The 144,179-nt window shown below is 43.9% G+C and overlaps 1 protein-coding gene across 1 annotated transcript; it reads left to right on the plus strand.

The window, feature by feature from the left end:
* The first annotated feature begins 27,761 nt into the window (after positions 1 to 27,761).
* Positions 27,762 to 116,498, plus strand: LOC135051158 (vomeronasal type-2 receptor 26-like). Its single transcript, XM_063957294.1, has 11 exons — positions 27,762 to 28,054; positions 36,684 to 36,975; positions 63,261 to 64,061; positions 67,097 to 67,327; positions 68,739 to 68,862; positions 72,045 to 72,928; positions 76,916 to 76,985; positions 102,612 to 102,669; positions 102,753 to 102,899; positions 106,837 to 107,128; positions 116,409 to 116,498. The coding sequence occupies exons 1-11, from the start codon at positions 27,762 to 27,764 to the stop codon at positions 116,496 to 116,498; spliced, it is 3,282 nt and encodes a 1,093-aa protein (XP_063813364.1).
* The last annotated feature ends 27,681 nt before the right edge of the window (positions 116,499 to 144,179 follow it).

Raw genomic sequence — 144,179 nt, forward strand, 5'->3', positions numbered from 1 at the left:
GCTCAGCACACATCTCTCCCCCCGCTCAGCACACATCTCTCCGACCGCTCAGCGCACATCTCTCCCACCGCTCAGCACACATCTCTACCACCGCTCAGCACACATCTCTCCCACCGCTCAGCGCATATCTCTCCCCCCGCACAGCGCACATCTCTCCCACCGCTCAGCTCACATCTCTCCCACCGCTCAGCACACATCTCTCCCCCCGCTCAGCACACATCTCTCCCACCGCTCAGCACAATTCTCTCCCCCCGCTCAGCACACATCTCTCCCCCCGCTCAGCGCACATCTCTCCCACCGCTCAGCACACATCTCTCCCTCTGCTCAGCACACATCTCTCCCTCCGCTCAGCTCACATCTCTCCCCCCGCTCAGCACACATCTCTCCCAACGCTCAGCGCACATCTCTCCCCCCGCTCAGCACACATCTCTGCCTCCGCTCAGCGCACATCTCTCCCACCTCTCAGCGCACATCTCTCCCCCCGCTCAGCACACATCTCTGCCTCCGCTCAGCACACATCTCTCCCCCCGCTCAGCATCTCTCCCACCGCTCAGCACACATCTCTCCCACCGCTCAGCACACATCTCTCCGACCGCTTAGCACACATCTCTCCCACCGCTCAGCACACATCTCTCCGACCGCTCAGCACACATCTCTCCCTCCGCTCAGCACACATTTTTCCCCCCGCTCAGCGCACATCTCTCCCACCGCTCAGCACACATTTTTCCCCCCGCTCAGCGCACATCTCTCCCTCCGCTCAGCACACATCTCTCCCCCCGCTAAGCACACATCTCTCCGACCGCTCAGCGCACATCTCACCCACCGCTCAGCACACATCTCTCCCACCGCTCAGCGCACATCTCTCCCACCGCTCAGCACACATCTCTACCACCGCTCAGCACACATCTCTCCCACCGCTCAGCGCATATCTCTCCCCCCGCTCAGCGCACATCTCTCCCACCGCTCAGCTCACATCTCTCCCACCGCTCAGCACACATCTCTCCCCCCGCTCAGCACACATCTCTCCCACCGCTCAGCACACATCTCTCCCCCCGCTCAGCACACATCTCTCCCCCCGCTCAGCGCACATCTCTCCCACCGCTCAGCACACATCTCTCCCTCTGCTCAGCACACATCTCTCCCTCCGCTCAGCTCACATCTCTCCCCCCGCTCAGCACACATCTCTCCCAACGCTCAGCGCACATCTCTCCCCCCGCTCAGCACACATCTCTGCCTCCGCTCAGCGCACATCTCTCCCAACGCTCAGCGCACATCTCTCCCCCCGCTCAGCGCACATCTCTCCCACCTCTCAGCGCACATCTCTCCCCCCGCTCAGCACACATCTCTGCCTCCGCTCAGCACACATCTCTCCCCCTGCTCAGCATCTCTCCCACCGCTCAGCACACATCTCTCCCACCGCTCAGCGCACATCTCTCCCACCGCTCAGCACACATCTCTCCCCCCGCTCAGCACACATCTCTCCGACCGCTCAGCTCACATCTCTCCCCCCGCTCAGCACACATCTCTCCCAACGCTCAGCGCACATCTCTCCCCCCGCTCAGCACACATCTCTGCCTCCGCTCAGCGCACATCTCTCCCAACGCTCAGCGCACATCTCTCCCACCTCTCAGCGCACATCTCTCCCCCCGCTCAGCACACATCTCTGCCTCCGCTCAGCACACATCTCTCCCCCCGCTCAGCATCTCTCCCACCGCTCAGCACACATCTCTCCCACCGCTCAGGCGCACATCTCTCCCACCGCTCAGCACACATCTCTCCCCCCGCTCAGCACACATCTCTCCGACCGCTCAGCGCACATCTCACCCACCGCTCAGCACACATCTCTCCCACCGCTCAGCACACATCTCTCCCCCCGCTCAGCACACATCTCTCCCCCCGCTCAGCGCACATCTCTCCCACCGCTCAGCACACATCTCTCCCCCCGCTCAGCATCTCTCCCACCGCTCAGCACACATCTCTCCCACCGCTCAGCACACATCTCTCCCACCGCTCAGCACACATCTCTCCCACCGCTCAGCACACATCTCTCCCCCCGCTCAGCACACATCTCTCCCCCCGCTCAGCGCACATCTCTCCCACCGCTCAGCACACATCTCTCCCTCTGCTCAGCACACATCTCTCCCTCCGCTCAGCTCACATCTCTCCCCCCGCTCAGCACACATCTCTCCCAACGCTCAGCGCACATCTCTCCCCCCGCTCAGCACACATCTCTGCCTCCGCTCAGCGCACATCTCTCCCAACGCTCAGCGCACATCTCTCCCCCCGCTCAGCGCACATCTCTCCCACCTCTCAGCGCACATCTCTCCCCACGCTCAGCACACATCTCTGCCTCCGCTCAGCACACATCTCTCCCCCTGCTCAGCATCTCTCCCACCGCTCAGCACACATCTCTCCCACCGCTCAGCGCACATCTCTCCCACCGCTCAGCACACATCTCTCCCCCCGCTCAGCACACATCTCTCCGACCGCTCAGCTCACGTCTCTCCCCCCGCTCAGCACACATCTCTCCCAACGCTCAGCGCACATCTCTCCCCCCGCTCAGCACACATCTCTGCCTCCGCTCAGCGCACATCTCTCCCAACGCTCAGCGCAAATCTCTCCCCCCGCTCAGCGCACATCTCTCCCACCTCTCAGCGCACATCTCTCCCCCCGCTCAGCACACATCTCTGCCTCCGCTCAGCACACATCTCTCCCCCTGCTCAGCATCTCTCCCACCGCTCAGCACACATCTCTCCCACCGCTCGGCGCACATCTCTCCCACCGCTCAGCACACATCTCTCCCCCCGCTCAGCACACATCTCTCCGACCGCTCAGCGCACATCTCACCCACCGCTCAGCACACATCTCTCCCACCGCTCAGCACACATCTCTCCCCACCGCTCAGCACACATCTCTCCCCCCGCTCAGCACACAACTCTCCGACCGCTCAGCGCACATCTCTCCCACCGCTCAGCACACATCTCTACCACCGCTCAGCACACATCTCTCCCACCGCTCAGCACACATCTCTCCCCCCGCTCAGCACACATCTCTCCCACCGCTCAGCGCACATCTCTCCCACCGCTCAGCACACATCTCTCCCCCCGCTCAGCACACATCTCTCCCACCGCTCAGCACACATCTCTCCCCCCGCTCAGCACACATCTCTCCGACCGCTCAGCGCACATCTCTCCCACCGCTCAGCACACATCTCTCCCCCCGCTCAGCACACATCTCTCCCCACCGCTCAGCACACATCTCACCCACCGCTCAGCACACATCTCTCCCACCGCTCAGCACACATCTCTCCCCACCGCTCAGCACACATCTCTCCCCCCGCTCAGCACACATCTCTCCCACCGCTCAGCACACATCTCTCCCCCCGCTCAGCACACATCTCTCCGACCGCTCAGCGCACATCTCTCCCACCGCTCAGCGCACATCTCTCCCCCGCTCAGCACACATCTCTCCGACCGCTCAGCGCACATCTCACCCACCGCTCAGCACACATCTCTCCCACCGCTCAGCACACATCTCTCCCCACCGCTCAGCACACATCTCTCCCCCCGCTCAGCACACATCTCTCCGACCGCTCAGCGCACATCTCTCCCACCGCTCAGCTCACATCTCTCCCACCGCTCAGCACACATCTCTCCCCCCGCTCAGCACACATCTCTCCCACCGCTCAGCACACATCTCTCCCCCCGCTCAGCACACATCTCTCCCCCCGCTCAGCGCACATCTCTCCCACCGCTCAGCACACATCTCTCCCTCTGCTCAGCACACATCTCTCCCTCCGCTCAGCTCACATCTCTCCCCCCGCTCAGCACACATCTCTCCCAACGCTCAGCGCACATCTCTCCCCCCGCTCAGCACACATCTCTGCCTCCGCTCAGCGCACATCTCTCCCAACGCTCAGCGCACATCTCTCCCCCCGCTCAGCGCACATCTCTCCCACCTCTCAGCGCACATCTCTCCCCACGCTCAGCACACATCTCTGCCTCCGCTCAGCACACATCTCTCCCCCTGCTCAGCATCTCTCCCACCGCTCAGCACACATCTCTCCCACCGCTCAGCGCACATCTCTCCCACCGCTCAGCACACATCTCTCCCCCCGCTCAGCACACATCTCTCCGACCGCTCAGCTCACATCTCTCCCCCCGCTCAGCACACATCTCTCCCAACGCTCAGCGCACATCTCTCCCCCCGCTCAGCACACATCTCTGCCTCCGCTCAGCGCACATCTCTCCCAACGCTCAGCGCACATCTCTCCCCCCGCTCAGCGCACATCTCTCCCACCTCTCAGCGCACATCTCTCCCCCCGCTCAGCACACATCTCTGCCTCCGCTCAGCACACATCTCTCCCCCTGCTCAGCATCTCTCCCACCGCTCAGCACACATCTCTCCCACCGCTCGGCGCACATCTCTCCCACCGCTCAGCACACATCTCTCCCCCCGCTCAGCACACATCTCTCCGACCGCTCAGCGCACATCTCACCCACCGCTCAGCACACATCTCTCCCACCGCTCAGCACACATCTCTCCCCACCGCTCAGCACACATCTCTCCCCCCCGCTCAGCACACATCTCTCCGACCGCTCAGCGCACATCTCTCCCACCGCTCAGCACACATCTCTACCACCGCTCAGCACACATCTCTCCCACCGCTCAGCACACATCTCTCCCCCCGCTCAGCACACATCTCTCCCACCGCTCAGCGCACATCTCTCCCACCGCTCAGCACACATCTCTCCCCCCGCTCAGCACACATCTCTCCCACCGCTCAGCACACATCTCTCCCCCCGCTCAGCACACATCTCTCCGACCGCTCAGCGCACATCTCTCCCACCGCTCAGCACACATCTCTCCCCCCGCTCAGCACACATCTCTCCCCACCGCTCAGCACACATCTCACCCACCGCTCAGCACACATCTCTCCCACCGCTCAGCACACATCTCTCCCCACCGCTCAGCACACATCTCTCCCCCCGCTCAGCACACATCTCTCCCACCGCTCAGCACACATCTCTCCGACCGCTCAGCGCACATCTCTCCCACCGCTCAGCGCACATCTCTCCCCCCGCTCAGCATACATCTCTCCGACCGCTCAGCGCACATCTCACCCACCGCTCAGCACACATCTCTCCCACCGCTCAGCACACATCTCTCCCCACCGCTCAGCACACATCTCTCCCCCCGCTCAGCACACATCTCTCCGACCGCTCAGCGCACATCTCTCCCACCGCTCAGCACACATCTCTCCCACCGCTCAGCGCATATCTCTCCCCCCGCACAGCGCACATCTCTCCCACCGCTCAGCTCACATCTCTCCCACCGCTCAGCACACATCTCTCCCCCCGCTCAGCACACATCTCTCCCACCGCTCAGCACAATTCTCTCCCCCCGCTCAGCACACATCTCTCCCCCCGCTCAGCGCACATCTCTCCCACCGCTCAGCACACATCTCTCCCTCTGCTCAGCACACATCTCTCCCTCCGCTCAGCTCATATCTCTCCCCCCGCTCAGCACACATCTCTCCCAACGCTCAGCGCACATCTCTCCCCCCGCTCAGCACACATCTCTGCCTCCGCTCAGCGCACATCTCTCCCACCTCTCAGCGCACATCTCTACCCCCGTTCAGCACACATCTCTGCCTCCGCTCAGCACACATCTCTCCCCCCGCTCAGCATCTCTCCCACCGCTCAGCACACATCTCTCCCACCGCTCAGCACACATCTCTCCGACCGCTTAGCACACATCTCTCCCACCGCTCAGCACACATCTCTCCGACCGCTCAGCACACATCTCTCCCTCCGCTCAGCACACATTTTTCCCCCCGCTCAGCGCACATCTCTCCCACCGCTCAGCACACATTTTTCCCCCCGCTCAGCGCACATCTCTCCCTCCGCTCAGCACACATCTCTCCCCCCGCTCAGCACACATCTCTCCGACCGCTCAGCGCACATCTCACCCACCGCTCAGCACACATCTCTCCCACCGCTCAGCGCACATCTCTCCCACCGCTCAGCACACATCTCTACCACCGCTCAGCACACATCTCTCCCACCGCTCAGCGCATATCTCTCCCCCCGCTCAGCGCACATCTCTCCCACCGCTCAGCTCACATCTCTCCCACCGCTCAGCACACATCTCTCCCCCCGCTCAGCACACATCTCTCCCACCGCTCAGCACACATCTCTCCCCCCGCTCAGCACACATCTCTCCCCCCGCTCAGCGCAAATCTCTCCCACCGCTCAGCACACATCTCTCCCTCTGCTCAGCACACATCTCTCCCTCCGCTCAGCTCACATCTCTCCCCCCGCTCAGCACACATCTCTCCCAACGCTCAGCGCACATCTCTCCCCCCGCTCAGCACACATCTCTGCCTCCGCTCAGCGCACATCTCTCCCAACGCTCAGCGCACATCTCTCCCCCCGCTCAGCGCACATCTCTCCCACCTCTCAGCGCACATCTCTCCCCCCGCTCAGCACACATCTCTGCCTCCGCTCAGCACACATCTCTCCCCCTGCTCAGCATCTCTCCCACCGCTCAGCACACATCTCTCCCACCGCTCAGCGCACATCTCTCCCACCGCTCAGCACACATCTCTCCCCCCGCTCAGCACACATCTCTCCGACCGCTCAGCTCACATCTCTCCCCCCGCTCAGCACACATCTCTCCCAACGCTCAGCGCACATCTCTCCCCCCGCTCAGCACACATCTCTGCCTCCGCTCAGCGCACATCTCTCCCAACGCTCAGCGCACATCTCTCCCACCTCTCAGCGCACATCTCTCCCCCCGCTCAGCACACATCTCTGCCTCCGCTCAGCACATATCTCTCCCCCTGCTCAGCATCTCTCCCACCGCTCAGCACACATCTCTCCCACCGCTCAGCGCACATCTCTCCCACCGCTCAGCACACATCTCTCCCCCCGCTCAGCACACATCTCTCCGACCGCTCAGCGCACATCTCACCCACCGCTCAGCACACATCTCTCCCACCGCTCAGCACACATCTCTCCCCACCGCTCAGCACACATCTCTCCCCCCGCTCAGCACACATCTCTCCGACCGCTCAGCGCACATCTCTCCCCCCGCTCAGCACACATCTCTCCCCCCGCTCAGCACACATCTCTCCCCACCGCTCAGCACACATCTCACCCACCGCTCAGCACACATCTCTCCCACCGCTCAGCACACATCTCTCCCCACCGCTCAGCACACATCTCTCCCCCCGCTCAGCACACATCTCTCCCACCGCTCAGCACACATCTCTCCCCCCGCTCAGCACACATCTCTCCGACCGCTCAGCGCACATCTCTCCCACCGCTCAGCACACATCTCTCCCCCCGCTCAGCACACATCTCTCCCACCGCTCAGCGCACATCTCTCCCACCGCTCAGCACACATCTCTACCACCGCTCAGCACACATCTCTCCCACCGCTCAGCGCATATCTCTCCCCCCGCTCAGCGCACATCTCTCCCACCGCTCAGCTCACATCTCTCCCACCGCTCAGCACACATCTCTCCCCCCGCTCAGCACACATCTCTCCCACCGCTCAGCACACATCTCTCCCCCCGCTCAGCACACATCTCTCCCCCCGCTCAGCGCACATCTCTCCCACCGCTCAGCACACATCTCTCCCTCTGCTCAGCACACATCTCTCCCTCCGCTCAGCTCACATCTCTCCCCCCGCTCAGCACACATCTCTCCCAACGCTCAGCGCACATCTCTCCCCCCGCTCAGCACACATCTCTGCCTCCGCTCAGCGCACATCTCTCCCAACGCTCAGCGCACATCTCTCCCCCCGCTCAGCGCACATCTCTCCCACCTCTCAGCGCACATCTCTCCCCCCGCTCAGCACACATCTCTGCCTCCGCTCAGCACACATCTCTCCCCCTGCTCAGCATCTCTCCCACCGCTCAGCACACATCTCTCCCACCGCTCAGCGCACATCTCTCCCACCGCTCAGCACACATCTCTCCCCCCGCTCAGCACACATCTCTCCGACCGCTCAGCTCACATCTCTCCCCCCGCTCAGCACACATCTCTCCCAACGCTCAGCGCACATCTCTCCCCCCGCTCAGCACACATCTCTGCCTCCGCTCAGCGCACATCTCTCCCAACGCTCAGCGCACATCTCTCCCCCCGCTCAGCGCACATCTCTCCCACCTCTCAGCGCACATCTCTCCCCCCGCTCAGCACACATCTCTGCCTCCGCTCAGCACACATCTCTCCCCCTGCTCAGCATCTCTCCCACCGCTCAGCACACATCTCTCCCACCGCTCGGCGCACATCTCTCCCACCGCTCAGCACACATCTCTCCCCCCGCTCAGCACACATCTCTCCGACCGCTCAGCGCACATCTCACCCACCGCTCAGCACACATCTCTCCCACCGCTCAGCACACATCTCTCCCCACCGCTCAGCACACATCTCTCCCCCCGCTCAGCACACATCTCTCTGACCGCTCAGCGCACATCTCTCCCACCGCTCAGCACACATCTCTACCACCGCACAGCACACATCTCTCCCACCGCTCAGCACACATCTCTCCCCCCGCTCAGCACACATCTCTCCCACCGCTCAGCGCACATCTCTCCCACCGCTCAGCACACATCTCTCCCCCCGCTCAGCACACATCTCTCCCACCGCTCAGCACACATCTCTCCCCCCGCTCAGCACACATCTCTCCGACCGCTCAGCGCACATCTCTCCCACCGCTCAGCACACATCTCTCCCCCCGCTCAGCACACATCTCTCCCCCCGCTCAGCACACATCTCTCCGACCGCTCAGCTCACATCTCTCCCCCCGCTCAGCACACATCTCTCCCAACGCTCAGCGCACATCTCTCCCCCCGCTCAGCACACATCTCTGCCTCCGCTCAGCGCACATCTCTCCCAACGCTCAGCGCACATCTCTCCCACCTCTCAGCGCACATCTCTCCCCCCGCTCAGCACACATCTCTGCCTCCGCTCAGCACACATCTCTCCCCCTGCTCAGCATCTCTCCCACCGCTCAGCACACATCTCTCCCACCGCTCAGCGCACATCTCTCCCACCGCTCAGCACACATCTCTCCCCCCGCTCAGCACACATCTCTCCGACCGCTCAGCGCACATCTCACCCACCGCTCAGCACACATCTCTCCCACCGCTCAGCACACATCTCTCCCCACCGCTCAGCACACATCTCTCCCCCCGCTCAGCACACATCTCTCCGACCGCTCAGCGCACATCTCTCCCCCCGCTCAGCACACATCTCTCCCCCCGCTCAGCACACATCTCTCCCCACCGCTCAGCACACATCTCACCCACCGCTCAGCACACATCTCTCCCACCGCTCAGCACACATCTCTCCCCACCGCTCAGCACACATCTCTCCCCCCGCTCAGCACACATCTCTCCCACCGCTCAGCACACATCTCTCCCCCCGCTCAGCACACATCTCTCCGACCGCTCAGCGCACATCTCTCCCACCGCTCAGCACACATCTCTCCCCCCGCTCAGCACACATCTCTCCGACCGCTCAGCGCACATCTCACCCACCGCTCAGCACACATCTCTCCCACCGCTCAGCACACATCTCTCCCCACCGCTCAGCACACATCTCTCCCCCCGCTCAGCACACATCTCTCCCACCGCTCAGCGCACATCTCTCCCACCGCTCAGCACACATCTCTACCACCGCTCAGCACACATCTCTCCCACCGCTCAGCGCATATCTCTCCCCCCGCTCAGCGCACATCTCTCCCACCGCTCAGCTCACATCTCTCCCACCGCTCAGCACACATCTCTCCCCCCGCTCAGCACACATCTCTCCCACCGCTCAGCACACATCTCTCCCCCCGCTCAGCACACATCTCTCCCCCCGCTCAGCGCACATCTCTCCCACCGCTCAGCACACATCTCTCCCTCTGCTCAGCACACATCTCTCCCTCCGCTCAGCTCACATCTCTCCCCCCGCTCAGCACACATCTCTCCCAACGCTCAGCGCACATCTCTCCCCCCGCTCAGCACACATCTCTGCCTCCGCTCAGCGCACATCTCTCCCAACGCTCAGCGCACATCTCTCCCCCCGCTCAGCGCACATCTCTCCCACCTCTCAGCGCACATCTCTCCCCCCGCTCAGCACACATCTCTGCCTCCGCTCAGCACACATCTCTCCCCCTGCTCAGCATCTCTCCCACCGCTCAGCACACATCTCTCCCACCGCTCAGCGCACATCTCTCCCACCGCTCAGCACACATCTCTCCCCCCGCTCAGCACACATCTCTCCGACCGCTCAGCTCACATCTCTCCCCCCGCTCAGCACACATCTCTCCCAACGCTCAGCGCACATCTCTCCCCCCGCTCAGCACACATCTCTGCCTCCGCTCAGCGCACATCTCTCCCAACGCTCAGCGCACATCTCTCCCCCCGCTCAGCGCACATCTCTCCCACCTCTCAGCGCACATCTCTCCCCCCGCTCAGCACACATCTCTGCCTCCGCTCAGCACACATCTCTCCCCCTGCTCAGCATCTCTCCCACCGCTCAGCACACATCTCTCCCACCGCTCGGCGCACATCTCTCCCACCGCTCAGCACACATCTCTCCCCCCGCTCAGCACACATCTCTCCGACCGCTCAGCGCACATCTCACCCACCGCTCAGCACACATCTCTCCCACCGCTCAGCACACATCTCTCCCCACCGCTCAGCACACATCTCTCCCCCCGCTCAGCACACATCTCTCCGACCGCTCAGCGCACATCTCTCCCACCGCTCAGCACACATCTCTACCACCGCTCAGCACACATCTCTCCCACCGCTCAGCACACATCTCTCCCCCCGCTCAGCACACATCTCTCCCACCGCTCAGCGCACATCTCTCCCACCGCTCAGCACACATCTCTCCCCCCGCTCAGCACACATCTCTCCCACCGCTCAGCACACATCTCTCCCCCCGCTCAGCACACATCTCTCCGACCGCTCAGCGCACATCTCTCCCACCGCTCAGCACACATCTCTCCCCCCGCTCAGCACACATCTCTCCCCACCGCTCAGCACACATCTCACCCACCGCTCAGCACACATCTCTCCCACCGCTCAGCACACATCTCTCCCCACCGCTCAGCACACATCTCTCCCCCCGCTCAGCACACATCTCTCCCACCGCTCAGCACACATCTCTCCCCCCGCTCAGCACACATCTCTCCGACCGCTCAGCGCACATCTCTCCCACCGCTCAGCGCACATCTCTCCCCCCGCTCAGCACACATCTCTCCGACCGCTCAGCGCACATCTCACCCACCGCTCAGCACACATCTCTCCCACCGCTCAGCACACATCTCTCCCCACCGCTCAGCACACATCTCTCCCCCCGCTCAGCACACATCTCTCCGACCGCTCAGCGCACATCTCTCCCACCGCTCAGCACACATCTCTACCACCGCTCAGCACACATCTCTCCCACCGCTCAGCGCATATCTCTCCCCCCGCACAGCGCACATCTCTCCCACCGCTCAGCTCACATCTCTCCCACCGCTCAGCACACATCTCTCCCCCCGCTCAGCACACATCTCTCCCACCGCTCAGCACAATTCTCTCCCCCCGCTCAGCACACATCTCTCCCCCCGCTCAGCCACATCTCTCCCACCGCTCAGCACACATCTCTCCCTCTGCTCAGCACACATCTCTCCCTCCGCTCAGCTCACATCTCTCCCCCCGCTCAGCACACATCTCTCCCAACGCTCAGCGCACATCTCTCCCCCCGCTCAGCACACATCTCTGCCTCCGCTCAGCGCACATCTCTCCCACCTCTCAGCGCACATCTCTCCCCCCGCTCAGCACACATCTCTGCCTCCGCTCAGCACACATCTCTCCCCCCGCTCAGCATCTCTCCCACCGCTCAGCACACATCTCTCCGACCGCTTAGCACACATCTCTCCCACCGCTCAGCACACATCTCTCCGACCGCTCAGCACACATCTCTCCCTCCGCTCAGCACACATTTTTCCCCCCGCTCAGCGCACATCTCTCCCACCGCTCAGCACACATTTTTCCCCCCGCTCAGCGCACATCTCTCCCTCCGCTCAGCACACATCTCTCCCCCCGCTAAGCACACATCTCTCCGACCGCTCAGCGCACATCTCACCCACCGCTCAGCACACATCTCTCCCACCGCTCAGCGCACATCTCTCCCACCGCTCAGCACACATCTCTACCACCGCTCAGCACACATCTCTCCCACCGCTCAGCGCATATCTCTCCCCCCGCTCAGCGCACATCTCTCCCACCGCTCAGCTCACATCTCTCCCACCGCTCAGCACACATCTCTCCCCCCGCTCAGCACACATCTCTCCCACCGCTCAGCACACATCTCTCCCCCCGCTCAGCACACATCTCTCCCCCCGCTCAGCGCACATCTCTCCCACCGCTCAGCACACATCTCTCCCTCTGCTCAGCACACATCTCTCCCTCCGCTCAGCTCACATCTCTCCCCCCGCTCAGCACACATCTCTCCCAACGCTCAGCGCACATCTCTCCCCCCGCTCAGCACACATCTCTGCCTCCGCTCAGCGCACATCTCTCCCAACGCTCAGCGCACATCTCTCCCCCCGCTCAGCGCACATCTCTCCCACCTCTCAGCGCACATCTCTCCCCCCGCTCAGCACACATCTCTGCCTCCGCTCAGCACACATCTCTCCCCCTGCTCAGCATCTCTCCCACCGCTCAGCACACATCTCTCCCACCGCTCAGCGCACATCTCTCCCACCGCTCAGCACACATCTCTCCCCCCGCTCAGCACACATCTCTCCGACCGCTCAGCTCACATCTCTCCCCCCGCTCAGCACACATCTCTCCCAACGCTCAGCGCACATCTCTCCCCCCGCTCAGCACACATCTCTGCCTCCGCTCAGCGCACATCTCTCACAACGCTCAGCGCACATCTCTCCCACCTCTCAGCGCACATCTCTCCCCCCGCTCAGCACACATCTCTGCCTCCGCTCAGCACACATCTCTCCCCCCGCTCAGCATCTCTCCCACCGCTCAGCACACATCTCTCCCACCGCTCAGCGCACATCTCTCCCACCGCTCAGCACACATCTCTCCCCCCGCTCAGCACACATCTCTCCGACCGCTCAGCGCACATCTCACCCACCGCTCAGCACACATCTCTCCCACCGCTCAGCACACATCTCTCCCCACCGCTCAGCACACATCTCTCCCCCCGCTCAGCACACATCTCTCCGACCGCTCAGCGCACATCTCTCCCCCCGCTCAGCACACATCTCTGCCTCCGCTCAGCGCACATCTCTCCCAACGCTCAGCGCACATCTCTCCCACCTCTCAGCGCACATCTCTCCCCCCGCTCAGCACACATCTCTGCCTCCGCTCAGCACACATCTCTCCCCCTGCTCAGCATCTCTCCCACCGCTCAGCACACATCTCTCCCACCGCTCAGCGCACATCTCTCCCACCGCTCAGCACACATCTCTCCCCCCGCTCAGCACCCATCTCTCCGACCGCTCAGCGCACATCTCACCCACCGCTCAGCACACATCTCTCCCACCGCTCAGCACACATCTCTCCCCACCGCTCAGCACACATCTCTCCCCCCGCTCAGCACACATCTCTCCGACCGCTCAGCGCACATCTCTCCCACCGCTCAGCACACATCTCTACCACCGCTCAGCACACATCTCTCCCACCGCTCAGCACACATCTCTCCCCCCGCTCAGCACACATCTCTCCCACCGCTCAGCGCACATCTCTCCCACCGCTCAGCACACATCTCTCCCCCCGCTCAGCACACATCTCTCCCCCCGCTCAGCACACATCTCTCCCACCGCTCAGCACACATCTCTCCCCCCGCTCAGCACACATCTCTCCGACCGCTCAGCGCACATCTCTCCCACCGCTCAGCACACATCTCTCCCCCCGCTCAGCACACATCTCTCCCTCCGCTCAGCACACATTTTTCCCCCGCTCAGCGCACATCTCTCCCACCGCTCAGCGCACATCTCTCCCTCCGCTCAGCGCACATCTCTCCCTCCGCTCAGCACACATCTATCCCACTGCTCAGCACACATCTATCCCACTGCTCAGCACACATCTATCCCACTGCTCAGCACACATCTATCCCACCGCTCAGCGCACATCTCTCCCACCGCTCAGCACAGCGTGATGTGTGCTGAGCATGCAGGGGGAGACGGGGGGGCCGCTCACTTCACCAAGCGGGTGAATTGAGCGACCTGCTAGATTGAGCCTGCATGCAGGCCAATCTAGCACCAGCGACAGCGATGCGCGGGGTTGCGCATCGCTATCGCTGTGGGGGGTACACACGGAGCGATCATGCTTAAAATCTAAGCAATCTAGTCAGATTGCTTAGATTATCGCTCCGTGAGTACCCCCCTTTACAGTAAAAATGAATTTATTAGGATGGTAATTTTAGTGCTTAGTCCCTTGGTTGAATTCTGAGTATCATCACATGATTCAAAGAAGAAAGGAAAATGTCCAAAATGTGGTGCACAAAAAATATACAGTAGCTAAAATATAACTTTTATTAGTATTCCAAGTAAAAGATATGCATAAAAAGCGAAGAATTTATTTAAAAGGGAAAGTGTAGAGGTGTCAAAAAGAATGAAAATGTGTATTAAAAAAACGCTATATGTGAAAGGACTCTATGAAATATTTTTTCTTTTTTCCGAAGAAATTCACAAAATAAAGGGAGAGCAGAAAATCTGTGCCCAATGTATTAATGTAACATAATATGACATCCAATCTTGGGTACAGTATGATCTCCAGTAAAAATATCAATCAGTATTAAATCACGATTTTGGAATAGAGGCAGTCCGATATTTCTTGAATAGAAATAAAAATGATGATCTCAATAACTTCCTCATTGAATTACTCCGTTTCATACTTACCAGAAATTTTTTTGTTTGCAATAACAACTTTTATTTACAGGTAAGGGGCACTGCAATGGGGACTACCTGTGCCCCTACCTATGCAAACTTGTATTTAGGGTGGTGGGAACGTGAATGTGTGTTTCAAGAAGAAAATGATCGGTACACAGACCACATAATTATGTGGCTACGTTATATCGACGATCTGCTGATAATCTGGGATGGCGATATTCAGCTATTCAGGGAATTCCTGGAGAGACTGAACCACAACAATCTGAATTTACGATTGACATATGAAGCCAGCCAAACCCAGGTTAACTACTTAGACATCACTCTATGCATAGAGGAAGACGGTCATATTTCCACAGATCTTTTTCGGAAAAAAACTTCCACTAACAGCATTCTACACAATAAGAGTTCCTATCACCCAGCGGTATTGAAGGGCTTACCGAAGGGAGAATTTCTTCGGATGAAGAGAAATTGCTCGGAAGAGGAAACATGTAAAGTACGATCTGAACAACTCAGCCAGAGACTGAGGGCTCGTGGCTATAGTAACAGAATGATCAAGAGAGCCTACAAGGACACAAAAAATTATACTAGAGACCAACTATTAACACCTAAGCCCAGAAAAACAGGAGGGGGAGAACAGGAGAGTGTCAGATTTATAGGCACTTACTGTAACGAATGGAGAGACATACAAACAATTCTCCACAAACATCTGGATATCTTACACACAGACCCAGATTTAGAGAGAGTTTTGGGTGATAGAATCCAGATGACCTGGAGAAGATCCAGGACTCTCAAGGATATCCTGGTACAAAGTCACCTGCATGTCCCTAAGAAAATGTCCATAAGGAAAAAAGGCTCGACGAATTGTGGAAGATGTAAAGCATGTTCAACTATGAGAAATGTCAACACATATGAAGATAAATTTGGAAAAACATGGAACATCAAAGAACATATCGATTGCAATACAACAGCAATCATTTACAATCTTCAATGTCCCTGCAATTTAAGCTACATAGGAAAAACAAAAAGGCCCCTTAAACAGAGGATACTAGAACATCTAGGTAGCATCAGAAATGCAGAGAAAGATCACCGCAATTTCAGACCCCTTACTCCTATAGCGAGACATTTTCTCAGGTACCATGATAACAATCCCAACCTCCTCACAGCATATGGAATGAAAAGAGTCAATCTAAACATCAGGGGGGGAGACATAGATGGAGAATTACTTAGACAAGAAACAAAACTGATTTTCCTCATGAATACATTAACACCTTACGGTCTTAATGAGGAAAATAGTTACATACCTTTCCTTAGATGAGACCGAATATCTCCTCTCCTACTATTAGGCTGCTCCAGTATCATCTGCCTCTTCTTATATAAACCCATTCCAAACAATATAAAACTCATAGATTCACTTTCGATATACAGACACCTTTATACTTTACTCCGCTTCATCTTAGTTTGACACCACTATGTGAACACTAATATGTATTCTCTCACATTTAGATTTAACTTGATTCTTTCTCCTCCCTCTCCCTCCCCTTCCCCTTCACTGTTTTATTACTTTTTGTGTTACTTGGATTTGGGCATTCACAATCACGTACACTGTTTTGTTTTAGTGTGGATCACAATCACATACACCAATCAAGCTTCCCAAAGAACACACCTTTATGGTCAATGTGACATTCACAATTAATAATTTATGATTAATATCCTTTAAGGTTCATATAAATACATTTATAAGCGTTTCACAATTTTCCCAATACACTCACTCTTTATCACTTATCCCTTCACTAATTTATTATTAAGATCAACTTCACCATTCTCCTTTAGTATAAACTTTTTTGCAATGGAACAGTCACAATATATCCACACACTCATTTATTAATTTACATATTTTCACTCTGTCTAATGAATTCGATACGAATATGAATAGGATTATTATAATCAAGTGGTGATTATACAGCAAAAGGACAACATAATGATGTCCATGGGAGTAAAAAGTCAAAAATAAAACTTTTGAATTATGCCCATCATTAGTGTATTTCTCATAACTTTCTTGAGCCATAACGAATCATCTTAGCAAGTAGATAGGTGATCCTCAAAAATGTCTGAGACAATCATATATATAGAATGGGAGTTGTGGTCATGTGACCCAAAGCTCGAACTTTAGATCCGTACTCTCACCCATTTAAACCAAAGATTAAGGGGATATATTAAAGGAAGGGACCTCTGGAGCGAGTATGTGTAAGAAAAATTCCACTATACAGTAGAATATTGCCCGAATAGCTGACTTTATGCGCCGTATATCGGCATTTGATCACTTTGGTCTAGCAATAAGAGACTCAGTGACGCGCACCACCCTTTCTGCCCATGCGCCAGTGAGCCCCTAGCCCTGTGAAACTCCTGTCAATCAAGGGAGTGAGGCGGGATAAACGTGATGCGGCAGTAGGCGATAGGTCGTCCCGCATGAGCAGGGATTCTGACTGGCCGCTGAGTTATCCCAGTGGGTTTAAAAAGCGGACCCGGAAGGCAATCGGCTTGCCTCTGACGAAGCTAAATAGCGAAACGCCGCGTTAGGTTGCTGTAGCTTATGTGAAAATGATGGACTCTATATTTACTTTAACTTTTATTTCAATCATGTTGTAATATTGTTAACATCAATTATATGTGAATGCACCTAGAGTGACCCACGCTTTAGATATTCCTAGTGCTTGACTGCCCCACAGTGGTAGTAAAAGATAGTGTTGAAGAGACACTGTAAAAATTATACATGCATTTCCCAGAATCCTCAATACTTGGAGTATAGAGATAGTGAGATTATATATGTCACCACACTCCAAGATTTTGCTATCCAATATCAAGATATAAGGGGGTTTGCATAGCACACTCCTTTGAGATAGGGAAACCTTATCCATTAGGAGTATTTATACAGTTATTATATCCCAACACTTCTCTCCCTCAGTGTATTAGTCTAACCTGAGATTTGGGAGCCACTTATCATTCCCCATCTCAGTGGTACAAAGATAGATATAACATCACGCTGAATGGGATTTTTTCCATTCACACCACCACTTATGTGAGATAGGAGGGATTTTCGTAGCCTTAAGTGGATTGGTCCATAATAGATATATTTAAACAAATCACCATATATATATTTGGACATGTTCACAAGAGGCTTGGCAGTGGGCGCTAGCACCTATTAATATATTTCTTATACAGAATATATAAGTCTAACTAACAAGTCTAACTGTGAGGCCTAGAGCTCGAGGTGCATGACACTTTCTGAGGACATTGGGAATCCCACCCATTAGGGCATAATTTAAGAAACAAGAATATATGTAAAATAAACCCATAAAGTCCCACAGATTTAATACTGATTGATATTTTTACTGGAGATCATACTGTACCCAAGATTGGATGTCATATTATGTTACATTAATACATTGGGCACAGATTTTCTGCTCTCCCTTTATTTTGTGAATTTCTTCGGAAAAAAGAAAAAATATTTCATAGAGTCCTTTCACATATAGCGTTTTTTTAATACACATTTTCATTCTTTTTGACACCTCTACACTTTCCCTTTTAAATAAATTCTTCGCTTTTTATGCATATCTTTTACTTGGAATACTAATAAAAGTTATATTTTAGCTACTGTATATTTTTTGTGCACCACATTTTGGACATTTTCCTTTCTTCTTTGAATCATGTGATTATAGTCTTTGTGTCCGTGGTAGCACCCCCCATCCTTTGTGATGACTTTGGAGTGAAACCAAAACAATACTTTTCTTTGGGGGTCTCTAACTCGAATAATACTTACCCATATTTCAGCCTGTGCGCCCTTATCCCTAGACGTTTGAATTCTGAGTAGGAATCTGGGGCAGATGTATTAAGCCTTGAGAAGTGATAAAGCAGTGATAAGTAGAAGGTGATAACGCACCAGCCAGTCATTACAGGTTTGAAAAATGACAGTTAGGAGCTGATTAGCTGGTGCGTTGTCACTTTCCACTTATCACTGTCTTATCGCTGCTTTATCACTTCTTCTAGCTTAATACATCTGCCCCAATGTGTCCAGTTTACATTTTATCTCTCTGTTCATACAGATGTCTACTCATACACCTAAACTAAATATGCCTTATGGCGCGAGAAGCCAGGCACAAATGAGCCTCACCAAGCGGTGTAGTTCAATTACTTTTTCTTACATTTTTGTGTCACCTAGCAGATGCATCAAAACACCACCGCAGCACTGTGTATACAGATTCAGACTCATTCGCACTCAGATGTACAAATGTCACACATCAAATGAATCCATTCAGTCAACCTAAACAGTGTTTTATATGTGAGAATCAGATACACATTTTAAGCAAATAAGACAGGCGGTGTGGCCGCATCATCAGGACCAGGGGCTGTTTGGCACAGACTGAAGCCACAGTGAGTGTGGACAAATCTGCATGCATTTCCGTTCATGGTACAGAAACATAGTATTAGATAGATTCATTGACTTTGATTCCTTTTGTGTGTTTATGTGCATGTGGTAAGGAAATTAGATCGTAAACCACTGGTTCAGGACCTATTTTGAATAATGAAACATTGTCTATAATTGTACAGTACTGTATATTGAAATAAACAGAAACAAATATTTCATTAATTACACTTTAGAGCTATACTAAATTTGAAAGTTTTCATTTTATTATTGTTTTCTTGCAAAATATAATACAGATGTCTTGTAATAAACTAATAACTGACATCAAAAGTCAGGAAAATTTTATTTAAAGTTAAGACCCATACACAATCGGCGATTTCGAGCTCGAAGCTCACTTTTGGCATTTTGAGCTACTTTGAGCTCAAACTCGGCCAGTATGTACGGCCCGGCGGTGAGCGCTGATGGACGCTCCCACATTATCGCTGGCTGCCGCCGTTCGTCGGGCTGTTTGAACAGCCGAGTGAAACACTTTCCACAGTCTCCTACTGTGGAAAGTACTTCACCCCCGTGAACATCGCTGGGCACAGGGAAAATAGCTCAGTGTGTATGCACTGAGCTATTTTCCCTGTGCCCAGCGATGTTCACGATCATCGCTGTGCATACACGCTGGGCAAAAACGCCCAGTGTGTATGGACCTTTAGAGCTAGGAAGTCTCCAGCCTCAGATAGGATACCAGGTAAAGTTCTATAGGAGTGCACTGGCCAGTTGGCAGGGTTCTTACTCATATTTTTAACCTATCCTTGTTGCATTGTATCATTCCCGATTGTTTTAAGTCTAAGATAATTGTTCCAGTCCCAAAACCCCCAACGATGACGGATCATAATGATTACTGACCAACTGCACTCAATCCACTCATCATGAAATGTTTTGAGAACATTTTTTTTTTAAACACAATTTTTTATTTAAAATATTTGTAGAAATACAAGAATAGTATATATTTCCACAGAATAACCGTTGTATACAGAACAAAAATCGGATTAATTCGTAGGATTAGCAAAAGGTATAAATGAGACCAAGACAGGCGTAGATATTGTCTTACTTAGAATGTACTGGGTAATAAGGATCTTAGCCATGTAAGGAATACGTATTATATGATCCTGTAAAGTAACTAAGTAATCAAGTATCGATGTTTCATATACAGTTAGATACATCTTATCAGGAAATATAGATAATAAGACATGTAAATGTCACCAAAAGGAAATTGAGTATGCTAAATACATGTGTTTTACATAATAATCATAAATATCAGAATTCGAGTACAAGTTATAGTACATAAGAAACAAGTAGAGAGGATTTGTATATAATTACATAAGTAGTTAATCCAGAGATAATCAAAATGAAATCGTAACAGTCATTCCATATAACCTATATTAAACCTAAAGGTAGGGGAAGGAGGAGGAGGGGGGAGGGTGGATCTATAATGAGGAATGAAACATGTGCTACAATTGCTACAATTGCTAGGAATTGCTACAAAAACATCAGATATGAGTTGGATGAGTGGGCATAAATTTAGCACTAGTAGGAGGCATTATGAGAGCATGTCACTGCGATGTGTTTGCCAGTCTGAGTTGTCAAATACTTTTGTTATGGTTCTTTGAGTGTGAGTATCTAAAGAATCAATGAAGGGTTGCCATTTCATATGAAATTTAGACACATGTGTAGTCATATCCATAAGGGTGTCTTTTCTGTCAAAATATAAGAGTTGGAGCAGTTTGGTTTTAAGTTCAGCAATAGATGGAGAAGAAGCGGATGTCCAATGGATGAGAATTATCTTTTTGGCTACTGTCACAATAGTAGTCAGAAGATGATAATAAGATGTAAGTAGATGTGTAGTAGACCAGTGCGTAAAATTGGCAAATAAGCATGCGGATGAATCTAAAGAGAGGGTGGTGTGTAACATTTGATTAATATATGATATTGTCTTATTCCAGAATTTTTTGATTTTTCGGCATTCCTAAAAGCAGTGAAAGAAAATTGCATGGGAGTAATGGCATTTTAAACATGAACTTTAGGTACCTTTCAAGAAATGGTGTCTTTGTGCAGGAGAGATATACGACCTATGCAAAGTTTTTATATGTACTTCTTGGAGGTAAGAGGCCTTTAGCCATGTCATGGTCATGTCACCTAGTCATGGTGTTTGTGGAGGATTTGGGAAGGATTGAAATCTGGTATATCAGTTTGCCACGTTAAGGTTAGAGTTCGCCAAGCTGATGTGTCTGATTTTGGGAGTATCAGATTATAGAGGTATTTGATATGGTACGGTTCTCTTTTGAGTAAGCTTAGGAGAGAGGATATAGGATCGGAGGAAAGAGAGAAATGGGATAATGGATTTAAAGAGCAAGCAAAATGTCTAGATTGAAGATACATGAAGAAGGAATTGTTTGAAATGTGGTAGAGTTTTTGTAATTTGGCAAATGTCCTAACAGAGCCACCTGGATCAAAAACTTGGGAAGTTAAGGGCAATCCCTTTTCCTTCCAAGCGAGGTATCGCGAGTTATGCATGGAGGGGGTGAAGGAGAGATTCCCCCATAGGGGAACATATGAAGAAGTGGAGGGGTCTCGAGAAAGTTTTTTATTAATTTGCAACCAGGCATTATAGGTCCAAGAAAAGAGGGGATGTTGTAGTATGTGTGGTGGGATGAGATGTTTTTTAGAGTGTAAGAGAGCACTTGGAGAATAAGGAGAAAATAGATTAAGATCTAGCGATTGATGTGAATACGAGGAAGTAGAAAGAAGCCAGTCTGAAATATATCTGAAGTGAATAGCCAAGGTGTACAAACGGAGATATGGTAAAGGTAGTCCCCCATTAGATCTATGTGTCTGTAATTTGGGCAATGCAATACAGGGCTTTTTGGCTTGCCATAAAAACTTAGAGGTAAGACGATCAAATTTATGAAGGTCTTGTTTGTGTAAACCTATGGGGAGCATTTGGAGCAAGTAAAGTATTTTAGGGAAGATTATGCTTTTAACCACTGCTATGCGACCGAGGAGAGATAAAGGAAGATAAAGCCATGATTCATATAGAGAGAATATTTTGGAGAGAATGGGAGTAAAATTAAGTGCGTACAGGTCCGTAAGTTTTGAGGGAATATAAATACCTAGATATTTTATGTTGGATTTACTAGGGGGAAGGTCAGGAAGAGCAGGAGGGGGTCGAAAGACTGCGTTGTTTGTAGATAAGGACAAGATTTCTGATTTTGAGGGGTTGATTTTGAATCCTGAGGTTTTGCCAAATCGTTCAAGAAGGTGGAATAAATGAATTAACGAAGTCTGTGGATTAGATAGGAACAATAACATATTATCGGCATAGAGGGCCAATTTTAGGGTAATATCACCTATGGGAATACCTATGATGTCTGGGGAATGTCTGATTTGGATAGCAATGGGTTTAATGGCTATGGCGAATAGTATGGGGGATAGGGGGCAACCCTGTCTGGTCCCACGAAATAATTGGAAAGGGTCAGATAAGAGCTTGTTACAACAGACTTGTGAGGTAGGAGAAGTGTAAAGGGTCTGAAGAAGGGATATAAATGTAGATGGATATCCAAAATGTTGTAGAGTCTGGAATAGGTGATGCCATGTAATAAGGTCAAAAGCCTTTTCTGCATCTAAGGCTAAGATAATTGTATCATCTGAAGAGGTGTTCGTAGAGGGGTGATGAATAGCTGATATGAGTTTTCGAACATTGGTTACAGAATGCCTACCCCAAATGAATCCTGTTTGATCATGGTGTATTATAAAAGGAAGGGAGCATTTAAGGCGATCTGCTAAGATTTTTGTGAGAATTTTGTAGTCAGTGTTTAATAGAGATATTGGGCGATACGATCCAGGGAGAGAGGGATTACGACCTGGCTTAAGGAATAATTTTATAATTGCCGAATTAAAATATTGAGGGAGAGTATGAGTGTCCAGTATTGAATTAAATAGCGTCAAAAGGTGTGTATCAATTTTATCAATCATTAATTTGTAAAATTCATTGGTGAATCCATCTGGCCCTGGGGCTTTGTGCGATTTCATATGTTTTATTGTGTGTCTAATTTCTTCGATAATAATGGGGGTCGAAAGAGAAGTGATAAAGGCAGGGGGAATTTGAGGGAGTTGGGGGAGAGACCAGGTTTGAGAAGGTGGTGCCGGTGGTGCTTCTTGATCAGCACAGATTTCAGAGAGTGTAGGATTTGAGTAAAGGGCTTCACAGTATGATTTCATAATATGTGTCATTTGGGAAGGGTCCGATGTTAATGAGCCATCGCTTTGTTGTAGAGGGTAGATTATCATAGGAGAAGAGGAGCCTTTAAGTAAATTTGTTAATAGTCTACCGGTTTTATTACCATGTTTGTGGAAACGGAAATCTACGTGAAATTTATATCTGTCCCCCATAGAGGATAAAAATTAGTTAAATTGGAGTTTGAGGTTTAAGTAAGTAGTTTTATGGGCCATTGTAGGATCGGATTTGAATTGCTGATAGGCATTAGATAAAGATTGTTGTAATTCCAAGTATGATTTAGCATATTTTTTTTTAATGCAGAGGAAAATGACATAGTATGTCCTCGCGGTACCGCCTTTGCAGTTTGCCAAAATAGAGGTGGATCTGATATTGAGTGGGACTCATTTATAAGTGCATAGGAGTCCCAGGCTGCCAGCATAGAGTCGCAAAAGTGTTTAGAAGTGACTAGATGTGAGGGAAATTTCCAAGTAGAGGGGGGAGGATGAGCGGGATGAATGATCAGGGAGAGCCAAAGTAAGGCGTGATCAGAAATCAAGATGGGTTCAAGAGAGGAGACAGAGATGGAAGGAAATAGGTGTTGGGCAACCAGTATATAATCTATTTTTGAAAAAGTGTTATGGGCCGCTGAGTGGCACGAAAATTCTTTATCAATCGGGTGAAGAGCCCGCCATACATCAATTAATTTAAGTGAAGACGCAAGAAGTGGGATACCTAGTTTAGGAAGGCGAAAACCTGCATTGGGAGGATTGGATCGGTCTAAATAAGGAGAGGAGATTAAATTAAAGTCTCCAGTAAGAACTAAATTGTCTGAGCTATACGGGCTTAAGTTAGATAGAAGGGTTTGAAAGAAGGATTTACTATATAAGTTATGTGCATAAACTGAACTGAAAACAAAGGGCTTATTCTCAAGTAGGGTATGGGCTATAATATATCGACCTTGGGGGTCTACTGTAGTGGAAAGTGTTTTAATATTGAGATGTTTTTTAGCTAAAAATGCAACTCCTCTAGATTTAGAATTATATGGTGCTGTTGCTATCAGGGACCATCCCAGGAATTGGAGCTTCAAGGTCTCTGGCTGTGTCAGGTGGGTTTCTTGTAGAAACGCCAATTCTATGTGTTGTTTATTCAGATAAAGTAATATTTTGCGGCGTTTGGCTGCTGTGTTAATGCCTCCAACATTTAAAGTGCCAATTTTAATTTCAGTCATCTACTCACCCAGTGATAGGACTGTCGGAAGAAGCAATTCCATAGTTGCCGAGGAGATGCAGCAAAACATCCATAATGGGAATGGGGATAGGAGGAGGGACATAGGGTTAATCTAAAAACAACAGAGAAGCAAGACATATTAATAGTACAGGGTTTGTTATACAAACCAACTTTCAGGTAACAGAAATCAAAATAAAGTTACAATACGAAAGACGTCTATATGATAATCCGGCCATGAGCTCCGAATAACCATCCGGCCAGATATAGTAACTAAATAGGTATATATAGAGGGCCGCTGAATAATGCCCTTAACACAAACAGATGGATTAAAGGTACACTTATCTCAACACAGTGCAGAGACATTTATGTAGAAATATGAGAGAAGGAAGAAAAATATGGTAGAGAACTATCAGACATGGACAGAACAAAAGAAGGGGAAGAGTGAATAGGGATTTCTGGTTAGGAAGATATGGTAATTGCAGAAGGATATGTCAATAGTATAATTATATATATATATATATTTTTATTTATTTATTTTTCTGGACGGTGGGAGAAAAGCCTTATACATAAAAGACAGAGTACAGTGTATACCTTAGTGTAATGAGAGAACGGTGGATATGTTACATATTAAACTGAGCAACCGAAGGATCAGTGGAAAGCGAGTAAGGGTTAGACAGCAGGAATAAAGCGTTTCATAGAGAGAAATAAGAAACAAAAATTGAATAGCTAGCCATGGGTACTTTCACGGGGTTCTGTGTCTAATGCATAAGGTCCATGAATGTCTATGACAATATAAAATAGCAAACATTGGAGGATACCGTCCCCTTCAGGTCGCAGCTGTGTCTGGGCAATCAGCAATGTCTTCCGAGTCTGACGAGAGGATGTCGGTTAGGTAGGCATCAGCGTCCGCCGGGGAAGTGAAATCTGCATGATTGTCTCCATTAAATATACGTAGCCTGGCCGGGTACATAACTGTGAATCTCATCTTTGCAGACACCAGCTTGGAACATATGGGGTTAAATGCTTTTCGAGCTCTTGTCAGTTCGGCTGAAAAATCTTGAAAGATGTAGTCGCAAATTCTGCCATAGTAAATTACGTTGTTTTCGAGAGGAGGTCCAAAAAGCGAGTTTGTGCAAATAATTAAAACATCTAAACAACGTGACTCGCGGGCGGCCATCTGGAGACCGTGGAGGGGGACCGACTCTATGCACTCTTTCAATGACTAAATCTTTGCATTCTTCAGTAATGCCTAGTAATGAAGGCAGTGTGATTTGTACAAAATGGGATAAATCTGTCCCTTTAACAGATTCAGGAAGGCCCACTAACCGTATATTGTTTCTTCTGGAGCGATTTTCTGCGTCCTCAACACGATTCCATAATTGATAGTTCTCCTTTTCCAGCCTTTTCAATTCGATTTGAACTCCTGCCATATCATTACACAAGCCTCCAATCCTGTTTTCATTCACAGAGACTTTGTGCTGCAGCTGGTGAGTGATATCTGTAACTGCTTTCGTGAGGAGGGGGGTCATCGCCCTGGTGATGGCTTCCGTGAGGTCAGCGTGGGTGAGTGGGGCGTTAGGGTTGCACACTGCCTGAGGAGTTTAAATGGTGTTGAGCAGGAGCAGGCTTCTTAGATGCTGGGGAAGCCGGTGGAGTGGAAACGCCGGGCGCCATGTTGGGTTCCGCCTGGCGCTTTACCTGGCGTGGGGCCGATGCTTGCAGAGCTTGTTTCAGAGGCGCCGGCTAGGACAAATACTTGTCCATATGCACCGTGCAGGGTAGTGGGCAGAATCAGCGGCTATAGAGGCTGAAGGGGAGCCTTTAAAAGAAAGAATCTGCCGGGTTATTGCGAAACTCCGGAGCCTTGCTGCCTCACCACATAACGCCGGAACCGGAAGTCGAGAACATTTTATTGACATATATTAATAGTTCTGTAGGTATCATTGCAGGAAATCCAATGCTTTTAGTAGGATATTGGGTTTGAAAATGTAAAGCAGGCATTCCCAACCACGGTCCTCACGGCACACCAACAGTGCAGGTTTTAGTGATATCCAGGCTGCAGCACAGATGATTAAATCAAAATAACTGAGGTACTAATTAAGTCACCTGTGCTGAAGCCTGGATATCACTAAAACCTGCACTGTTAGTGTGCTTTGAGGACCGTGGTTGTGAATGCCTGATATAAAAGATGCCCATTCATTTTAAATGGAGTTGCTATTTCTGTAATGGATTCAGAATGATATCCAGATGGATGGGAAGCCAGCGGTCAGAATACCAACAGCGGCATCCCGGCCATCAGAATCCTGACAGCCCCCTGGAAAGTACCCTAACACTCACCTGCCCCCTACCCTTACCCTCCCTTGTGGGTGCCTAACCCTAACACTCCAGTGTGGTGCCTAACCTTAACCCTTCCTTCCCCGCTGCCTAACCCTAACTCTCCCTGCTCGGTGCCTACCCAAACCTCCCCTTCGAAGTGCTTAAACCTAACCCTCCCTCCCCGATACCTAACCATACCATACCAATCCCTGCACTCTAACCCTAACCCCCTTTCTAATGCCCAAACCTAACCTCTCCCCCCACGACAGGACACCAGCACGTTCCACTAGAAGAACGATTGGGATTTGTTGTGGGTATTTTGACGTCGGGACCCTGAGCACCTTCAGGATTTAGATGCCGGGCTTATGGCATCCTTCGGGATTCCAGCATCGATATATTAACCGCTGGGAGCTCGTCTTTCGGGGTATTAACTGTCTGCAAGTGCCGGATAGCATTAACTCTAAATAAGAATGCTAGATTAGTGCAGCACTATACAGCAATATTACACAAGCATTTTATGTTACATAAATTGCCGCATACAGTATGTAACAGTACAAGAAGCCATCAATTATGTTAATCTCTCAGTATATCACTGTACTTTAAATGAGTCTTAAATATTTCATTAGAATTATGCTGCAGTCAATGAGGAAATTTAAAGAAGAGAACAAATTCAATAAATACTTGCAACCGTTAGACATTATATTTAATATAATGATTTGGCTGTGTGTCCTGAGCGTCACAGTCTGCAGGACTCAGACACAGAACCTGGAAAACGGATGTCATCTCTCTCCAGTCATTAAATACGGATTTGAGTATAAATATTCCCAGGAAGGAGATATCATTATAGGTGGGATATTCACAGTGAATAGTTTTGTGGCAGCACAACGATATGTATTTGGAATCCAAATGCTCTTCTGTCTAAGGTAAGTTACATGATGCATGTAAACACATTATCCGTCAGCTGCAGAATATTTGTTTGATCTGGGAATTTTTAGGAAAAGTCACCAGTTTGTAGGTTTTAGCACAGTCATTGAAATATAGTTTGTTTTTGTTACCAAACCCGGTGATGCCTCTTTACATAACATTTCTAGATGCACACTATGACTACTGCCGGTCTGTTTTGAACATTATACAGTATGTTAATATAGCATATAAACTATACATCACAAGTCAGGGCCAGGACTGACAAATGGATGCTAATAGAAGAGGAGACTTGATGAGTTATAGCTTCATAATCTAAGCCAACAAAAACATACTGAATTCATATACATAAAATAGTACTGTATATAATATACACTGTTACAGTCCCTTTACATGAGTAAATGTGTCTCCCTTTACTTGGATAAATGTTTCCATTACATGGGTATATGCAGTGTTGGTCTAGGACACGAAGGGCCGGCCGGGAGAATACAGTGGTAGGGGACAATGCATAGCGGTGTGGCCATGCCACATAGAGGCTTGGCTTCCATTAGAGAGTGCATGATCTGGGCACCTTGAGATATATCTATCAGAGCAGCAGTGAAAGTAGCCTCCTAACTGCCCCCCCCCCCCCCCCCCCCCACTGCGGGACACTGCGACCCGCGGGTGGGATAGCGAGACAGTCCGAAAAAAACGGGACTGTCCCGCGAAAATCGGGACAGTTCGGAGGTATGTATGTGTATATATATATATATATATATATTAGAGATGAGCACCAGAAATTTTTCGGGTTTTAGTTTTGGATTCGGTTCCGCGGCCGTGTTTTGGATTCGTACGCATTTTGGCAAAACCTCCCTGAATTTTTTTTGGCGGATTCGGGTGTGTTTTGGATTCGGGTGTTTTTTTTCAAAAACCCCTCAAAAACAGCTTAAATCATAGAATTCGGGGGTCATTTTGATCCAGTAGTATTATTAACCTCAATAACCATAATTTCCACTCATTTCCAGTCTATTCTGAACACCTCATACCTCACAATATTATTTTTAGTCCTAAAAATTGCACCGAGGTCGCTGGATGACTAAGCTAAGCAATCCAAGAGGGCGGCACAAACACCTGGCCCATCTAGGAGTGGCACTGCAGTGTCAGACAGTATGGCACTTAAAAAATAGTCCCAAAACAGCACATGATGCAAAGAAAAGAGAAAAAGAGGTGCACTGTGGTCGCTGGACAGCTAAGCTAAGCGACACAAACACCTCAATATCACAGGAATTATTCGTTCTAATCAATGGTATTATTGGTCCAAATCACTGGAAGAAAAAGACAAAATCACAGGAATTATTCGTTCTAATCAATGGTATTATTGGTCCAAATCACTGGAAGAAAATGACAAAATCACTGGAATTAAATGGCAGTAATGTCGGGAATTATATCAAATGGCAGTACCACTGGACATATACGGAAGTGTCAGACAGGATGGCACTTAAAAAAATAGTCCCCAAACAGCACATGATGCAAAGAAAAGAGAAAAAGAGGTGCACTGTGGTCGCTGGACGGCTAAGCTAAGCGACACAAACACCTCAATATCACAGGAATTATTCGTTCTAATCAATGGTATTATTGGTCCAAATCACTGGAAGAAAATGACAAAATCACAGGAATTATTCGTTCTAATCAATGGTATTATTGGTCCAAATCACTGGAAGAAAATGACAAAATCACTGGAATTAAATGGCAGTAATGTCGGGAATTATATCAAATGGCAGTACCACTGGACATATACGGAAGTGTCAGACAGGATGGCACTTAAAAAAATAGTCCCCAAACAGCACATGATGCAAAGAAAAGAGAAAAAGAGGTGCACTGTGGTCGCTGGACGGCTAAGCTAAGCGACACAAACACCTCAATATCACAGGAATTATTCGTTCTAATCAATGGTATTATTGTTCCAAATCACTGGAAGAAAATGACAAAATCACAGGAATTATTTGTTCTAATCAATGGTATTATTGATCCAAATCACTGGAAGAAAATGACAAAATCACAGGAATTATTCGTTCTAATCAATGGTATTATTGGTCCAAATCACTGGAAGAAAATTACAAAATCACTGTAATTATTTGGCAAGATCACTGTAATTAATAATTAATTATAATTCACTGATATTAATTGGTAAAATCTCGCTATCGCCTGCCTAGTGAAGTGAAATCTAGATGGGATTTTGTACCGGGGACACAATAACTTCATCAATTGTCTAACTCCCAATGCACTAATGGCGGAAAACGGGCACACGTCTAACAGCGCACTGATTATACTGAGAACTGATTATACTGATTAATCACTGATTATACTGAGCACTGATTTTACTGAGCACTGATGATACTACGGAGAACTGACACTGAGCAGCGAGAACAGCACTGGACTATTGTACTATAGTATACTGGTCACCACAATGCTGCACTGTACTACTATATATATACTGCTCACAACAATGCAGCACAGATATGGATACTTGAAGTGACACGGAGCTGCAAGATACAGCAATGGACTACTGTACTGTACTAATATACTGGTGGTCACCGAAATGCTGCACTGGACTACTATATATACTGCTCACAACAATGCAGCACAGATATGGATGGATACTTGCAGTGACACGGAGCAAGATACAGCAATGGCCTACTGTACTGTACTACTATATACTGTTGGTCACCAAAATGCTGCACTGTACTACGATATATACTGGTTACAACAATGCAGCACAGATATGGATACTTGCAGTGACACGGAGCTGCAAGATACAGCAATGGCCTACTATACTGTACTACTATATACTGTTGGTCACCAAAATGCTGCACTGTACTACTATATATACTGCTTACAACAATGCAGCACAGATATGGATACTTGCAGTGACACGGAGCTGCAAGATACAGCAATGGACTACTGTACTGTACTACTATACTGGTGGTCACCAAAATGCTGCACTGTACTACTATATATAATATATTTATACTGGTCACACAACAATGCAGCAGATATTGAGCACTGATGATCAGGATATTGTCTAGAACTGAGTTTGACACGGAGCTGCAAGATACAGCAATGGCCTACTGCACAGTACTATAATACTGGTGGTCCACACAATGCAGCACACTGATCAGATATTTGCAGCACACTGAGCACAGATATGGAGCTTTTCAGGCAGAGAACGTAGATAATTGCAGCACACTGAGCACAGATATGGAGCGTTTTCAGGCAGAGAACGTAGATATTTGCAGCACACTGAACACAGATATTTGCAGCACACTGAGCAGAGATATATTCAGCACACTGAGCACAGATGTGGAGCTTTTCAGGGAGAGAACGTAGCCACGTCCTCTCCGTTCAATCTCCAATGCACGAGTGAAAATGACGGCGACGAGCGGCTCTTTATATGGAATACGAATCTTGCGAAAATCCGACAGCGGGATGATGACGTTCGGCCTCGTTCGTGTTAACCGAGCAAGGCGGGAAGATCCAAGGCTGCCTCAGACCCGTGTAAAATAGGTGAAGTTCAGGGGGGTTCAGATCTCAACGAACCGAACCCGCTCATCTCTAATATATATATACTGTATATATATACTAGTGATGTGCACCGGACATTTTTCGGGTTTTGGATTCGGTTCCGCGGCCGTGTTTTGGATTCGGACGTGTTTTGGCAAAACCTCCCTGAAAATTTTTTGTCGTATTCGGGTGTGTTTTGGATCCGGGTGTTTTTTTACAAAAAACCCTCAAAAACAGCTTAAATCATAGAATTTGGGGGTCTTTTTGACCCCATAGTATTATTAACCTCAATAACCATAATTTCCACTCATTTCCAGTCTATTCTGAACAACTCACACCTCACAATATTATTTTTAGTCCTCAAATTTGTACTGAGGTTGCTGGATGACTAAGCTAATCGACCCAAGTGGCCGACGCAATCACCTGGCCCATCTAGGAGTGGCACTGCAGTGTCAGACAGGATGGCAGATTTAATAAATAGTCCCAAAACAGCACATGATGCAAAGAAAAAAAGAGGTGCACCAAGGTCGCTGTGTGACTAAGCTAAGCGACCCAAGTGGCCAACACAAACACCTGGCCCATCTAGGAGTGGCACTGCAGTGTCAGACAGGATGGCAGATTTAAAAAATAGTCCCCAAACAGCACATGATGCAAAGAAGAAAAGAGGTGCAATGAGGTAGCTGTGTGACTAAGCTAAGCGACCCAGGTGGCCGACACAAACACCTGGCCCATCTAGGAGTGGCACTGCAGTGTCAGACAGGATGGCAGATATACAAAAATTTGTGCCCAAACAGCACATGATGCAAAGAAAAAAAGAGGTGCACCAAGGTCGCTGGATGGCTAAGCTAAGCGACCCAAGTGGTCGACATAAACACCTGGCCCATCTAGGAGTGGCACTGCAGTGTCAGACAGGATGGCAGATTTAAAAAATAGTCCCCAAACAGCACATGATGCAAATAATAAAAGAGGTGCAATGAGGTAGCTGTGTGACTAAGCTAAGCGAACTAAGTGGCCGACACAAACACCTGGCCCATCTAGGAGTGGCACTGCAGTGTCAGACAGGATGGAACTTCAAAAAAATAGTCCCCAAACAGCACATGATGCAAAGGAAAAAAGAGGTGCACCAAGGTCGCTGGATGGCTTAGCTAAGAGACCGAAGTGGCCGACACAAACACCTGGCCCATCTAGGAGTGGCACTGCAGTGTCAGACAGGATGGCACTTCAAAAAAATAGTCCCCAAACAGCACATGATGCAAAGAAAAAAAGTGGTGCACCAAGGTCGCTGTGTGACTAAGCACTGTATAGTTCTGCGCACAACTAAAATGCACCACAGGTATGGATGGATAGTATACTTGACGACACAGAGGTAGAGCAGCAGACTACTGTACCGTACTGCTACATATTATATACTGGTGGTCAGCAAAATGATGCACTGTCCTCCTACTATATATACTGCGCACAACTAAAATGCACCACAGGTATGGATGGATAGTATACTTGACAACACAGAGGTAGGTAGAGCAGTGGTCTACTGTACCGTACTGCTATATATTATATACTGGTGGTCAGCAAAATTATGCACTGTCCTCCTACTATATATACTGCGCACAACTTAAATGCACCACAGGTATGGATGGATAGTATACTTGACGACACAGAGGTAGGTAGAGCAGTGGACTACTGTACCATACTGCTATATATTATATACTGGTGGTCAGCAAAATTATACACTGTCCTCCTACTAAATATACTGCTCACAACGTAAATGCTCCACAGGTATGGATGGATAGTATACTTGACGACACAGAGGTAGGTAGAGCAGTGGACTACTGTACCGTACTGATATAATACTGGTGGTCACTGGTCAGCAAAATTCTGCACTGTCCTCCTACTAAATACTACAATGCAGCACAGATATGGAGCATTTTTCAGGCAGAGAAAGTATAATGCTGGTGGTCACTGTTCAGCAAAACTCTGCACTGTCCTCCTACTATATAATACTGGTGGTCCCCAGTCCCCACAATAAAGCACACTGAGCACAGATATTTGCAGCACACTGAGCACAGATATGGAGCGTTTTTCAGGCAGAGAACGTAGATATTTTCAGCACACTGAGCACAGATATTTGCAAGCACACTGAGCACAGATATTTGCAGCACACTGAGCACAGATATTTGCAGCACACTGAACACAACTGAGAGAACGCTGCACATCCTCTCCCTATCATCTCCAATGCACGAGTGAAAATGACGGCGATGCGCGGCTCCTTATATAGAATACGAATCTCGCGAGAATACGACAGCGTGATGATGATGTTCGGGCGCGCTCGGGTTAACCGAGCAAGGAGGGAAGATCCGAGTCTGCCTCGGACCCGTGTAAAATGGGTGAAGTTCGGGGGGGTTCGGATTCCGAGGAACCGAACCCGCTCATCACTAATATATACAGTGTATGTATATATATATATATATATACTGTATATGTATATATATATATATATATATATATAGAGAGAGAGAGAGATAGACAGATAATATTGCTAGCGCTTCATGGTAATGTACCAGATTAATAACAGCAATTGCATTTGTCCTAGAAAAAATGTGAATAAGAACCATTAAATGCTTAATACTTGAAATATTTTAATAAAGCCTTATTTTATTTAGGTTTTTATTTTTTACATTATTCTATTAATAACATCCAAAGGGCATACAAGATGGGCCAAGTCGTTCTTGTCTGATGTCAAATTCTATGTTTATTGCACTGTAGAAAATACACCACAGTACAGTGCCATATACTGTAACATATGTACACTGCTCAAAAAAATAAAGGGAACACTAAAATAACACATCCTAGATCTGAATGAATGAAATATTCTTATTAAATACTTTGTTCTTTACATAGTTGAATGTGCTGACAACAAAATCACACACAAATTATCAATGGAAATCAAATTTATTAACCCATGGAGGTCTGGATTTGGAGTCACCCTCAAAATTAAAGTGGGAAAACACACTACAGGCTGATCCAACTTTGATGTAATGTCCTTAAAACAAGTAAAAATGAGGCTCAGTAGTGTGTGTGGCCTCCACGTGCCTGTATGACCTCCCTACAAGGCTCAGGTAGTGCAGCTCATCCAGGATGGCACATCAATGCGAGCTGTGGCAAGAAGGTTTGCTGTGTCTGTCAGCGTAGTGTCCAGAGCATGGAGGCGCTACCAGGAGACAGGACAGTACATCAGGAGACGTGGAGGAGGCCGTAGGAGGACAACAACTCAGCAGCAGGACCGCTACCTCTGCCTTTGTGCAAGGAGGAACAGGAGGAGCACTGCCAGAGCCCTGCAAAATGACCTCCAGCAAGCCACAAATGTGCATGTGTCTACTCAAACAATCAGAAACAGACTCCATGAGGGTGGTATGAGGGCCCGACGTCCACAGGTGGGGGTTGTGCTTACAGCCCAACACCGTGCAGGACGTTTGGCATTTGCCAGAGAACACCAAGATTGGCAAATTCGCCACTGGCGCCCTGTGCTCTTCACAGATGAAAGCAGGTTCTCACTGAGCACATGTGACAGACGTGACAGAGTCTGGAGACGCCAAGGAGAACGTTCTGCTGCCTGCAACATCCTCCAGCATGACCGGTTTGGCAATGGGTCAGTAATGGTGTGGGGTGGCATTTCTTTGGGGGGCCGCACAGCCCTCCATGTGCTCGCCAGAGGTAGCCTGACTTCCATTAGGTACCGAGATGAGATTCTCAGACCCCTTGTGAGACCATATGCTGGTGCGGTTGGCCCTGGGTTCCTCCTAATGCGAGACAATGCTAGACCTCATGTGGATGGAGTGTGTCAGCAGTTCCTGCAAGACGGAGGCATTGAGGCTATGGACTGGCCCGCCCGTTCCCCAGACCTGATTCCAATTGAGCACATCTGGGACATCATGTCTGACTCCATCCACCAACGCCACGTTGCACCACAGACTGTCCAGGAGTTGGCGGATGCTTTAGTCCAGGTCTGGGAGGAGATCCCTCAGGAGACCATCTGCCATCTCATAAGAAGCATGCCCAGGCCTTGTAGGGAGGTCATACAGGCACGTGGAGGCCACACACACTACTGAGCCTCATTTTGACTTGTTTTAAGGACATTACATCAAAGTTGGATCAGCCTGTAGTGTGTTTTTCCACTTTAATTTTGAGGGTGACTCCAAATCCAGACCTCCATGGGTTAATAAATTTGATTTCCATTGATAATTTTTGTGTGATTTTGTTGTCAGCACATTCAACTATGTAAAGAACAAAGTATTTAATAAGAATATTTCATTCATTCAGATCTAGGATGTGTCATTTTAGTGTTCCCTTTATTTTTTTGAGCAGTGTATATTGTATAAATCATGTGAACAGTCTGGAACCTGTTCCCTATAGCAGGGGGTTGTCCCTCAAGCAGTGGGGCCCATCGGGTGTTTCCCCTATAACTCTGAGGGCCAGTTCCACCCTGTGTATATGCAGAGGTGCTGAGAGGGGGGAGGGCAGGTACTATTTATCCGGGCTCAGGCCTGATGAAGGAGCCTAGTGGTGGCCCAAGCACCCCCCCCCCCTTACTTGGCAGTAGTAGCTGCAGCTCTTCTCCTAAGCCCAGCATACACTACTGTCTGCTGGACTGCCTTGGTGCCAGGAAGGTGCTTAAAGTACTATTTTTTCTATTTTTTTTCTAAGGGTGCAGGGCCAGGCCTCCTGTGGTTAGGCCATTACCCCTGAAAAATACCTGGGCCTGGCCAGGCTCTCTACTGCCCTGGGTATATGTCTCCCTTTGTATGGGTATATTACATGGGTATATGTCTCCAATTACATGTGGCTAACTGGGCAGAGGTTTTGCATTTACCATTTCAAATGGAGGAGAGAAAGGATGGTGTTGCCCAGCCTTATAGCCTAGTCACTTATTAATATTCAAAACTACTTATATATGAAAAGATCGATTTGAAATAATGCTTTTAAAATAAAATAAAAAAGCCATAAAATAATAATAATAATAATAATAATAATAATAATAATAATAATAATAATATTATTAATAATAATAATAAACGGAACACATTTTTTAAACAGTGCAAACCGTAGAGAATACAGACATCTCAGAGCTTTTATCTTTACAATTAATGAGATTAACAGGAACCCAGACATCCTGCCCAATATTACTCTGGGTTACCATGTGTATGATTCTTGTGGAAGTAAGAATAAAGCTGTGGAAGATGTTTTACGGATATTGTCTGGACACAAAAAAACAGTTACCAATTACAGGTGTATGGAACATGGTAAAGTAGCTGGGTTTATCGGAGATCTCAACTCTCACACCACCATTGCAATGGCACAGTTGTTGAATGTATATGGGTATACACAGGTAAGTGCTATCAAATTTTAGTTGCAATAATACTAAAGATTTGGTAAATTTTAACATTTTTATGAATGTGACTGGTTATATGGTTATACTGTAGTCAAAACTCCTTTTGTATATACAGTAAATGATTCTAAATATTAGATATTAATGTATGTAAGAAGTCTCAGTACCTTGCTGCTTCAATTTCTTCCTAACTACAATTTCCATCAACTAGGGATTGAAGCATTTGATGTAGTGGTAAATTTACTAAGATTCATATTGTACCCATGTCTGAACGAGATCAAACACGGGTGTATTTAAAAAAATAAATAAAAAAAAAATGAAAAGTTACTATGATCCTGTGATTGATGGGATTGTGTCTTTTGATGGTGTACGTATATAGTTGTGTTTGGCTGCTGGGTGTTCGATACTAAAATATCTAATATATCCTTTATCGGCTAAGATAGCAGCTGAAAATGAAGATACCTTATTTGAGTGGGTAAATTAAATTACATGCAGGTTACATTAGTCTCTACGTATGCTCCAAATTCCTGTCAAATCAATTTTTTAAGAGAATTATTGCCCATATATATCAAGCAGGAGAGTGATACATTGCACAGTGATAACATACCAACCAACCAGCTCCTAACTGCCATGTTACAGGCTGTATTTGAAAAATGACAGTTAGGAGCTGATTGGTTGATATTTTATCCAAGTGCAATTTATCACTCTCCTAGGTTTGGCAAATATGGGTAAGGTAATTTAAGAAGTAAGGATAGGCTCACAGAAGTAAGTTGTTCTGTTAGGGCTCTCCCAAGACTGCTATCAATATTAAATTGCACTGTTATAACAACCTCATATAATAATTCCCATTGGGAGTATATTGGTACATTTAGATGCTATAAGACGTTCTTTACAAGATCAGCATTGATGGTCTGATAATCAGAGCATTTATTCTGTGAGATCTATCTTTGATCAAAATAATATATATCTGTATAAATCAGACCTGTGTCCACTAAAGGGAATCATATAACTATGAAAATTAGCAGCATGAGTGGAAAGGCAATTGGGAGACCACCTGTGCTAATCACTTTTAAGATCACTATAACATTACATATCGCTCACTAAAGGAATATAAGATTCATTGCGTAATAACAATGCTGCATAGTAGGATTCAACGCCTATAATTATGACAGAGAGAATAAAGTAGCTGAATGCCAATAAGGTTATAAATACTTGCAACATTATACAGTATAACAAAGAGGAGATGCAGTATTATTTGTGAAAAGATAAAAATCTAAGCTCACTAATTAAATGATACATTTAAAGCAATGAGAGAGCACTGATAAGTCTCTAAGAGGATTGATTGATAACTATCTGCATTATAAAATACATTATATACATTTGTATAAGGCAATATAGCCCATATTTACTAATAAATAACTGATATCTAGGAAGTAAGAAAAGACAGCAGACAGAGGTCTTTTATAAGAATTTTAATATACCTTTTTCTTTCACTTTTCTCACACTGTATTTTAGTATTTTATTATATATATATATACTGTATATATATATATATATATATATATATATATCCAGAGAGAATACAGGCACTCACCACTTCCTTAATTGATGAAGAAATTTATTACCACTCACAGGTGTGTCTCACATAGAGACGGTCAACAGCATGTCAGCAAATTATGTCAACGTTTCGGCTCCATCTGAGCCTTTTTCAAGACAGATAAAATCACAACAGGTACATACCCAGCAGCCCATGACACACACCAAACCCCGGATCACTTATATAGCAGAGACACATCCCAAACCCCGCCCATCAATCATCCAACAGGAAGTAGCTACAATGTTCGTATTGCAGTGTCTAGTACTGTTAAACAAAATAACCATCCACTGTGTCATACCAACAACAAAGTATGATACCAGAAAACATAAATACAGCAGGTATACACCACTGAAAGCGGCTAATCGCGGCTAATTGCCGCGATGCCGGAAGTAGCGTGCGTTCCATTGCCAATGGAACGCACACGTGACACAAAGATGTTAATCACAAACCCAGAAGCGGTATGCTTTCCATTGCCGTGGAGCGCAACCGCGTGACCGGAACTACGGTGCTGCATGAGACGGCTGCCAGCCGTTGCTAAGCAGCCAGGTATAAGAACACTGTCACATGCTGAAATTGCACCAGCGTGCTAACAAACTGGTAATAAAGGCATCATTAGGCTCATAAATCAAGATGTTGGATGCATAGAATATGCATATGTACTACATATTGGTCCCGGGTGGATATTACATTACAATAATACATATAAGTGTATTTATTCAATGCACATAGAGACTTAGCATTTGTATCATAATATCCAACTATTTATTCAGGTAGAGTATTGCCATAACCATATTCTGTAGTAGATCATTATGGTCACCTGATATTATCAGGATGACCCGCCCTTACTCCTCTATGGGTAGAGATCTATCACAACAGCCAGGAGAAAATGGGATACACAAATGGTAGAGAATATGGATGTATATTCCCCAGGACATAATGTAGTTCATTAAGAGCCTGTGATATAGCCTCTGTCAAAAAAGTGATCCGGGGTGGTCACCAACATAAAGGATATTATAGAAGACAAAAGACACACATCCATATCATCATGTATTAAAAAATGCATGATTGAATCCCAATTGAAAAAATTAATAAAAACAATTTATGAAAGAAATTTGTGAAAAGAATAAAGTTCAATGATAGCCCTATCCGAGAAAAATATTAAATGGATTAGCCTCGTTTAAAATCCGAGGTGCTAAGGTGTCCAACTCGTAGATCCATTTAGCTTCTCGTTGTCGTAATTGCCTTTCCCAGTCACCACCACGTGAGGGTCTCGGTACGTGATCTATTAACATACACTTCAAACTAGATATTGAATGCCCTCTAGTTGCGAAGTGCTGTGCCACCGGTTTGTCAGATACCTTAGAGATCAATGCAGCTCTAATTGATGTACGATGGTTGGCCATCCTGTCTCGAAAGTTTCGTGTTGTCATGCCAACATAATAGTATCCGCAGGGACAAACAATAATGTAGATTACATGATCCATGGTACAGTGTAACCGATAGCGGATCTTAATCTGTTGACCACTATGTGGTTGTGCGAAACTCACCCCAGTCATCATTGATCGGCACGTAGTGCAATTGGGGCACCAATAACAACCCTTCTTGGTGTCCGGAAACCAAGTCTTACTGGTAGCTGATGGCTGTAGAGTCGGGCGCATTAACATTTGTCGAAGATTTTTGCCACGTCTGTAGGCACAGAGTGGTGGCTGCAGATTTAACCCTTTGAACACTGGGTCAGAGGCCACAATCGGCCAGTGCTTACGCAGCACTTTCTCAGACTGTGACGAAGCAATGTCGTATGTAGATGCAAATATCATTCTATATATATATATTAGTGATGTGCACCGGACATTTTTCGGGTTTTGTGTTTTGGTTTTGGATTCGGTTCCGCGGCCGTGTTTTGGATTCGGACGCGTTTTGGCAAAACCTCCCAGAAAATTTTTTGTCGGATTCGGGTGTGTTTTGGATTTGGGTGCTTTTTTACAAAAAACCCTCAAAAACAGCTTAAATCATAGAATTTGGGGGTCATTTTGATCCCATAGTATTATTAACCTCAATAACCATAATTTCCACTCATTTCCAGTCTATTCTGAACACCTCACACCTCACAATATTATTTTTAGTCCTAAAATTTGCACCGGGTCGCTGGATGACTAAGCTAAGCGACCCAAGTGGCCGACAAAAACACCTGGCCCATCTAGGAGTGGCACTGCAGTGTCAGACAGGATGGCACTTCAAAAAAATAGTCCCCAAACAGCACATAATGCAAAGAAAAAAAGAGGTGCACCAAGGTCGCTGGATGGCTTAGCTAAGCGACCCAAGTGGCCGACAAAAACACCTGGCCCATCTAGGAGTGGCACTGCAGTGTCAGACAGGATGGCACTTCAAAACAATAGTCCCCAAACAGCACGTGATGCAAAGAAAAAAAGAGGTGTACCAAGGTCGCTGGATGGCTAAGCTAAGCGACCCAAGTGGCCGACACAAACACCTGGCCCATCTAGGAGTGGCACTGCAGTTTTCTAGCGAGAGGATGAGTGCTTCCATCCTCATGTGAATCTGAACCACTAGCCATGAACATAGGCCAGGGCCTCACCCGTTCCTTGCCACTCCGTGTCGTAAATGGCATATTGGCAAGTTTACGCTTCTCATCAGACGCTTTTTTTTACAAAAAACCCTCAAAAACAGCTTAAATAATAGAATTTGGGGGTCATTTTGATCCCATAGTATTATTACCTCAATAACCATAATTTCCACTCATTTCCAATCTTTTCTGAACACCTCACACCTAACTATATTATTTTTTGTCCTAAAATTTGCACCGAGGTCGCTGGATGACTAAGCTAAGCGACCCAAGTGGCCGACACAAACACCTGGCCCATCTAGGAGTGGCACTGCAGTGTCAGACAGGTTGGCACTTCAAAAAAATAGTCCCCAAACAGCACATGATGCAAAGAAAAAAAGAGGTGCAATAAGGTAGCTGTGTGACTAAGCTAAGCGACCCAAGTGGCCGACAAAAACACCTGGCCCATCTAGGAGTGGCACTGCAGTGTCAGACAGGATGGCACTTCAAAAAAATAGTCCCCAAACAGCACATGATGGAAAGAAAAAAAGAGGTGCACCAAGGTCGCTGGATGGCTAAGCTAAGCGACCCAAGTGGCCGACACAAACACCTGGCCCATCTAGGAGTGGCACTGCAGTTTTCTAGTGAGAGGATGAGTGCTTCCATCCTCATGTGAATCTGAACCACTAGCCATGAACATAGGCCAGGGACTCAGCCGTTCCTTGCCACTCCGTGTCATAAATGGCATATTGGCAAGTTTACCTTCTCATCAGACGCTTTTAATTTTGATTTTTGGGTCATTTTACTGAACTTTTGTTTTTTGGATTTTACATGCTCTCTACTATGACATTGGGCATCGGCCTTGGCAGACAACGTTGATGGCATTTCATCGTCTCAGCCATGACTAGTGGCAGCAGCTTCAGCACGAGGTGGAAGTGGATCTTGATCTTTCCCTATTTTACCCTCCACATTTTTGTTTTCCATTTTTTAATGTGTGGAATTATATTCCAGTAATATATCAATAGCAATGGCCTACTACTATATATACTGCGCACAACTTAAATGCACCACAGGTATGGATGGATAGTATACTTGATGACACAGAGGTAGGTAGAGCAGTGGCTTACTGTACCGTACTGCTATATATTATATACTGGTGGTCAGCAAAATTATGCACTGTCCTACTACTATATATATACTGTACACAACTTAAATGCACCACAGGTATGGATGGATAGTATACTTGATGACACAGAGGTAGGTAGAGCAGTGGCCTACTGTATCGTACTGCTATATATTATATACTGGTGGTCAGCAAAATTATGCACTGTACTCCTACTATATATACTGCGCACAACTTAAATGCACCACAGGTATGGATGGATAGTATACTTGACGACACAGAGGTAGGTAGAGCAGTGGCCTACTGTACCGTACTACTATATATTATATACTGGTGGTCAGCAAAATTATGCACTGTACTCCTACTATATATACTGCACACAAAAACTTAAATGCACCACAGGTATGGATGGATAGTATACTTGACGACACAGAGGTAGGTAGAGCAGTGGCTTACTGTACCGTACTGCTATATATTATAAACTGGTGGTCAGCAAAATTATGCACTGTACACCTACTATATACTACAATGCAGCACAGATATGGAGAGTTTTTCAGGCAGAGAACGTATAATACTGGTGGTCACTGGTCACTGGTAAGCAAAACTCAGCACTGTACTCCTCCTATATAATACTGGTGGTCCCCAGTCCCCACAATAAAGCACACTGAGCACAGATATTTGCAGCACACTGAGCACAGATATGGAGCATTTTTCAGGCAGAGAACGTATAATACTGGTTGTCACTGGTCACTGGTCAGCAAAACTCTGCACTGTACTCCTCCTATATAATACTGGTGGTCCCCAGTCCCCACAATAAAGCAGTGTGAGCACAGATATTTGCAGCACACTGAGCACAGATATGGAGCGTTTTTCAGGCAGAGAACGTAGATATTTGCAGCACACTGAGCACAGATATTTGCAGCACACTGAGCACAGATATTTGCAGCACACTGAGCACAGATATTTGCAGCACACTGAACATAGAAACTGAGAGGACGCCAGCCACGTCCTCTCACGATCATCTCTAATGCACGAGTGAAAAATGGCGGCGACGCGCGGCTCTTTATAAAGAATACGAATCTCGCGAGATTCCGACCGTGGGATGATGACGTTCGGGCACGCTCGGGTTAACCGAGCAAGGCGGGAGGATCCGAGTCTGCTCGGAACCGTGCAAAATAGGGTGAAGTTCGGGCGGGTTCGGATCCCGAGGAACCGAACCCGCTCATCACATATATATATATATATATATATATATATATACAGCCAGCGGTAGCCAGGCATGGGGGAGGTCGTAGGGGGTAAGTGTACCTATAAATGAATTTGACCATTCACTGTATTGTTATCCTGACGAAGGGGTGAAAGACCCCGAAACGTTGATCTGCTTATGCAGTTTTTGCACTAAAGTTTTCTTTTGAAATTCAGTCTCTGAGTGCCGCCTCTCTTTTTGGCTGTACATGTATGGGGTATTACCCTAGTGGAGGGCACCAGAGCAAGATAGCCCTGTGGGGCGGACCGAGTGCCGGCACTTGGTGTGGGGATATATATATATATATATATATATATATATATATATATATATCCAAATGCAGTCCCGGCACTCCACAATCCCCTTAATATGCAATTGCTGCGGTGCCATCCATGTGATGTAAAGTCACAAACCATATGCAGAAGAAAACGGAGGCACTCGTCAGACTTATAATCAGATAGAAAAGAGTTCCATTTATTAGTGTCGTAGAGCCGACATGTTTCGGGGTAAAACCCTTCCTCAGGGCCAAACACAAGTGAAGTGATCTTAACCCAGAACACATATTTATACCAACCCTAATGAGACCTAAAGTGCTTAAACATACTCACCTGCTCACCGTCGAGTGCGTTCGTCGACTACCAGTTGTGACTTCCGCGTCGCGGCTCTCTGACGTCCGGACGCTGCTAGCCGCGCCTCCGTCACCATGGAAATAACCCACGCTGGGCCAAAACATCCAAGGCTGGTTGCGCCGCCTGCTGCTCCCCGAACTCTATCACCACTTCCGCTTCAGTGACACCGGTCCTGACGTAACCGCACTCCGTGTAGCAGTGATGTTCCCATGACAACAGGAGTTGTCACTAATGTGGTTATCTAAACGAGTAATCAAAAACATAAACATGAATAACAATAGGTGGTGTAAAATAAACACATACATAAATATAGACACATGAATAAAAATTTATTTTTATTCATGTGTCTATATGTATGTATGTGTTTATTTTATACCACCTATTGTTATTCATGTTTATGTTTTTGATTACTCGTTTAGATAACCACATTGTGGAGTGCCGGGACTGCGTTTGGACATATTGGGATTATTGCTAGGAGGCGTGTCGGCCTGTAAGCATCATCTCTACCAAGGCACCCCCCCTGTTGTTACCACTATAGTTATTGGACCAGGACACTTCTTTCAGCCCGTTGAGGCTGTTGCTTTTATCACTATACTAGAACGGAGGAGCTTTTGGAACTTGGGACTGAGGACACAGCAGGATATTGGTTAAACACTGTTTGTGCAAGATGTCTGATGCTGAGACACTATTGGATGATGCTCTGGGACTCATACACAGAGATGCAAGTGAGCAATTGAGCTTTTCAGATGTTGAAGCAAAAGCCATCCTAGTGGGAAGGAGTATGGAGGATGAACCCACAATAAGCTCTAATGATGAACTCTTTCGGCAATGGCTACGAATGAAGCAACGTGAATGTGACTATGAATATCATGGCATTTCTTTATCAGACTACTATCGTAGTAATTTAATCCCGAGGGGTTTCAGGATACGCAACTCACCGACTATTGGCAGATACAATACACAATTCTGCCGTCGGTGGGTTGCGGTCCTAAACAAATGTTCCATGGACCTCCTACTACTTGTGGTAGAAGAATCAACAAGGGAGTTAAACCTCACTTGTGTTTGGCCCTGAGGAAGGGGTTTACCCCGAAACATGTCGGCTCTACGACACTAATAAATGGAACTCTTTTCTATCTGATTACAAGTCTGACGAGTGCCGCCGTTTTCTTCTGCATATGGTTTGTGACTTTACATCACATGGATGGCACCGCAGCAATTGCATATTAAGGGGATTGTGGAGAGCCGGGACTGCGTTAGGACATATTGGGATTATTGCTAGGAGGCGTGTCGGCCTGTAAGCATCATCTCTACCAAGGCACCCCCCCTGTTGTTACCACTATAGTTATTGGACCAGGACACTTCTTTCAGCCCGTTGAGGCTGTTGCTTTTATCACTATACTAGAACGGAGGAGCTTTTGGAACTTGGGACTGAGGACACAGCAGGATATTGGTTAAACACTGTTTGTGCAAGATGTCTGATGCTGAGACACTATTGGATGATGCGCTGGGACTCATACACAGAGATGCAAGTGAGCAATTGAGCTTTTCAGATGTTGAAGCAAAAGCCATCCTAGTGGGAAGGAGTATGGAGGATGAACCCACAATAAGCTCTAATGATGAACTCTTTCGGCAATGGCTACGAATGAAGCAACGTGAATGTGACTATGAATATCATGGCATTTCTTTATCAGACTACTATCGTAGTAATTTAATCCCGAGGGGTTTCAGGATACGCAACTCACCGACTATTGGCAGATACAATACACAATTCTGCCGTCGGTGGGTTGCGGTCCTAAACAAATGTTCCATGGACCTCCTACTACTTGTGGTAGAAGAATCAACAAGGGAGTTAAACCTCGTTAAAGAACAGATCACCACGTTTGAGTTCCAACATAAACAAACCCTCGGTCAGGATAAACAGACTGATTGGATCACCAAACTGTCGACTTAGATGGATCAATATAGACAGGACCTGAAACGCTTCAAACAAGATAAATTAATTAAAGTCAAGCGTGATTATGAGCAGCGGCAGGTGTACCCTTGGTTGGGAAGCACCGGACCAGCACACGACCATAGACAACCTTTTAGGAGACAACAGTCACGCAGATGGAAGGGGAGACAAGACACCAGCACATCAGCTAGTGACTCAGAACATGTATCCACACACAGGTCGTCAGCTGATGAACAGCATGCCACAGGTCAATTCCCTTTAGGGATTCGTACACGGTCCAATCGCACTCCGGTGGCAGGCCGCGGACGAGGACGAGGAGGAAGGGGCAGAACCAAAGGAACTTACGATCCAAGACCTCCACGACATTGAAAGAGCTAGTATTTAATCTCTCGTCTGTACCATTAACGGACTCAGAACATCACCTTTTAGCTAAAGGACTATCCTTTGTCCCGACTACTTTACAAGATCCGCTTGAGTGGAAAATTGATGTACATCGTTTAAACAGGACACTGAGAAGAAAATAATTCTTTAATAACAAAGTGGCTCCTGTAATAGACTCTGGTCCTCCACCACAATTATATAAAGTAGCCCAGAAATCACAATTTGACCCCCCCTCACTCAATCCCTCTATCCGTACCTTTACTAGGATGCTAGAGGAAGAGGGTTATAAAGCCTCTAGGGATCCTGTATACTTTAATCTATCAAATCAGGAGAAATTAACCCTCAGGAATCTATCTAGCAGGGAGGATATCATAATACGGAAAGCTGATAAGGGGGGCTCTATAGTTGTACAAGACACCACGGCTTACGTTAATGAGTGCGCACGCCAGTTGAATGATGCAGGGGTCTATCAGAAATTGAAGTTGGATCCTACTAAGGAGTATAAAATTGAGTTGGATACTATCTTATTGGCAGCCAGTGAGTCAGGAACCATATTAGCAGAAACTAGGAAAGCCCTTATGGTAGAACACCCCAGGGTACCCCTATTCTACACGGTACCTAAGGTACATAAAACCCTGGTTGACCCACCTGGCCGCCCTATAGTGTCGGCTAGGGGGTCTTTGTACCACCCTATTTCAATTTACTTAGACGCTTTCCTTAATCCTTGCGTACAGGCGTTGCCTTCCTACTTGAAGGATACAACTTCATTACTAATCCAGCTACAACAATTGAAGCCTTTGCCTAAACAGCTGATATTGTGCAGCGCGGATGTCACTAGCCTCTACACCTGCATCCCACATGATGCGGGTGTAGAGGCAGTGAGATCCCTGATTGTTGATAATACACATTACAAGGGTCCAGAACCAAAATTCTTTTTGCAATTACTGTTTAATGTCCTACATAGGAATTATTTTCTCTTTAACGGTCTGTTTTATTTGCAAATAGCGGGGTGTGCGATGGGGTCAGCGGTGGCCCCGTCGTACGCCAACGCTTTTATGTACCAAATTGAAAAACAGATGTTTTACCTTGATACTACAATCTCAGGTCATCTGTTGTACTACAGGAGGTACATAGACGATCTGTTGGTGTTATGGAAAGGGCCCAAAGATACATTAGTTTCACTGTGGGAGAACCACAATGCTACAGGACATGTGGTTAACTTTACGTTTAATATGGATGAGGAGTCGATCAACTTTTTGGATGTCGCCATTACACACAAGGGTGACACATTAAAAACCTCCCTATATGTTAAACCCACGGACAGAAATACATTACTTAACCACCAAAGCTTTCATCCACTGTCTCTCCGCAAGGGTCTACCCTTTTCACAATTCTTAAGGGTAAGACGGATCACTTCTGATCCAATAGAAACTAATATAGCACTTGATAATATGTTACATAAATTCGCGGAGCGTGGATATCCCATTAAAGAATTAGAAGACTCTAAACGTAAGATCCTTAATATGACTAGAGAACAGGCCCTTGGAGGTAGTACTAAACATCATTCCAATAAACGACTACCTTGGGTTAACAAGTTTACCACGTCCTCCACTCGCATAGTGAAGAAGGCTAAACAACTATGGCCAATAATCCAGAGTGATGTTGCTCTATCAGATTTGGCAAACACTCAGATAATGTCAAGCCACACGAGGGGCCGTAATATAGGGGACTTTGTCGTTAAATTAGATGTTACTAATCTTACCAAGCATTCACAGTCACATTTTTTAAGACCCAAATTAGGATGCTTTAAATGCTTGGGCTGCACGACATGCAACACCCTCATGTCGGGTACTACGTTTAATCACCCACATTCTGGGAAGAAATTGAAAATAACACACAGGTTGACATGCACCACTACGTATGTCGTTTATCTCCTGACTTGCCCATGTGGTCTTGCATATGTGGGCAAGACTATCAGGCAATTTCGGGAGAGAATGGCACAGCATCGTAGTGCCATCAAAAAGGCTTATGAAACTGGCAGCAGTGAACAACCATTTGCACGCCATTGTATCATGGCCAAACACGGAGTCGCTAGTGTTAGAGCGATTCTGATTGACCATGTGCCTCCTTCCTTGAGGGGTGGCAATAGAGCTAAGACCCTTTTACAGAGAGAGACTAGATGGATATATACTCTAGGGACCCTATCGCCGGGTGGACTAAATGAAAATTTAGGGATACAATGTTTTCTCTAGCCTTGAGTTAATCGTTCCTGAGAGCAGCCAGTATGGAAGAATTTAGCAGCATTTATTAAGCATAATTAGATAACTGTAGTTCATAGAAAGCAACCAGAAGTTCTAGTATTTTTATTCATGTGTCTATATGTATGTATGTGTTTATTTTACACCACCCATTGTTATTCATGTTTATGTTTTTGATTACTCGTTTAGATAACCACATTAGTGACAACTCCTGTTGTCATGGGAACATCACTGCTACACGGAGTGCGGTTACGTCAGGACCGGTGTCACTGAAGCGGAAGTGGTGATAGAGTTCGGGGAGCAGCAGGCGGCGCAACCAGCCTTGGATGTTTTGGCCCAGCGTGGGTTATTTCCATGGTGATGGAGGCGCGGCTAGCAGCGTCCGGACGTCAGAGAGCCGCGACGCGGAAGTCACAACTGGTAGTCGACGAACGCACTCGACGGTGAGCAGGTGAGTATGTTTAAGCACTTTAGGTCTCATTAGGGTTGGTATAAATATGTGTTCTGGGTTAAGATCACTTCACTTGTGTTTGGCCCTGAGGAAGGGGTTTACCCCGAAACATGTCGGCTCTACGACACTAATAAATGGAACTCTTTTCTATCTGATTATAAGTCTGACGAGTGCCGCCGTTTTCTTCTGCATATATATATATATATATATATATATATATAAGGGAATGTCCCACACTCTCACCCAACCTAAACAGCTGCTGGAGTGCCAAATCAGAGTCCCATCCCAGATAGGAACACCCAATACACGGTTTGACAATTTGACCAAAGAAGAGAGACAGGCATTTGTTACATTGAAACAAGATGCTAGTATTGTTATCAGACCAGCTGACAGAGGTGGAGCAGTGGTGGTCCAAGATTGGACTGATTATCACGCAGAGATTATGAGACAACTCTCCGACAATACCACCTATACTAGCCAAAAGGTTAACCCTATTGGGAGTTTCAAATCCATTGTGGATTTTGCCTTACAAAGGGGCCTAGGTTGCAAATGGATTGATAACAACACTTTCGAATTTCTGACAGTCGACTACCCAGCTTGCTCGATTATTTATACCCTCCCTAAGATACATAAAACCCTCTCTCACCCACCAGGCAGGCCGATAATATCAGCCAGGAACTCACTATTGCAACCGCTGGCAATATATGTGGATTCCTTTTTGCAAACCATAGTACACCAGAGTGATAGCTACATACGGGACTCATCTGACTTTTTACAAAAACTCTCCAACTCTCAGCTCGCACTGGACAAGATTTTGTTGGCCACCATAGACGTGTGCTCCCTGTACACTGTGATTCCCCATGACCAGGGTCTGCAGGTACTTGAGAATGCTTTGAATCCGTTCCCACCGGATGGACCACCAGGAGAATTTGTACTTGAATTGGCAGAACTTGTACTAAAATGTAACCATTTCATGTACCAAGATGATTATTTTATACAACGTTCGGGGACGGTGATGGGTTCGCATTTGGTGCCCTCATATGTGAATATCTATTTGACAGCCTATGAACAAACTCATATCCTCCCGGTATATGGTCCGCAGATTGCCTTTTAAAAAATGCTTTATTGACGATGTGTTCCTGATATGGAAGGGTACCTCTGATACATTCAACTAAATGGTTAAATCCCTAAATGCACTGGATAATCCGGTGAAATTAACGTGTTCATCTAGTGATTACCAGATTACACTGGAAGAGAATACTATTCATACGAGTCTCTTCAGGAAACCAACAGATAGAAACACCCAGTTGCTCGCTAGCAGCCAACATCCACCTGCAGTTAAGAATAATCTACCGGTATCCCACTTCCTGAGGGTGATGAGGAACAACTCCAGGACTGAGAGGATGGAAGAACAACTGCATGAGATGACACTTTGCTTTCGTAAATGTGGATATAGTGACACAATCATCCAGCAGTGTCTAAAAAAGGCCAGAAAGAAGTTCAACGGTTTGGCTTCAGGTGTAAAGCAACCTGGGCTAGCCGACCGTATGGTTTTCGCATCCAATTTTGATAATTTTTCCAACAAGTTTAGGGGCTCCATCCGCAAACATTGGCTGATCCTCACCACAGATACACACCTTAAATTAAAAACCGAAAGACCTCCACTGATGGCCTATAGGAGGGCACCTAATCTAAAACAACTGTTATTAAGACCGTTGGCCAACCCCAAGAAAGCCATCTCAACCACTTGGTTACATAAGAGGAAACCTGGTTGTTTTAAATGTACCGGTTGTGTCACTTGTAGGAGCATGCTTACAGGATCCACATTTCCACATCCCCACTCTGGACGGCCCATTAACATCAAATTTAAACTCAATTGCACTATGGATTTTGTCATCTATATCTTGACTTGCACGTATGGCTTATATTATGTGGGTATGACCATAAGACTCTTTCGCGACTGGATGGCGAACCACCGCACCACAATACATCAGGCAATTGAATCTGGCACAGCAGAACAACTGGTACCACATCACTTCTTGAACCAACGCCACCAAGTATCTAATCTCCGATGTAAGCTCATAGACTGGATTCCACCACCTGCACGTGGTGGTGATCGTACACTCTCTCTGCGCAAGAAAGAGAGTTATTGGATTCACCATTTGGACACTATTGCCCCAAAAGTGATGAATGAACATAACCCTTTATCTATTTTTCTCAGATAAAACTATTGGTATTGGAAGTTTATTTTCTGATGTAGGTTAGGTAACGTGATCAGTCGTCTTTCATACCGTAGCCTTTTTGTAATTTATTAGGTGTAAAAATAATAATGTATTATAAAAAAAATATAAAAATGTATAAAAATAGAAAAATAGAGAATAGCAAATAAATAAGTAAAATATAAAACAGTAAGATTTGCAAATAAGGATACATAGATCACCAGGTAGGATTAGTAGTAAGTTATACTGATATCTTGCCTCAGTGTCATTTATAATACACAATTTTAGGTTATTGTAAAATGTATATTTATATTCATTAGATACCTATGTACTGTATTACTCCCAGGTCTCTGTTATACCTATATGAGATGCTGTGGGGTTTTAGCCCCGGTTAAGATAATGCTGCCTCTGCAATCTGCCCACGTTAATAAGAGCACCAGACCCCATGGACTTGTTTTATAATGCTGCCTTTCTTGTCTTGTATAGCATATGTTAATTAACGAGCACCGCACCCTGTGGATTTGTTTATCCATTACTAGGCAGGGACTCTCCTATGCACACAATACTTCTCGATGCAGCGCCGGGCTTTGTTGCCATGGGAACGCTCCGCAGTCAATGCGTGCGTGTACCAGGATGTGACAGACCGGCAGCTCAGCGGTCTCTATGGTAACGCAGCGCGCACATAGAGCACGCTCTGCATCCCAATGTAACAGTATGGTGGCTATTAACTACATGCTCCTACCAAACACTTCTACTTATGACTATATATTAGACTTTGGGCCATGCATTATGTCACTACTTCTGGCTATTATGAATACTCAGCTTCACCAATGTCGATCTGGGACCGGAAGTAACGTCACATCCGGCCGTTGGAATGCAGCAACAAGCCACAGGGGGTATTTGGCGCCCTTAGTCTTTATTTGGTTAGGTATTTAACAGAGGCCTGGGAGGCATGTCCTTTATGTCCAGTTCAACTTTTTTACACTGCATCTGACCCTTTGAAACGTGGTGGATTGTTGTGATACCTTGAGAAAGGTCCCGGAAGGGGACCGAAACATTGGTGAGAAACTATTGTTTATATCTGGAACTCTTGATTGTCTCAGTAAAAATATTTTTGTCTAAACTGATTTCTGTCTGGAGAGTGCTATCATTTCCACGGTTGGTGGAAAACACTGCACTATGTATATATATATATATATATATATATATAAAAATACAGTGGCAGTCGGCACTCCTTCAATGTGAGGCACCGCCTCCAGGTGCACACTTGATAGCAGCATACAAAATCCAATAAATGAATGGCACTCAGGAGACTTGTGAATCAGCAAAACGACATATATTGTCAATGGTACATAACCAAATGTTTTCGGGATCTCCGCCCCTTTCTCAGGACCACACCAGCATACAGGACATAACACCTACCACACATAAATACCCTACAAACACCTTACTCACCTGTCCTGAAGCAGACAATCAGGTGCACTCTACACTGCTGTACTCCCCGTCGCACTTCCGGTTACGCGGGTATGGTGACCTTAGGAACCACACTGAATGCGTTCCACCTGGTTCTACTTCCACGTTCCACCGGGGCATACAGTAAGAGCGCATCCACGGGGGGCAATCTGAGGCCGACAAAAGGCAGGGAAAACACAAATATAAACAATAACATCACGTAACAACATATATTACAATAAATGCAGTAGAAAAAACAGGCTGAGAATATGCTACAAATATCAAGCATTGAATAACTTCAGCACCAAGAGTAATACATATACATGATTTCAACCAAGAATCACTTATAACATGTTCCAATTTATTTTCTCATTAAGACCATGAGGGGAAATAGTCCCCAACCTCATGATCCATTTGGATTCCTTAATCAATAATGTTTTGACCCGATCGCCACCCCATACTGATGGGGGGACATGATCGATTATAAAATGTTTTAGGGATGCCAACGAATTATTAAATACTTTAAAGTGCTTAGCTACAGGTTGATTAATTTTACGACCTGACAAAGTCAAGTGTATAGCAGATCTATGAGCTGCCATTCTCTCACTAAATTTACGGGTGGTCTGACCCACATAGTAAAGCCCACACGGGCATACCACTATGTACACAACATAAGAAGAACTACATGAGAGAACATGTCGTATGTCATATATCTTTTGGACATGAGGATGACGGAAAGATTTACAAGCAATCATGTGACTACATGTAGTGCATTGGCTGCACTTATAGCAACCTGGAGGTTTGACATATACATTACTAGGCATTGGCTTATTTCTACCTGTAATGTCTGCTCGGACCAATCTGTCATGTAAATTGCGGCCTCTGAAAGGCGGTGACTGGTCCTAACTCACTAAAACAAGGGAGATCCGGATCAGATTTTACAATGGGCCATAGCGCTTGTGTAGCTTGTCTAACAATCGGACTAGCTGTAGTGTAGTCCGATGCCCAAGGGACAATTTTTACATTACGCTTCTCAGGTGAACACAAAAGCTCACTCCTAGGTAATGACATAACCTCCTGTTTCTGACTTTTTAGCGTAGTCAATTTATATCCTCTAACCACAAATTTATCAATCAAAAGGTCTAGTTGATCAGACACTTTCGAAGGGTCACTCGTGATGCGGGCACATCGCATCATCTGTGACCACAGTAAACCTCTTTTTAAGGATTCAGGGTGATGGCTTGACGCCGTCAAAAAGGTATTTCTATCACTCAATTTGTGATGGACCATGGTTTCAAAGACACCATCATTTAAGAAAACATTAACATCCAAAAACACCGCTTGGGAGGTACTGCATCTATATGTAAATTTTATGGGGGAATCCAATAAATTGATCTCCTCCATCAACTTCACAAACCTTTCCTCACCTCCAGTCCAAAGTAAAAAAACAGCATCTATATATCTTGTATACCAAAATATATAGCGGTTGACATCCAAATTTTCCAAAAACATTTTATCTTCTTGTGCGAACATGAATTTATTTGCATACGAGGGGGCCACGGATGAACCCGTGGTACACCCTTGCAGCTGTAAATAGAACTGTCCATCAAAAAGGAAATAATTCCTGCTTAACGTCAGCTCTAACAAATGAAGAAACAAATCATTATTATTATCAGTTATTTATATAGCGCACACATGTACCGCAGCGCTTTACAGAGAATAATTGCCCATTCACATCAGTCCCTGCCCCAGTGGAGCTTACAATCTATATTCCCTACCACATGTACACCACATACATTCGCAATAGGGTTAATTTTGTTGTGATCCAATTAACCTACCAGTATATTTTTGGATTGTGGGAGGAAACCGGAGTACCCGGAGGAAACCCACGCAAGTACGGGGAGAATATACAAACTCCACACAGGTAGAGCCATGGTGGGAATCGAACCCATGACCTCAGTGCTGTGAGGCAGTAATGCTAACCATTACACCATCCGTACTGCCCAAATCATGACTAAAAGATGAACAAGGAAGATGTAATTTCAAAAAATCTCTCATTGCTAACATACCCTCATGATGAGGTATAGACGTATACAAAATTGATACATCAAGACAGCACATAAGGGTATCACAAGGAACATCTTTTAGTTCCATTAACTGATATAAAAAAGTAGTATCCTTCAAAAAGGATTTATTCTTGGTTAATAACGATTGGACAATGCAATCAAGAAGCTGTGAAACAGGCTGAAATAATGAATTACGCGCTGAGATGATGGGGCGACCGGGAGGGCAAGAGTTTTTTTTCTGTAATTTAGGGAGAGTATATAATACAGGCACCACCGGATGTAGTAGCATAAGAGTATCATATACTTTGTTAGGCATTAACGTACGGTCCAGAGCAGATTTCAAAACCTGACCAAGCTTCCTTTAGTAATCAATCAATGCAATATTTGGAAATATTTTTGCAATATTTTGGGAAACATATGCAATTTCTGGGCTTTGTATTAATGTCTAAAGTGATACAGATTGTTGTAAAACCTACTCTGGTTCTTGCCTTATTGTATTGGCTACCTTAAAATATCCCTAAAATGGAGGAGTGTATAACAGGTAAAATTTTTATTGCAGCCAGAGCTGTGGTGGCCCAACTTGGGAAACCTCCTACCCTCCCAACATCTTAAAGCTGATTGCTAAGATTCAATATAACTATGAAATGGAGGCCTCAACTGTTCCTTACATGCCGGCCTCTAATTCTTTATTGAGGAAACGGTCATCATGGCAAACATATACTATATAAATGAAGCAAATGATTCCAATGTTCTATAGGGCAGGTGCAAATTTGGTGATTGACCTTGAGTTTTTCAATTCATTCGGTGCAAGAATCCTATGAAAAGGTTTACAAGTTTATCTTATTTATGGGCGTCAGAACTAATTGAGAGCTGATATATACATGATTAAAAGAAACTCTAGATTAGACATTTATTTATGATGAATAACTTTTGTTATCTTTCTCTGACTATAAATTTCTATATACATTTATAAGGAAAAAAATATTTATTGTTTTACATTTTTTATTACCCCTCTCCCTTTTCTGTTATCTATTCCTAGGATTTTAATATACCTACCGGTAAATCCTTTTCTCGTAGTCCATAAGGGATATTGGGGACAGAATTAGTACGATGGGGTATAGACTGGTCCAAAGGAGCAAGTGCACTTTAAAATTCTTCCACTGGGTATGCTGGCTCCTCCTCTCTATGCCTCCTCCTACAGCTCAGTTATAGGCAAAACATTGCCGGAAGGAGAATGACATACTGTACTTGAGAGAAGGAACGTAACAATAACAGGTGTGGTGAGATTTAAACACCAGCACACCAATACATAACTTAGCCAGCAAGGTCTGACAATATTAACATAATCTTAGCCAGCAAAGTCTGGCAACATTAACAGCAACAGATGAACAGGAACACCAAATAGAGAACCTGCAGATAGTCACCGCACAGAGGTGGGCGCCCAATATCCCTTATGGACTACGAGAAAAGGATTTACCGGTAGGTATAATAAATTCCTATTTTCACTAGCATCCATAAGGGATATTGGGGACAGAATTAGTACGATGGGGATGTCCCAAAGCTTCCAGAATGGGTGGGAATGTGCGGAGACAACTGCAGCACCGCCTGTTTAAACTGGGTATCCTCTTTGATCAGGGTATCAAATTTGTAGAACTTCAAAAATGTGTTAGTCCCAGACCAGGTAGCAGCTCGGCATAGTTCTAGGGCCGAGACTCCATGGGCAGTCACCCAGGAAGAACCCACCGATCTAGTAGATTGGGCCTTCAGAGACTGTGGAACCGTTAATGCTGCCGACGCATTAGCCTGTTGGATAGTAAGCTTGATCCAATGAGCAATGGACTGCTTTGAAGCATGGCAACCATTTTTTCATGCATCATAAAGCACGAACAAGGAATCTGTCTTCCTGATCCAAGCCATCCTCTTGACATAGATCTGCAAGGCTCGTACAGCATCCAATGCCTCCGGAATAGAAGCAGTGTCAGAACTGGACGGAATCACAATAGGTTGATTCAAGTGAAACGCAGAGACCACCTTCGGCAGGAACTGCTGTCGAGTCCTGAGCTCTGCTCTATTCTCGTAAAAGACCAAGTATGGACTTTTGCACGACAAGGCCCCCGATTCTGAGACATGCCTAGCAGAAGCCAGGGTCAGTAACATCACCGTTTTCCACGGGAGGTATTTATCCTCTACCATCGTCAGAGGTCCAAACCAGGAGGACTGTAGAAAGCGTAACATAACATCCAGATCCCAAGGTGCCGTAGGCGGCACAAAAGGAGGTTGTATATGAAGCACCCCTTGCAAGAAGGTCTGGACTTCTGACAAGAGAGTCAACTTCTTCTGGAAGAAGATGGAAAGAGCTGAAATCTGAACCTTGATGGATTCCAGACGCCACTCCAACCTGCAGGAAACGCAGGAACCTTCCTAAGTGGAATTCTGCAGAAGGATATGTGCATTCCTCGCACCAAAAGACATATCTCCGCCAGATATGATGATAGTGTTTTGAAGTCACAGGTTTTCTGGCTTGTACCAAAGTGGCAATCACCTTTTTGGAAAGCCCTTTGTGAGATAGGATGTTCCTCTCAACTTCTATGCCATCAAACAAAGCCGCCGTAAGTCCGGGTAGACGAACGGTACTTATTGAAGAAGATCCCTTCTTAGTGGTAGAGGCGAACGCTCTTCGGGGCCAATCTGGGGCAATCAAGATTGCTTCCACTCTTTCATGTCTGATCCGCTTGAAGACCCTTGGGATCAGAGGAATCGGAGGAAGCAGGTAGACCAGCCGGTAAGACCAAGGCAAAGTCACCACATTAACTGTGCTTGCCTGAGGGTCCCTGGTTTGTGAGCAATAGAAGCGAAGCTTCTTGTTGAGACGAAAGGCCATCAAGTTGATCTGTGGGATAACCCCACCTGTCAATGATCAGTTGGAACACCTGAGGGTGTAGTCCCCACTCCCCTGGGTGTAGGTTGTGGCAACTTAGGAAGTCTGCCTTCTAGTTGTCTACTCCCGGAATTAAGATTGCGGACAGCGCTTTTGCATGTTTTGCTGCCCAGAGGAGTATTCTTGACACTTCTCGTATGCAGGCCCTGCTTTTTGTCCATCCCTGTCGATTGATATATGCCACTTCAATGGCGTTGTCCGACTGCACCTGGATCACCTGATCCCTTAGTAGAGGAGACACCTGAAGCAGAGCGTTGTGGATATCCCAAAGTTCCATAATGTTGATTGGAAGAAAGGCCTCCTGGGCAGACCACCTGCCCTGGAACTGTGCCCCTTGGGTGACAGCTCCCCATCCTCGTAGACTTGCATCTGTCATGAGGAGGATCCAATCCTGTATCCCAAAGTTTCGGCCTTCCAGGAGGTTGGAAGACTATAGCCACCACAGGAGTGAAATCCTGGCCCTGGGTGACAGCTGGATCATCCGGTGCATCTGAAGATGGGAACCAGACCATTTGTTCAGGATGTCCAATTGGAAGGGTCTGGCATGGAACCTTCCTTACTGTATCGCCTCGTAGGAGGCCACCATCTTTCCCAATAATTTTATGCAAAGATGGACGGAGACTTGAGCAGATCTGAGTACCATGCAAACCAGTTCCTGGAGTGTTCTCGATTTGTCCTCGGGGAGGATCACTTTCTGTGCTACGTATCCAGTAGCATGCCCAGAAACGGGAGCCGCTGAGATGGTTTCAGGTGGGACTTCTGTAGATTGAGGATCTACCCATGGTGAGACAGAAGTTGGATAGTGCAATCTATATGGAGCAATAGAAGCTCCCTGGAGCTCCCTTTTATCAGGAGATCATCCAGGTGTGGAATAACATTGACTCCCTGTACCCTGAGCTTAAACATAATTTCCGCCATCACCTTCGTGAACAACGTCGGAGCTGTAGACAGGCTGACAGCTAACGCCTGAAATTGGTAGTGATTGTTCAGCAGGGCATACCTCAGATAGGCCTGATGAGGAGGCCAAATTGGGATATGTAGGTAAGCGTCCTTGATATCCAGTGACACTAAGAATTCCTCCAGGCCTGCAATCACCACCCTCAAAGATTCCATCTTGAATTTGAAAACGTTCAGGTAAAGATTCAAAGACTTTAGATTCAGAATGGGTCTAACAGACCCATCTGGTTTCGGTACTACAAACAGACTGGAGTAGTAACCCTGTCCTTGTTGCAGTAGTAGTACTGGGACAATGACCTGGGACTGGACCAACTTCTCTATGGCCAGTAGTAGAGTACCACTTAAACTTCCCAAAACTGGTAAGCCTGATTTGAAAAATCGTTGGGGAGGAGTACCATCGACCTCCAGCTTGTAGCCCTGAGAGATAAGGTCCCTTATCCAAGCATCTTGGCAAGAACCGTCCCAGATGGGACTGTAGTGGTATAACCAAGCTCCCACCATGAGATCTCCCCGGGGTGGGCGGGCACCGTCATGCTGTAGTTTTTGTGGAAGCAGAACTGGCATTCTGGTCCTGAGACCCAGCAACTGCTGGTTTTCTAGGTTTTCCTCTGGAGCCTCTCGCTGCGTTGGAGGCTCCTCTGGCTTTGGATTGAAATCTGGAGGACCAAAAAGGACTGAGAAGACGGTGCCGGATAGGTACATCTAGCTGGAGGGGCCTCTGAAGGGAGAAACATGGACTTCCCGGCCGTAGCTTTAGAAATGCAGGCATCCAGGTCACCTCCAAAGAGCCATTCACCTGTGAAGGGAAGAGATTCCTCATTACGTTTTGAGTCCGTATCAGCAATCCACTGACGTAACCATATGGCTCTGCACACAGACACAGCCATAGCCATGGTTCTAGCATTAATAGTGCCAATCTCTTTTAGGGAGTCACAGAGGACTCTTGCCATGTCCTGAATGTGAGTCAGGAAAGCAACAGTAACGACTAAGGTCATATCACCCGAGAGACCTTACTTTATTTGACTAGCCCAGGAATGAATTGCATGTGTCATCCAGCAACCTGCAATGACCGGCCTTTGTGCTACGCCTGCAGCAATGTAAATAGATTTTAGAGTGTTCTTTCTTTTCCTATCTGCCGGGTCCTTTACCGTAAGGGAGCCCGGAGCAGGGAGCACTGCCTTTTTAGAAAGGCGAGAGACTGAGATATCTACTGCTGGAGACTCTTCCCAAAACTTTATGCCCTCAGGGGCAAAGGGGAAGGTATTCAAAAACCTTTTTGTCACTTGATATTTTTTATCTGGATTCTTCCAGGCTAGTTTAAATAAATCATCCAATTCCGTGGAATCAGGTAATGTGACTTTTGGTTCTTCTTGAGGGAGGAAAAATGACTGTTGAGTATTTTCATCCCCCAGGGGGAGCTTTAACATTTCCCTAATAGCCAATATAAGGGGTTCTATACCCTGAATCGGGGTGGGATCCCCACTTGTGGGGTCCCCATCATCCCCAGCATCATGTATATCATCATCAGTATCATCTGATAGGAGTGCAGGTAGAGTACGTTTTTGTGCGCCTGAAGCAGGCAGGGAGGGACGCTTAGACGTAAGGCTAGCCACTGCTTGTTGCTGTTCTTGAGTCTTATTTGCATTCACAGTGAGCTGAGATAACATATCAGACATCATAGTTTTTATAGCCCCCAACCAGGGTGGCTCTGTATTCTCCCCCACATTAGTATCAGCATGCTGAGATGTCTGACTACACTGCCCACATGATATTGAGCTGGATGTACTAGGAGAGCCCGGCATTACATACACTGCAAGACTTCTGTTTTACCATAGTGATTAGAAAAACAGGTATAATATACACACAAAATACAGCCTGATATAATATATGACAAGCCTGCCCTGTTGCAGAGAAGAGAGGACTCCAGTGCACCCAACGGTGACCGGCCCCAGTGAGGCTGTCAGCGTTTGATATATATGTGTAAACACAGTGAGATTACTGCTAAAATCCCCCAGGGGATTATTGTGCACAATGATAGCGGCTCTCCCCCCATACCTCGTACCAGTGTATACAGGGACAGTTCTGGAGGGGCTGTGTTGGCTGCTGCAGCTGCTGCTAATGCAGAGGAAGGCACCAAAATGCTGCTGAGCCTGCTCTAATGTAGCTCTGCCCCCCGCCATGGCGCCGGAGCTACTGCTGTATATTTATACTGGCCTTGTCTCCCATCATGTAGAACCTCACATAAATGCTTGGTTCACTTCAGTTAGCCAGTCTCATGCAGGGGCTATAGTGGGTCCCCCCCCAGGAGGGACCCATACGCCTCACCCGCGCTTCAGTCTCACATTAGACCAGGGGACCCCCCTAGCGGAGCCCCCGGTTGGTACTCACCACCGACGATCACCTTCAGGCAATGTTAGGGGTGTGCGGCATGCTGCGGCTGCGACAGCCAAGACGCCATGCCCTGCTGAACAAACAGCCCGTCCTGCAACGGAGAAGCGGCTCTGCACCTCAAGAGGCCGGTGACCGCCCCCCTAACTATGCTTTTGCCCAAACAGCATACCGAAATAAGTAAAACAGAAATAAAATGAAGAAAAACTCTGGAGCTTCAGAGTGTGTATCTTCTCCTGAGGGCACTTTTTACTAAACTGAGCTGTAGGAGGAGGCATAGAGGGTGTAGCCAGCATATCCAGTGGAAGAATTTTAAAGTGCACTTGCTCCTTTGGACCAGACTATACCCCATCGTACTAATTCTGTCCCCAATATCCCTTATGGATGCTAGAGAAACAGCATACATTCTTCTAGGTACACCATCACAGCATTTGAAGGAACTAGGCAGAGAGGTTGTTCCAAACATCTTGGAGAACTAACCACAGATCTTCTGTGGATGTAGTCTTGCTCTGATCCTTCTGTCTCTTAATGTAATCCCATAAAGACTCAATGATGTTCAGATCAGGGCTCTGTGGATGCCATATAATCACTTCCAGTAGTCCTTGTTCTTCTTTATGCTAAAGGATAGTTCTTAATGGCATTAGCTGTATTTGGCGTCAGTTTCCTGCTGCAGAATACAGTTGGAGCCAATAAGACAGAGAGAGAAAGAGAGAGAGAGGGAGAGAGAGAGAGACAGAGAAATCTCTAATCCTGGAGGAGCGTGTGCTACTAACAGTCTGGCAGCCAATCTTCTATCAAATGTAAGAAAGTTTTCAACTGATGGATGGCCAATCTAAATGTCCTTTTGCTATGAATAAAGTACAGGAAGATGTGTAGTTCTACTTACAAAGATTCACTTTGGGATTTTTTTCTGTGTTGTGCATTTTCATTTTATTGGAATATAAAAAACATTGTTTTTAGCTGTTGATATTGAAGAAGTGCCACCAGAAAAAAAGTATTTTCTGCTCTCTTATGCTAATATGTTTACCTAAACTCTAGAGCACCACCAGAAAATGTACAACTTTGTTCTTTTGCATGCATGCACAGATTGGGCGTCATATCTAATTCTTTTTACATGGTCTAATTTCGGCTAATTACTACCGCATGTACTGAACATGTGCAGAAAGACTTATCCTACACTACCTATGTGTTTGGAACTCTAGTACTGTATGTATGAGACCCCTAGAGCTAGTAAGAGGGTCTTCCACCAATAACAGTCCCCAGATGTTCCCTTAGTACACGACACCGGTACTTAGGTTGCTGCCTTAACTTAAACCTCTGGCAGTAGGGGCTCACACGATAGACTAGAGACCATGATAAATTAACTGGGGTTATCCCACTTGAGCACGGAGGTCAAGGTCAGATCTGGGTCAGGATCTCAGCCAGGGTAGATGAGGTACTGCAAGATGGAATAAAGTACTGAGAAGGTGACTTGCTGGTAAAGTACAAGATGGTATGCGAACACAGTGCAGCTGGTATTTCTCTGGAGGCTGAGAGTGGGTACACTGGAGAGGTTGGCAAGTGATTAACACACTAGGAATGAAGGTGGACACAGGCAGGGCAAGGACTTGGACACGACTAGGCAGTAAATCCAGCAGAGTATCCACAGGACAGGCTAAGTCTGCAGACAGGGACCAGCATCTTATACAGGCAGACATAAGCTATAACCGGCACTATGTGCTGAGCTGACTGGCTATTAAGAGCAGACTATCCAATGGGAAGAGCCAATCTAGCAGAGTCTAATAATTGCCTAACTCTGTGCAACTGCAGCATTGCACATTCCAGTCCGGTGTCTTGGATGCCTAAGAAGCACGGTCCCCACTGACCAGCATCCTGGTTGTCTTGGAAGCAGCGGGGATCATTGGGCAGAAGTACTCTGTTGTCCCAGTCACCTAGCAATGGCTGAGACCCGGCAGGGAGAAGAGCCGCAGTGGCTCATAACACTATGCTTACTTACAGATACCCATAATACCTGATAAAAGTTGGAATCGTAATATATAATTTTTTTATTTGGTAATGTTTCTATCTAGATCAGTTATGGAGCCAGAGACCCTGCGCTGGGTGACAGAACGATTTATCCACATTTTTTTAGGACAATTCACAATGACCAGATGCAATTTTTGGCAACTGCAAAATTAATAAAACTGTTTGGGTGGAACTGGGTTGGGATCATTTCCTCAGCTGAGAGTGGGGAGTGGGAGCTCCAACAGCTGAGCAGACAACTGGCTTCTTACGGAATATGTATTGAATTCAAGATTACATTTTTGGACGAAAATACATTTTCATTTAATAAAAACATTATTGAGAATACTACTGCTGAAATTATAATACTTTGTGGCACAAATACCAGACACTTTATGTATTTTATCCGTAGACTAGCGCAATTTACTGGTAATAAGACATTTATCTTTCCAGCTTTATGGTCAAATATACCAGAGATTGCAGTGCCCTATAAGACAAGAATACCTGTTAACTGCACTCTAGTTTTCTCACTTCCTATGTGTAACATTCCTGGAGCACAGGATTTTCTAGATGATGTTAATCCTCCAGACCTCTCATCTGATCCACTAATGGAGGATATCTGGATAACCAAATTCCAGTGCAGGTCTAAAAATGAAATAAAAAATTTTGTTATTCCATTAATCATCAAAATCACCTTTCTAAACTGTACTTTGGAAAAGAGTCTTCAAGGTTATTTAAATTTTACTAGAGATCCCCTTGCCTACCGAGTGCACATTTCTGTCTTTACTATGGCACAAACTTTGCATGATATGTATTTAAACTTAAACAATAATGGAATTAGGAACAGCTTTGAAATAAATCAATACAAAGTAAGTGTTTATACAGTATTAATTATTATATTGAGCAAAAATGCGCACAATATTGTTATCAGTTGCAGTAAGAGAAGGGAGTATTCCTTCAGTGAAATCTGCAGTCTCTATGATTATGAATGTTTTGTGTGTCTCAAATATTAATTTTGTTTGCAGAGCTGCAGTTTAAATTAACCTGTGCAAGATTAAAAGTTATGGGGGTAGATTTATTAAGTTTGGTGAAGTGATAAAGTGGAAGGTGATAACGCACCAGCCAATCAGCTCCTAACTTTCATGTTACAGACTGGGGGGGGGGGGGGCAGATGTATTAACTTGGAGAAGGCATAAGGAAGTGATAAACCAGTGATATGTGCAAGGTGATAAAGGCTCCAGCCAATCAGCTCCAATATGTAAATTAACAGTTAGAATCTAATTGGCTGGTGTCTTTATCACCTTGCATATATCACTGGTTTATCACTTCCTTATGCCTTCTCCAGGTTAATACATCTTTCCCTGGGTTTGAAAAATGACAGTTAGGAGCTGACTGGCTGGTGCGTTATCACCTTCCACTTTATCACTTCACCAGCCTTAATAAATCTGCCCCACGGCCACTTACTGTACATCATAATAAATGACAGTTGCATGATTTGTCAACTTAGACAGACAAGGGAGTGTTGGCAGTGACATAAAGAAAGGAAGAGGAAAACAGCTCTTTTGAATTAAGACATACAGTTTATTAATATTCTTTAATAAATAATTAATCTATAGTAGGTTATGAATATTAAGCAAAAGAAAATTAGAGTTTATTTAACAAAAGGTAGAGGTATAAGTAATAGGCAGTCATGTACAAGGCTAAACCTTGCTTTGTAGAGTACATGATTGCCCTGTAAAAAATGTCCAGGTTTGGAGTGTTATTTGTGTGTGTGCTATTTATTCTTATTTTAGTTTGAGGTGCTGGCATCTTTATAATAGGACATTGTTACTTTACATATGTAGAAATATGTGGCACTCTTAGGTAGGGGTGTGGTTCATAGGGTTGACCACACTTAGGTTGACAGTGTCTAGGTAGACCACTATTGGTCGACAGTAACTAAGTCGACACCCAAAATAGACAAAAGGTTAACATGAGATTTTTTAACTTTTTAGTGTTGTTTTCTTCATAGAGTGATCGGGAACCCCAATTAGTGCACCGTGTCCCTTCACATGGCTCGCTTCGCTCACCACGCTTCGCTCACCACGCTTCGGACAAGGTGCCTCGCTCCACTACCGCTGCGCTCGGCACAGGTTACCGTTCACGATTGTAGTCCATGTGGATTGAAAAGTATGAAAAAGTTCAAACAAATAGCAAAAAATCATAAAAAATTCATGTCGACCTTTTGTCACGTCGACCTAGAACATGTTGACCTAGAAACCCTGTTGACCTAATGCATGTCAACCAATAGTGGTCGGCTTAGAACTGTCGACCTAAGCGTGGTTGATCCCCTTAGGTAGTCATGTACAGTTAAGTGTCTCTGATGCAGATGCAGTGACTAATCTTAGTTTAAAGTACTTGGTATTTGATAGTAAGTATATGTGCATGACTTTTTGTATATAATTAGCAATGTAATAGATATAACAATTTTTTTTGAGTATTTATGAAAAATGTGTAAGTGAAATGAAGACAATTAGTATTTTTGCCAAAATGTGTTGCCTTTTAAAATAAATTTGTTTATGAGACTTGGGAAGCTGATGCATTTAATGGACAGTTCCCTTGTAGTAGTCAGTTGATCATATTAGACTAATAATATCATCCTATGATTTGATATGTACAGTAACTGTAATTTGAAAGGAAATTCCATTAGGTTCCATTTTATTATTAATCATGTTTGGTTCATTAAAAAAATATTGTGGAGTCAGCACTTCTCAATATTTATGATACTGTAGCTTAATAGTTATAGGTTTCTCAAGGCTACCTTGAAATATTATTTACAATAAATGAAAACATATCATTTATAATCAAACAACTAGTAACTAGCAAATAATGTTACTCTAAAGCGAGTTTTCTTAGACATCTTTGGAAATTTTTCTGGTAATAATAAAAAAAATGCAGGTAAAATGCTATCTGTTCAGGAGACCGATTCCAGAACACCACAGCCAGTGAAATGCCCCCAGACGGAATCCCGTCCTCCACAGGGTATTCCCACTCGGTTGCTGGGTCCATGCCAACAACCGAGTGGGCATATAACCTCTGGTGAGCTAAACGAGCCACCAGGCCCGTAGCGGGGAAAGCACAGTGAGTCCACGAGGAGGCTCGCTGCCGGGAATCCGACAGACATGCCGCTGTTGGTATAGTGACAGCCGGCATCCCGTCTGTCGGTAAAACATACCGATTGCCCTTGAGTACCTTTGGTGCATGAATTTCAATTTCAGTGGGGCTTAATGTAATGAATAGAAGGGGCACACTTTTCTTTTGTACTAATTTTACTATAAGCAAGCATCAAGTCACTTAATAGCCAACGTTATTTCCACTTTCACTGGAGAATAATTAGGGATGGTTATAATTAATGATGTGATAATAACTGAGGTGAATGGGCAAATATTCTCTCTGTAAAGTGCTGCGGAATATGTGTTAATTATATAAATAACTGGTAATAAATTAGTAAAGGTAAAACTCCCAATTTGGATGAAATCCATTAACTGAACTAAAAGCAGTCTGTTCAGTATTGAGTAGCCCGAGCAATTGATATTGCGGTTGATTTGGGATTAATGAGTGACAGGAATATATTTAAGTTTTCCTGTTTTCTGACTTATTCTATTTTGATTCAAATTACTATAAAAAAAATTTCAGTAAATCAGAAATTTACTCCTGAGTCCAGAATGGTAAGGATCTAATGAATCTGAAGTAAACTCTGATCTTTATACTAGCATGTATTTATTGATCTAGATGTATTGCCTCTAACATTGTTGCTTATTGTATCTGCATTGTTCTACTGTATTATTTCATTACAACTGTAAAATCTTCTTCGTGCTCACACACGGTTATTATCAATCCATGTCTGTCTCTCACTCATGGAAAGATTCACAGATACATGAGAAAGGGTCATTATAAAGATGAATATGGTAAAGAAATATTTTATAATGGAAAAGGAGAATTCTCTTCTCCTTTACACATACTAAATTGGATATATATTGATGTGGGAGAAGTAACTGCGCAGAACAGTAAATATGTAGGAACATTTGATGGATCAGTCCCAGATAACAAGCAGCTGTACATTGAACCATGGAAAATAAGTTGGAGAAATGGAAGAGTAAGTAAAATTGGATCTGAAAATTCTTAAATAGACATACAGTATAGTGACTAATGGTTTCTTCTTTAGTATGCAATATGTTAATTATTCTACTGGTAAAATTAGCATATGACACAACAAAATCCCAGTTCTAGATCATATAATCATTTAAATTAATAATGGAAAGCTATGCATTGTACAGAACTTAGTTTAATTTGGCATACATGTTATTAGATGAACTGATACTGTATATATGACTAAGTAATATAACCCAATTTGTTGTAGCATAAATCTGGACTGTTACATAAAAATGCAGGTGCACTGTCATGAAGTTACACCCCCAGATCAGTTGATACTAGAGGGAGAGATAAGTGGCAAAGTTAAAGACATACCAAATGCCTTTAGAGGACACTAAGTTTGTGGCAGCAAAGAAAGGGCAAGCAGACTAGCATCCAATAACATACTGTAAATCCATTGCAACTACAGCTTCCTCAATCTTCCTGTTTACATGGCACTTAAGGTATGCTAACAAGTCTTTACAATACTCTGGCTTTGCTGACCAACCCTCCCCTCCCCATAACTCCTCTCTAAACAGAGGGATGCTAAATGCACATATACTGTACTTCTCCATTTGTATACTCAAATATACTCAATTTTAGTGCATACAGTATGTGCAGTATGCAAAAACACATTTTTGATCTTCAGTTTTTGACTTTCCTCTAATGCTATATGAGCCCCATGTTAACTAATTTACACTTAAATATTAAATATTGCAAATTTGATAAAAGTTAGAAACTTAATTTTAAGAAAGTTGAACATAGCAGTATCATCTATAACAATAAGTTGCCCATCGCTAACTAGGGCATTTGAAACCACAATATAATTTTAAAATATTTTGTTGGGGCTATAATGAGCTATTTGTAAAAAAAACAACTATATACAGTTTATTACCCAAGTGTCCTAGAGTTATATTAACTCCTAGAATGGACAATGAATTCAATTTACTTCATAAATCACAAAAAAATGGCATAATATACAATCATAAAAAGTAGTATAGACGTATATATAAAGACAGTAGGAACAGGCTATAAAAATAAAGCAAAAAATAAAAAAAAGTCTTACTAATTTTGTAGTTGCAATGCATTTCACAGACAGGGCTGCTTCCTCATCTATGCCAAGCGCCATGGATAACTATTGTGCCAGTCTTTTAGGTGTTTACATTTCTAGAGGTAAATTTATAAAAAATCTGTTTTTCGCAACTGCTCTGTTTCAACACTGGCTAAATAAATTATCCATGTAAGTTCACTAATCCGATATCTTCTTGCTTTCCAGTATAAACCTAAAGACCTGTTTTACTTTTTAGAGTTGTTACATGGGTGTACAGTATGATGGCTCAGTTAAACCTCCTTAACCATACATGCTCTCCTAATAGATGCCACATGGACAATGTTCTAAAAAGTGTCTGGATGGATTCAGAAAAGCACCAAAGGAAGGATTCCATGCATGTTGCTATAACTGTGTGCCGTGTTCAGAAGGAGAAATATCCAATAAGCCTGGTATATGTACAATATTTTTATTTATGTATTTCATCTACAACTGTGATGTGGTCATCACAGGAACAATGATCAAATTGTCAGAATCCCTCTGATGACAGACATTCATATTGGCATATTCAATTGCTGTGTCTGCTTGGTCCAGTCAGAGGGGACTAACCTGTGCATGAACCCCCAAAGATGGACTTTTTTTTGCAGCTTCAGGAGCTGCAAGGAAAAGATGATGAAAAAAAGGCACAATATGGGGTTCATGCGTGGGGAAAACCCATTGATTCCGCAGCTTAGGATCAGAGAGTTTCTGCGCAGTAATCGCCGTTTTTAGGTGCGGCTAATTAAAAATATGCCATAGTGCTATGAGAGTATAAATTATCAAATTTATAGAAAATATAAACTGTACCATAACACCATAACTCTTTCCACCATTCCCAAGTCCCCTATACTTCTATAATCAATAACGAAAGTACAGCCATAGACTTCTACTACCACCGACAGGCATACTTAGTTGCAGACCAGAACCCTTTGCATATATACGTGGGGTTCGAGAGCACAGACCTCAGAATGTGTACAATCGTGTATAGCAGCTCAAATGCAGTACATTCAGCCTCATCATGAAGAAATGCTAATATAATTGTAGAGTGCTAGTAGTTACAATAGTAAATTGGGAAAACTGCAAACTACCATTGAAATATCCATATAAAAACATTATTTATTAGCTGTAAAAATGAAAAAAAAAAACTTGATTTGTCAAAGTCGAAAATATTGCAGTACACACATCACGTACAAACCACACACAGATGGCCTCCGTGCGTGTACTTGTTCTGCCGTACGTGCACATATTCGCAATTTGCATATGATCGCTCCTGCGGTCCTGCGTATTAGCGCGTGGTATTGGTAATTACGGTAGTATTTGTAATCGCATGGAAAAGCCATAAAAACACATTACATATTTAATCCACATAGTGCACAATGTACACATAGTCTACATGCACCACACCAGCGAGTTACACTTGCTTAAAGGGTATAATAACAAAGGGATTCACCTTTACAGGATAGGAGGTGACAGAATTAGGTTAAGAAGTGGTATTTGGTATCCAGCTGTATGGTATTTTAAAAACAATATGCCGGTGTTGGTTTGCGGAAGATCGCACGCTTCTGCGAATAGTTATGCGCAGGAGCAGAATATTAATATCAACTGTATTTACTGTACTCCTGATATTCGGCGGGAACCTGGTGGAGAACATCTGCAAGTGCACCTGGACCAGACATGCCCACCTATTCAAACTGACCTATGACCTCTCCTGTACTGTAAATGACCATCCCAGTGACCAATAGACAAAGAGATTACAGTTTCCATTGTGTTAGGTTTTGGACAAATGTACAAAAAGCCAGCTGCAGGCCCGGTCACACACAATCTCTGAAGATCATCTACCTTGATGATTGAGGACTGGACCAGGAAGCGCAGGTGAACAAATGTATGTACCATTGACTGTAGCCTTTTTCTCTTATTGTATTGTATTATTCTTGTAACCCCCTGCTAGTAAAATAACCGTTGGTGGGTTGGACCCCAACATAGTTTTGAAATACAATTTGGTGTTGTGTCCCATTTCCTGCTAAGGTTTAAGGTATATTTCTATCACATGCGTAGCTGCATTGTGCTCTCAGCGTGTTGGTGTGTGTGTTTGTACTGCGTGTACTTTGTACGTCCGTCGCGGCGTGAGTAAGCAAAGTACGTATAGGGTACGGGCCTTTGTACGCTAACTGTGTAAAAAGTACATAGGGTGAGGATTACATACAGCAGCCTCAGCGGCTCGAATTACAGTGTATTAAGGTATAGCTTTCTGTCCTGTAAAATAATCAGCATTCACAGAGTCTATAAACCATAAACTTAGAATTGATTGAACAATATAATAAATAAAAATACCTCTTATTTTAATTGTATAATTACTAGACAATGGGGCAAATGTATTAAGCCTGGAGAAGTGATAAAGCAGTGATAAATGCAAGGTGATAACGCACCAGCCATTCAGCTCCTAACTGCCAATTTACATATTGGCGCTGATTGGCTGGTGTGTTAGCACCTTGCACTTATCACTGCTTTATTACTTCTCCAGCCTTAATACATCTGTCACATTGTCCTCTTGGGATATGTTCCTTTAATATGGGGAAATAACTAACTATGTAGGAAGATGTTACATTTTAAAGTAGATATTGCATATACTGTACAGTATACAGTACAGAGTATAACAGAATCTTCAAACAGGAAAATTGTAAAAGTGTTACATCTGGATACAGTGTTCAATTTAATTATGTTGAAGCAATGTCTTGTAATGGCTCAAAGATGTAGACTATAAAAAGTCTTGTGAGGGATTGGTTCCCTTATTTTATATACCTCAGAAGACTACTGTACATATACAAATGATAACAAGGGAAAAGCTTCCAGTAAGAAGGCTCCTTTACAGATGCGTAACAAATGCAGGGCGAGCAGGGCTTATGCCATGGGTACCATGGCAAACCTGGCCAATGGGGACGCCGCTAGCCAGGGCAGTGTACTACCCGGCAAAGTAATATCCCAGCCGAGTACTCCTGGCACTTGCCTGGCAGCGTAGCCCTCTCTCCAAGAAATTGCTGTAATGTAACAGATCACTAATATTAATCCTCAGTCTTACCATTGCCCATGAGCAGTGACTACTTAAGATCATCCAGCTTACTTAGGTCATACAGTTTCCAATGCTCACCACAGAGTTCAGGCCAGCCAAAATCTCCAGATTGAGTTCACAGAAAAAGTGATCCAGGACACAAAGTGAAGGAAAAAAAATGTACAGCAATAAACCACCAGTACTACAAGCAAGAGTAGGTACATCACTGTCCAATGAGAAAATAGATCAAAGACAATTGAAAGGTTCGCCATGAACAAATAACAAAAAAAACTTGTCTTAGGGTTTAATAATCCTCTGGCTGATTGTCAGTTCTTCCTTTTGGAGAAAGGGGATAATGTGAGAGAGCAAATGAGAAAAAAAGGAGTGATATTAGAGAGAAAGAGAAGGAAAGACAGAATATGAAAGAGATGGAGAGACTGAAAGAGGAAAGCAAAATTGGATTGAAGGAGCAAGAAAGGTAGAGAAAGAGAATTGAGATCAACATTCTTGCTGAAATGTTTTTATTTATGTCACATTTTCATTTCACAGACAATGAACATTGCATGAAATGCAGCAATCTTGAATGGCCAAATGATTCAAGAAACCAATGTATTGCCAAAGCACAAGAGTTTCTTTCATATGAAGTGGACACTACAGCCTCAGTGTTTTCTATCACAGCTGTATTATTTTCTGTTATAATTGTTTTCATTATTGGATTATTTATCTTCTTCCGGACCAGCCAAATTGTCAGAGCTAATAACCGGAACCTCAGCTTTATTCTCCTCATCTCTCTAAAGTTGAGTTTACTCTGTGTATTTCTCTTCCTTGGTCGCCCAGTGGATATAACCTGCATGCTGCGGCAGATCTGCTTTGGAATCATATTTACTATCGCTGTGTCCTCAGTCCTGGCCAAGACTATCATGGTTTGCATTGCTTTTAAAGCCACAAGACCTGGAAGCTACTGGAGAAAATGGATGGGAGTCAAACTACCAAATTCCTTAGTGGTGATCTGCTCATCTGTCCAGGTGCTGAATGGTGTCATCTGGTTGTCCGTTTCTCCTCCATTTCAAGAGTTTAACATAGACACATATCCTGAGACTATCATCATCCAATGTAATGAGGGTTCTGTGCTGGCCTTTTATTTCATGTTGGGTTACATGGGACTCCTGGCAGCTGTGAGCTTTGTTCTGGCTTTCATGGTGAGGACATTACCTGACATCTATAATGAGGCCAAATATATCACATTCAGCATGCTGGTGTTCTGCAGTGTGTGGGTCTGTGCCATCCCGGCCTATCTGAGCAGTAAGGGGAAACATATGGTCATTGTAGAGGTGTTTGCTATATTAGCTTCATGTATTGGGATAGTAGGCTGTATGTTTTTCTCCAAATGCTACAATATTCTGATGAGACCTGAAGTAACCAGAAAAGTTTTGGTCTGGGGAAAATGAAACAATTCATCATGATATGATCTGATACACTGTAATAAATGCCTACATTTCATTATATAATATTTACACCTGAAGACAATGAGTCTGATGCTAAATTTTTGTACTTTACACTTAAAAGAAACACATGCACAAGGGGAATATTTTTGCACATATACAGACAATTTCATATATTTTCAATATTGGAAAAAAATTACTGCAAGGGGTCAGTTCTAAACAACCACTGAGAGACAGAGGTATTGCAAACAAGTAAGCTTTTATTTCCAGCTGATAGGCATAGCCACTGTAATAGCTTCTTACAAATGGTACCATCAACATTTCAAAAATAGCAATTCAGCTTACTTGAAGACAGCAGCATAAAAAGTCAGAGTATTCACAACAGTTTCAGGGTGCATATTTCTCCAGGACAGAGAGCATTGCCAAAGGTGCAGCCTCTCCCACACATTCCCCACTACTAATTCATCTGGCCTGGTTTTTACACCTAAACTGGTCCTGATTAAGGAAAGGGTGTGGATCCGCCTTGAACAGCAGGTGATTAACTCCTTCCTCAGAATGTTGGAGAGAGCCACTCTGCCACATACCGCCCCCCATTAAAGGGCGAACCTAGACCACCCATGATGGAAGCCCGGCTTTCCAGCCCTGTCCAGGACAAAAAAATCTTCATTTATATGTAGACATTCCGGTCGATGCCGGACTTCAAAAGAAAAATGCTGAACAACCAGGTACCGCCTTGTCAGTCTTGCATTAGAATTTTTCATAACATGTAACCATTTTCTGTGACCATGGTAAACTTGACCCCACAAAGATTATATCTCAAAGCCTCAAGAGTCCATTTTATATCAAGGCATTCTTTTTCGACTACAGAATACTTAGTCTTTCATGGAAACAATTTTCTACTCAAAAACAGAATGGGGTGTTCAATGCCATCAAACTCCTGACACAAAACTGCCCCAAACCAACATCTGAGATGTCTGTTTGTACCGGCTTTGCAAAATCTGGAGACTTTAAAACTGGGCCTTTATACAAAAGCACTTTAATTCTGGTGAACGCAGACACTCCATAAACCACTCAAGTTTATTTGGGGCAGAATTTTTCAAACGATCTGTTAACGGAGCCACTAAGGTAGAAATTTCAGGGAAAAAACTTCTGTAATAGCCTGCCAAACCCAAGAAGGATCTCAACTCTTTTTTGTTAGTTGGAACTGGGGCATCAGCAAGCGCCTTAACCTTACTCACAAGAAGCTTCAGACACCCATTGCCCACTACATAGTCTAAGTATTTAGTTTAATTTTTAGCTAGAACACATTTCTTTAAATTAGCAGTTAAACCGCTAAGACTAACAGTCCTAAGCATGTTAACATGGGCACTCCAATGCTGACTATATATAACAATATCGTCCAAATAGGCTGCAGTATAATTTTGATGAGGACAAAGCACCCGGTCCATTAACCTCTGAAAAGAGGCTGGGGAATCATGCAGGCAGAAGGGCATTGTTTTGAATTGAAAAAGGCCTATCAGAGTGGAGAAAGCAGTCTTCTTCTTAGCTTCCTCCAACAACTCAATCTGCAAATACCCCTTCTTAAGGTCAAGAGTAGAAATATATATGGCCGAACCTAATCTTTCAAGGAGATCGTCAACCCTTGGCATTGGGTAGGCATCACATTTTGAAACAGCATAAACTCTTCAGAAGTCTACACAAAACCTTGTAGAAGCACCTGGCTTTGTGACCAACACAATAGGGTTACACCAGTCGCTAAACGACTCATCAATTACCACTAATTTCAACATCTCTTGTACTTCCTTGATTACTTGTTCTTGTTTCTCATTTGGAAGTCAATAAGGTCTTTGTTTAACAACTATCCCTAGTGGGGTTATGATGTCATGTAAGACTAAATTGGTTCTCTTCAGTTTATCTGAAAAAACATCTGAGAACTATTTAAGAAGGTTCCCCAAGGGAGGCTTCAAAGTGTCTGAATCTAGAGGTTAAACGGGAGAAGCAACCCCTTCCAAATGGGGAACCTGTGGACCAAGGTCAGTATGGCCAATAACAAGGTCTACAAAAAAAACATTTTGGTCCTTACTTGCTTTCAACAAATTAACATGATAGATCTGCCTACCTCTATGGGAGTCAGGGTTAGAGACCTCATAATTGACATCTCTAACCTTTCTAATCACTTCAAATGGCTCCTGCCACTTTGCTAGTAGCTTACAACTCTGAGTAGGCAGCAACAAAAGGACTTTATCACCTGGTGAAAAAACTCTAGTTTGGCCATTGAAGATATAGAGGGCATTTTCCAAATTCTCCTGGGCCAATTGACCTAGTAGGTCTATGCAATTACGCATCTGAACCACATATTGAAGGACACTTTTGCCCTCTATTGGCTGTTCTTCCCATGCCTCATGCAAAAGATCAAGAACACCACATGGTTTCCTCCCATACAGAAGCTCAAAAGGGGCAAAGACAGTAGAAGACTGGGGAACCTCCCTGATTGCAAATAACAAAACCAGTCTATTTCCAACTTGTACATGTACCTGTATCCTAGGCGGGTGAGGACAGGTCTCTACAGCTGTAAAGACACGGAGAAAGAACAATCCATATGCGGGCATACGCACTCTTGGTGCCCATCTTTGCCACATGATGAATAAATCTGCGCTGAAGTTGTTGGAGAAGTTACCAGCTCTGGACCTCCAATTTCCAGGGAAAAAGCAGTCAATGCCTTCCCTGTAAAATGACCTCTTGGCCAAACATCCTCTTTACGGATAGCGAGGGGAGAAGCTTTGGGTCTCAATTTCTTCGAGGTCAGCATCTGAGAGGAAGACTGGCATCTATCCGGATCCTGACGTGGGGACACCTTACCCCGAGACAACGGCTGTTGCGGGGACCGGCATGGAGACTCCAGCATAATTAAAGTAGAAAGGTTCTCCATACCTTCCTGCGTCAGCAATGCATTTTCCACTAGCCGGACTGCAGAGTCTAAAGTGTCAACCTGTTGCAGCTGTACCCCTGTTAGCAGATCTTGGCAGGAAGAAGAGCAGTAAATTGTTCCAAGGTGATCAACTCCACTAGCTGGGCAGAGTTATTTGCCTCTGGGCCACAACACATGGCCTCACATCAGGATCATAGGAAACAGAACTGAATTTTTTTCCGGGACGCTTTTGGAAAAAGGCCAATTCGGTTGGCCACAGCAGCCTTCACATGGTCAAAATCTTTTGCATCTTCCAGCAACAGGTCAACATACACAGCTTGGGCCTCCCCTGTTAGCAGAGGGGCAATCCACAGGACCTAGGATTCTTTGGGCCATGCATGCAAAGAAGGCCCAAAAGGGCCATGCACGCAAGGCCCAAAGAAGGCCCAAAGAAGGCCCAACTTTTTTAAAGGTTGTAAGAAAGGCCTCCACATCATCTGAGGCCTGCATTTTGGGAAGTACTGGAGCATTCACTTCTGCTTGCTGCTGTTTAAAGAAGTCCAACATCTGTTGCATAATGGCTTTCATGGTCACTTGTTCAGGATCCTTTGCACAGGACGCACTTATCCCACCTCTTACACCACAATGTAGCAGGTCAGTTCCAAACAACCAATGAGAGGCAGAGGTATTGCAAACAAGTAAGCTTTTATTTCCGGCTGACAGGCATAGCCACTGTAATAGCTACTTACAAATGGCTTAATAAACATTTAAAATATAACAATTCAGCTTACTTGAAGACAGCAGTATAAAAAGGCAGAGTATTCACAGCAGTTTTGGGGGGCAGATTTCTCCAGGACAGAGAGCATTGCCAAAGGTGCAGCCTCTCCCACACATTCCCCACTATTAACTCATCTGGCCTGGTTTTTATACCTTAGCTAGTCCTAATTAAGGAAAGAGTGTGGATCCTCCCAGAGCTGCTGGTGATTAACTCCTACCTTAGAATGTGGGAGAGAGCCACTCTGCCACATTTACTAAGAATTTCCGTGCTGCAACTTCCTCAGGGGTATCAGATGGTGGGGCATGCACTGGGGAACCTTATATTATGTCCTCAAAAGGTGACCACGCCGCAAACCGGATCCGGTATTGTCCGGTGCGCATGCGCGGGATAACGCGTAATCACGCGAGATCCCAGTTGGTGCAGGGAACTACAGAATGCAACTCCGTGGTGCGCGTGCGCATCCCGGCATGCTGGCCGCGCATGCGCCATGCAGTTGCTCTTGGCAGCATCGCGATCCAGCTCCGTAGAAGTGCTGATAAAGGTGGCTGGATTGCTGGGATATTATACAGTACTTGAGATTTTGATATACATGATAGATGTAAACATATACACTGTCTATAAAGAATATAAAATATAGATAAAATATAAAATATAAAATATATAATATACACACATAAATACATAAAAAATGGTTTAAAAATGCAGAAGAATGAATGATAAAATAGGAATTAGGTAAATATAAAATACATTGGTAAACACTATCCGAGATGTTAAATAAATGAACATTATAGTGAATTAGAGGGTGTTCTAAGATTCTGTCTTCTTATTCTAAACCATACAGAATTAATACTTCATAAGTGAGTATTATGAGGTTCATCAGAAATTGCACACAGTATTTGTTAAAAGTTCATAAGCAGTTTACAAACAGTACTCATAAAAAAGGTGTAAGTTCATAATATTCATTAAGACCCGCTGGCATAAGAGTGTTTAAAGTTTGGATCCAAAACATTTCCATTTGTGCCAGTTTCCTATCAATATCACCTTCCCTCGGCCCCATTGTTACATGTTCTATGCCTTTGAAGGTCATGAGGTCAGGTTTAGAGTGATAGGTTTTATTATAATGTTTGGGAACTGAATGATTGTCCATCTTATTCCTTATTGCTCTAACGTGTACCTGTATTCTCAACCTGAGGTTCCTTTTTGTTTTTTCCTATATACTTGTAGCCACATGGACATTCCAGGTAATAAATGACATACATTGTAGAACAATTTATCAGATCCTTGATTTTAAAGGTTTCAGAGTTCTTTGAATCACTGAAGTTTTTACAGTCCTTATGGGTATATTTGCAGATGCAACAATGATTGCATCTAAAAAAAGCCTTTTGTTTTAAGCCAGGAATCCTGTTTTTCAGTGTGAATGGGTTTGAGCATACTAGGAGCTAAGATGTCTTTTAAGTTTCTTGCTTTTCTATAAATGGTTTTTGGTCGATCCAGTAATTCTTGATTCAGGATGTTGTCCATCTTTAGGATGTGCCAGTGTTTCTTAATGGCTACTTCTATCTGCTTTTCACTGGCATTATAGGTCGTAATGAAGTTAAATTAGTGATCGTTACTTTCTTCTTTCACTTTATGGCCCTCATTATGAGTTGTTCGCTCGCTAGATGCCTTTAGCAGCTTTGCACGCGCTAAGCTGCTGCCTACTGGGAGTGAATATTAGCTGTGCAGAATTGCGAACGAAAGGTTCGCAGAATTGCGAATAGAATAGCGATTAGATATTTCTTTGCAGTTTCTGAGTAGCTCGAGACTTACTCTACCACTGCGATCAGTTCAGTAAGTTTCGTTCCTGGTTTGACGTCACACACACGCCCAGCGTTCGCCCAGACACTCCCCCGTTTCACCAGACACTCCCACGTTTTTCCCTGAAACGCCTGCGTTTTTTCACACACACCCATAAAACGGAGAGTTTTGTCGACAAACCAGAGCGCATACCAAGTATCACATTACAAAATGTGTGTCATATATAATTTAAAAAAATTAAAAAAATTAATCACCATAGATAGAAGCACAAAGTCCTCAATGCATGGAGATGGTGACTGGATAAATGATCTTACTCAAGGAAACTTCTCTCCAAAATACAGGTTTCCATGTGCTTTAGTGAACCTGTAAAATACAGTAAGTGTATCTTTTCCCCACAATGAATAGAGATAAATGAGAGACACTAAAAACACAGACCATAGTGTAGCAGAATTTAAAAAAAGCAATATTTAATGCTACAGATTGCACTCACAAGGAACATCATAAAAACAGCATATCACATAATTCTCTATAGGACAGCACAGCATATATCGGGTGTGGTTCATCAAATCGACAATGTCTAGGTCGACAATGTTTAGGTCGACCACTATAGGTCGACAGTCACTAGGTCGACATGGATGGAAGGTCGACAGGGTTTCTAGGTCGACATGTGCTCGGTCAACAGGTCTAAAGGTCGACATGAGGATTATTTTTTTTGGGTGTTGTTTTTTTCGTAGAGTGACCGGGATCCCAAATTAGTGCACCGCGTCCCCTTGCATGGCTCGCTTCGCTCGCCATGCTTTGGGCATGGTGCCTTCGCTCCGCTACCGCTTCGCTCGGCACACTTTACCATTCCAATCGTAGTCCACGTGGATCGTTAAGTATGAAAAAATTCAAAAAAAGAAAAAAAATGTGGAAAACTAATGTCGACCTTTAGACCTGTCGACCTAGCACATGTCATCCTAGAAACCCTGTCGACCTTCCATACATGTCGACCTAGTGACTGTCGACCTATAGTGGTCGACCTAAACATTGTCAACCTAGACATTGTCGCTCTTCAGACCGGATCCCCATATATCACCCAGGGGGATCCTGAATCCACAGATGACTCTTAGGTGGATGGTCTCAAAGCTATGATTCCATTCAGGATAGCACTGCCTCCCCAGAGATATATGAAGGTCCTGGAGTCCACAGCACATAAACGGGTGCCACGCTTAATGCATTTCAGACATATAGTCCTTCATCAGAAGCGTGGTTCCATGGCTCAAGTGTCCGTTTTTAAACCTACATTAAATGCATTACATGTGAAATCCATCGCCACTTTCCAAGTGGTGCTCATGTGCAATCGGTCCGGAAGCCGGAAGCGGAAGTTCCTCATGCGTTTCATATTCGTTCGACAACCCTGGAAGTGTCGGTATTTGCATTCAACGCTCGGGATAAGTTCCTCTAATGGTAGAAATGTCCAAAAAGAACGGAATCCTTATACAAGCATCCCATATCATAAATGGAGTCCATTAATGATAAATCCTCCAGGATAATATTGCATGTAAGACAAAACAAAAAAAATGCAGCAATTACCATAAAAAACAAACAAGAAAAACACACACAATTCCAAGAATGTTCAATATTCACATAGGTATAGAATGTCAATTTGGCTTCACTAATTTTTTATTCTACATGGAGTGCAGGACTAAAAATAAAATCATGGTAGAAAGCACTTTATCTCGAATTCAGCATTCTGTCTCTTGGGACCAAGGGTCCCTAAATGTTGAATCCACCTCATTTCTGCTTGGGACAATCTTCTCTCGATGTCTCGTGATCTCCTGGAATTATTGCCTGGATGCCCCAAAAATTAGTTAAGCAACATTCATTGGAGTTTTGTACTTTCTTAAAATGAGATGAGATGCTATGCGTCTCTAAGCCTTTACGAATATTGTAAATATGTTCTGCCCATCTTGTTTTTGCACATCTTCCTGTTTTACCAACATAACATATGCCACATGCACATTCCAACACATGGACAACGTTCTTTGTGTGACATGTTATAAACTCTTTTATTGGGTGCATGTGGCCATTTACTGTGAATTCGGTAAACTTCCTCACAGGGGTGAAATCCCTTTGTTCTTATACTGTTTCAGCTCGTTATCCAAGCTACTTTTTACAAGTTGTTTTTTTAAGGAAGGGGCCTTCCTATAGATGAAAACAGGCTTATCGGGTAGCGAAGCCCCTATTACCGAATCCTGTTTGAGGATATTCCAATTATCCTTAAAAACACGTTCAATACCTTTAAAAGACCTGTTATATTGACTAATGAACACCCACTTATATTTTTCATCAGAAGAAGTGGTTTTGTCCTTGATCTCTAAAAGGTTTTCCCTATCAATATTATTAACCTTTTCTCTTGCTGTATTCAAGAAATTGGATTTGTATCCTTGCTTGGACAAATGACTGGAGAGTTCATCAAGTTATTGATTACATATCTCCATATTTGAACAATTTCTTTTAATTCTTGCAAACTGAGTGAACGGGATACCATCCAGCCAGTTTACATGATGGCGGCTTGTTCTATCTATGAAGCTATTAGAATTTGTTTCTTTTCTATACGTTTTAGAATTCACTTGTTTATTTGCAATATAAATGTTTAGGTACAAAAACGCCACTTCCTTCTGACTGATAGTAAATGTCAGCTTGATTGACATATCATTGCAATTAAGTCCTTCACAAAAGGTCCTTAGTGTCTCTTCCTCACCCCTCCATAAAAAAACACGTCATCAATGTAGTGATGCCGGGACACTAGACCCACCACCAGACCGCCAATTGCCCAAATTTGGGAGTCCTCCCAGTACAACATAAACAAGTTGGTGTAACTGGGGGTGAACTCAGTGCCCATGGCAGTGCCGAAGCGCTGTAAGTAAAACGTACTATCAAAGTAAAAATAGTTATTCAATAAAATGAATTTTATACCTTCAAGAATGAAATCTTTCATCATTTCACTAAGATTACTGATGTTCAAAAAATGGGAGACTGTAGTTAATCCTTTCTCAAAATCTATAATAGTGTACAGTGTACAGACATTTGCAGTACACAGAAAGTCACCACTTTCCCATTGGTAATCTCTCAGTTTCCATAGGACATCCAGGGCACCAAGAGAAATCCTAGGCCCCGGTACAACAACTTCCTGGGCCCCCCTGACCCCTAGAAGTGGTGTGACAACAGCATGCTGGGGGCATGGCCACACCTCTTTTGGGGAGTGTCTAGAACATGAGAAGCACCCACTCACAGGAGCATGGCATGCCCCCCAGCAAGAGCAGTAGAGAGCCTGGCTGGGCCCAGGTAGTTTTCAGGGACTATGGCCTAATCACAGGAGGTGTGGACATGCACCCTTAGAAACAATTGTATGTGTGCTGGGCTGTGAAGAAAATATGCAACTGCTGCTTCCAGGGTAGGGGGGCTAAACCTGGGCCCCCACTGGGCCCCTCCATCACACCTGAGCCCAGGTAATTTGTAGCGTTCCCCCACCCCTCTCTTGACGCCACTGAGGACATCACCTGTATCTTTAAGGAAAGATCTGGTGGTTTTTACTAAAGGTTGCAGGTGGTAATCAATCATAGCTGAAAGGTTTCTTGTTAGACTATTACAGCCAGATACTATAGGCCTGCCAGAAGGGTGTAGGAGGGCCTTGTACATTTTTGGGAGAACATATATCACAGGAATAAGGATTCACTATATTCAGAAATTCAAATTAATTTTATTTTTTAGTAATTACCTTATTTACTAAGGCTTTTGTACTCAGATCACAAAGTGCTTTAGCAATTCATGCCATTGGATCTGTTTTTAAGTTCTGATACGTCATTCCATTATTTAGTTGTCTACATACTTCCTGCATGTATGCCTCTTTTATCATAAGGACCACACCTCCACCCCTATCAGCTGTTTTAATAACCAGGTCTTATCCTCTTTAAGAGAATGGATCGCTTCAAATTCTTTCCTTGTAAGATTAGGTTTGTCCTTCCTAGGGACCTTTTGAATAACTTTCTGAATTTCATCACAGACCACCTTATTAAAAACATCTAAACAATTACCTCTAGATTGAATCGGATAAAACGTGGAGGGGGGTTTAAACCAGAAATTTCCTTAGTATTTACAGCTAAAGCATCATCTTTCTCCTTATTTTGAAAGTAACGTTTAATGGTAAGCTTGCAGATAAATTTCTGTACATCCCCAAAAAATCTAAAGAGTTAGGCATATTAGAAGGGGCAAATTTTAGCCCCTTTTGTAAGACTTTTGTCTCATGAACATTATCCAATTTAGACTGTTAGCCCCTTCCTCCCATAATATCAATATGTTTTCAGGCAATGCCTCCCTCTGTTTTTATCAGAACTGGGAACCTAAATTCTGCAAACCTATTAGTCTATAGAAGCAGGACTCCTCATTCCCTTTTTGCTCTGCCTCTAACTGTCTTACATTGCTGCGTGGGGAGAGGAAAAAAGATCCTGCCCAAGATAATTATTAATAATCAATAATCTCACAAAAAAAACATTTGTGGGCTATCTATCCGAAAGGCACATGGAATGTAACTCCCAGGAATAGGATACAGTGTACTCAGAGAAAAATAAATCTAGATCAGCTGTGGCTAATAAAGAAAGTAATTTGATTTTGGGGCACTCTCAAAAAACGATCAACTAAATGTAATGATTACAATGTTTTGAAAACGAAATACGGTAGCCATGACTATTCTTGCATGCACAATGAATTCAATGCTATGATGTTGTGATGTGAACTGCACATTTATATTGATATATTATGCAATTGCATACTCTTTGCTATAAGAAAGGATCCCTAACTTCTGCATTTCAGTACTAAGAACTACAATAGCAAAAGTTTCTTCTACTGAATCATTACTTGTCTTAAACCAATTGTGTATGGTACTTCTTGTATTTCAAAGTAACCCTTTGTACCCAGCTAGCTTCAGTATGTTCCAGGATGAAGCAGGTAATTTGGATTCACAGGTATTAATGAGATACACAATAGGCACTAGACCCAACAAAACAAAGTTATATTGAGAAAAATATTCAATGAATATACTTAGCTTGGCCATTCAGGATGCTGGCGGTTTCTGTGACCAAATGCCGGAATCCCAACGCCACACAGATCTCCAACACTAGAACAGTGAACGCCGACATCCTGAAGGTAAGCATCAGGATGACTGTTATGGTTAGGGCCGGGGGGGGGTGTTTAGTGTTAGGTAATAGAGGGGGGTTAGCTGTAGCCCCGCCCCCTGACTCCTAGCCCTAGCTGACACCCACAGTCTTAGCCATAGCCACAACTTCCCGAATCTTAGCCCTAGCTGCCATCCCTGGTGAGTTAGGGTTATGGTAGGGGACAGGGGTGTGGTAAAATAATTACCCCATCCCCTGTCGGCATTGACCGCTGGTATCCCGACTGCCAGGATCATATACCCAACCTGAACTAGCTTATATTCACCTAGCTCTCTATACTCATTCCTGAATAATCATCACATCGGCAGAGAAAAGGTCCAAAGTTGAACATGTAACATATACAGTATTACTAACATAGAGTAGGGGGCAATGTTGCCTTAATTATAGCTATAAGCAATAATATGAATTACAATTGATGTACCAACTGTAGATCTTTTCTTCAAAATATACGTTTACAGAATCCTCTTCAAACTCCTCACCCTCACATACAAGGCCATCTCTAATTCCACTGCTCCCTACATCTCCAACCTCCTCTCCCTTCATACTCCCTCCCGTCCCCTACGGTCGACCAATGAACATCGCATCTCCACCACCCTGGTCACTGCTTCCCATGCTCAAGTTCAAGACTGTGCCCGTGCTGCATCCCTTCAGTGGAATGCACTCCCCAGCTCCATTAAACTCTCCCCGACCTTGCAAAGCTTCAAACGGGCACTAAAAACCCACCTATTCATCAAAGCATACCCTCCCGATGCATAACCTAGTCTTGAGGCCGCTCCTCCATCCCCCGCCTCATGCCTTCAACATCTCAGCTTTTTTGCTCACATACTGCCATCAGGCTACCTCTGGCTTGCTTGCACCTCATGTCATCTGTGTGTTGACCCTTCCCACTAGATCGTTAGCTCTTCAGAGCAGGGCCCTCTTTCCTCTTGTTATCTAAGCCCTCTTCTCGCTACATTTCACTCGCAGCTCTCCCCTACTCAGCGACCATCTTTACCGCTTTTTTTCCTGCTGGTAAAGGCTCATCTGCATCTGTGGCCCCAAGTAGTACAATGAATACTCCCTCACTACTTACATCTTAGCTGTATTATGTCTTGAGAATTGTGGTGCTCTTTGTTACCTGTACTCTATTTGTTATTTATTTACTGTAATGCTAAGTTTTATCTCCTTGTACTATCCTCTGTATGGCACTGCGAAACACTTGTGGCGCCTTATAAATAAAATGTAATAATAATAATAAGTTTAAAATCGGCTTGTGGTATGTAAGCATTATAGCCTAACTGTGCCATAAAACACACCATATTGTATCCATATGACACTATGATAACAAAGGATCTCACAGAAGCTTAGGGTAGTCCTCTCTATGGGACAGTTTTGAAAAGTGGTCAAATACGACCCAAATAGCATTAGAATGATTAGAATGGGTAATTGACAGATCCTGCCCTGGCCTCGCTTTTTACATTGCCCCAAACACAGTGCCAAATTGCTTATTATTGTGTATTTGGATGCTATTTTTTATAAGCATTTTACTGTATGTTATATGGATTCACCTTCTGGGATTCTTCCATGAAATACTAAATAGGCACATTTGTTCTCTTTTTCTTGTATAAATTGTATCGACAGCATTTCCATGTAACGCAACTGTTACTTTTTGTTTTCTGATCTTTTTTTTATTGTACTGTTCTTTAAAAATGTATTTGAAAAAATCCTGATATAAAAAAGGAACATTTCTGGGTGGCAATTGCAGCAAAATTTGCAGTCAAACACAAGATATCTGTCTCATGGAAGTATGGAAGTGTGTAGCTAGACTTCCGTGCTATTCTAAGGCACAAATACAGTGATGGGAAGAGTGTATGTGACACACAGAATGGGACTGGTGAAAGAGCTTATACTAATGATTACGGTAGTGGCTGTGGATGGGAAAACAATGGGAGGTTCTGCTTTCCTCTTGAAGACATACTGATATTCGCATTAGCATAAGGTAGTAAGCAGGGCTGCCATCAGAAATTGTGGGGCCCAGGAATAACAAATAGACAGGGCCCCTTCCTCCCCTCAAAAAAAAAAAGATACTGCCTCACTGCTTCACCCCTATGTGATGTCATACATTGTGATGTTACATGTAGGTGGAATGTTATGGACCTACAGGAATGGTTAATAGAGAGCTGATGCACAGATAAGGTTGTGTCATAAGATGTAGTCCCTGGGCATCAGCCTGCTGTTGATTTACAGACTGGTGCAGGTCTACAGGTATTGGCGGTAGGAGCCAGGGGTGGGGCCCCAGGACACTAGTCCCCCCTTGATGGCTGTCCTGGTAGTAAATCTGGCTGCCATTGTCTTCCACACTTATGGCCATTGGTGTGAGGCTCAGAATGAGCACATAGTTATAACCCAGGCTATAAGTGGTCTAAATTATTTGTACTAAGTAAAGTAAAGCAGCAACATAAAGTTTACTTTTTTGAATTTCTTTTTAACTTATTTTAATTCCACTTTAACCCCTTATGAGCACTCCTGTTTAAAATATGATTATATAGCACTATGAAAAGCCATAAACTAGCTTCTATGTATAGTGGCCCCTGGTGCTGTAATTGTTTTCTTATAAAAAAAAATATATATACCGGTATATATATATATATATATATATATATATATATATATCATGATTTGCTTTTCTTCTAAATGCAAAATTATTATATTTACACTGTTGTATTTTTATTAGTCCATGACAGAAGAGTAATCTGCAATGAATATAAGGCTCACACGATCTCCTCTTATCTTGTGCCCTGCATATTCCATACTACAGTATGCTTGTGCAGCTGTCAGAGCTGTGATTGGAGAGAGAAGAAACCCTTCCAAATGCACCTGATTATCTGTAACAATGGGTCTGACTTTTTATTTATTTATTTTGTTTTTGTTGCTGGTCCTGTGTGTGACAATCTGCAGATCTGAGACACAGAACTCTACACCTGGATGGCACCTTGTAGTGAACTATTACACAGTCACATCTAATTATTCTCTGGAAGACGATAACATTACGGAAGGAATATTCACCCGGTGTACAAGGTTATTTTCTTACATGAGTGGATGGAATATTTTCTCCAGTGTCATCTGTATGATGTAAGTACAATAGATGCTGCAAAAAGAAGTTACAGGGACATTGCAAACAGACAATTCCCCAGATTGTCTGTGCATTGCTCAGTAACTGCTCCCATCTCTCTGTAATCTTATATCATGCAGAATATCTTTGTTTCTCTTTTGTACTTGACCCCTTCTAGTTAACATATTACTGAATATCTGCAGTTGTTATATATTTCTAATTTACATTGTTTCTAAGAATTGTAAGAACAAATCAGGTTTAGTCCCAAAATATTATTATTGTGGCCAATTCCTTTTTAAACATCTGCTGTTAAATAGCCTCTGTTTTATTGTATTATTTCCTACAATACTTAAAAAAATATAATTTATTGTATTTTTAAGAAAACCAACATTAGACTTACAATATTTACTGTAAATATTAATGTGTTTAGTAATAAAAATCGCAAGCTACAATAATATGTTCACATTTACTTTTTATCAGTATTCTGATATCCCTTGTTTTTTTAAGTTTTCATAGTACTTAGCAACCTAATTAGTAGGATGGTGATCAATGTAATCGCATGTTAGTCCTGGGTCACTGGGCAGAAATCTGATAGTTTTGTGCAATAATCAAAGTTTAGATGTTTCTCCCTCCCCTCCCATTGTCCAGGTGCATTTTCCCCCCCAGAATAATAGTTTTATGTTACTTATCTTCAGAACAAATTGCCTCATGTGTTTATGTTCCCCTGGTAGAGAAATTAGATTGTAAGCTTCACTGACTCAGGACCTGTTGTGTATAAAGCTTACATCTGATATTACAGTGTAGTGTATTATTTTCGTGCTATATGAATAAGGAATAATAATTATAAAACATTGAAGCCCTCAATGTTTAACATGTCAGCCTAATATAAGTAACTGTCTGATTAGTTACTATGGTTACAGATTTTATGTGGTACTGTAGTTCCTAGTTATTTACTGTATTTAATGTTTTTCTCTTTAAATATATAAGTAATATTACCTTCACTTAAGTGATAAATGTCATTAAATAAGACAAGATAAATGCCTCCTATCTGTCATTTTTCAAACACAGGGATCTATTCATGAAGCAGTGAAAAGTGTGGAGAAGTGAGCCTGGGGAGAAATTGCCCATGACAACCAATCAGCTGCTCCGTACAATTGTATAGTATGCAAATTATAAATGTTACTTCAATGCTGACTGGTAGCCATGGGCAACTTCTCCACTGACTCACTTCTCAACACTTTTCACTGCTTCATGAATAGATCACAACAATCTGTAACATGGCAGTTAGGAGCTGGTTGGCAGGTTATTTATTACTGTGCTATTTATCACTATCCAAGGCTAGATAAATGGGCCACATAGTATGTAAAAATAAACATATAATACAATTTCTACTTTAGCCTGTACGTTGTGATATTCTCTACACCTCTATTTATTTTTATTATTATTATTATTATTATTATTATTACAGTTTTATTAACTAGATTATCCTATTACTGTGAAAAGCATTTTACAATGTGATCGCTGCATTTTGAGCAGAAGAAATTCGAACAAGTGTTTCCATGCCAGGGCAGCCTCCCCATAGCAAGTCTGTTCCACTGCACCCACAGTATCATATTAATGTATCACATAGAATCCATATATGGAACATCATTTTCTGCTTCTCTCATTTTTACGGAGGGGGTATGGGGAGTAATAGATACCCTGATGTAATAAAAACAAATGAATGTGAAGCAACTGAAAAGAACACCCAGCACCAAAAAATAAATAAAAAAATTGGTTACAGTGCTACAAGGAGAGAAAGACGGGTAGGGACACATTTAATTTGACATGGCACTGATTTTATTTATTTATTATTATTTTTTGTGGGTCTACTGGTCCACTCAAAGTGGTACACATACTTGTTTTATATGTTGACTACAAATTATGTACTTAAAAAATCATAAAATGGATACACAATTGACACTAGTTGTTTATGTGTTTTGCTATTTATTTTATTTACATCGTATTCATATGAATGCCTATGTACAGTACATAATAAAAAATGGGTCCTCATTTACACCTTTATACAAAAATATGCTCAAAAATGTACATAAAAATTGTATGCACTTTTGCATTTTTAGGTCTCTATTCTAAATTGCATTTATTTTACACGCACCCTTAAAAAATTCTGAGTAGCACTAGTACTACTGTATTGATGCATATGAAACAAATATAATTTATAATTATCACTATCTTCCCAGGAACTGTCTTTTTCTATAACAGTTGGACAAGGATTGTGGGCGTGGCAGCTACAGTGGAAACTGGCCACTAGCAACATAGGCTGGTCCATTTTTTTCTGATATATATATATATATATATATATATATATATAGCCAAACACAAGTCAGGAGCACTCACCAGTCAGGAGCACTCACCACTCTTAAAATTCATTCACTTTTATATAGGGCAGCATTTCAGTGCAGAGTGAAGATGACAAAGGTCCTGGTGTGGAGCAAAACGTCGCTGCTGCTTTACTCTGCACTGAAATGCTGCTCTAAATTAGTGATGTGCACCGGACATTTTTCGGGTTTTGGTTCCGCGGCCGTGTTTTGGATTCGGACGCGTTTTGGCAAAACCTTACCGAAATTTTTTTGTCGGATTCGGGTGTGTTTTGGATTCGGGTGTTTTTTTTCAAAAACCCTTAAAAACCGCTTAAATCATAGAATTTGGGGGTCATTTTGATCCCATAGTATTATTAACCTCAATCACCATAATTTCCACTCATTTCCAGTCTATTCTGTACACCTCACACCTCACAATATTATTTTTAGTCCTACAATTTGCACCGAGGTCGCTGTATGGCTAAGCTAAGCGACACAAGTGGCCGACACAAACACCTGGCCCATCTAGGAGTGGCACTGTAGTGTCAGGCAGGATGGCATTTCAAAAAAATTGTCCCCAAACAGCACATGATGCAAAGAAAAATTAAAGAAAAAAGAGGTGCAAGATGGAATTGTCCTTGGGCCCTCCCACCCACCCTTATGTTGTATAAACAGGACATGCACACTTTAACGAACCCATCATTTCAGTGACAGGGTCTGCCACACTACTGTGACTGAAATGACTGGTTGGTTTGGGCCACCACCAAAAAAGAAATCATCATCTTCCGATTCCTCACCCCTTTCACTGTGTACATCCCCCTCCTCACAGATTATTAATTCGTCCCCACTGAAATCCACCATCTCAGGTACCCGTGTACTTTCTGGAGGCAATTGCTGCTGGTGAATGTCTCCACGGAAGAATTGATTATAATTCATTTTAATGAACATCATCTTCTCCACATTTTCTGGAAGTAACCTCGTACGCCGATTGCGGACAAGGTGAGCGGCTGCACTAAACACTCTTTCGGAGTACACACTGGAGGGAGGGCAACTTAGGTAGAATAAAGCCAGTTTGTGCAAGGGCCTCCAAATTGCCTCTTTTTCCTGCCAGTATACGTACGGACTGTCTGACGTGCCTACTTGGATGCGGTCACTCATATAATCCTCCACCATTCTTTCAATGGTGAGAGAATCATATGCAGTGACAGTAGACGACATGTCAGTAATAGTTGGCAGGTCCTTCAGTCCGGACCGGATGTCAGCACTCGCTCCAGACTGCCCTGCATCACCGCCAGCGGGTGGGCTCGGAATTCTTAGCCTTTTCCTCGCACCCCCAGTTGCGGGAGAATGTGAAGGAGGAGATGTTGACTGGTCACGTTCCGCTTGACTTGACAATTTTTTCACCAGCAGGTCTTTGAACCTCTGCAGACTTGTGTCTGCTGGAAAGAGAGATACAACGTAGGTTTTAAATCTAGGATCGAGCACGGTGGCCAAAATGTAGTGCTCTGATTTCAACAGATTGACCACCCGTGAATCCTGGTTAAGCGAATTAAGGGCTCCATCTACAAGTCCCACATGCCTAGCGGAATCGCTCTGTTTTAGCTCATCCTTCAATGTCTCCAGCTTCTTCTGCAAAAGCCTGATGAGGGGAATGACCTGACTCAGGCTGGCAGTGTCTGAACTGACTTCACGTGTGGCAAGTTCAAAGGGTTGCAGAACCTTGCACAACGTTGAAATCATTCTCCACTGTGCTTGAGTCAGGTGCATTTCCCCTCCTTTGCCTATATCGTAGGCAGATGTATAGGCTTGAATGGCCTTTTGCTGCTCCTCCATCCTCTGAAGCATATAGAGGGTTGCATTCCACCTCGTTACCACCTCTTGCTTCAGATGATGGCAGGGCAGGTTCAGGACTGTTTGCTGGTGCTCCAGTCTTCGGCATGCGGTGGCTGAATGCCGAAAGTGGCCCGCAATTCTTCGGGCCACCAGCAGCATCTCTTGCACGCCCCTGTCATTTTTTAAATAATTCTGCACCACCAAATTCAATGTATGTGCAAAACATAGGACGTGCTGGAATTTGCCCACATGTAATGCACGCACAATATAGGTGGCGTTGTCCGATGTCACAAATCCCCAGGAGATTCCAATTGGGGTAAGCCATTCTGCTATGATGTTCCTCAGTTTCCGTAAGAGGTTGTCAGCTGTGTGCCTCTTATGGAAAGCGGTGATACAAAGCGTAGCCTGCCTAGGAACGAGTTGGCATTTGCGAGATGCTGCTACTGGTGCCGTCGCTGCTGTTCTTGCAGCGGGAGGCAATACATCTACCCAGTGGGCTGTCACAGTCATATAGTCCTGAGTCTGCCCTGCTCCACTTGTCCACATGTCCGTGGTTAAGTGGACATTGGGTACAACTGCATTTTTTAGGACACTGGTGACTCTTTTTCTGAAGTCTGTGTACATTTTTGGTATCGCCTGCCTAGAGAAATGGAACCTAGATGGTATTTGGTAATGGGGACACAGTACCTCATTCAATTCTCTAGTTGCCTCTCAATTAACGGTGGATTCCGGAAACACGTTTCTCACCACCCAGGCTGCCAAGGCCTGAGTTATCCACTTTGCAGCAGGATGACTGCTGTGATATTTCATCTTCCTCGCAAAGGACTGTTGGACAGTCAATTGCTTACTGGAAGTAGTACAAATGGTCTTCCGACTTCCCCTCTGGGATGACGATCGACTTCCAGCAGCAACAACAGCAGTGCCAGCAGCAGTAGGCGTTACACTCAAGGAAGCATCGGAGGAATCCCAGGCAGGAGAGGACTCGTCAGACTTGCCAGTGACATGGCCTGCAGGACTATTGGCTTTCCTGTCTAAGGAGGAAATTGACACTGAGGGAGTTGGTGGTGTGGTTTGCAGGAGCTTGGTTACAAGAGGAAGGGATTTAGTGGTCAGTGGACTGCTTCCGCTGTCACCCAAAGTTTTTGAACTTGTCTGATGAATGCCCTCCAGGTGACATATAAGGGAGGATGTTCCTAGGTGGTTAACGTCCTTACCCCTACTTATTACAGCTTGACAAAGGCAACACACGGCTTGACACCAGTTGTCCGCATTTATGTTGAAATAATTCCACACCAAAGAGGTGATATTTTTTGTATTTTGACCAGGCATGTCAATGGCCATATTCGTCCCACGGACAACAGGTGTCTCCCCGGGTGCCTGACTTAAACAAACCTCCTCACCATCAGAATCCTCCTTGTCAATTTCCTCCTCAGCGCCATCAACACCCATATCCTCATCCTGGTGTACTTCAACAGTGACATCTTCAATTTGACTATCAGGAACAGGACTGCGGGTTCTCCTTCCAGCACTTGCAGGGAGCGTGCAAATGGAGGAAGGCGCCACCTCTTCCTGTCCAGTGTTGGGAAGGTCAGGCATCGCAAAAACACAATTTGACGCTCCTTGGGGATTTGTGATTTAGAAGAACGCACAGTTCTTTCCTGTGCTTTTTCCAGCTTAAGTCTTTTCATTTTTCTAGCGGGAGGATGATTGCTTCCATCCTCATGTGAATCTGAACCACTAGTCATGAGAAACATAGGAGAGGGCCTCAGCCATTCCTTGCCACTCCGTGTCGTAAATGGCATATTGGCAAGTTTACGCTTCTCCTCAGATGCTTTTAATTTATATTTTTGGGTCATTTTACTGAACTTTTGTTTTTTGGATTTTACATGCTCTCTACTATGACATTGGGCATCGGCCTTGGCAGACAACGATGATGGCATTTTATCGTCTCAGCCATGACTAGTGGCAGCAGCTTCAGCACGAGGTGGAAGCGGATCTTGATCTTTCCCTAATTTACCCTCCACATTTTTGTTCTCCATTTTTTAATGTGTGGAATTATATGGCAGTAATATATCAATAGCAATGGCCTACTACTATATATACTGCGCAAAACTGAAATGCACCACAGTTATGGATGGGATAGTATACTTGACGACACAGAGGTAGGTAGAGCAGTGGCCTACTTTACCGTACTGCTTTATATTATATACTGGTGGTCAGCAAACTGTGCACAACTGAAATGCACCAGAGGTATGGATGGATAGTATACTTGACGACACAGAGGTAGGTAGAGCAGTGGCCTACTGTACCGTACTGCTATATATTATATACTGATGGTCAGCAAACTGTGCAAAACTGAAATGCACCACAGGTATGGATGGATAGTATACTTGACGACACAGAGGTAGGTAGAGCAGTGGCCTATTGTACCGTACTGCTATATATTATATACTGGTGTTCAGCAAACTGTGCAAAACTGAAATGCACCACAGGTATGGATGGATAGTATTCTTGACGACACAGAGGTAGGTAGAGCAGTGGCCTACTGTACCGTACTGCTATATATTATATACTGATGGTCAGCAAACTGTGCAAAACTGAAATGCACCACAGGTATGGATGGATAGTATACTTGACGACACAGAGGTAGGTAGAGCAGTGGCCTACTGTTCCGTACTGCTATATATTATATACTGGTGGTCAGCAAACTGTGCACAACTGAAATGCACCAGAGGTATGGATGTATAGTATACTTGACGACACAGAGGTAGGTAGAGCAGTGGCCTACTGTTCCGTACTGCTATATATTATATACTGGTGATCAGCAAACTGTGCAAAACTGAAATGCACCACAGGTATGGATGGATAGTATACTTGACGACACAGAGGTAGGTAGAGCTGTGGCCTACTATACCGTACTGCTATATATTATATACTGGTGGTCAGCAAACTGCAAAACTGAAATGCACCACAGATATGGATGGATAGTATACTTGACGACACAGAGGTAGGTAGAGCAGTGGACTACTGTACCGTACTGTTATATATTATATACTGGTGGTCAGCAAACTATGCAATACTGAAATGCACCACAGGTATGGATGGGATAGTATACTTGACGACACAGAGGTAGAGCAGTGGACTACTGTACCGTACTGCTATATATATAGTTATACTGGTGGTCAGCAAAATTCTGCACTGTCCTTCTACTATATATTACAATGCAGCACAGATCTGGATCGTTTTTCAGGCAGAGAACGTATAATACTGTTGGTCACTGGTGAGCAAAACTCTGCACTGTCCTCCTACTATATAATACTGCTGGACCCAGTCCCCACAATAAAAGCAATTAGCACACTGAGCACAGATATTTGCAGCACACTGAGCACAGATATTTGCAGCACACTGAACATACAAACTGAGAGAACGCCAGCCACGTCCTCTCACGATCATCTCCAATGCACGAGTGAAAAATGGAGACAACGCGCAGCTCCTTATATAGAATACGAATCTCGCGAGAATCCGACCGCAGGATGATGACGTTCGGGTGCGCTTGGGTTAACCGAGCAAGGCGGGAGGATCCGAGTCTGCCTCGGACCCATGTAAAAAGGGGCGAAGTTCGGGGGGGTTCGGATCTCGACGAACCGAACCCACTCATCACTAATATATATATATATATATATATATATATATATATATATATATATTACAAAACAAAAATTCAACCCTAATATCTTGCGCTATACCTCTAGTCTCAAACCACCAAGAAATACCCTTTGTCAGATAAGGTATTAAAAGTAGATTACAGATAGAAAAGGATTCTCGTGGGAGCCAATATGCCTTTTGTATGACAATAATTAAAAGTTTTTATTGTACAGAAACAAACGATATTTATCCTAAGCGTTCGTTATTGACACAACAATCTAAAAATTCAAATAAAACAATATTACAATCTTATATATAAATTACAGTTGGATGTGAGGATTTTACAGTCAGGTGATCACAGTCAGAACTTGAAATGGATGTATCTCCAACCAGATGCTTGTGATAAGGACTTTATTAACCAGATGTTGCAAAACCCAACGCGTTTCGTCCGTTAGGACTTCATCAGGGGTTTGGAATCAGTTCTTATAGTAGGAGTGATTACCATTGATTAGAAAGGTTTAGAATATCCAATGATTACATCCAATCACATATTCAATTCGATAAATATAATATCTAGATAGACTTCAAAAAAATATATATAAATTTGGTTGAAATTAGATGATGTTACGTTCCCTATTATCAATCAAGAATGGTGGAACCTTATAGTCTACCTCTGTTTATACATGTCACCAAACAGAGGACTTAGAAAAATTTCAAATCCTGAACGATACTATTCCTTTTTCACAGGAACAAGTGCAACCTCACTGAATCCCAACTACAGCTGTAGTTGGGATTCAGTGAGGTTGCACTTGTTCCTGTGAAAAAGGAATAGTATCGTTCAGGATTTGAAATTTTTCTAAGTCCTCTGTTTGGTGACATGTATAAACAGAGGTAGACTATAAGGTTCCACCATTCTTGATTGATAATAGGGAACGTAACATCATCTAATTTCAACCAAATTTATATATATTTTTTTGAAGTCTATCTAGATATTATATTTATCGAATTGAATATGTGATTGGATGTAATCATTGGATATTCTAAACCTTTCTAATCAATGGTAATCACTCCTACTATAAGAACTGATTCCAAACCCCTGATGAAGTCCTAACGGACGAAACGCGTTGGGTTTTGCAACATCTGGTTAATAAAGTCCTTATCACAAGCATCTGGTTGGAGATACATCCATTTCAAGTTCTGACTGTGATCACCTGACTGTAAAATCCTCACATCCAACTGTAATTTATATATAAGATTGTAATATTGTTTTATTTGAATTTTTAGAATGTTGTGTCAATAACGAACGCTTAGGATAAATATCGTTTGTTTCTGTACAATAAAAACTTTTAATTATTGTCATACAAAAGGCATATTGGCTCCCACGAGAATCCTTTTCTATCTGTGATATATATATATATATATATATATATATAAAAACAGCAGAAGGGTCCAGCTCTCCTATTAATAGAACCAAATGCACTGGGTGCCTTCACAACAGTAGTATACAAACAGCGGGTGGTGCGGCACTCCAATCGGCTATAACAAACTGACAGTCAGGTCCTCTGTGCAGACAATGTTTCAGTGCAGTTTATTGATGCATTTTCATCAGGTCAATACAATCAAAAAAGTGATCTCACCTAAATACCCAAAGTGAACAGCGTCCTTCCCACGCGTCCGGAACGCAGGCACCCGACAGGTACATCGGCGCAATCTGTCAGTGCCTATCACCATGGAAACATGATACACATCAAAAGCTCTGCACGGAAGATACACATAGCATCTACATGTAACAGGGCAAGGCAACCATGCATTATCAATCTATGATGATTAAAGAACGCAGGCACCCGCCAGGCCTGTCGACGCAATCAGTCAGTGCCTATCACCATGGAAACATGATACACATCAAAAGCTCTGCACAGAACATACACATAGCATCTACATGTAACAGGGCAAGGCAACTATGCATTATAAATCTATGATGATTAAACATACAAAAAAATAGAATGCATAAAGTCTACACATGTCATATACATCAAGCATAGCATAATATAAATAGAATGGAAGCCAGCACTATGCAAACACATATGCATCACAAACTAAATTATGAAGGTATAGAGAAGTAGCAAACCATAATCAGCTAGATAAAAAGTATATATAACTGTAACAAAATAAACAAGCAAGAGTGACCATAATAAGTAGCAAAGATACAGCTGTATCACAGCAATGCATTAAGACCTAATTGCTCATTAAGACCCTTAGGCTGCAAAGTCCCCAAACGGTGGATCCATCTAACCTCAAGCTGTAATAGTTTAAGCCCCCTATCACCACCCCATACCAGGGGAGGGACGTGGTCTATCATACGATAGCGTAATGCAGCAAGTGGATGTCAGGCCGACATGAAATGTCGGGCAACAGGCTGATCGCTGGAGCCCTTACAGATGGTTGATTTAATAGCCGACCTGTGGGCTGCCATACATTCCTTAAACATGCGCTCTGTCTTACCAATGTATGACAGCCCACAGGGGCAGAGGAGTTGGTACACAACAAATTTGGACGAACAAGTCAATGTAAAATTAATGGTCATGGACCGTCCCGTAAGGGGATGCTAAAAAATCCTACCACCAATCATAAATTGGCAGGTGGTGCAGGTACATCTAATACACCCACGTGGGTTAGTATGTAACACAGTATATGGGTTAGGAGAGATATCCGCTTTTACCAGCATATCTCTAATGTTACGCCATCTGGTATAGCATGACATCAGGCGGGTCTGTTGGACATCTAAATCCTGATCGGATTGTACAATATTCCAAAGTTTTTTGGATATTTGATTTATCCCATTACTAGCAGGGCTAAACTGCCCTACCCAAGGAATCATATCACTAGCATTGGAGACTGGGGGAACAAGGTGAAGAAGCTGGACCCAGTCCAATGCCAGAATTTAGCTTGTTCAAGTAATTGTGCAGGATAACCTCTAAGCAAAAACTTTCTAATCTCAATCGACATCTGTGATTCTGCCTCCTCTGGATCAGATGTAATACGTCAAATTCTTAATAATTGGGAGTGTGGCAGGCCACGTTTTAATGAAGGAGGGTGAAAACTAGAGAAATGTAAAATGTTGTTCCTATCAGTAGGTTTGCTAAACAGGTATGTTTGAATACATCCATCCTGGATGGATATGTTTACATCTAGGTAGTTCACTGATTGTGTACTTATAGACTATGTGAATTTCACAGGGTGATTACGACTATTGTGTGTTTCGATAATCTGCTTGAGCCGTTTTGGCTACCCTTCCATAATATACGAAGATCGTCAATGTAACGATAGTAGGTGATATCAGCAGCTATAGAAGAATCATCAAAAAACACCTCCTGTTCAACTTTGAACATGAAAATGTTGGAGTATGATGGGGCCAATGGGGACCCAATCGCACAACCAGTTTGCTGTAGGTAGATTTTACCATCAAAAGAAAATATTTTTTTGTTAGGGTCATGTATAACAGGTCTAAGCAAAATTGCCTTAAAATCGGGATGGCCATCAAGAAATCTATGCACCGCCTCCATGCCACAGGCATGGGGAATAATTGTGTATAAACTCTGTACATCAATGCTGCATAGAGTAACCTCACAGTCAAATTTATCCAACATTTGCAATTTACGAAACAGAGTGTTAGTATCAAGCAAGAACCGAGGGTGTGATTGGATACATGGCTGAAAAACTGAGTAAAGAAACAAAGCAGATGGTTGAAACAGGGATTTCTGTGCAGAAATTATAGGCCTGCCCGGTGGTTTAGACAGACACTTGTCAATTTTGAGAGTGGTATAAAGTAGTGGAATGACTGGAAATTTAGGCACCAATGCATTGCGTAAATCAACAGAAATAATCCCTGTTGCAACCACCCCATCCAATTTGTCACTCAACTCTTTTCTAAATACTGTAGTTGGATCCAACTGTAGAGGCATTGTATGTAAAGGAATCTGCAAGTTGGCTGAAAATTTCCGCCCTGTAGTCAGCCACGTCCTGTAATACAAGGGCATCCCCCTTATCAGCAGATCTAAAGATGATATCAGGGTATGCTGCCAGGCAGTCTAGGGAAAGTTTCTCAATTCTCGTGAGGTTGTTTCTAATCTGGGGCAATGCAATAATCTGTTGATCTGTCTCAGATACCAATAGCCTCATAAATGTCCGAATAGACGCATTATGCATCTGAGGTTCGAAAGTAGACTTTGGTAGGATTTTCTTCAATTTAGGAGGGATGTCTGAAGGCTCAGCAGGCATAATAGGGGTCTTAGAGAAGTGTTCACGAAGTTTGAGCTGTCAATGCAGCTGGGATTTATTGGCTTTCCACTGTAGCGGGTCTTGTCGGCAAGAAGGTATAGAGGACAGTCCTTTGGAGAGTACAGAGCATTCAGCATCACTGAGCTCATAACTAGATAAATTAATGACTAGATTCTCTGTCCTCGCGTTCTTGGGGGGGTCGGCCTACCCTGCCCCTTCCTCTGTCATTGGTGCCCACGTCTTGTCTGGTGACGTTGTCTCTTACAACAGGGAGCTTGTCCCTGGTGGCCACTGCTAAAGGGTGGTTATGACGAGTTGTATGGGTGGTGGAATCAGAATCACTAGTTGTAGAGGAATGTTCGTGAGATGAATCAAGATCACATGTTCTATGCATCCTACGGCGGAAAAATGGTTGTTTAAAATCACGCTTTACAGGCCCATCCACCCACTTGTACACATTATGAAGCTCGTAATCAGCATCAACTTTCTGTCATTTAAGTGCTTTGAATTTAATAAGCTCATGTTTGTGTAGCTGTAGTTGATCATTCAGTTTAGTGAACTAGTCTACTGTGGTGTCTGCCTACAAATTAGCCTTATGGGTGGACTCAAAATCAGCTGCCTTGGTTTTATATGTGTTCATCTCTTTGGTAGATTGTTCAATGATGAGTAACATCAAGTCCATAGAGCAGCGATTAAGAATATCAACCCACTTACGACAAAATGTCAGATCATTGCGTCCTATTGTGGGAGAGTTACAGACTTGCAGCCCACGCAGTATTTTCTTAGATCTATAATAATCTGAGAGCGAGAGACAGTGGTAAAAGTAGTCAATCTCTTTCCTTTTTATTTTTAAAAGTTCATGGTAAAGGTCCTCTAGGGAATGAGATTCTTGCTGTTCGCTCAATTTGGCTGAATATAGGCCCTCATTCCGAGTCGTTCGCTCGGTAATTTTCATCGCATCGCAATGAAAATCCGCTTAGTACGCATGCACAATAATCGCACTGCGACTGCGCCAAGTAATTTTGCTATGAAGATAGTATTTTTACTCACGGCTTTTTCTTCGCTCCGGCGATCGTAGTGTGATTGACAGGAAATGGGTGTTACTGGGCGGAAACACAGCGTTTTATGGGCGTGTGGCTGAAAACGCTACCGTTTCCGGAAAAAACGCAGGAGTGGCCGGAGAAACGGGGGAGTGTCTGAGCGAACGCTGGGTGTGTTTGTGACGTCAAACCAGGAACGACAAGCACTGAACTGATCGCAGATGCCGAGTAAGTGTGGAGCAACTCTGAAACTGCTAAGTAGTTTGTAATCGCAATATTGCGATTACATCGTTCGCAATTTTAAGATGCTAAGATACACTCCCAGTAGGCGGCAGCTTAGCGTGTGCAACTCTGCTAAATTCGCCTTGCGACCGATCAACTCGGAATGAGGGCCATAGTGCAGTTCACCGATGGGGTAGTGAGCAAATGACACTCCTTGGCTACTGGTATCAATATCGTCAGCCATAATGTGCAAAATGTCAAAATAGTAGCAGCACAAATAACACAACAATCAAAAAAATATTGCAAGGGCTTAGAGACTAGAACGGCCTTCCAGATCAATTCATATATGCTAATATCACCAAGCCATGCAAATAAGAATGCTAAAGTACATGCGGACGTACAGAGGAAATTGTTGTTTCACCAAAGTGCAGTCCAAAGTGCAAAGTGTCCAATTTATATGAAATTCATACCATATATATTAACTTCTCACTTTCTCACTTTGACTTTCCTGCATGTAACTTTGTTACTACCATTATGCAGCTGCCAGTGGGGAGATTTAAAGAAGAGGATAAACTTAAAAATACATTTTTACCATTTAATATTATATTTCATGTTCTTGTACCAAATGATTTGGCTGTGTGTCCTCAGCATCACACCCTGCACATGTGAGGCACAGAAACCAGCGCCTGGGTGTCATCTCTCTCCAATGAATACATATATTATTGAAAGTAAATATTCAAAAGATGGAAATATCATTATAGGTGGAATATTCACAGCCCATAGCTGGGTTACAGTTTTGAGAAAAGAATATGAGATTACAGCAGTTTGTCTAGGGTAAGTAACATAATGAATAGAATATATACAGGTATTTCATGATCTGTAATCTAATATGAGTAATTACAAGAGAAATCAACAGCGTCACCAGTTTGTAAGAAAATTTATGTTAATTTTTGCATTGTCATTAATGTTAATATGTCATTATCTGGATTAAAAAAGTTACTTTTCTGCTGCATTAATCTTTCTGTTTGTATAAGACCTCACTGATCTGAGTCAGTAGGGTTTTCTGTGATATAAAGCAGAACAATATGTGATACTCTGTATGGGATGCAGTCAATATACCGGCGTTCAGTAGACTGATGCCAGATCACGACTCACGCAGGGTGCTCCCACTTGGTTAGTGGGTCCACTCCACCGAGTGTGAATAGAACCAGTAGCGTGTGAAGCAAGCCACTGGGCTGCGAGCCTATGAGAAGATTCGATGCCTTGCAGCCTAAATTTCGGCAGAGGGGATGCCACTGTCGGTATAGGGATACCAGATATCCCGTCTGCAACATTTCATCAAGATAAAACAAACACAAATGGGACAGCACTTCTCTTTTTGATCACACTTTATATCAAACAATTCAAATATACAATAATTTGCACTACAATTAAAAAACACAGATACCGGTCAGTATCATTACAACATACCTATCTCCTATAATACTTCTTACATCTCATAAACAGATTAAGTCCATCAAACTAGGAAGCAGGCAAAATGGGTGGCTTATTTTAAAAACTATGATTTTAGTCCCCAGCTCTCAACTAGGAGAAACCACTTTTAAGTTATGTTTTTACACTAGCGATGATCGGGTTTGGTTCCCTAAGAACTGAACTACCCCGAACTTCACTACCTGAGCCCGCCCTGAGACAGTGTCCTGCATCAGTTCAGTGGTAGTGTCTTGTGCTGCATCATTTGGGAAATTGAGTTTTTACATCACCACCTTTGGTCAGTTATACATGGGTGGAGTAGGAAGATCAAAGAAACCATTATAGGAGTATAACTGCCATGTGCTATGTGAGTACGGTACGTCCCATTATAGGGAGCCATATATGAAGGTGTGTTCACGGTGTGTCCATTTTTCACTATTGGCGAGCGGTGGTTAAAGATACCTTTATGGGAGTACATCTGCCATATGTTATGTGAGTACGGTACGTCCCAGTTCAGGGATTACTGTGTAAAGGTGTGTTCATGGTTGGTCCATCCACATAATTGGCAATTGGTGACTAAAGATACCTTTATGGGAGTCATTCACCTATATATAGTGTGAGTTCTGGTATGCAGACCTTTTTCACCGCATATATATTTATATATCCATATGGGTGTCACCAATTTATTGAAGACATACTACACTATGTTATTTCCATCTGGTCTTCTTTTGAGGTTTTTCCGTTATTGAAGAGAACCATATGGACTGATAACCGGGAGTTGACACATCATCCAAACGTTGTCCAGTGACCCCTATAAGACACATCTTCTAAAGGTTTATTTGGACATTTATGTTGGAACGGGACTGAGCGCTGTGATATACTCCATTTTTTGTATAATGTGTTCGTATTTCAGAGATTCGGTGGTCCTTGGGTGTTTCCAGCTGCATAAGTCTTTTTTGCACCTTGGGACAGTTCCCTTTTTTGTATTTGTTTTAAAAACATCATTTTTTTTTTTTTTAATGATTGGTTTTTACAGACCTGTGGGACAGTGATGGGGAGTGTTTGCACCCCGAGTTTGGCAAATTTATATATGGGTGAGTGGGAGAGTACCCTTAGGGATCTTGTATTGTTTGGAGAAATTCATGGAGATGATAAGTAATAACTCTTATAACCTCAGGTTCACCTACAATATAAATGAAAACAAAATAGAGTTTCTAGATCTTATATTGGATTCAAGTATCAGGGATAATAGTGACATATACATTTATAAAGAGACACCACTACCAGACACAACAACACAGAGATTTTTATCAAAAAGAAGTAGGTCAGTATTTGACCCTAGCTCTAGTAACAATTTCATCAAAAAGTATAAACATTTAATAGACGACTATTGATAGATATTCTAGTGCCATTATGTTGATGGCAAGTGGGGTGCACCACTTGTAATTCGATGATCAGTGGTAAGGATTTTCGCCATCCACATAATGGCACTAGAATATCTATCAAGTATAACCTTACTTGCACCAGCACCTTTGTGGTTTATATAGTTATCTGCCCCTACGGTCTCTACTATACGGGGATGACCAAGAGATCTTTCAGGGACAGGATGGCAAACCATAGATATTTCATCCGACAGGCCATTGAATCAGGTGTGACCGATAAACCAGTCGCCAAACATTTCCTCCTTGCAAATCATCAAGTAGCTTCACTACGTTGTATGGTCATTGACCACACCCCAGAACCCCTGCAGGGTGGAGATCGGGTTCTGACTCTGAAGAAGTGTGATGCGTGGTGGATCCATAGGCTGGATACTATTACACCGCGCGGTCTCAATGAACATAATCCACTTAATATATTTATTCATTAGCTAGCATTGAGTGTGGGTCAATTTTTTACCCTCTTTGTTCCAGAGGCACAGGGTTATTGGTATTGGTATATTGTTTTTTTTTTTTAATGTTGTTATTCTCTGTTTGGGTGATATTGATCACCATACATGGAGATTTTATGTTGGGGGTATTACTGGGTGTATCGCTTTTGCCGGGTCCTCTTCTATAGCATCATATTTTTGCTGTCTGTTACATAATTATATTGATGTGTCTTATATTCAATCCCTATATCCGATTGGTGGGATTTCGCCGAGGGAGTATGGGATTGATATGATAATTGGTACGATGTGTACGATATAGGGCAGACAGCTTTGAGTATACTGTGTATATTTACAGCCCATAATAACTGCTGTAACCCTGCTCCTGCATTTTCTTCTTTTTTTGATTTCACTGATGTAGTATAATATTGCCGTGATCATCGATGTGATGCGAATGTAAAACATTTGATTAATTTGTGTATACGATTCGTGCCTATAGCATAAACTAATGACTATCTATTTGGTATTACTCTGCCTCCAATATAAAGTTTATAGCTTAGGTCTGATTAATATATTGTTATACCGTATCGGAGGTTCAGTGTATAAATAGAGTCTATGGGTTCTATAATGAATTTGTGTCTGTGTTACTAATTAATCTTTACAGTGTATTGTGATATGTTGCTGGCTCTAGGCTGGTTGGAGCCAGGCACTGTGGAGCGCGGCCAAGAGCGCTGGTGGAACGCATGTTGGTTGTTCCCGGTGCTTCCGGGTTTGCGCTTTACAGTGTGCTGGGGTTACCTTGGTAACGGTTGACACGTATGACATGTTCTTGTGCGCGGTAAGCACATGATCAGTATCTATAGTTTAGACAGATGTGCGTTGGGTTGCCTTGGTTACTGATGCCGCGGACGACCCGATCATTGTAGCTATGACAACGAGTGACGCGTATGACGCGCTTCCGGTAGTTCCGGGCGCGCGGCTTAGCGTCCTCAGCTGTTTCGAATTGTTAAACTGTGCTGACCATGTCTACCCCGACAACATGGATTATGGCTTCCACGGTGCTTTGTGAGTTTTGATGTTATACTATATGCAGAGTATGGGTTTGAATCACACTGCATGTGACCTATTTGGGTTGATTGCATTATTGATTGGTATATGATTTGCTATATAAGGGGACCCAATAGGCAGTGTCAATATGTGTGTAACTGGCATGCTGTTTGGATGTCCTTTCTGTCTTGAGAAAGGCCCTATGGGTCGAAACATCGACACACTACTGGTGACTGTAATGTATCAATAAAGCTTTTAAATCTATATGGACTGGTGAGTGCCCTCTGTTGGGGTCGGTTGATCTTCCAACACACCTGGAATATATATATATATATATATATATATATATATATAAAATCCATTACAATCCAATAAAATTGGAATTTTACCCATTGTTTTATTTCTGAGATCAAAGGAGGTGTGAAGTACATTTACAGCATCATTAGCCACAAACTTCCGGTAATTAGAATGCGGCAGTGGTACACAAACATCAATATCAGGGACTCTGTCGTAAATACTGTGGCTGTAGAAAGGCATGACATATGAGTATCCGAAATGCATGGTGCGGACACCATGCCATGCTGTTTGGATCCCTGCAATTGGACTCTACAACCCAGCAAAGCTGTGTGGTGTGTTGCTATAACTTGCCTATAGTTCGGACTTCGGCTGATCCACACTGTTTGTACATACAACCAGCCAGACATGGTATGAGCTCGGGGATTTCCACCTTTTTATATTTTCAGTGAGTCTAATATTTAATATTGACACTTATGCCCATATTTATCAAGCCTTGGAGAGTGATAAATAGCACAGTGATAAAGTACAAAAAATCAGCTCATAACTGTCATTTTTCATACACAGCCTGTAACATGGCAGTTTGGAGCTGGTTGGTTGGTACTTTATCACCGTGCAATTTATCACTCTCCAATGCTTGATAAATCTGGGCATTTTGTGATATCTGTGTTTATTATGTGATACTGAATTTTTTCTATACAGTTTATGTAAAATAAATGTGTTTTCCCCTTTTGACGTCTTATTTATTTTGGGTATTAGACCATAGTGTGACACAATTCCATGCTGTATAAATTCATTGATTTGTAAAATTACATCTCTCAGAAAAGAGCGCTATTATACCTTCATTATTATGTATTATGTACTGGATATTACAATTAATTTGTGTTTCACTTGCAGTGTGGAAGTATAACATTTTCTGGTCACGACGCTGTCAGCGATCATTTCTGCCACATGTTTCCCAATAACAGACACTCTGAGAAATTAAACATGTATTTACAGGTTTTAGGGGGTTATTCAGGTTTGTTAGCAAACCAAAACAGTTACCAATTGGGCAAAACCATGTGCACTACAGGTGGAGCAGATGTAACACGTGCATAGAGAGTTACATTTGGGTGGGTTATATTGTTTCTGTGCAGGGTAAGTAATGGCTGCTTTATTTTTACACTGCAATTTAGATTTCAGATTGAACACACCCCACTCAAATCTAACTCTCTCTGCACCCACAGAGTGGGAATAGAACCCGCAGGTTGTCATGAACCCGCAACGTGGCGAGCGCCGCAAGCTCACAATGGTCTTGTGCTCACCCCCAACCCCCCTCCTACCCCCCTGCCGGCATTCCGCTGCCGGGATCCCGGTGACGGTATGCTGACTAGCAGCCTCCTGACCGCTGGTTACGCATACCACATCGGCTACATTATCCAGCTGCAGCACACAGTCACAAATAAAGGTTAGTAATATAGTGCAGCAATATTTGACATTTAGGGGGTCTATTTACTAATCCTTGGTTGGAGATAAAGTCGCTGGAGAAAAAGTACCAGCCAATCAGCTCCTAACTGCCATGCCACAGGCTGTGTTTGAAAAATGACAGAAGCCGATTGGCTGGTACTTTATCTCCGGTGACATTAAATCCATCCAAGGATTAGTAAATAGACCCCTAAGTTTGCAGTCTGCTTGTGGCTAGTTTCTCTATAAGTAGGATATTTCCAGTGTTGTATAAATGTCTCACGTAATCAGACGGTGTGTTACTCTGCCCTTACAAGGGCAGAGACACAGTGAGCAATATTGTATAATGAGTTTATATATTTAACATATGAGAGTGCATTGGTAGTGCCCACACACAGCTCAGAAGCTGGCACATGCTTCGTAGTGTCCGCTTCTTCAGGGCAGACAAAGGCATTTGCTGGTGTGGTCACATCTGATGCGACCATGCCAGGCAAGTGGTTAAGTGTGGGGTTAATGTATTAATAATAATATTAATATGAGAAAAACATATTGAACCTTAAATAAACATAAAAAATAATAGAAATAGTAGTAATTGCACACATTTATTTTTTAGTGTAACCTACAGAGAATACAGACATGTACGAGCTTTTATCTATGCAATTAATCAAATTAACAGGAACCCAGACATTCTGCCCAATATTACTCTGGGTTACCATTTGTATGATTCCTGTGGAAATGAGAATAAAGCTGTGGAAGATGTTTTCTGGATATTGTCTGGGCACAAAAGGTTAACGCCTAATTACAGGTGTATGAAGCAGGGCAAAGTAGCTGGTTTTATCGGAGATCTCAACTCTCACACCACCATTCCAGTGGCACAAATGCTGAATGTATATGGGTATACACAGGTAAGTGTCATCAAATATTTTTTTTTTTATATTATTACAATCAAGTTTATTATTTGTATGAAAGTTACTGGTTCAAAGCACTATTTTTTGTGGATGTTTACAGGTATTCCTATGTGACTATAAGGGAGTTTGTAAACTGCATGCACCGGCAAAGGGAGTATCTACCATAGGTGCAGGGAGTGCAGCTGCTATGGTGCCCAGAGCTGACAGGGGCCACCTTCCCTGTCACAGTTACATGTGTTATATACAAGAGCATAGCTACCATAGGTGCAGGACGTGCAGCTGCTCTGGGGCCAGAGCTGAGAGGGGCCACCTTCCCTGTCACACAGGTGAATCTCAGAAAATTAGAATATCGTGCAAAAGTTCATTTATTTCAGTAATTTAACTTAAAAGGTGAAACTAATATATTATATAGACTCATTACATGCAAAGTGAGATATTTCAAGCCTTTATTTGTTATAATTTTGATGGTTGAAGCCTAAATCTTAAGAAAATCCCTAATTTCAAATCTCAGAAAATTAGAATATTACATAATATCAATAAAAAAAGGATTTTAAATATATAAATGTCGGCCCTCTGAAAAGTATAATCATGCATATGTACTCAGTACTTGGTTTGGGCCCCTTTTGCATGAATTACTGCCTCAGTGCGGTGTGGCATGGATTCTATCAGCCTGTGGCACTGCTGAGGTGTTATGGAAGACCAGGATGCTTCAATAGATGCGTTCAGATCTTCTGCATATTTCGGTCTCATGCCTCTCATCTTTCTCTTGGCAATGCCCCATAGATTCTCTATGCGGTTCAGGTCAGGCAAGTTTGCTGGCCAATCCACCACTGTAATCCCATGGTTATTGAACCAGGTTTTGGTACTTTTGGCAGTATAGGCAGGTGCCAAGTCCTGCTGGAAAATGAAGTCAGAATCTCTATAAAGCTTGTCTGCTGAAGGAAGCATGAAGTGCTGTAAAATGTCCTGGTTGACGGCTGCATTGACTCTGGACCTAATAAAGCACAGTGAACCAACACCAGCAGATGACATGGCTCCCTAAATCAACACAGATTGTGTAAACTTCACACTGGACTTCAAGCATCTTGGATTGTGTGCCTCTCCATTCTTCCTCCATACTCTGGGACCTTAGTTTCCAAATGAGATGCAAACTTTGCTCTCATCAGAAAAGAGATGTTTGGACCACTGAGCAACAGACCAGTTCTTTTTTTCTTGTCAGGATAAGGTCATTCAAAAGTGTGGGGGAGCTTCACAAGGAGTGGACTGAGGCTGGAGTTAGTGCATAAAGAGCCACCACACAGACGGATCCTGGTCAGGGGCTTCAAATGTCGTATTCCTCTTGTCAAACCGCTTCTGAACAACAAACAACGTCGGAAGCATCTTACCTGGGCTAAAGAAAAAAGAGAATCTATGGGGCATTGCCAATAGAAAGATGACAGACATGAGACCGAACAATGCAGAAGAGCTGAAGGCCTCTATTGAAGCATCCTTGTCTTCCATAACACTTCAGCAGTGCCACAGGCTGATAGAATCCATGCTACGCCGCATTGAGGCAGTAATTCATGCAAAAGGGGCCCAAACCAAGTACTGAGTACAGATGCATGATTATACTTTTCAGAGGGACGACATTTCTGTAATTTTCTGAGATTTTGGATTTTCTTAAGCTGTGAGCCACAATCAACAAAATTATAACAAATAAAGCCTTGAAATATCTCACTTTGCTTGTAATGAGTCTATGGGGGTCATTCCGAGTTGCTCGCTCTGTATTTTTCTTTGCATCGCAGCGATTTTCCGCTAACTGCGCATGCGCAATGTTCGCACTGCGACTGCGTCAAGTAAATTTGCTATGCAGTTAGGTATTTTACACACGGCATTACGAGGTTTTTTCTTCGTTCTGGTGATCGTAGTGTGATTGACAGGAAGTGGGTGTTTCTGGGCGGAAACAGGCCGTTTTATGGGAGTGTGTGAAAAAACGCTACAGTTTCTGGGAAAAACACGGGAGTGACTGGAGAAACGGAGGAGTGTCTGGGCGAACGCTGGGTGTGTTTGTGACGTCAAACCAGGAACGACAAGCACTGAACTGATCGCAGATGCCGAGTAAGTTTGAAGCTACTCAGAAACTGCTAAGAAGTGTCTATTCGCAATTTTGCTAATCTTTCGTTCGCAATTTTGATAAGCTACGATTCACTCCCAGTAGGCGGCGGCTTAGCGTGTGCAAAGCTGCTAAAAGCAGCTTGCGAGCGAACAACTCGGAATGACCACCTATATGATATATTAGTTTCACCTTTTACGTTGAATTACTGAAATAAATGAACTTTTGCACGATATTCTAGTTTTCTGAGTTTCACCTGTACATGTGTTATATACAAGAGTGTAGCTACCATAGGTGCGGGGAGTGCAGCTGCTATGGTGCTGAGGGCTGAGAGGGTCCCACCTTCCCTGTCATAATCACATGTGTTATATTCTTTTTACTATATTGGTAAATACATAGGGGCCCTTTCAAAATTTTGCCTTTGCATACATTCAGTTATGCAAATGTGTAATGGATTGGGAGATGTCCCTTGAGCTAGTGTATGGAATCAGGCAATATGAGCACCCTCCTGATCCTGGTTAAACACCCTATAACAAAAAAAGCACTAGAAAGAAAGTTAATCACAATGAGTGCACTTATGCAGTAACAGAGCAAGTGTAACAGAGAGTACAGAATGATTACGTAAAATAAAAACAGAAATGATGGAAAATAAAAATTGCAACTTCCCTTTAGGATTTCTGTATCTATGATGCTCCATGTCTCTTCCCAGCGTATGTGTATTCAGCAATCCATAATTGGTATTGTGGTTAATCATACTGAAGGAACAAAAAAAGCCGAAATGATGTGATTTTAGCAGTTTTTATAAATTTTTGAAAAAAGAAAAATAAAGATCCAAAACCAAATCAAAAACACATGCAAAATTAACACAAAGTTAATACAGATCCAAAACACGGAGGTCAGCGCATAACTCTAGTTTACATATCAAACTCTACTCTCTAATCCATCAGGAGAATATAAAAGAGAATTGACTTGGTCTTAGAACAAGCTAATGATCAATCATGACTTTCTAGTGAAGTTTATAAAGCATTAACAACTTCCTTCGCAAGTGTTCCATTAATATACACAGTAAATATGGTACACAAAAAATGGAGGAACCCCCGGGGTTATCATATCATTTCGGCGATCCTTATATCCATCTCTGGGGTATATTTACTAACATTCGTAATTTTCGGAAAAAGGTCAAAGTTCAATCACGAATGACATCGAAAGTGTAAAACTGCAACTTTTTGAATTTATTACGCCTAATTTACTAAGCTGTCGTATTCGGATTTTTAATTTGTTCCGATGTCGATGTCATTCGGGTTTTTTCCCCGTTTTTTACGGCAGTGATTAGCAAAACACTGCCGACTTTATCACAATGAATCTCGGCCGGATCTGTGTGATCCGTGCTGGGGTTCATTTTTTTTTAAAAAATAAACATTGTAAAACGGAGAAAAAAAATGCGTGGGGTCCCCCCTCCTAAGCATAACCAGCCTCGGGCTCTTTGAGCCGACCCTGGTTGCAGGAATATGGGGGGGAAAATGACAGGGGTTCCCCCATATTTAAGCAACCAGCATCGGGCTCTGCTCCTGGTCCTGGTTCCAAAAATACGGGGGACAAAAAGAGTAGGGGTCCCCCGTATTTCTAAAACCAGCACCGGGCTCCACTGACTGGACAGATAATGCCACAGCCGGGGGTCACTTTTATATAGTGCCCTGCGGCCGTGGCATAAAAAATCCAACTAGTCACCCCTGGCCGGGGTACCCTGGGGGAGTGGGGACCCCTTCAATCAAGGGGTCCCCCCCAAGCCACCCAAGGGCCAGGGGTGAAGCCCGAGGCTGTCCCCCCCATCCAATTGGCTGCGGATTGGGGGCTGACAGCCTTTTGCGAAAATGAAAAGATATTGTTTTTAGTAGCAGTACTACAAGGCCCAGCAAGCCTCCCCCGCATGCTGGTACTTGGAGAACCACAAGTACCAGCATGTGGCGGAAAAACGGGCCCGCTGGTACCTGTAGTACTACTACTAAAAAAATACCCAAAAAAAGACAATGCACACACACCTTGAAAGTAAAGTTTTATTACATGCATCCGCACAAACATACATACATACTTACCTTATGTTCACACGAGGGTCCGTCCTCTTCTCCAGTAGAATCCATGGGGTACCTGTTGAATAAATTCTACTCACCAGATCCAGGGTCCCAGGCTCCTCGTAGCATCCATTTGTAATCCACGTACTTGAATAAAATAAAAAAACGGAGAGCCGAGCCACGCACTGAAAGGGGACCAATGTTTGCACATGGGCCCCCTTTCCCCGAATGCCAGAAACCCACTCTGACTGATGTCTAAGTGGGTTTCTTCAGCCAATCAGGGAGCGCCACGTTGTAGCACCCTCCTGATCGGCTGTGTGCTCCTGTACTGTCTGACAGGCGGCACACGGCAGTGTTACAATGTAGCGCCTATGCGCTCCATTGTAACCAATGGTGGGAACTTTCTGCTCAGCGGTGAGGTCACTTTCTGCAACCAGGATCGGCTCAAAGAGCCCGAGGCTGGTTATGCTTAGGAGGGGGGACCCCACGCAATTTTTTTAAAGAAAATAACCACTTTCCCACCCCTTCCCACTGATATACATGCACGGATCTCATGGATCCCTGCATGCCTATACAATCACGGATTAAAAAAGCAGGTCTGGTTTTTTTTAGCACTTTTTTACGAGTTGTAATTTTTCACGGCAGTGTTTTTTTTTTTTTTGCTTTGCACTTCTTAGTAAATTACCGAGATTCATACTTAAACAGCCGCGTTTTGACCGATGGTGTATTCATTCGTATTTTTTTTATTGGACTTCCAAAAAATTACGAATGCCCTCATCACTGCCGTGATTATTGCTTAGTAAATTACCGAGATGACACTTTGATGAAAAAACGGCATCTCGGTCAAAATCGGGACCTTAGTAAATATACCCCTCTGTCTACATTTTTGGATGATTATTTGCAACTGTGCAACCAAAATATTCTGACCTACTGCAAAATGAATCTAGATGGATCTTTAAATTGGAGACAATTGCCACCAGGGGCAATGATTCTATGGGATTATCCAATTAGTCCCAAAAATATTTCAGGCACAAAAAGGAGGTGGTGGTGGTGGTGGTGGGGGCGGGTTTAAAAATCAAACTTTTGGGCCATTTTCTTTTGGGCTATCCAATAAGCCCCCATTTTCCACCAGGAAATTTTCATTTTTGGGTGAAAACATATACAGTATGATCCATAAAAAGTTACGTACATATGTATTTTCATAGTCATAATTGAATGAAAATGCAAGCTTATCACGGATTTGGTTTCTCCTGAAGCCAAATCCTTGATAAGTACTGATATCGGGGCTAATTGGATAGCCCCAGGGGTGGTAATTAGCCATAGTAAATTACAGCGCCTAATAGGATCTGCCCTGAATGTACAGTATATAATTTTTTTAAAACATATGGCCTATTTTTTTTTCTTGAGTGTATAGTTGTATTGTTTTATTGAGTGTTCTCTCCAGAATTGATACTGTGATTGATGGCTATTTTTTTAACATTTATGTGTTTCCTTGGTGATGGGTAATGTCAATGCTCTGCTCATGGATTATGTGATTCCTAATTAGCCTCGCTATGCATCAATGGCAAGAGTGTGGGTATTCCACTGACTGGCTGGAGAAGATGCAGCTGTTGTCACTTTGTTGAGTTGTACAGTATATATGTTGCATTCTTATGTGTAACACTGATCAGTCACAAAATCAAAACTGTTCTTGAAATGTTGAAATTAAGGAGTGTGTAGCTTTAATTTTTTTAAATTCCCATAGTGCGGCCATCTTTTATTGTTATGTAAAGTGGGGTGAAAATGACAGGGGACACCATGTTAGCTTAAGGTTAGTGATAGAAGGTATATCTGTGCTCCCCTTTGGCATGCTTGCTCCAAGGAAAGGCACTTGGTCTCACTTTAAGGGACATGGCCTCACAAGACATGAAATCCCCACAAGCCACACCCTTTATTTTTTTTGCACTGGGGTCATAAGGTAAATAAAAAAGGTCATCGCCCTTACCTGCTAGCTATGCCATGGTCTTGTCTCCATTCGATAACTGCGTCCTCCAGGTGGTATATTTACTAAAATTACATTTTCAGTTTTTAGGAATCTTGCATTCAATTTCCATTCAATTTTCAATGAAGAGATTTACTAAAGGCAAAACTGATTGTCAAATCGATCATCAAACTGAATTCAACTGAAATCACACTCAAAATCCAATTTCTACAAAACATCAATGTTTTCCCATAGTCGAATATAGATATCCCTCATTTACTAAAATTCAATTTTAAAATTGATTTAAAATCAAACTTCAAATCTCCACATGAACTGAATCTTAAAATTGATTTAAAATCAAACTTCAAATCTCCACATGAACTAAATCATGTTGGACATTCAATTTGTGCTTCGAAACACCATTCTATTGGTAGGGAATTGATTGTGATGACTTTTAAAGTACCCAACAGTATGTGGAACAGTTTGGCTGTAGGAATAATTTTATTTATTTATTTATTACCAGTTATTTATATAGCGCACACATATTCCGCAGCACTTTTACAGAGAATATTTGCCCATTCACATCAGTCACTGCCCCAGTGGAGCTTACAATCTATCACATGTACAAACAGACACATTCACACTAGGGTTAATTTTGTTGGGAGCCAATTAACCTACTAGTATATTTTTGGATTGTCGGTGGAAACCGGAGCACCCAGAGGAAACCCATGCAAGTATGGAGAGAATATACAAACTGCGCACAGTTAGGGCCAAAGTGGGAATCGAACCCATGACCTCAGTGCTGTGAAGCAGTAATGCTATCCATTACACCATCCATACTGCCGTACAAAACCTCTGACTGGTTGCTGTTTTTTTTGCCTTATATGGGGATGTGGTTGATTTAATGCGCTATTATGCAATAAATAGCAGTGGAGCACAATATCGGACACTTTTGCTGGATCATTTAATTATATGCTTCCCTATTTTTAAAACTTGTTTAAATTGGCTGTCCAAGGTTATGGTATGTTTTATACCTACTTTTGGTATGCAAATCACCATTTGACTGAGAGAACCCAGGAACATTAATCAGAGCAACATGAGCTTCATAAATTGAATACTGCACATGTTTTTTACTAATAGGCATCAAATCTATTCCATGAATGTGCAATTAATAGCAGCAGAGCATAATTTCTGACACTATTGTCGGATGAAATAATGAAACTGAAATTCATGAGTGTTGCAAGTGGCTATCCTGGTTCGACCCATGCCTACAACCTCAACAATTCATTGTTGTCTTCAAAATTTGCAGTGAGACAAATTCCATAAGTATGGTTGTTGGGTAAGTTACCTATATGTGTCAGTAAAGCAGCTAATAGTACTTGTTACTATATTGTCCTAATTTGTTCCACTTCCTCCAAAAAAGGTGATCTAGTCTATGTTTTTTTCCCCCTGGCTTCTGACACCATTGTCAGATCCACAAACGCCTGCTGAGCATAAGCATAATGAGGCACATATAGCCACCCAATCCATGACAGAATCCACCTTTGGTCAATTAAAAACAAGTTTTAAAAATAGGGAAGTATATAATTAAATGATCCAGCAAAAGTGTCCGATATTGTGCTCCGCTGCTACTGTATTTATTGCATAATAGCACACTAAATCAACCACATCCCCATATTAGGCAAAAAACATCAAGCAGTCAGAGGTTTTGTTACAACTGACTACAGTATGTGAGCAAAGAAAGCGGAAGGCAGGCAGGAATACAGATAAATGTTAAACTTTTTACCAGCTATTTCAGCTGTAAGTAATTTGTAGGATTACAAATCAATCCCACAAAATTTTAATATTCAGTTAGGTGTTCATGTATAAAACAGTATAAAGAGATACTTTCCACTTTAAGTAGTGTTATATATTTGGTCTATTAGGAAAGAATGAGGAAATTCTGTTTGATTTTGCATTACATTTTGCATTCGATTTTCAAGGGGATTTGATATTCGATATTGGAAGAGATTTCATAATCCCAACACGAAATTCATACAAAAAATTGATCAACATAGAAATCGATTTAAAAATCATACAGTAGTCCCAGGGTGTTGTATGTCTGAAAGGGGTATTACAGACTTATTTCAAACCCCTTGCCATTTTATCCCTTCCCTGAGCCACCGTTCAGCCCCAGCCCTCCCCCTTGCCCAGCACTTGCCCATATCACTGCAGTTCTCTGTACTCAGCTCACCTCACACCCACCAAGCCACAGAACAGCCCCATCCCGCACTTACCACCTGTTCATTACTGCAGTGGTCTTACAGCGCAACCAGACTAATCAAGTTCAAGACACTGTCATAAACCTCACCTGCATTGCAGCCAGCTGTCAGAGACATCACCCACTAAGGGGTGGCACCCATGTTTGATCGCACCCAGCCAAATCTCATCCTAACCTTCTGTTCCATTCGCTGTCTACCCCATCTGTGTCACCTCTGTCTGTGTGCCAATCCCCTTTAGAATGTAAGCTCTCATGAGTAGAGCCCTCTTCCCTCATGTGCTTATCTTTTTCTTACTTAAACCATCTTCAGCAGCACCAATTTCCGTGTCTTTCTGCAACCCCGACACTTATTTCAGTGTCATCTGCTGATGTAGCTACAGTATGTATGTTTACCCTGTACTTGTCCTATATTATCTTCAACTGTAAGTCACTTTTCTTGTTTTCATATATTTTATGTACTCTGTAATTGGGCGCTGCGGAACCCTTGTGGTGACATCTAAAAAGATATAATAATAATAATAATAATAATAATAATAATCACCACAGTCCTTTAACTTGCCTCGAGCCGGACTTGACTAGAGTACATTGGCTCTTTTAAACCTGGCAGAGAAAGCTACTGATCTCCTGTACAGGCAGGTATGAGCCCTCACTCACTCACTCACTCACTCACTGACTCATCACTAATTCTCTTACTTCCTGATATGTTAGGAAGGTGGTTGGGCCTGAGCCGACTTTGTGGTGTCCACGCCCTAGACTTATACTTAGTATTAGGGACCTCCAGCAATAGAGCCGCCATGAAGTGGCCTGGAGGCTTATCATATTTTTTGTCAAATATATGTAACTAAGAGCTTTAAATTTTCTATTACTATATAGTATACAGTTCTTGTTACTAACAGCCCATAGAGTGCGTGGGGAAAATCCTTCTGTTTTTCTTGTCTAGAGAAGCACCTGCCGCAGCACCTGAGGAATGTTACAAGCTTGATTAGAGCAGTTTGACATTATATATTGCAGTTCAGAGAGGCATAGATGGAGCCAGCATTAGGAGAGCATGCTTGGTCCTGTAGTGCCATTTGGAGGATATAGGGGTGACTCCAGGTAAGCTAGCTCTCAATCTGGACATATTTTGTATGTGCCATTATCATATGGCCATACATTAAACAATTATATGACCCATAGTGGATATAATTATTATTATTATTATTATTATTATTATTATTATGCTGTATGTGACTGTGGGGAGTGGTACCCCCCAGGTCTGGTGTGACTAGGCTACCTTGGGGTAGCATACCATAATATTTATTTAGCACTTGTGTAACACTCTTATTTTTCAACTAATACTACTCTTTTGAGTACTTTACTAACACCCTTATTTTTTAAGCACTTTTTTTTAACTTGATAATTTTTATTAGAAATTTTGTTCCGTTCAAACTCGGAACGGGGATGGGGTACAGAAAAAAGAAGAGGGAGCATGGGGGAGGGGGGTACAAAGGGTGGGTGAGGAAGTACAGGTGTACAAAGCGTTAGCATAAAATCACACATAGTATCGTTCACTATACTGTACAGCAACCATATATAGCCAGAGAAATAAGAAACCCAAGAAACAAATAAAAAAAAAGAGTCAGTTAGTCCGACTCAAATAGCACGTTCTCCCCGGATTCCTATGTCTTGCCAACGGGCCCACTTACCCACTGTAGGGTTGACACCAGAAGAGGGAGGCATGCCCATGGTTTCCATTTGTATTTTCCTTATAATTTTTGAGAGTAAGGGGGGGGAAGGCTGCTTCCAGTCTTGTGCAATGGCTGCTCTAGTGGCAATAAAAATATGGCCGAGAACATATCGGTCACTAGGTGGTAATTCTGTAGGGTAAGTATGGAGTAGTGCCAAGGAAGGGGACATCTGGAGGGGAGTATGAATAACACTAGAAGCCAAGGCGAACACTTCACTCCATAAGTGACGTATTTTCGAACAGGACCAAAATACATGTAAAAGGTCAGCCCTCTCCGAGCAGTCTCTCCAGCACAAATCGGAGACCGAAGGCCAGATTCTATGTAATTTAACCAGAGTGTTGTAGAGGTTATTCAATAATTTATAATATTTATTTATTTATATTTATTTATTATTTATAATGTAATATATGGTTCGTACACTTAGACTTCTTGTGGGATGAAAGCAATATCGCCTCCCACTGCTGTATGGAAAATGTGCATGCAAAATCCACCTCCCATTTAGAGTGTGCCACTGATTTTCCCCGGTTCTGGCTATCCTGCACTATAAAATACCAAAAACGAATCGCTCCCTTACAATTACCCTTCGCCAATCTCAATAAAATGACAGGGGGGCGGCAAATGGTTTGGACCCATAGATTTAATAGAGGACTTCAACCAGTGGGTAATACGCATATAGGTAAACAATTCTACTGGAGGTAGGCCAAATTGACCTTGCAAGGCACTAAATGGAGTGATCATCACTCCATCAACCAATGGTGCGATAGAGGCTATACCAGATGTAGTCCATTTCGTAAGGCATAAGTCAGGAATCAACTTGGAGAGGGCCAACATAGACAGGTTACGAGCTGGGAGAGAGATCACCTTAGCAGAGACCACAATGGTGTCCCACGCCACAAGGGAGTCTGAAATGGATCGGAGTGGGATACCAGGGGGGGTCTCTGTTGGATTGTAATCCACAGCAGATCAATCAAAGGCGTACGAGCATACAACTCCCTTTCCAGGTCCACCCAACATTTCCAGCCTGTCGGCAGAGACCAATCGCTCTACTGGGCTATCAGGCAGGCAAATTGGTATTGTCTAAGATCTGGAACTGCCATACCTCCTTGGGATCTAGGTTTAGGTAGGTGTTTATAAGCTATGCGAGGGGGTTTCTTCTTCCAGATATATTTCAGTATTACTGAATGTATACGGCCTATGATTCGTAAGGGGACAAAATAGGGGATTGCTCTGAAGAGATACATCAATCTGGGGAGAATTGACATTTTGAACACGGCCACTCTACCCAACCACGATATTTCTAAGCCAAACCAAGATTTACATAGGGAGTCTATGTATTCAATCATAGGACCATAGTTAATCTCCGCTGTTGTGGACAGAGAGTTAGGGATAAGAATCCCGAGATATATAAGGGAGTCTTTCTTCCAGTTATATTTATACCCTATCTGGAGCTGCGATAGCTTATCCGGTTCTAGGTTGTAAAGGTAGGGCTTCAGTTTTGGACGCATTCAGTTTGTAGAATGAGGCCGCACTAAATCTGTCAATGATCTTATGGAGGGCCGGGAAGGTGGAAACGGGGTTGGTAATGAAAAGTAGCACATCATCAGCAAATAAACTAACTTTATGCATAGAGGATCCCACCACTATACCAGATCAAGCGGGGTTCTGCCGAATCGCCAAAGCAAGTGGTTCAATAGCCAGCACATACATGAGAGAGGATAGGGGGCACCCCTGTCTCGTGCCATTAGAGATTTTAAAAGGAGAAGATGTGAAGCTATTACTAAACACTGTGGCATTGGGACCACCTATCCCAAACTTATCCAAAGTGTTATATAGAAAACCCCAATGTAGCCTGTCAAAAGCTTTCTCAGCGTCGAGAGAGAGAGAAACACAGCTTCCTCCCTTTTAGTAGATATATATTCAGCTAAATCAAAGACCCTCCTCGTGTTATCAGATGCCTGTCGTCCTGTCACAAACCCCACTTGATCTGGATGGACTAAAGCTGGAAAAAGGGGGGACAGTCTAATGGCAATGAGTTTGGAGTAAATTTTCAAGTCTGTGTTTAAAAGCGCTATTGGCCTATAGTTCTGGCAGTAAGTAGGGTCTTTGCCGGGTTTATGTATTGTGATAATACGGGCTTGCAGTATTAAAGAGAGCAGTAAGTGAGGGTTCAAGTTCTAAAACATATTTCTTATAAAAGGAATTAGTGAAGCCATCAGGTCCGGGGGCCTTCTCCAATGGAAGGGACTTAACAACTGAGATTATTTCTTCTGAGTCCCAGGGTTTATTAAGAGAAACTAACTGATCTGGGGACAGCTGAGGAAACCGTAAGTCTTCCAGAAAGGAAGATATCAAAGCGGGAGTTGGTTGAATAGTAGCAGTATCCGAGGCTAAATTATACAGGTTATCATAGAACTTAGCGAAGGCGTTCGCTATATCAGCTGGGTTTAGCAATTTCTGTCCCGTTGGGGTTTGAATAGATTTAATTCTATTTCTAGTGAGGCGTGATCTTAGTTTCTGGGCCAAAAATTTGTCAGATTTATTGCCTAGGGAGTAATATTTCTGCTGGAGTTTAGCATAGGCCCGTTGAATACGTTGTAGGAACATTTTCTGAAGTTGATTCTTAAGGGATACTATCTCCCGTTTCAAACGACGGGAGGGTCGTGCTCTGTTAAGAGACTCCACCTGTAATAGCTGCGTTTCCAAGGCTCCTTGCAAGCTCAGGAATTGTCTTTTCAACCTAGCCCCCGTTTGGATAATTGTCCCCCGTATCACTGCCTTCAGTGCACACCAATGTGTCAGAATGGACATGTCTGATGGGGAGTTTGTCGCGAAATACGTAGATAAGGAGTCAGCAATAGCTGAGGATGCTTCTTGGGACTTTAAGAGATATTCTGGTAATCTCCACGACCTATGTGTTGACTGGGGCTGGGTGCTCTTCCATAGCCATGTCACTGCCGCATGATCTGACCAGGAGACTGGAGAAATATGTGAGCTATGTGTAAGTTAAAGGGGCCATTTATCCACCAAAATCAGATCAATACGTGAGTACGTATTGCGGACATGAGAAAAAAAGGTATAGTCTTTAACCGAAGGGGAATATACGCGCCACACGTCGTAGATGTCATATTCCGACAATAGTCGGGCTGAGGTAATCTGGGGTCGAGGCCCTCTTTGGGTCCTATTGGGGGGGAATGTTTTTATCTAGTTTCTCATCAGGGTCCAGGTTGAAATCTTCCATCACTATTAATCTGCCTCTCTGCAGCTTTTGGATAGTAGAGAATAATTTACGGAGAAAATGCAGTTGGTTAGTGTTCGGGGCATACAAGGAAACCAGCGTGACCTCAACATCATACATTTTCCCCACTAAGACCAGGTATCTGCCCTTCTTATCTGAATGTTGAGAGTCTAAATCAAAGTGCACGAGTTATGGAAAAGGATAGCGACACCATTTTTCTTAACAGAACTATTTGCAAAATAGGCCAGCGGGTACCGAGAGTTGTGAAGGGTCGGTGGAGCAGAGGCCATGAAGTGAGTTTCTTGGAGGGCAACAACTGTAGCTTTTTCCTTATAGAAAGTGTCTAGGGCTTGGGGTCTCTTACAGGGGGAATTAAGACCGTTAACATTTAATGAGAAGAATTTAACCATAGTTATATTTAAAAAAAAGCCATTTATGGACTACGCGACCAGACCAGCGTATGGACTTCCACATGGGGAGCAACGGGAGGGGGAGGGGGGAGGGATGAAGGCAAGAAAAACAGTAAATAGTAAGAAAAAAAAGCCCTGTCATCAGGGCCACATTGTTTGCCACAAAAAAACCGTAGAGGCAAAACAAGAACCATTGGGGGAATAGGTCCAAATGGGTCTCACATAGGCCCGCTATTGGCACAGGCCCACAATAAACTCACACCAAAAAAAAAATGTGTAACTACTATCTAAATGTCCACCTTGCCATTAAACATAACAACTGGGCAAGCAGCACTAAGAGATATGTCTGGAAACACACAGCAAGTAAACGAACATTATCACATGTTAAGAGGAAAAAAAGAAAAACATATTAAGCATAACATCAAATAAGAAGAGCTATATCAAGGTGAACAAGAAGACCCAACATGCATGTGAGTCTGGGGTACCATACCAACCAACCCGCTCTATCATCAAATGTGTATCAAGAGCAACAAAGCAAAAAAATATACTCTAAACAGCGGATCTGCATTTCAGGGATCCATCACCGGAACAGGTGCAGCAGTCTTTGGCTGTGCAATTGGAATGTCCCAGTCGTCGAGTAGTTTCACTCCAGCTTCATAGGAAGAGACGATGAAGGAAGAAGAATCATAGCTGATAATCAACTTGACCGGGAAACCCCATTTATAAAGGATGTCGTTGTCCTTGAGAGCCAATGTGATCGGGCGTAATGCACGCCTTTTATCCAAGGTGTATTGAGAGAGATCTGGGTATATTTGCAGGCCGCCCATAATGTCAGAATCTTCCGCTTGTCTGGCAGCTCTAAGAATGTAATCCTTGATGTGAAAAAAGTGGACTCTTAATAGAACATCTCTCGGGAAGCTGGAGGAATAACCGCTTTTTGGTTTAGGCAATCGATGGACTTGGTCGATCAGCAAATCCTGAGTAGATGCCGTCGGAAGAAGAGTCTGAAACAATTTAGTGACATATACCCGCAATTCTGACGGAGCCACAGAGTCTGGTATACCACTAATTTTGAGGTTGTTCCTCCTCGATCTGTCCTCCAGGTCAGCAAGCTTCTCTCACATTAAAACAACATCATTTTGTAGGTCCAAGTGGGATACCAGAAGATCATTATGCGAAGAGACCAATTCCTGCATTTTTTCTTAAAGATGCTTGGTCCGCCCTGTTATGCCACTAAGATCAGCCCTAAGTGTTTGGATTGAAGAATCCACCCCTGATAGAATATCTGAACGAAACGCTGAAAACATCTTAAGCATCGTTTGAGTGGTAAGGGGTGCTTGGGGGTCCAGATTCATATATAGGTCAGATGATGGCTGAGGAGCTGAGGATTTCGGCAAGGACATGGGTGACCTAGTGTTTGCAACTGATGGGGAGGTAAAGGGCCGGTAAGGATTGGAAGCTTTGGGAAACTGTATAGGTGCAGGCTTCCTGGGGGTCTTTCCCCCTTTTTCGGAGGCATGATGATAAGATTGGACTTCTCGGGAGATCCATTGAATATGAAGACAGAGCAGAGCGGTTATGGTCATGAGAGTAGGGTGGTTACTGCATAGGTAAGCTAAGTTGCATGCTATGAGGTAGAGCGAAAATTATTCAGAGCCGGAGACCCTTTAGGACACTATTAGTGGCAGGAGAGATAGGCAGCCATTTCTAGTGCATTTCAAACCTCCATCTGCCCTGTGGGCATAATTTGAACAAGCAAAGAGGACTGCAGTGCATATATACAGTAACACACAGCTGAAAACATTGGTGAGAAGCAGAGAACGGATATTGAAAAAGAAGCCGACTTCTCTCTATGAGAGCACTCACTGTGCATCGACACTGCCACTGCCATACAACTGCTCTCAGTCCCCTCCAGTCAGGCACAGACTCCCCCCCCCCCACTTAAGCAGGTCCTCCCACAGTACCTCTTTCTAGGGGTGTTGCTGATGATGATGATGATGATGATGATGCAGGGATGCCTTTGAGGTCAGTGGACCCCCCACAGCCTCTGTAGAGTCACCAGATAGCACTGGAGCAGGGTGGGAGGGCAGCACTTCCACTTAATTGACAGGTGGCCCAATGCTGCTTAGAGAGTGGAGCGGTTCCCAGGTCAGCTGTGCGGGACAGAGTGGGGCTCAGCTGGTAATTTCAGAATGCACAGCTGGGGCCACAGCAGTGGGAACAGTTACAGAGGGCTTGCGGGGAGGGAGCGCACTAAGGGCGCAGCAGCACAAAGGTCCAGCGGGCAGCAGAGAGGAATGAGCACCTCCTCATGCGGCAGCCCCTGTCCGTCCCTGGCCGGATACGTAGCGGGCGGCGAGCGGCACTGCACACTCCACCCAATCCAGCCGCTGAGCCGCCTGCATGTAGTACGGGACTTCCGGTCTCGGACACTTCAGAAATTGAGTCCCCGGCTCCCGTGCACGTGCCAGGCCGCAACCTGCAGAGGGTAATAAAATCCCCTCCCGGCTCCGCGAACCCGGTTCCACACTAGGGGGGGGGGGGGCAGGTGAGTACTCTGGCGGTATATTGGGGCCGAAGGAAGGGGATATAGCACAGTGCAGCTGTAATTTGACCTGGCCAGGGCTGTAGCACTCAGGATCCACGTCTCTCCTGAATGGCTGCTAAGCCACGCCCCCTTTTAAGCACTTTCTAAAGCATAGCTCCTGCTTATCTCTTATTAACACATATTAACACTATAGTATTTCAATGGTGTGCTGCCCTTGGGTGGTTGGGCCTGAGCTAACTTTATGGGGTCCATGCCCTGGACTAATACTTAGTATTAGGGACCTCCAGCATTAGAGCCGCCGTGAAGTGGCCTGGAGGCTTATCATATTTTTTGCAAAATATATGTAACTAAGAGCTCTAAAGTTTCTATTATCATATAGTGTACAGTTCTTGTTACTGACAGCCTGCAGAGTGCATGGGAAAAATCCTTCTGTTTTACTTGTCTAGAGTAAGTGAGGAATGTTACCAGCTTGATTAGAGCAGTTTGACATTATATATTGCAGTTTAGAGAGGCACAGACTGAGCCAGCATTAAGAGTGCATGCTGGGTCCTGTATTGCCTTTTGGAGGATATAGGAGTGACTCCAGGTAAGCTAGCTCTCAATCTGGAAATATTTTGTATGTGCCATTATCCAGTGGCCATACATTAAACAAAAATATGACCAATAGTGAATATAATAATAATAATTATTATTATGCTGTGTGTGAGTTTGGGGAGTGGTACCCCCCAGGTCTGGTGTGACCGGGCTATCTTGTAGTAGCATGCCATAATATTTATTTAGCACTTGTGTAACACTCCTATTTTCCACTAATTTTACTCTTTTCAGTATTTTACTAACACCCTTTATTTTTGTGTCACTTTCCAATACATAGCTCCTGCTTCTCTGTTATTAACACATATATTATTAACACTATATTATTTCAATGATGTGCTGCTCTGGGGTGGTTGGGCCTGAGCTGACTTTGTGGGGTCCACGCCTTGGACTTATACTAAGTATTAGGGACTTCCAGCAATAGAGCCGCTGTGACGTGGCCTGGAGGCTTATCATATTTTTGGGAAAATATATGTAACTAAGAGCTCTAAATCTTCTATTATCATATAGTGTACAGTTCTTGTTACTAACAGCCGGCAGAGTGCGTGGGAAAAATCCTTTTGTTTTTCTTGTCTAGAGTAATCCCCTTCCGCAGCACTTGAGGAATGTTACCAGCTTGATTAGAGCATTTTGCCATTATATATATCAATCAGCTTGCAAACGCCCCTGTGACCAGATTTTTTGCACTATCCCGCTGCTGACCAGTGATGCCCTTTGTTGATGTCCGATGTGCGTGTGTATTGTGGTGCATAACAGCAATCAGGTCTGCATCACCCCCTAGGCTCCTGCTCAAATTCTCACCATTGAGTAAACAAGACACATGGGGTTACCAGCAATGACTCTGACTCAGAGACAGCGTTGGACTTGATGACCGCGGAACCTTTTCCGGTCCATTAATGATGGGACAATGTTTAGAAGCACCCAGCTCTTTACACCTGCATTGCAGGTCACTGCAGGTGTGAGTGCAGAGAACCGCATGCCTCTAAACATTATCCTGGCATAAATGGACCAGAAGCAGTTCCCTGGTCAGCCAGTCCAATGCAGCTCAGAGATGTACTGTTTGCAAACCTGCTGGTTAGCTATTTTAATTATCTTGTCTCTGCACTTCTACCTAAATCTCCCTGCAGGAGCGGATCTAGGCACGGACAAGCTGAGCGGGTGCTTAGGGTGCCGCAGCCTGTGGGCGTGGCTGCAGTCACCACACAGGTGCCCGCTGCCCACCCACAGTCACCCTTCATCCCACATTCCGTACTCTGGCTTCAGCAGGTGCTATGGGCTGTATGGGCACCGCTGCAGCTGGTGCCATTGTCAGAGATGCTAGAGGTCCTAATTGACCTCTAGTGTCTGTGCGGCGCTATGGGAGAGACGTCATGATGTATCATTCATAGATCCTAGGAGCGGGTGGCTAGAGACAAAGGGCAGCAGCGATCGGGAAGCAGGAGCAGGGCTGGTGGGTATTGTTTTTTGGGGGGGCATTTTGTGTTTGTAAGTGGTGCTTCTAAGGGGCACATCTACAGGGGGCACAACTATAAGGGGCACAACTACTGGGGGCCAATCTACTGAGGCCACAATTACAGGGGGCACAGCTACAGGGGGCACAGCTGTTGGGGCACAACTACTTGGGGCATAACTACAGGGGTCACAGCTACAGGGGGCATAACTGTGGACACACCCCTTCCCTATGAAGCCACACCCATATTTTTTGCATGCGCCTACAGGAAGGGGGGTGCAAAGGAAACTTTCACCCTGGGTGCCACAGGGTATAGAACTGACACTGTCTCCCAGCATAAATAATGCTGCTATAGTATATAAAATAAGATTTTAATTGCCTACCGGTAAATCCTTTTCTCGTAGTCCATAGAGGATACTGGGGATCCATTTAGTACCATGGGGTATAGACGGGCCCACTAGGAGCCATGGGCACTTTAAGAATTATATAGTGTGGGCTGGCTCCTCCCTCTATGCCCCTCCTACCAGACTCAGTCTAGGAAACTGTGCCCGAGGAGACGGACATACTTTGAGAGACGGATAAAAGGATAGTGGTGAGATTTCGAACCAGCACACACAAACAAGAGGAAAGTGATGCTAACCAAACTTGAAACAGGAACAGCAACAGCTGAGCAATGCAGAATACTTAACCAAGTAACAGTGCAGGAATAATGAAGCATTGGGCTGGCACCCAGTATCCTCTACGGAATACGAGAAAAGGATTTACCGGTAGGTAATTAAAATCCTATTTTCTCTTACGTCCTAGAGGATACTGGGGATCCATTTAGTACCATGGGGAAGTACCAAAGCTCCCAAACTGGTTGGGAGAGTGATGAGGTTCCTGCAGAACTGATTGACCAAACTGAAGGTCCTCAGAGGCCAAGGTATCGAACATGTAGAGCTTTGCAAATGTGTTTGTACCTAACCAAGTAGCTGTTCGGCAGAGCTGTAAGGCCGAGACACCCCAGGCAGCCACCCAAGAAGAACCCACCAACCTAGTCGAGTGGGCCTGTACAGATTTAGGAATCAGCAATCCTGCCATGGATTAAGCATGCTGGATAGTAAGCCTGATCCAGTGTGCAATTCACTGCTCTGAAGCAGGACACCCAATCTTATTGGGATCGTAAAGAACAAACAGCAAGTCCGATTTGCTGTTACAAGCTGTTCTCTTCACATACACCTTCAAAGCCCTCACAACATCCAAAGGCTTTGAAGTAATAGAGGTGTTGGTAACAACCGGAACCACAATGGGTTGGTTGATGTGAAACGCAGGAAAAAATTGCTGATCAGTCCTGAGTTCAGCTCTGTCCTCATAGAAAATTAAATAGGGGCTCTTGTGAGACAACGACCCCAGCACCGACACATGTCTTGCTTAAGCCAAGGCCAACAGTGTAACCATTTTCCACATAAGATATTTTACATCTACCTCCTGTAATGGTTCAAACCAGTTCAATTGGAGGAACTGCAGCACCAAATTGAGATCCCAATGTGCCGTGGGAGGCACAAAGGGAGGCTGGATGTGCAGAACCCCTTTCAAGAACATCTGGACCTCAGGGAGAGAAGATAATTGTTTCTTAAAGAAAATGGACAAGGCTGAAATCTGGACTTTATGGAGCCCAGACGTAGGCCCACATCCACACCCAACTGCAGAAAAAGCAGGAAATGTCCCAGATGAAATTCCACCACAGAATATTTTCTGCTCTCACACCAAGAGACGTATTTTTTCCAAATACGGTGGTAATGTTTAGACGATACCCCCTTCCTGGCTTGGATCATAGTCAGGTTGACCTTGTCAGAGATGCCTCTCCTGGCTAGAATCAGCCGTTCAACTTCCATGCCATCAAACGTAGCCATGTTAAGTCTTGATAGACGAATGGGCCCTGTTGCGGAAGATCCTCATGAAGAGGTAAAGGCCACGGATCTTCCAGGAGCATCTCCAGAAAGTCCGCGTACCCGTCCCTTCTTGGACAGTCCAGAGCAATGAGAGTTGCTTGAACCTTTTCCCTTTTTATTCTTTTCATAATTTTTGGGATCAGCGGAAGTGGAGGGAACACGTACACCATCTGATAGACCCATGGAGTGGTCAGAGCGTCCACAACCACTGCCTGTGGGTCTCTTAACCTGGAACAATATCGATTGAGCTTCTTGTTGAGACGAGAGGATATCATGTCGATTTGTGGACATCCCCATCGATGTGTCAAGCACCTGAACACCTCCGGGTGAAGGCTCTAATTCCCCTAGTGCAGGTCATGTCTGCTGAGGAAGTATGCTTCCCAGTTGTCTACTCCCGGAATGAAGACTACCGACAATGCCACAGCGTGTTTTTCTGCCCAGAGGAGAATTTTTGAAACCTCTGACTTTGCTGCTCTGCTTTTCATTCCGCCCTGTCGGTTTATGTACGTCACTTCTGTCACATTGCTGACTGAACCTGAATGGCCTGATCTTGAAGAAGATATGAGGCCTGCAGAAGGGCATTGTATATAGCCCTGAGTTCCAGAATGTTGATTGGAAGGATGACTTCCTGACTTGACCATCTTCCTTGAAACTGCACCCCCTGGGTGACTGCTCCCCAACCTCTGAGGCTTGCGTCTGTGGTTAGCAGAATCCAATTCTGAATCCTGAATAATCAGCCCTCAATAAGGTGAGATGTCTGTAGCCACCACACAATGGAGATCCTGGCCTTAGGCAACAGACGGATCCTCTGGTGCATGTGAAGATGTGATCCGGACCATTTGTCCAACAGATCAAGCTGGAAGGATCTTGCATGAAACCTGTCATACTGAAAAGCCTCGTAAGAGGACACCATTTTCCAAAGAAGGCGAATGCATAGATGCACTGATATCAGGGTTGGCTTCAGGACATCCCGAATCATCGACTGGATTATCAATGCCTTTTCCAACAGAAGAAAAACTTTCTGTGACTCTGTGTCCAGTATCATTCCCAGAAATGGGGGCCTACGCGTTGGCTCTATGTGAGATTACAGAAGATTTAGAATCCACCCGTGATCAAGGAGTAGTTTGGTTGTGAGACCAATGCTGTCCAACAACCTTTCCCTGGATAGTGCCTTTGTCAGAAGATCATCCATGTACGGAATTATGTTCACTTCCTGCTTGCAAAGGACAAACATCATCTCTGCCATCACCTTGGTAAACACCCTCTGTGCCGTGGAGAGCCCAAATGGCAGGGCCTGGAACTGGTAGTGACAGTCCTGCAGTGCAAACCATAGATAAACCTGGTGAGGCGGCCATATTGGAATGTGAAGGTATGCATCCTTGATATCCAGAGACACTAGAAATTCCGCCTCCTCCAGACCTGAGATCACCACTTTTAGAGACTCCATTTTGAAATTGAACATTCGTAAGTACGGTTCAACAATTTTTTATTTAAAATCGGCCTTACCAAACAGTCTGGTTTCGCTACTACAAACAAGTTGAAATAATATACCTTGTTTTGGAGATGAAGCGGAACTGGAACAATTACCTGAGTCTGTACCAGTTTTTGAATGGCATCTTGTAAGGTTATACTTGCCTCTTGTGAAACTGGTAAGCCTAGTTTGAAGAATCTGTGAGGTGGGAGCTCCTGAAACTCCAGTATGTAGCCCTGGGAAATAAGATCTATGACCTTGAGATCCTGGCATGATGTTATCCAAATGTGACTGAAAAACTTTAGTCGAGCTTCCACCTGCCAGTCTTCCAGACATCATGGTCCACCATCATGCCAAAGGCTTTGAGGAAGCAGAGCTAGAGCTCTGTACCTGAGAACTGGCAGCTGCTGGTTTGCATGGTTTACCTCTAGCGCCCCTTGTGGCTGTAGAAGAACCTCTGGTTTTGCCCTTAAACTTGGCAGTCTGAAAGGACTGTAGATTAGGTCCTGAGTAGGCCTTCCTGGCTGGGGGAGCTGCACAAGGAAGATACGTGGACTTACCTGCAGTAGCTTTGGAGATCAATTTATCTACAGTAGTTCATCTCCAAATAAGGCCTCTCCTGTGAAGGGTAGGCCTTCCACGCCTTTCCTGGAGTCCACGTCCACAGTCCACTGACGTAGCCACAAGCCCCTGAGTGCTGACACTGCCATAGCAGTGGTGAGTGCATTAAGCAAACCTACTTCTTTTATGATTCCACCATAAAGTTTGTAGAGTTCTGTATATGTTGCAGGAATAAACAATTTCCCCTTAGATAATGACTCCAACCCCTCAATTAGGTTACCTAACCTTTTAGCAATGGCTATAGTAATCCACGCACATGCTATAGTGGTTCTCTGGGCCACCCCAACAGCCGTATACAAGGATTTGAGTGTGGTCTCAATTTTACAATCAGCCATGTCTTTCAGAGAGACTGCACCAGGGACAGGCAACACTATTTTCTGTGACAGCCTGGATACTGATGCATCCACTATCAGTGGATTTTCCCATTTTTTTCCTATCCTCAGGAGGAAAGGGAAAGGATGAGAGTAACCTTTTAGGGATCTGAAAATTCCTTTCAGGATTAACCCATGGTTCTTCAAACCGGGTATTCAGTTTCTTTGATACAGGAAATGTGACTGAGGACTTCTTTGTTATATTAAAATAGGATTCCTCACACTCATCAGGAATCTGCAGAACATCTCTGATAGCTTCTATAAGAGCCTCTATTCTCTGCTGTGAATGCTGGGATGCGGTTCCTCCCAGCATTCACAGCAGTGCCGGGCAGCCAATACGGAAGGAGAAGGGACTGCTGCAGCAGCGCTACTACCATTACATAGCGCTACTGCGGCTCCAGTCCCCCTCCCTCCTCCTCCTTCTCCCCTGTATCCGGAGCTGCCAGCACGAGGAGCCTGACTGCCAGCAGGGAGAGATGGTAAGTATATCTCTCTGTCTCTCTCTCTTCATTTCTCTATACTGTCTGCCGCAATGTGTAAAAAGGGGGACTGACTGCCGTAATGTGTAAAAAGGGGGACTGGCTGCCGTAATGTGTAAAAAGGGGGGCGCTGTCTGCCGTAATGTGTAAAAAAAGGACACTGTCTGCCGTAATGTGTAAAAGGGGGACTCTGCTGTAATGTGTAAAAAAGGGGACGCTGTCTGCCTTAATGTGTAAAAAAGGGGACGCTGTCTGCCGTAATGTGTAAAAAGGGGGACTGGCTGCCGTATTGTATAAAAAGGGGGACGCTGTCTGCCTTAATGTGTAAAAAGGGGACGCTGTCTGCCGTAATGTGTAAAAAGGGGGACTGGCTGCCGTAATGTGTAAAAAGGGGGGCGCTGTCTGCCGTAATGTGTAAAAAAAGGACACTGTCTGCCGTAATGTGTAAAAAGGGGACTCTGCTGTAATGTGTTAAAAAGGGGACGCTGTCTGCCTTAATGTGTAAAAAAGGGGACGCTCTCTGCCGTAATGTGTAAAAAGGGGGACTCTGCCGTAATGTGTAAAAAGGGGACGCTGTCTGCCGTAATGTGTAAAAAAAGGGGACACTGTATGCCGTAATGTGTAAAAAGGGGGACGCTGTCTGCCGTAATCTGTAAAAAGGGGATGCTGTCTGCCATAATGTGTAAAAAGGAGGACGCTGTCTGTCATAATGTGTACAAGGGAATGCTGTCTGCCGTAATGTGTAAAAAGGGGTACGCTGTCTGCTGTAATGTGTAAAAAGGGGGACTCTGGTGTAATGTGTAAAAAGGGACGCTGTCTGCCATAATGTGTAAAAAAGGGGACGCTGTCTGCCGTAATGTGTAAAAAGGGGGACGCTGTCTGCCATAATGTGTAAAAAAGGAGACGTTGTCTGCCGTAATGTGTAAAAAGGGGCACACTGTCTGCCGTAATGTGTAAAAAGGGGACGCTGTCTGCAATAATGTGCAAAAAGGGACGCTGTCTGCTGTAATGTGTAAAAAGGGGGACGCTGTCTGCCGTAATGTGTAAAAAGGGGACACTGTCTGCCGTAATGTGTAAAAAGGAGACTCTGTTTGCCGTAATGGGTAAAAAAGGGGACGTTGTCTGCCCTAATGTGTAAAAAAGGGGACGCTGTCTGCTGTAATGTGTGAAAAGGGGACGCTGTCTGCCATAATGTGTAAAAAGGAGGACTGTCTGCCGTAATGTGTAAAAGGGGCTCTATCTAGTGTAGTGGCGCTACTGTGCAGCGTAATTTGAATAATGGAGACTAGTGTGTAAAAAGGGACGCTGTCTGCCATAATGTGTAAAAAGGGGGACTGTCTGCCGTAATGTGTAAAAGGTGCTCTACCTGGTGTAGTGGCGCTACTATGAAGCATAATTTGAATAATGGAAACTACGTAGTATGAATTGGTATTATTTTGTGGCCATGCCCCTTCCCCATGAAGCCACGCCCCTAAAATGCCTAGTTACGGCACTGACACTAAGTACACAGTAGTAAGCCCCCTGGGGAAGAGGAACACTCTGCCGTACATGAAAGACACTCTTTGCCTGACATATTGGAGGTCATCCAGACCTGATCGCATGTTATATTTTTTTGCAGCGCTGCGTTCAGGTCAGAACTTCGCATGCGAATGCACCGCAATGCGCAGGCGCATTGTACGGGTGCAAAGCAAATCATTGCTGTGCGATGGATTTTACGAAGAATCCATTCGCACAGCCGATCGCAAGGAGATTGACAGGAAGAGGGCATTTGTGGGTGGCAACTGACCATTTTCTGGGAGTGGTTGGAAAACTGCAGGCGTGATCATGCATTTGCAGGGCAGGTGTCTGACATCAATTCCGGGACCTGACAGGCTGAAGTGATCGCAGCAGCTGAGTAAGTTCTGGGCAACTCAGAAACTGCACAAAACTTTTTTGTAGTGCTGGGCAGCACATGCGATCGCATGCTTGCAAAGCAAAGATACACTCCCCTATAGGTGACGACTATCTGATCGCAGCACTGCAAAAAATAGCTAGCGAGCAATCAGGTCTGAATTAGGCCCATTGTAAATGTGACAGAGCACACACACACACACACACACACACACACACACACACACACACACACACAGGAAAAAGTTAAGAGCACAATTAACCCACAAAGAGCCCTTCCAGAGAGACACAGAGATATTATGGAGCCAACACACCACGCCCTTATCGCTAATGCCAAGCTTAGCCGGGTTGCAGACTAAGTACCCAGATTGGGGACTTAGTACACTAATAATCACTACCGCCCCTGCTATGACCGCCTGGTACCACTGAGGTAATCTGTAGTCCCTCCGGAGGAGCTGCATGTCCCAGTCAGTCGGCGCCTGTGTCCACTGCAGAGGGAAAATGGTGCTGGTGAGCTGCTGGATCTGCTCATAGTGAAGTCCCGCCCCCTCAAAGGCGCACGGTCTTCCCGTTTTTTTTAATACTGGCTGAGGTAATTTAGTTCTTAAAATGGAGTCCTAACCATTTTAAGTCTGCGTTTGCCAGTGTGGGTACTGTGTACAGTGTGGGTACTGTGACTCAGTTCGCCCCCTCAGAAGCTGTGTGTCTGCACTGTGTAATGAGTTTGGAGACACAGTCCGCCCTGGTTAGAAGCCATGCGCCTCCGTACCCCCATGCTGCCATAATGGCCACTGACCCGCTAGCCGGGATGCCAGCTTAGTACTCACGACTCTTCTGACTCTGTTAGGGGTGGTGGCGTGCTGCTGGAATGTACGGTCGCCGTGGTGGGGCATGTGAATAGTTTCCTCATGAGCTAGTGTCCTGTCATATGGGAATGGGACCATTAACCCTTCAAGTGGTTGGGCCGTTTCCCCCTAAATCCCAGGAAGCAGGCAGGCTAGTGCCATCCAATCCTGCCTGAAAATAACAAACAGAAATGTAAATGCAGAAAACTCTTCAGGAGCTTCCATAAGTGTGACCGGCTCCTCCAGACACATTTTCTAAACTGAGTCTTGGAAGAGCGGCGTAGAGGGAGGAGCCAGCCCACACAATCAAATTCTTAAAGTGCCCATGGCTCCTAGTGGACCCGTCTATACCCCATGGTACTAAATGGATCCCCAGTATCCTCTAGGACGTAAGAGAAATATATAACAGTATTACCTTTTGTCATTATCACCCACAGACACTGAACCAATTGTAACAGTTTACAGTAGTTATGAAAATTGCCATCTCCCCATATATTACTGAGTGATTCTGCTCTCATTTATTACCATCAAGGTTATTATGACACCTAACAGGACTGCTGAGGAGGACAGAGCAAAGTGACTCATTTTCAAAACAAATTCCTGTATTATTTGCCATGGTCAATATTATATGAACATATATCTAAAATCTACAGTAGTTTTGTGGACATGTCTTATGGTAAAATAATCACTATTAACATAATAAAATTCTACCTCAAATGTTTCATGTACTTGGCAGAATATGCTGAGCACTGCAACAGTCACATGACTGCAACCAGGCCCAGATTTCCCACAAGGCAACCTAGGCACCTTCCTAGGGCCCTGTGGGTTCCAAGGGGCCCTTGGACAGGCCCCACAAAAAAATACAGTCTACCCAAAATATTCCCAAAGTAGCACTGCACGACTACCTCATGACATCATGACACAACGCAGACTTGCCCGTGCCCCCAGAGTCCCATTTGTCTGCTTTGTGCATGTTAGGCACTTGTAATATACGTGTAATATAATGCAGTTCTGTCCACTTCCCACATTGTGTTCAGGTTTAGGGTATTATGGTTAGGGGTTATGTTAATGAGGTTTGGGGTTAGTTATGAGTTAGGGTCAGTATTAGGGTAGGGACGCTATGTGTCCTGGATATACAGTACAGATCTAAATATCATTATGTAGATTCAGGCCCAGAGTATACAGTTTTCAACTGCTGTGTAAGGTGGAATTGCAGACTCCTTAATACACTCATCCATACACCTAGAGCAGCCTGCCCAGTCCAAGAAATACAAGGTCCTGAACCAATAATCCTGAGAATGCAGCCTGTCGACTTACAACAACTAGTGACAATTTTGTTAAGCAATGTTCTTTGATAGGATGAGAAATATTTGGAGACACAAAATAGTCTCATCCACTATATGTGGGCGGTTGGTTTACTTTAAATGTGACACAGGTTTCAAGTCTGTTTCCAAAAGACCTAGGGCCTGATGTCCATCAACCGAAAGATTATTGACAGACTGCACATGTGCCACAATTGTACTATGCATGCATCAAGGTACTTTTGTGATGCTGCTCACAATCAGGAATGAAAATATAGTGCTATGGATTGTTTGAAGAAGGAGGCCCCAAACCGGTATTTTGCCTAGGGCCCCATGATGTCTAAATCTGGCTCTGACTGCAACTGTGTTTGTGCTCAGATGCAGGTTTCATTGATTGGTGCTTGAATAAGTTGAACTCTGCAGTGGTCATATGGCCATAGCTCAGTCTATGTTTAGCTCGGGAGAGTAAATAGGCAGGAAGTGGTTAGACTGCTCCAGTAATAACATAGAAACATAGCTTAATTTGTTGGTGTGTCCTCATCGATTAAACAATTCTCTTCTGCCCACTATGACACTTGGAAAGTTTTGGACTACTGTCTGTCTGTAATACAGATATGTCCTCATACATCTTTGCTGCAGTCTCGCCAAATAGCCCCTCTTGGCATACCAGACCATATGAGAATCTTCCCGCATCTGGGATCCTTTTTGCTACTTGTTTGCCGAAAATTAATCTTAGTCACAACACAAGGAGACTGTGCTGATTACGCTTGTACTGTATTTCTGTGTCTCTGAATCTGTTTATGAAGTGCTACATTATAGCAGTCGCAGCTTTTTCCAAAACAAGTTCTGTTGTGCATTTGTGTATTTTTAACACTAAGGAATTACTTTTTTCTGTCCACTCTTCCATAAAGCCCAGCTCTGTGGAGTGTATGGCTTAGTAGGGTCATGTGCACCGATACACCAGTCTCCGCTGTGGAACTCTGCAGCTCCTTCAGGGTTACCTTTGGTCTCTGTGCTGCCTCTCTGATTAATCCCTCATTGCCCAGCCTGTGAGTTTGGTGGCCGGCCCTCTCTTGGCAGGTTTGTTGTGGTACCATGTTCCATTTGAAGATGATGGATTTGATGGTGCTCGGGGGGGGGGGGGGGGGGGTCTTTGGGGGATCATCAAAGATTTGGATATTTTTTTATAACCCAACCCAGACTTGTTCTTCTCAAAAACTTTGTCCCTGACTTATTTGGAGAGCTACTTGGTGTTCATGGTGTGATGCCTCTTGCTTAGTAATGTTGCAGCCTCTGGGGCCTTTCAGAAAAGGTGTGTTTATACTGACAGATCATGTGACACTTAGATTGCACACAGGTGGACTTAATTTCACTAATTATGTGACTTCTGACGGCAATTGGTTGCACCAGATCTTTTGAGGGGCTTCATTGCAAAGGGGGTGAATACATATGCATGTGTCAATTTTCAAATTTTTATTTATAAAAAATATTTTTTATATACATTTTTCTAATTTCACTTCACCAACTTAGACTATTTTGTGCAGATCCATCACATAAAATTCTGATTAAAAAAATAAATTAAATTACAGGTTGTAGTGTAACAAAATAGGTAAAAAACCAAGGGGGGTGAATACTTTATCAAGGCACTGTATAATAAAAAATGTCATATTTATAAATTTAACACATGACAGACATGTTTTGCGACATTAAAATTTATTTCTACCACTTTTCCACAAATCATGCAACATATAAAGCATTGTCGGAAAGGTCCCCTTTAGTATTAAACAATAATACCAATTTTCAAAACATGTTTCAGAAAATAAAAGTTTTGTTTTTTTAAATGTATTATTTTTTCATCTAACTATAAATAAATGTTTATTTTAGATCAGTTATGGAGCAAGAGACCCTGCGCTGAGTGACAGAAAGATTTATCCACATATTTTTCGAACAAGTTACAATGACCAGGTGCAATTTGTGGCAATTGTAAAGTTATTAAAACTCTTTGGCTGGAACTGGGTTGTGATAATTACATCAGATGATGACAGTGGAGAACGGGAGCTCCATCAACTGAGCAGACAGTTAACCACACATGGGATATGTATTGAATTCAGGTTAAAAGTATTTGATGCTAATAGTATTAGGGAAATGTCAGTAATTAAGAATATATATAAATCTACTGCTGAAATTATAATAATATGTGGCATATATTCCATGCACTTTTCACTAATTATCCATAAAATAGCTAAATTTACTGTTAATACGACTTTCATTCTTCCAGCTTCATGGTCAGCTGTAAGAGAGATTACTGTGCCCAGTAGTTGGGGTGTACCAGTTAATTGCTGCTTTGTATTTTCACTTCCTGTATGTAACGTCTTCGGGATGGAATCATTTCTAGATATTGACATTCAACCAAATAATTCAATTGACCCATTACTTGAGGATCTCTGGATAACTCAACGTCGTTGTATGTCTAATAATAAGTTAAAGGATTTAATTTTTACATTTTTTATTGGCACAACCCTTAGAAATTGCACTGGGGAGAATATTCAAAAACATTATGATTTTCCTGAAGATCATATTCCCTATCGGGTGTATACTGCTGTTTTTACTATGGCTCAAGCATTGCATGATATGGATTTATTTTCAAACAGTATAGGAATGAGAAAACACCTCAAAGTAATTGAAAACCACGTGAGTTTATACTGTATAATGAAAGATTATTATTATTATTATTATCATCAACAACAAAAAATCTGGCATTTAAAAGAATATGAATGTCTACAGGGACTCAAATAAGAAGGGACATCTAAACTCCAGTTTGGCAGTGATGCAGTTTAAATTGACCATTGTAGACACAAACACATATGAGTCTATTTAATAAACAAAAAACGGTCTCATCTTGGGGGTCATTCAGATGTGTTTAGAGTTGCGATAACTTCCTTTGAAGCAGCGGTGATAGCGCTGTATGGTGTTGCAGCAGGAGGCGTCTACTGCAAACAGGCACCTCCTGCAGTAGTGATCTGAGCTGCATCCTAGGACGAAGGGCATGGGATCTCCCTCCCACCATCAGGTGCCATGCAAGTTGCCTATCGCAGATGCCTGGAAATCTCCACTATATGACGTAGACTTTTGGCATCTTCCTGCCCCCTAGATGGTGGCAACATGCCTCCATTTTCACAAATAGAGGCCACCCTCCCTCTCCCCCCAGACAGCAGCAGACTGTCAATCACTGATGGTCTGCTGCCACTCTGCGTCCTGTGTCACAGGACCTTTTTATGTACGCCCAGAACGGTTACTGCGCATGTGATAAGTATAAAAAATGAGGCTATTGCTGAGCTCTTCACTTGGGGGCCCAGCATTCCTGTATACTAAGCCATCTTCTCTGAATCTTCCAACATTCTGCACTTTTTTGACACTGTCATCTCCCTCCTCTGACCACCCCCACCCCATCTCCCCTTCTCACTGTCTGCTCTTGACTTTGCCACTTATTTCACATCCAAGATTTACTCCATATGTCAGGACATCACATCCCCCCTTACACTCTCCACTCCTGCCTCCTCCACTACCTCTCTCCTTCTGCCTCTTCCCATTTTGCCACCTTCTCAATATCTTCCTCTCATCAGGAACTGTCCCCTCTGCCTTCAAGCCTGCACTCGTCTCCCCTATTCTTAAAAAAACCTTGATGTACACACCCTCTTCAACTACAGACCCATCTGTGTCATCCCTTTTGCCTTCAAGCTCCTTGAGTGTATTGTATACAATAGCTTTACTGCTTTTCTTTCTTCCCACTCACTGCTTGACCCTTTTAAGTCTGGCTTCCATTCTCTTCACTCCACTGAAACTGCACACACAAAAATCTGCAATGAACTCCATACTGCCAAATCTAAGTGCTCTTTGCTTATTTTTCTTGACCTCTCTGCTGCTTTTAAAGCTGTTGACCACCCTTTCCTTTTGCATATCCTTCACTCCATTGGTCTGCATTATACTGCCTTCTCCTGGCTGCACCTTCCCTGTCTCCTCTCATTACTATACCTCGCCCACCACTTACACTACCTGTACGTATCCCCCAAGGATCTGTTCTTGATCCTCTACTTTTGATTCTCTTTACATCCTCTTCAGGTGAACTCATAAGCTCTTTTAACTTCCAATATCATCCCTATGCTGAGATACTCAAATCTACCTATCCTCCCCTGACCTCTACCCTGCTCTTCTCACTCATATCTCAAACTGTGTCTCTGCTATCTCTTCTTGGATGTACCAGCACATTCTTAAACTTAACATGTCTAAGAAAGAGCTGATCATCTTCCCAACCTCCTGCACAACCATGCCTACCACAATTTCATTATCTATGGATGGAACTACTATATCCTCTATCCCCCAAGTGCGCTGCCTTAAAATAATCCTGGACTCCTCCCTCTCCTCCCTCTCCTTCAAACCACACATTAAGCAACTCTCACAAACTTACCATTTTCATCTCAAAAATGTTTCAGGATCAGACCCTTTCTCACCCGGAAAGCAACTAAGACCATTATCCACTCACTGGTCATTTCCAGACTGGACTACTGTAATCTCTTCCTAACTGGCACCCCTGACAAATGCCTGTCTCCACTCCAATCTATCCTCAGTGCTGTAGCCCAGCTCATCTTCCTCACCAAACACACTACCTCCACCTCATCTCTCCTACAAGCCCTTCACTGGCTTCCTTACCCTTTCAGAAGCCAATTCTAACATCTCATACTTGCTAACAATGCCCTCACACTCCTCTCCCATTTACATCTCTGACCTTATCTCCCTCTACACTCCCACCCATTCTCTACGCTCTGCTAATGCATGCCACCTCTCCTGCCTACTGATATTTTCCTCCCACTGCAAACTTCAAGATTTCCCATGTGCTGCTTCCCTTCCCTGGAATTCTCTACCTCTCCCTCTCAGACTATCCACCTCTCTCCAAAACTTAAAATGGGCTCTCAAGACCCAATACTTCACCAAACTCAACCTAATCTCATCCTAACCCTCTGTTCCTCACTCACTCTCTACCCCATCTGTGTCACCCTTGTCTGTTTCTCCCCTTTAGAAAGTAAGCTCTCACGAGCAGGGCTCTCAACTCTCATGTGTTTATCCTTCTCTTACTTAACCATCTTTGATGGCACCAAATCCTGTGGTTTTCTGCCACCCTGATACTGTACTTATGTCAGTGTCGTCTGATGCTATAGCTATGTTTATTTACCCTGTACTTGTCTTACATTGTCTTCAACTGTAAGTGACTATTTTCCTTTTTTGATTATTTTGTTTATGTACTTTGTAATTGGCTCTGCTCAGCCACTGGCTTCCTGCTGATCACCATATATTATGCCACTGCTACTGATGTTTCCCAGTCACCACCACTGCTACTGATGTCTCCTGGTCACTGCCATTGCTACTGATGTCTCCAGGCCAACCCGCTGCTCGTGATGGTCACTGGTCTGGATGGAAAGGATCCAGGCCAGTGACCATACCTCAGGATCTGATGCCACAACTAGTGATCTGCTGCTGCCACCAGTTAGTGTGACCCTAACCTCCTTGCCATGCTTTGAGCTGCCCAATCCCCTCTGTGAATGTGTAAAAGGATAGGATCCCTGTATGCCTGCACACTGCCAGCGGCTGGGATGGAGAGCATTTTTGTGTTGCTTGATACTTTTTAGTACTGCTCTCACCATTGCTTCAATACTACCTTTTACACCACTATGTGCTCTCAAGTTTTCTGTATGCTATACATCTACTAGTTGTACAACCTGCCAGCAGTTTCCTATTCATTGAACCCCAAATGGCTTCCTCAGATTGTATCTGAATGGGCAGAATATACTACATGTTGATTTATTCATACAGGATACTGTACAGTATATCATATTATACACATGTCAGTGTTCCCATAAATGCCTTGGTCCCTAGTATGGCTTATCTCCCACAGTGCTACCTTTGCAGTGCACCCAACATGGATGGGAGCTGATGGTTTTGTTTGGGACCCTACTCCTAGCTGGGATCAGTACGAGATCCCGGCGGTCAGGATCCCAGCGGTCAGGAGACAGATGCTGGGATCCCGGCGATGAGCGCAACGTGTCCCCTCACTGGCTCACTGCACTTGCCATGCTTCAGGCCCGGTGGTGACCTTAGGTCACCACAGGTTTCTATTCCCCTCCGGGTGGTGGCGTGGACCACCACCCAAGAGCGGTAACCAGCTGGCGGTCAGGATTACGACCGCTGGTAGTTCAGCTGGTGTTGGGATTCTGGTGTCTGTATCCTGACTGCCAGCATCCTGACAAGCAGTCAATAGACTGCCTCCCTCCTAGCTTAGGTCAATGCAATCACTCCATTTTGTGTCATCTCTTCTAGGTGTGACTTATTCCACCCAGAGAAATCCTTTGTAGTGCACCCAACATGGCCGCCTCAGCTGGTACCTTTTATGGTTGGAATGTATAACCTGTGGAAGTTATTACCCAAATGTTTGTTGCATCCATGCACTATGCCTATTGGGCTCTCTAGGTTTTCTTTTTCTTTTATCTCTGTGTTTTTTCTACTTGTTTTAATACTAAATACTTTGTAACATATGCTAGGTCTTTAATGTTTGTAAAATGTCTTCAATTCTCTGGCAGGTGCTACTGTATAAAAATAAAATAGTTTTTATCTATAAATTAATAGCAGAAGTACACATTTTATGAGTGAGATTTTCTATGATGCCACTGTCTGAACATTGGTATTGTAATTAGTTGCTTCATTTCAGAGTTATCTGGCAAAATGTCTGCCTGCCATTTACAATGAACACCCCCTGTGCACCTGCTGGATGACCTGGAACGTGTGACCTGCTGGTTGGTCTAGAAACTGTTACAGTTATTTGAAACCACTCACTAAGCAGGGATTTTTTGAAATTTGACTACTAAGGGGGTGCAAAGTGGTAAAATGTTCCACCCAGCCTTGTTGAAATTGGGCATATCAGCTAGTTATTATTATTTTTCTCCAGCATTTTATCTGAACAAAGTTATACCTTGTTTTCTCTCTATGGAGTAAGTTTACTAAAGGTTCTAAAACTGAAAAGTGGTGATGTTGCCCATAGCAGATTCTGTCTATCATTTCTCTATTGCATCCAAGAGACTGATAGAATCAGATTGGTTGCTATGGGCAACTTCACCACTAGAATCTTTAGTAAAATTACCCCTCCTTCTCTACTAAGTTCCACAAAAATGCAAAGAAATAATGATTTCTCTGCCTTATTAATTTCTTATTACACATTAAAGCAGCTATTATACTATACTGGATATAACGGGGGCTTTGCAGGAACAGTATTTATATTAATGCTAGCAGCAGTCACACTTTCATGATCCCCCAGCTGGCTTACTGATCAGCATTGGTCAGTTATGCTGACATATAAATATGTAGAAAATAAAATAAAGAAAATAGTATGCTGAAGAACCATATAAAAATACAAATAAAACTGTTCTATTTTTAAGCACTGTGGAGAAAAATGGGGGGAAAAATGTTGTGTGTTGTTCAGGCACTGTGTTAAAAAAATTAACATCATTAGGGTGCCATTAATAGGAAGTCTGTGAGGCACTGTGTTGTGTGTTCCAGCACAGTATAAATAAATAATAAAATACAACGTGTGTGTTCATAAACATTACAAATCCCTGTGGGTGTACACAAGTCCTCTGTGTAAGTTTGACATTTCTGACACTGTACTCATAGAGAAGCCTCTTTCCACCATTTCTGTGCCATCTGCAAATGTGGGGATGAGCAGTATAGTTAAGATGGTGACAGAAATTGAGGAAGCTACTGTGGAAGTGCAACAGGATGAGGGGGATATTTGTGTATCTGAAACTAATGAGGATGTTGATGAAGAGAATTTTGTTTGTACCAAAGTAAGTCACTAGAGCCCAGAGGAAGCTCTAACATAAAGCGAAATGTGCATTGGTGTAGCCGTGCACCGCCAGTGTCATGTCATGTCATGTTCTATTAGCTCCTAATTGACCTGCCAATACTGTACACCTATATGCCATTTTATTACCTAGAGAATATATAGTGATGGAGAACCTGGTGTTTCAAGTATCCACATAAAAAATGTGCTACTCTCTAACTTATTATCATGCTCAGTAATATATATTAACAAATAAGCAGGGCACTAAGGATCATTTGATCACATTTAGTCTGTCGGAAGCCAGTATTTTTATGGTTAGAATTTTATGCCAAATGACACAGTATATGTCAGTCTCTGGTCCCCATACACAGGAAGATATACAGTGAACATTGTTTTCCTGTATCATGCTGTTATGAAAACAATCGTATCATTGTATATTATATACGGAGGATGTGACTATTCATTTAAGAGGGCATTATTTAAGTAGAACAATAAACTTCAAAAAGAAGTGCATCACAATATCACCTCTCTATTATCCTTTGATATAGTCCACTATCTATCAATTGATTACTGATAATGTAATGTAATACGGACCAGCAATCTTCCTTAGCCCTTACTCCTATCTATGCATGCATTTTATACTGTGGCTGCATAATAGACTGGATGGAATCAGTGCTAATGGTGTGAATTAAAAGATTTAGAAACGTATTCCTCAACCATTCATTCTAATCACAGGGGGCATCAGTCCCGGTAATCATTATCACACCTATTGTCTATATGAGGGACACATAGCCGCGTATTATAGTTATTTGAAAGCAAGGACAGGTGTCCCAATATACACACAGTTGTTACACGGTGTATGGGAAGTTATATATTAACAATATTACCTATAAGATTATAGGACAGGGCTTATCCAGAACTAGATTGGAATATTGAGTATAATATACATGGAGTGGTTGATATAATAGTTAGGGTGCACTTCCCTTGTTATTGGACATTACCAGCAATTTTACTCTTGCAATTTAACCTAGACATTACAGTAACATTTGTGGCCAGTTTTGATATATTGAGCAACATAGATTGAAACAATAAAACACTGTGGCCAAAAAAATAACAAGCAGCTATATCTTTAATATGCCCAATATCTGCAGGACAGAAATATGGGCAGACTGCCAAGAATCCTAATTGAAGTCTATATAGCAACATTTGTTGCCAGTCTCTGCACATGGGCCCTCATTCCGAGTTAATCGCTCGCTAGCTGCTTTTAGCAGAAGTGCAAACGCTAGGCCACCGCCCTCTGGGAGCATATCTTAGCTTAGCAGAAGTGCGAACGAAAGGTTAGCAGAACTGCTTGTTTAAATTTTCATGCAGCTTCAAAGTAGCTCCAAACCTACTCCTACCTTGCGATCACTTCGGTCAGTTTAGTTCCTTCTTTGACGTCACAAACACGCCCTGCGTTCGGCCAGCCACTCCCCCGTTTCCCCAGGCACGCCTGCGTTTTTGCCTGTCACACCTGCGTTTTTTTAGCACACTCCTGGAAAACGGTCAGTTACCACCCAGAAACACCCACTTCCTGTCAATAACTCACCGGTCAACAGAGCGACAGAAAAGCGTTGTTCGACCTTGTGTAAAACTGCATAGTTTTGTGTGAAAGTACTTCACGCGTGCGTACTGCGGCCCATACGCATGCGCAGAAATGCCGATTTTTAGCCTGATCGCTGTGCTGCGAACAACGGCAGCTAGCGATCAACTCGGAATGAGGGCCATAGAGCAATACAAATTGAAACTAACTGCTATCAATAAATAAAAGTCAGTAGACACATTATAAACACCAAGGCTTAGACAGAAATATCAATTATTTATTCACTTCTTTTTTCAATATTTTATTGAGATGAATATGCATGACATTCAG

This window comes from Pseudophryne corroboree, chromosome 1, assembly GCF_028390025.1.
Source record: "Pseudophryne corroboree isolate aPseCor3 chromosome 1, aPseCor3.hap2, whole genome shotgun sequence".
Taxonomy (NCBI): Eukaryota; Metazoa; Chordata; class Amphibia; order Anura; family Myobatrachidae; genus Pseudophryne; species Pseudophryne corroboree.

What these genes read in the sequence shown, in the direction of transcription:
- LOC135051158 (XM_063957294.1), top strand. Translation starts at nt 27,762, where the DNA reads ATGCTGCAGTCAATGAGGAAATTTAAAGAAGAGAACAAATTCAATAAA. An exon ending in TTGAAATAAATCAATACAAA is followed by an intron (nt 64,062 to 67,096) that starts GTAAGTGTTTAT and finishes ACTCATGGAAAG; the next exon opens with ATTCACAGATACATGAGAAA. An exon ending in TTTTTATCAAAAAGAAGTAG is followed by an intron (nt 102,900 to 106,836) that starts GTCAGTATTTGA and finishes TTTATTTTTTAG; the next exon opens with TGTAACCTACAGAGAATACA.